The sequence below is a fragment of the Drosophila rhopaloa genome, unplaced genomic scaffold (assembly GCF_018152115.1).
Source record: "Drosophila rhopaloa isolate 14029-0021.01 unplaced genomic scaffold, ASM1815211v1 contig_178, whole genome shotgun sequence".
Classification (NCBI taxonomy): Eukaryota; Metazoa; Arthropoda; class Insecta; order Diptera; family Drosophilidae; genus Drosophila; species Drosophila rhopaloa.
In genome coordinates, this window is record NW_025335059.1 from 7470046 (window position 1) to 7609603 (window position 139558).

At 40.3% G+C, this 139558-nt stretch overlaps 15 protein-coding genes across 34 annotated transcripts in view; 11 read left to right on the forward strand and 4 right to left on the reverse strand.

Annotated features, from left to right (window-relative positions):
* The first annotated feature begins 664 nt into the window (after nucleotides 1-664).
* On the forward strand, nucleotides 665-19026 carry LOC108045738 (microtubule-associated protein tau). Of its 7 annotated transcripts, none has more exons than XM_017125137.2 (8): nucleotides 665-1291; nucleotides 11125-11168; nucleotides 12218-12407; nucleotides 12925-13127; nucleotides 13754-13939; nucleotides 14691-14708; nucleotides 15105-15263; nucleotides 16079-17459. In XM_017125137.2, the coding sequence occupies exons 1-8, from the start codon at nucleotides 1075-1077 to the stop codon at nucleotides 16178-16180; spliced, it is 1119 nt and encodes a 372-aa protein (XP_016980626.1). In that variant the 5' UTR covers nucleotides 665-1074; the 3' UTR covers nucleotides 16181-17459. The 7 variants fall into 7 exon arrangements, with proteins under 7 accessions (XP_016980626.1, XP_016980632.1, XP_016980627.1 ...); XM_017125139.2 differs by lacking the exon at nucleotides 16079-17459 and adding an exon at nucleotides 17466-18277 and having other exon boundaries at nucleotides 666-1291; XM_017125143.2 differs by lacking the exons at nucleotides 14691-14708; nucleotides 16079-17459 and adding an exon at nucleotides 18599-19026.
* Nucleotides 4455-5299, reverse strand: LOC108045742 (40S ribosomal protein S10b). The gene has a single exon (XM_017125149.1). It carries the CDS (start codon nucleotides 5206-5208, stop codon nucleotides 4726-4728), a length of 483 nt encoding a protein of 160 aa, XP_016980638.1. The 5' UTR covers nucleotides 5209-5299; the 3' UTR covers nucleotides 4455-4725.
* Nucleotides 19027-19709: 683 nt separating the features above from the next.
* LOC108045741 (ras-related C3 botulinum toxin substrate 1) lies at nucleotides 19710-22238 on the reverse strand. Of its 3 annotated transcripts, none has more exons than XM_017125147.2 (5): nucleotides 22205-22238; nucleotides 20835-20990; nucleotides 20534-20766; nucleotides 20310-20470; nucleotides 19710-20248 (listed from the first exon to the last, which is right to left on the reverse strand). In XM_017125147.2, the coding sequence occupies exons 2-5, from the start codon at nucleotides 20948-20950 to the stop codon at nucleotides 20171-20173; spliced, it is 588 nt and encodes a 195-aa protein (XP_016980636.1). In that variant the 5' UTR covers nucleotides 20951-20990; nucleotides 22205-22238; the 3' UTR covers nucleotides 19710-20170. The 3 variants fall into 3 exon arrangements, with proteins under 3 accessions (XP_016980636.1, XP_016980634.1, XP_016980635.1); XM_017125145.2 differs by lacking the exon at nucleotides 22205-22238 and adding an exon at nucleotides 21971-22198; XM_017125146.2 differs by lacking the exon at nucleotides 22205-22238 and adding an exon at nucleotides 21962-22198.
* An 86-nt stretch (nucleotides 22239-22324) lies between these two features.
* LOC108045740 (probable enoyl-CoA hydratase) lies at nucleotides 22325-23653 on the forward strand. The gene is made up of 2 exons (XM_017125144.2): nucleotides 22325-23382; nucleotides 23447-23653. The coding sequence occupies exons 1-2, from the start codon at nucleotides 22518-22520 to the stop codon at nucleotides 23551-23553; spliced, it is 972 nt and encodes a 323-aa protein (XP_016980633.1). The 5' UTR covers nucleotides 22325-22517; the 3' UTR covers nucleotides 23554-23653.
* Nucleotides 23654-23779: 126 nt separating this feature from the next.
* On the reverse strand, nucleotides 23780-54047 carry LOC108045736 (tubby-related protein 4). 4 transcript variants are annotated; one of them, XM_044459136.1, is made up of 11 exons: nucleotides 53469-54047; nucleotides 44772-44967; nucleotides 29339-29503; nucleotides 28817-29276; nucleotides 28230-28747; nucleotides 27786-28014; nucleotides 27457-27728; nucleotides 25463-27391; nucleotides 25057-25392; nucleotides 24668-24853; nucleotides 23780-24604 (listed from the first exon to the last, which is right to left on the reverse strand). In XM_044459136.1, the coding sequence occupies exons 2-11, from the start codon at nucleotides 44865-44867 to the stop codon at nucleotides 24488-24490; spliced, it is 4308 nt and encodes a 1435-aa protein (XP_044315071.1). In that variant the 5' UTR covers nucleotides 44868-44967; nucleotides 53469-54047; the 3' UTR covers nucleotides 23780-24487. The 4 variants fall into 4 exon arrangements, with proteins under 4 accessions (XP_044315071.1, XP_044315070.1, XP_044315068.1 ...); XM_044459135.1 differs by having other exon boundaries at nucleotides 25463-27394; XM_044459133.1 differs by having other exon boundaries at nucleotides 24668-24859; nucleotides 25463-27394.
* On the forward strand, nucleotides 33066-36108 carry LOC108045737. Its single transcript, XM_017125136.2, has 4 exons — nucleotides 33066-33408; nucleotides 34679-35099; nucleotides 35153-35280; nucleotides 35505-36108. The coding sequence occupies exons 1-4, from the start codon at nucleotides 33175-33177 to the stop codon at nucleotides 35982-35984; spliced, it is 1263 nt and encodes a 420-aa protein (XP_016980625.1). The 5' UTR covers nucleotides 33066-33174; the 3' UTR covers nucleotides 35985-36108.
* Nucleotides 54048-54620: 573 nt separating the features above from the next.
* LOC108053838 (attractin-like protein 1) lies at nucleotides 54621-65642 on the forward strand. The gene is made up of 8 exons (XM_017136561.2): nucleotides 54621-55240; nucleotides 59208-59444; nucleotides 59516-59673; nucleotides 59734-59881; nucleotides 60367-63196; nucleotides 63259-63345; nucleotides 63844-63925; nucleotides 63988-65642. Exons 1-8 carry the CDS (start codon nucleotides 54972-54974, stop codon nucleotides 64143-64145), a joined length of 3969 nt encoding a protein of 1322 aa, XP_016992050.1. The 5' UTR covers nucleotides 54621-54971; the 3' UTR covers nucleotides 64146-65642.
* Nucleotides 65643-67457: 1815 nt separating this feature from the next.
* Nucleotides 67458-78053, forward strand: LOC108053839. Its single transcript, XM_017136562.2, has 6 exons — nucleotides 67458-67805; nucleotides 70044-70189; nucleotides 72828-73903; nucleotides 73962-74400; nucleotides 74457-76112; nucleotides 76535-78053. Exons 2-6 carry the CDS (start codon nucleotides 70093-70095, stop codon nucleotides 77830-77832), a joined length of 4566 nt encoding a protein of 1521 aa, XP_016992051.2. The 5' UTR covers nucleotides 67458-67805; nucleotides 70044-70092; the 3' UTR covers nucleotides 77833-78053.
* Nucleotides 78054-78305: 252 nt separating this feature from the next.
* On the reverse strand, nucleotides 78306-82193 carry LOC108053842 (G-protein-signaling modulator 2). Its single transcript, XM_017136563.2, has 2 exons — nucleotides 80647-82193; nucleotides 78306-80057 (listed from the first exon to the last, which is right to left on the reverse strand). Exons 1-2 carry the CDS (start codon nucleotides 81925-81927, stop codon nucleotides 79368-79370), a joined length of 1971 nt encoding a protein of 656 aa, XP_016992052.1. The 5' UTR covers nucleotides 81928-82193; the 3' UTR covers nucleotides 78306-79367.
* Nucleotides 82194-82597: 404 nt separating this feature from the next.
* LOC108043881 (serine/threonine-protein phosphatase 2A 56 kDa regulatory subunit epsilon isoform) lies at nucleotides 82598-100449 on the forward strand. Of its 6 annotated transcripts, XM_044459166.1 has the most exons (11): nucleotides 82598-82822; nucleotides 82928-83178; nucleotides 84279-84509; nucleotides 96924-97187; nucleotides 97255-98029; nucleotides 98099-98298; nucleotides 98410-98604; nucleotides 98664-98854; nucleotides 98923-99256; nucleotides 99382-99611; nucleotides 99675-100449. In XM_044459166.1, the coding sequence occupies exons 5-11, from the start codon at nucleotides 97891-97893 to the stop codon at nucleotides 99958-99960; spliced, it is 1575 nt and encodes a 524-aa protein (XP_044315101.1). In that variant the 5' UTR covers nucleotides 82598-82822; nucleotides 82928-83178; nucleotides 84279-84509; nucleotides 96924-97187; nucleotides 97255-97890; the 3' UTR covers nucleotides 99961-100449. The 6 variants fall into 6 exon arrangements, with proteins under 6 accessions (XP_044315101.1, XP_044315096.1, XP_044315098.1 ...); XM_044459161.1 differs by having other exon boundaries at nucleotides 82598-83178; XM_044459163.1 differs by having other exon boundaries at nucleotides 82598-83178; nucleotides 84364-84509.
* A 3778-nt stretch (nucleotides 100450-104227) lies between these two features.
* LOC108043878 (solute carrier family 25 member 45) lies at nucleotides 104228-106853 on the forward strand. 3 transcript variants are annotated; one of them, XM_017122694.2, is made up of 5 exons: nucleotides 104228-104357; nucleotides 104644-104756; nucleotides 105356-105596; nucleotides 105656-105770; nucleotides 106271-106853. In XM_017122694.2, exons 1-5 carry the CDS (start codon nucleotides 104312-104314, stop codon nucleotides 106665-106667), a joined length of 912 nt encoding a protein of 303 aa, XP_016978183.1. In that variant the 5' UTR covers nucleotides 104228-104311; the 3' UTR covers nucleotides 106668-106853. The 3 variants fall into 3 exon arrangements, with proteins under 3 accessions (XP_016978183.1, XP_016978185.1, XP_016978184.1); XM_017122696.2 differs by having other exon boundaries at nucleotides 106251-106501; XM_017122695.2 differs by lacking the exon at nucleotides 104228-104357 and having other exon boundaries at nucleotides 104655-104756; nucleotides 105373-105596.
* Nucleotides 106854-109642: 2789 nt separating this feature from the next.
* On the forward strand, nucleotides 109643-110455 carry LOC123037576 (serine protease easter-like). The gene is made up of 2 exons (XM_044458988.1): nucleotides 109643-109941; nucleotides 110059-110455. Exons 1-2 carry the CDS (start codon nucleotides 109643-109645, stop codon nucleotides 110453-110455), a joined length of 696 nt encoding a protein of 231 aa, XP_044314923.1.
* A 3893-nt stretch (nucleotides 110456-114348) lies between these two features.
* On the forward strand, nucleotides 114349-117646 carry LOC123037577 (serine protease easter-like). The gene is made up of 3 exons (XM_044458989.1): nucleotides 114349-114364; nucleotides 115433-116624; nucleotides 116742-117646. The coding sequence occupies exons 1-3, from the start codon at nucleotides 114349-114351 to the stop codon at nucleotides 117136-117138; spliced, it is 1605 nt and encodes a 534-aa protein (XP_044314924.1). The 3' UTR covers nucleotides 117139-117646.
* Nucleotides 117647-124345: 6699 nt separating this feature from the next.
* Nucleotides 124346-129148, forward strand: LOC108053623 (serine protease easter-like). Its single transcript, XM_044459038.1, has 6 exons — nucleotides 124346-124385; nucleotides 124797-124928; nucleotides 125002-125233; nucleotides 126716-126795; nucleotides 127702-128431; nucleotides 128500-129148. The coding sequence occupies exons 4-6, from the start codon at nucleotides 126744-126746 to the stop codon at nucleotides 128909-128911; spliced, it is 1194 nt and encodes a 397-aa protein (XP_044314973.1). The 5' UTR covers nucleotides 124346-124385; nucleotides 124797-124928; nucleotides 125002-125233; nucleotides 126716-126743; the 3' UTR covers nucleotides 128912-129148.
* A 1056-nt stretch (nucleotides 129149-130204) lies between these two features.
* LOC108048075 (kinesin-like protein Klp98A) overlaps nucleotides 130205-139558 on the forward strand; it is an 11488-nt gene continuing 2134 nt past the window's right edge. The window contains exons 1-8 of one of the 2 annotated variants that reach the window (XM_017128537.2): nucleotides 130205-130933; nucleotides 134218-134441; nucleotides 137051-137364; nucleotides 137429-137598; nucleotides 137885-138320; nucleotides 138383-139114; nucleotides 139178-139351; nucleotides 139518-139558. The exon at nucleotides 139518-139558 is cut by the window's right edge and continues 82 nt beyond it. In XM_017128537.2, coding sequence (XP_016984026.1) covers nucleotides 130887-130933; nucleotides 134218-134441; nucleotides 137051-137364; nucleotides 137429-137598; nucleotides 137885-138320; nucleotides 138383-139114; nucleotides 139178-139351; nucleotides 139518-139558 — 2138 coding nt within the window. In that variant the 5' untranslated portion in view covers nucleotides 130205-130886. The remainder of the gene's footprint in view (nucleotides 130934-134217; nucleotides 134442-137050; nucleotides 137365-137428; nucleotides 137599-137884; nucleotides 138321-138382; nucleotides 139115-139177; nucleotides 139352-139517) is intronic. The other variant, XM_017128538.2, reaches the window with a different exon arrangement.

The following is a 139558-nucleotide window of genomic DNA, read 5'->3' on the forward strand; positions in this document are numbered from 1 at the left end:
AATAAGTCAAATGTATTTAAATAAACACTAAGAATAATTGTGCAGCCGAAAAGGTGTTGCACAATCAATGAAAAAAAGCCGTGAAGAGGGGGGATGGAAGAATGGGATAAACGGCCTTTTTAGGGGACCTTAATTTTTATAAAGGTTTTGTTTTCTTTGTTGATATTAAACAAATTTTCCATGGAGTGGTTTTTCAAATACACAAATTATTTTTTATGAATCACATACAGGTATATGCATGTTATTTTTAAATCGGTTTTTTCTGAACAAATACTGAAAGTATAGCATATACATCTAAAAAGTTTCTATAAAACCAATCGTAAAATACATGAAAGCACTTTGCAGTTAATGTCGCAACCATTATATATTTTCGCCTCAAACTGAACTTATGTAGTTGGTACACAAACCATTCAGATACATTGAGAAAAATATATGGATTAGTTTAGCAAATCAAAAGTTTACGGATATTAAAGTAATAATACCTCTTTTAAAATAAACCAAAATTTACATATTAAAAAATTCCGCAATAAGAGCTACACTCTTTCTTTATATTTTAAAAACTATGTATATAAAAATCCAATGCCACCCCCAAATACCGTGTACTAAATAAGCTCGTGACCGGAAAAAGCTCAACGGCGCGCGCCGCCTGCGAACGTTAGTTAGGAATGAAAATCAGTTGAAAACGAGATAACAAACCCAAAAGATACAAAACAGCCGACCGAGCGGGTGCTGTCTCGTCGTTTTACAAAATTTGCACTAGCAAAAATTCAAATAAATTAGCCGAGTGCCAGTGAAGTGAGTGAGCGCGAGTGCACAACAAAGTTGAAATATAAATATTGTTATATATATTATTCGCAAGCATTTTTCAACGCTCTGCTTTTGGGGTAAATAATCCAATAGAACGGCAGCCAAAACGCTGAGTGCAAAGTGCAAAAGTGAAAAGGACTAGCCCAAAGATACACACACAAGAAAATACCGACAGATCCTTTGAGATTTCCCGTGAGTGCAACAAATACAGAAACGGTACGGTACACACAGATACACGCACTCACACACACTCGCTCGACTTTCAATATGGCGGATGTCCTGGAGAAAAGCTCCCTGCTGGATGCTGTGCCAGCACTAGGCGAATCCCATCCTCACCCACCGCTGCCCCACCAGCAGTTGCAACAGGAAGCAGCCGTAGCAGCAGCACCACCACCACAGCAGCAGCAACAACAACCACCGCAACAGCAACAACAACAACAACAACAGAAGCCTGCAACTGCGAGGGCTAATCAGGATCAAAAAGGTAAGGGGGAGTTACCACATACTATGTATATACCATTACTTACCAAGTAAAAGTGACTTCACAGCGCATTACGCATACGCCGGGTGTGTATCTTAGAAAATCAATTAGGAAAGTTCAAGGCACGCCTGCATTGGCGATGGCTCAATTAGGAAAATTGTAGTGCCGGCACTCCCCAGGACATCATTGATGGTTATGCCAAAGGGACATGCAGAGTCGCGACTCACGTCATGCCCGCCACATTATGCAAATAGATTTGGCTGTTTCGGTGTTCTCCGTTTGATCTGTTTGAACAACAGCTTAGACCCGCAAGTTTTCGGCTTTTGGGCCTGTCTGAAGAGGACTCGACTGCCGGCAGGATGTGGATGTGGATGTGGCTTCATTGTGCCACCAGCGCTCTTCACTCGGTTTAATGACCTGCAACTGTGGCAAGCCACCACCCACACGGCGGCCGAGTGCAGCTTTTAATTGCGCTTAATGCCCGGTGCCTTCAGTCCAGACCACTGCATTGTCTAGGTACCAGTGTGTATCTATCGGATACAGATACAGATATAGATATAGATATAGCCGACTGCGATAAAAGTTATCAGCAACTCGAGCTCGTGCTGATGCGGCAACTGCACTCAAAAAAAGATAATCCCTGACATTACAAAAATTCACCATTTTTTGTATAGGCTTTTTAAGAGGAGTGGCAAATTTACATAAGATATTGTATATTATTTAATTTAATAACATTTTTATTGTTCTTAAGTACTCTCGAAGAAAGTTCGTTTACCATTTACTAAAAGTGTTAAAAAAGTTCATATTTATTTATTTCAGTCGCTGAGTTCGAACACAAGTTTCTGAAGCGAAGATAAAAGTATATTCTTACTTTCTTGTAATAAGTGTAAATAAATAATTTATTTAAATAAATCAAGAAGATTTTCATTTTTTCACAAATTTGTGACATTTATAAAATATTTCTTGTTTGTCAAAATTGTTTTTTCTTCGTTAATACAAAATAGTCTGTAGAGGTTTATTTTCTGAGTGCGCTGCTGTTGTGGTTATTTTGCAGCTGACCTCGTTTTAAATCAAGCCGTGTGTACCTTCAATTTTGGGTCGTTCAGCTTTGCAATATTCACAAAAAGCACCCAGTTAAATTCTATATCATATTTCCTATCAGTCAGGGTATCCCCCAAACGACTTGGTTCCATTTCAGCATTTCACTAAAACAGTTGACTTCATTAGGGCAGTATGATATGTGTGCAGCGAAAAAGATACACCCCAGCCTCGGGTGATGATTAAATCAAGTGTTCAAGTCAAGAGCAAACCGGCTCTGCTAAATAAAAACAATAACAATGCGGCGCTGCTATAGGTTTTGTTTAGCTCGTACAATAAAAGTAAAAATATAGTTGTTGATTACTATCAGAGCTCTCATCCACATGAAGTCACCCGCTCTATTTAATCTTGATTATAAATGGCACTAGCTCGTGTTTTGTGTTGATAGGCAGGTGGAAAAGGCTTTGCACTTTCTTTATCAATCATATATTTTCTAATATTAATATTCTTCGTGTGACGCAATGGTGCTCCATTGAAAGCAAACCAATCTCTTTGCTTTTAGTGCGCTCACCGATTTTATAAATAGCCAAGATTCGTTGCAATTTCTGTCACCTATTTCACAGTGGCTTTTCAATTATCACAAAACGCTGCCAGCTGAGCGACAGTTTCGTTTCTCATTTGCATTTGGCGCTGCAATTGATTTTCCCTCCAAGTTTTCTTCTCTCTGTTTTTTTTTTCTTTTCTTTTTTCTATTGGGGACGTGCGCTAGTTTTTCGTAGATACCTTTTTGTCTTAACGGAAAGCTTTAAAAAACTCTGCTAATTGTTAAGGTTTCCGCTTTGAGAAACAATTACCGAATATTTGGAACCATATTTGTGCGTCGCGCCTTAAAACAAAACTATTCAAGCAAGACGAATGTGGATTTTGGGTTTTGATTTTGTGACTTTGGGATACGCATGGCCTGCCCATATGGTCTTTATGATTAATTAATTAGTCGGTAAATCGATTTGAGAATTTGTACCTATTTACCAATCGAGAAGCTTGCCTTATGGCTAATTTGTCGACTAGGTGCAACGACGATTAGCATTCACATGGCGCACAATGAACGTTCATTAAGTTGTTATTGTGCCTGGGCCTTTGGCATATTAATGCATTGTATATCTGCTGGATGCATCTCTAGAAATGCGGCATAGTTTGGGCTTGATTAATTAATTACAAAATAAAAAGTTTGATCAATAAAGTTGGCAACAAAAAATTAATAAAGCTCCTGAGGACTGCTTCTGCTGACTGGGTGTTTGCTTAATTGTTTTCCCGCGAACGAAGTGTCGCTAGACACGCGACATGCAAATCCCTTTCGGTCCGTGTTACCCTCTAATTAAAGCCACAAAAGAGTTGTCAAATGGCTTCGGCGCGAACATCGCCCCCTTGTAGAGTTGGCACTTCCAATTCCAGTTCAATAAACTCGGGGGACCTGCTTTGATTTCGTTTTACTTGCCCGATTTTCCACGATTTTATGGACACACATTTGTGCACTTTCGCCAGTTGGGGTGTCTTCAGTTGGGCGGGTTACCCAATCCCAATACCAATCCCCATCTGATAAACCCATCCCAATGGCTAATACCTCTTTGGGCAGACGCCGCATAATTTGTTGTTCTGGTTGAAGTTGTAGCCATGTCCATGTTTGGGGCACCAGCCCGTTTTGGCTGACATATCGTGCGTGCTGCTGCCGCACTGACAACAATTGCCACATTTTGTGGAAGCCAATCAATAATCGAAGTGCGTCAAAAATACAAATGTTTAACTTACCCAACAACAAGCCAACCAGCCCGGCCATAAATACAGCCATGTTCGACACGAAATACGAACCACCAGAGGTCCTAGTCAACGCAGACATAAATTAGGCTCTTGATTAATTGATAAGTCCTCTCTGTGGGGAGAAAAAGTTTTGTATTCAAGTTGCTACTAACATAATAAACTGGAAACCATAATTTGTATGCTTTCATATTGCTTCTAGAATGTTTTTTTTATAGCTTTCTTTATATTTCCAAGTATACTTACCACTCTATTCTATTAGATGATCAAATTTAATTTTATACATTTTTAGTTAAAAATTTTTAAAGGTATTAGATGCCTTGTATTCAAGCTTATTTATTTATTTTTGTGAAAGTTTTTCAAAACAAATAAATTTTTGAATGCATTTTTGAATTCTGGAATCATTAACAACAATTGAAATTGCGGATCCTGCAGATCGACTTGAAATATTAGCTATAAAATATAGCTTTTTGATTAATAACATAAAATAGAGAGAGTTTGCTTTATGCTGTTCTGAAGGGAAGTTTGTAGTAGTAGTTCAACATCGTTTTATTTATCATCAATAAAACTGGAGGTCAGCAAATGCTTTAGTAGCGAGATGCGCGTCCAAAGCCACCGCGGAATTCGACGTCACTTGCTCCGGGTCCCACGTCGCCTTTCTTGTCCAATCCGCCGTCGCCAGGATTGCGCCTATAGTTGGAGCGGTCCTCGTCGGTCTTGGCTCCACCTCCGAATCCTCGAGGTCCTCCAGCTCCCGTACGTGGACGCACTGTTTCGGAACGGGCAGGACGCGTCAGCGTGGAGGGCACAATCTCGGGGGGCAGGTGCAAGTAGCTGCGCAGCTCCTCGATTCCCTCGTTGGTCAGGCACCAGTAGTAGTGCCTCCATGCGAACTGCTCCTTCACCAGGCCACGTGAATGCAGTGACTGCATCGTCTTGATGACTTGCAGATTTGGGATCGACTCCAGATTGGGGTGCTTTTGGACGCGATGGTCCTTCTTGGCCACGATTACGCCCTCCTTAAAGAGGTACTCGTAGATGGCGACACGATTGGCCTTTGGAATGAACATGCTGGACTTGCTTGATTAGAATCAAATAATTGCGAAGAATCGAACTTATCTCGATAAAATCTCAAAAGTAAAAGAAAGTTACACGAGTTAATGTGACCGGTCTTACTTACAATATATTTCTGAAAGCCTTAAAGAGTGTTGGAAACTTCCTTGTAAGAAGCTCTTATCGTGTTTAATCGATTCTTAACACTAGATTTAAACTTTATTAATAGTTCAATTAGAAAACACAAATTGGAAACCATCAGCTGTTTCAAAACTATTGACAAGCTAGGGAAATAAACTATATATACTATATATTTTTATTTACTATAAATAAGATAAATTACAAATCTAGATGGCTTATCAACACTGACAATTATAACTAATAAATCTTTAATTAAGATAGGATACTTTTGAGATTACAATCTGTTTGCTATAACCCTTTTGGAAAATGTTATCAGAATAGCATATTTTTTCCTGTGTATCCCTGCACCTTGCTTGATGAACTGCGTTTTATGCCATGACACTCCTGTGAACTGTGATTCATCTTTTGCGTCGCAGGATATTCTGGCCAAACATGCGCAGTTCGGCCATCAGCAACCACATGAGGAATTCCTCCCCCGCAGGAATGCTGAATAGAATAATCAATGAGCGGAGCGCAGACACAAATTGACCAAAGGAAGCCAACCAAAAGGAAGGCATGCCGATGGATACAACGTGAGCTCACCCCGACCGGCTGCATCCCCCAAAAAAAGCTAAACAAACGCCGGCAAGAAAGGAAAACGAAAGCAATTTGGGGGTGGCAAAGCAACCCTCAATTGAAAAGTAACAACAAAAGCATTCGACCTTGCTTTGCGTGAGTTTCCGTTTAAATGCACTCAATTTTGCATAACATTTTAGTAATTTCTTACTAATTAAAATGTTCAGTAAATCCAATTTGGGGTTGTTTATTGAAACACCGCTTCTTATACAATTTAAATGTGCTTACCAAGCTTTTTATCTGATTTTTAAGTGTTCCAGATTTTAGCTTTGAATGATGATCAGAAAACAAACATTCGAATTTGATTTATTAAGTAATTTAATAATAATCAAATTGTAATTTCAAAATAAACTGCAGGGCGACAATTGCAAACAGTGCTGCCAATCAACGGTTGTAGCATTTACTTAATCGGGGTTTTTGTATAAGCTTAGTTTATACAGCAACCAAGCGGCGAATTGGTAATATTTTGGGGCGAATTCGTTTGAAATAAAATACAAATTCGTTACGTTTAAAATTAACAATGGGAAAAATTATAATTTTTAATCACATTAAAAAACTACTCATCTAAACACTTTTTGTATTCCTTGTAATTTTTTAGAATTTAAAATTAATTAAAATTTTTTTTCTACATGTTCTCAGTAATTAAAATCAAATATTTTCTCTTTTTCCAGGTTTGTCTGCATATTAATGCAATACAATTTCGTGTGTAATAAACTCAAAATGGCTTTACCAATTGGTATGTTAAGTATTTATAAAAATCCATGGGAACTGTATGTATAAGCCCCTGAAAAATCAACCTAACCTAGGCAGCCAGAGCAAAAGTAACCCCCCATAACCTTGACAATCGAATTAGGGTAAAGAACTAGGCAGACATTAGCCAAAGACTACACTGTCTGAGGATTTATCCTTAGCCACCCTCATGTCAGTTGGGATCCGTCGCTGGCTCACTTTTATGTTTACGCTGGAATCTTGCGTGCTGGCTGCTTGTAAATAGACAACAATTAGGGGAACCTATGACAACAACACCTGGATAATGGGAAGGCCATAATAAATATTTGCAGTGCGTGGCAAGCGGTGCAAGTTCCCCAGACTCGTATGTGTGTGCCCCATTGCCGTTAGCAAAAGGATTACCGCCGAGGAATTGCACAAATGCGCGTCCAAATGCCTCCCCCAGTGCCCATTAAATTAATCAAGTCAAATGAAATCTGCATATAAAATCGGGGCCCCCCCTTATTTTCTCATTGCTGGCGTGTTGAATTTGCATTTTTCCCCGGCGCCCCACTAATAAATTTGTATGTCAATAGAATAAGCCAGGCGACGTGCTGCTCCAACGAAAATATCCTGCTCTTTGAACTGCGCAAGGACACATTCTGTTTATGCGCCCCGAGAAGTTTACGAGCAGCTACGCTCCGCCAGTCCAAGTTGGCGTATCAAAACAAATTCTAAGTATTGTAATTCGAAATTTTTCAAAGCAAATAAAAGCAGTCGAGTTTTAACACTCGCGCCAAACACAACGCAGTCCAGAGCTGACGTCGCGAAGTGAACTATAGTTAAATAAATAAGCCAAATAATAAACTATAACAAATAATAGGAAATATAAAAATAAAATAACATTTAAGGCACACATTGTCCAGAGTGCGTGGCTGGTTTCATAGGTAAAATCCCCCCACACATCCTCGAGGCAAATGCAAACGCAAACGCAAAGTGCAAAGTGCATTAGCCTTCTCAGACTGTACAAGTGGCCAAGTTATTGCCCTCTGGCTAGGAAAATCGATACAATTGCATGGCGCTTGTTTTATGGCCAACTGCAACAATTGATAGTGGTCTGTATGTGTGATAAAAATCGCTACTGCAGTGGCAGGCAAACGGGAAATTCAATTGCCGAAGGACCAACTTTTGTTAACAAAATATTTCTGGTTTCAGCCCGGTTGGCATAGAGGGTGAATCTAATTGAAAAGCGGCAGCAGGAGCGCTTAGGAAACTTTTGTGGTTTATGTATTGCACCTGTGCCCGTGCAACTGTTGACTTCCAACTGCCAACCATCCGACCAACCACTACCAATGATAATCAATTTGGCCAAGACCATTTGGCCACAAATGACAGTTGTCGTTGTTGCGGTTGACATGAACATTGTGTGGAATTTCGGTTTATGTCAGCCGCGGTAAATCACAAATCATTGTGGCCCTAATTTGCAGTTGCTGCTTCTGCCAGGCCTCCTTTTATTTCTTTTCGCTATTTTTTTTCTCTGCCAGGAAGTTGGCGATTCCGACTCTGACTCGACACAAGTTGCAGTTGGGTCTTTAGTTGCCAATCGGGTGTGGCACGTGCTGAGGTTACAGCTCCTCCAGCAGCAGTTTAAAGAGTCCTTCCAGTGCAATTTTATCGATTCGCCCCGTCAAATGTAACACACCAAAACTAAATGCAAAAGTTTTCGGCTCTTTTGGTTTTTTTTTTCTTCTGACGGGACTGCATAAAGTTAATTGCCAGGCAGTGCCGAGAACCAGAACCAAAACCAGTCCACAGTCCACATTCGAGCAGTAAGCCACTCTGATATGAGTGATACCGATGCGGTGAGTTGTGGTTCAAGTACCTACACATTTATTCTGGAGCTGCACTCAAAGCACAAAATTGCCCATGCACAAATGATTTACGAGCATAATTTGAATAAATCGGCCATGTTAATGGGTGTATTATGCCGTCGACCTTGCATATACATCATTGTCAGTAGGAAATATCAAAGCGAGCGAAACCCTTTGCGAAACAAATCAAACAGCGATTTCTTGTGGCCCGTCGATTTTGGGCCTTAGAACTGCCGAAACTTTTGTTGAATCAATAAGCCACAAAAACAATTTGGATCATGTTACAACTGGCAACCGAATTTCATGACAAAATTCCCTAATGGTAACCAAAGACCGCCAACGCCACCGCCGCCGCCCGAAAGCCAAAAAAACCGAGAATACCAAAACCAAAACAATAAAATGTAAACAAATGCAGAAAGAGCCATCAAATTTGAAAGCACCCACTCAATGGGAACTATATTGATACGTCTGTACCGAGGATACTGATACACGAGCACTTGGCACCCCCACAAACAGCGATATATGGCCATACATATGCAAATGATATGGGCCAGTTTGGCGGGGCAGCAGGAGCTGGTGGAATATGTATATGTGGCATTGGCCACCAAAAGCTGGCTCTCGAGCCCTGCCACGTATTGGGTTACCCGACACTTGCACATTTCTGCACCGACACCGCAGGCGAGAAGTTCTAGCTCCAGGATGTACGGCACTGCAAAGGAGCGATCGAGCCAGGAGCTTTCCCAGGAGGTGGTTTCTCCACAGGATTACCCCGTGCAGCAACAGCAGCACCATGGTTAGTTCAAGTCAGAGTATCCTCCTGCAGATCGCTCTAATTATGGTTTAGAATCGGAATCCGTAGATCGCCCAAAACAGCAGTTAAGATCCTATGACGCCGCTGATTCATCTGTGGAACGCAACAGACAACAGCCAAGAACTCAGCCAAACACTGATTATTCCACTTTAGATAGTGCTTCCTATGGTTCAGATTCTGATCGTTCTAGGCAGCAGTTAAGAACTCAGCAGAGTCCAGAGTATCTGGCCAATACAGGACCTTCCTACGAGGCAGCCAGAGATGAGCAGTCGTCTATAAATCGCAACCAGCAACAGCAATTGAGATCCCAGCCAGCTGCAGATTACTCCAGCAATAGCTCTTTGTACGAGAGGCAGCAGCGTACTGAGTACAGCACCACCGGCTATAATGCACCACCACCACCACCCAAAGATCGCACTTTCTCACGCAGCAATTCCAGACCCACCATCTCACATAATCCCCTGCTCCAGAGTAAACCCAATCCCGAGTATGTGCGACCACCACCACCACAGAACTTTGTCTTGCCACCGCAGATGCGTCCTGCCGTGGGACCACCACAGCCGCGTCCTCCGTTCGCAGGAGCCAGGCCGATGGTCGGGATGGGACCACGTCCACCCATGCCACCGAATATGGGGGCCAGGCCACCACCACTGCGCACCACAGACAGCAAGAGCAATCTGCTGATGGGTCCGCCGATGCGACCAGGAATGCCACCGCAACTGAACATGCAGCAGGCTCGTCTGCCCAACTCTGGAGGACCCCTGAGTCCTCCGGGACAGGGGCCACCAAGGCCACCGGGTGGATTTCCCTGGAATCCAGCTGGGGCACCAGGAATGCCACCAGGTGCTCGGCCACCGCAGAATATGACGCGACCGCCGCCACCCACTTTTGCCCGCCCGCCGCCGGGTCAACCGCTTCAGGCCCCCTTCCGACCGCCCTTCAACCAGCCGGCCATGCAACCGCAACAGCAACAACCACCACAACAACTGCAGCAGCAGCCACACATGCAACAGCCACAACCACCGCAGCAACTACGCCCACTTTCGGCACACAACAACGATGACGACGATGACGTGGTCATGGGTCCAGCGGTCACCCCGGTCAAGGCCTTCAACCAGAGGCCAGATCCCATGGGCGAGCCTCTCCTGGAGGATGTTGAGCCACCTTTCGAGTCGAGCCCGCCGGCGGGAGATGCCCGAAAGGGACCCGGATTTAGTAAGACTCAGTTTGAAATAGCTACCATTAGTAAAGCCATTTGAGGGTTTGTTATCTAATGAAATATACATTTTAAGTTTACTCAAAACCCAGTTGATTCTTCCTAATTCATCCTATATTTTGAAGATTTAAATAAGCTTGATTGCTATGTATATTATTTTAAAGAATATCCTAGATTTTACAATAACATTTAGACCTAATAGACTATTGAAGTATTACTTAAAATGATTATTTATATAAAATATTTATATTTGGTGAACTTCTACCTAACAAAATTATGCATAGGTTTTTTATCGATTTTGTAACGAAAGCATTTCAAAACATCTTCGGAATTCAGAAATCAGATTTGTTCCTTACCAATTCATTCAATATCACCCAAAATGTAATTATATTCTCATTTTTACAGAAAGTACTAAAATATGTATTAGTAAATTTTATTAATGAAATTCCAAGACCTTAAGACTATCTTCATGTTGAATATGCAAATTTGTAAATATTTTCGAAAAATGAAGTAGTCATTTCAATACCAAATTTGATCTGTAACTAATTTGTTTCCCATCAATTTATTTCAGAGGGTGACAATGACAGCGGCGTTGATGAGTCCACTCAGGAGAAGGTGAGTTTAGTTCGGCTTTGAACTAGTTAACTAGTTAGCCATAAATTGTTACTACCGCTGCGTCTCCGTTAATTGAGAGGAAATTAACTGGAACTGGCAACAAATTAATTTAATTCCGTTGACCGTCTCTGTCTGCCTGCCGCTGCGTTGGGTTCTCAAATCATAAATATCTGTAAAAGGCCGTGGCAGCCAGCGGGTGAGCTGCGATCTACGAGCTGCGAGCTGCGAGCTACAAGCTGCACGCTCCATTAGAGACCATATAGCATATAGAGCATAGTCTGCGACAGTTCCGTCGTTCAGTTCCCAAGTTGGCCCGTGTGTTCGTGTGCAGACGCCAAAGTTCAGACTAAGTTTTGTGTTGGCAGACGGCAGTTGGCGCGTCGGAAAAACCCGCAGAAAGTGCGACAAAAGTCGAACAAACAGAGGGATAACACACTTTTCCTATATATATATATATGTATATATATGCAGTACGTGAGCTTCACAGGTGCGAGTAAAAAAACTCCCCGAAAGAAAGAGGCAAATATTGCCAAAACCCACAAAAGAAATACACACAAAAAGCGATTTATATGCCTGGTGATATCTGTGCACAGATAAGTGCCAAACACGAAATGGTTTTGGGGGAATCGGGGCGGGAATTTCGGGGGTAAATCATAGCACACATATATCTCTGACTGAGCCGGAGTTGTTGTCTCTATAAATACCCATCCATATGCAAAAACGACACGAAGCGGCGACAATCGATAAAACAATGCATAAACTATAAGTCCTTCGTACCGAGACATCGACATCGACATCGGCAGGCGTACGGCCAGCCAGCCATAAATGCCATTGGCATTACGTTGACAGCTCCGGAAAGCCCGGGAGTGTTGAGAGCGGGTCGTAAATAGTTAATAGTTAATAGTTAATAAACCGCGTCACCACAGCCACAACCAGGATGCATCTCGTCATAATGGCCGATTCGACCTACTTGCTAGTAATTCGCATCGAGTTCATCTGCAGATTCATCAGTTTTTTAAAGCACCTTCTGTGATTGCTCTTCTTGGCAGGATCGCAACGGACCCATTTCGCCCAGTTCACCGGTGAAGACGCCCACATCGACCTCATCGAAGCCGGACAAGTCGGGCACGTCGCGTCCACCGAGTGCCACGCCCTCGAACAAGTCAGCCCCCAAGTCGCGCAGCGCCTCCAAGAATCGCTTGCTCCTCAAGACCCCAGAACCCGAGCCAGCCAAGAAAGGTAAGATAACTTTGAATATAAACTATAAATTCTATCTATATTTAAAAACAATAAAAAAAAGTTACAACTTTGATACCCTATAAATTACTGATATATAGAAAGCGTGAGAAAAGTAGGAATTAAATAATTTCATGTTTTTCAAAACACTCAAACGTCTTTCAAGTAATTACAAATAATTAATTAGGTTTAAAAATAATTCAATGAACATCTTTATTTAGTTCTTAATTGTTTAAAATAATACTCGGAATTGTAAAGCTGTACTTAATATTAAAATACTCACTAATTTTTATGGAACTCTTCAAAATATAATTTATAAAAAGTTAACTTCAAAACAAAATCATTTTCATGAGTCAAAAATTTAATCAAAATCGAAGCAATGTTCCAAAGACATAGATATTATAATATTGTATATTATATTATATTGTTTACAATAGGAAATTAATTTAGGATGTTTTTCCAGATATGTATCTTTCTAATTTCAAGACATATAACACATGTTTTTCTTTTGCGCCATCAGTTCCAATGAACAAGGTACAAGTCGGCCATGCGCCTTCGCCCAATCTGAAGGCTGTGCGCTCCAAAATCGGATCCCTGGACAATGCCACCTATAAGCCGGGTGGTGGCCATGTGAAAATCGAGTCCAAGAAGATCGACATCAAGGCGGCACCGCGCATCGAGGCCAAGAACGACAAGTACATGCCAAAGGGCGGCGAGAAGAAGGTATGTTCGGGATTGTCCACCTTGAAGTTAGCGGCTTAATCCATGGGTGGGACCGGTGTATCCATTTAAAGCATATTTTCTGGGCTATCCCAGGACATGACTCTCTCATAAATCTTTGTAAATTTCTCTCATCTACAAACGGCTTTTAAGAATACAGAGAAAAGCTCTCTAACCAAAGAAACGTAAAGTATAGTCGCGTAAAGTAAAGTAACGTATTGGCAAAACTAAAATGCAATTTCACGGTCGATTTGCGATTTGAGATTTATATGCCCATTATAGATGGGCAATCGGCAGCACGGTATCTTGTATCTTGTATCTCGTATCTGTTGTTGTAGGAAATGCAATTACCAATCCGCAGCGACACTTAGCAGCATAATTCGGTTGCCTTATGTAGCGTATTCCAAACCCATCCGTATCCGCACTGGATGTGCCAGAGTTGGGTGTGACTCTGACATTGACGCGGAGCTATCATCCCATCCGATCGATTTTGACTTTGGCTTATAATCGTTTACCTACCTTGTATCTATTTACAACTTACGACCATCGAATCCGCACACACTCGCACCACCAATTACCACCAAAACAAAAAAACCAAACAAAACCAAAAAAACACTGCAAATCCGTAGATAGTTACAACAAAGTTGCAGTGGAATGCGAAGTCGAAAATCGGTTCGTTGGAGAATGCCGCCCACAAGCCAGGAGGCGGGGACAAGAAGATCGAGACCCTGAAGATGGACTTCAAGGACAAGGCCAAGCCGAAGGTGGGCTCCACGGCCAACGTGAAACATCAGCCAGGTGGCGGTGATATCAAGGTATTTAGTCCCTCCACTTTCGTGACCTCTCACCCCAACCGATTTCATGTTTGAGTTTGACCCAGAGACGAGAACGAGTTCATATACATATTGATTTTTGTAGCGGTTAAGTATGATTTCCGATTGCAGTTGGCTTTTGTTGGTTTTTGGATGCTCCACTTAAGTTACCAACTGGCATGGGCATGGGCCGCATCTATCCTATCTATCTGTTTCTCTCAGTGCATGAACTGCAATGTTCTCTTAGTTTTAAACAGCATGCTGTCACGTTTGACCTCCTCGCGAAGGTTTATAGAAAACAAAACTAAAACCAACTAACACCCAGAACACCCAAATACCAAAACCTTGAACCACTTTCCAGAACTACGATAGGAAGATGAACATCATCTATGGCGAGGGCTCGAAAATAGTCAGCCATTGCGCCAATGACAAGCGCCTGGATCAGAATTTGTATAATGAGGAGGAGTAGTGATTTAGTCGGGGTAGGTAACACCCGCCAGATGTACATATTCCCGAAACAAGGTGCTAAAACGAAAACCACTCACCTAGCTTAGATTTGGGGTCAGCATTGTAAATATCCAATATCGAGGAGAGCATTCTGTTTAGTTCCTAACCATACCGAAAACCACTCTGAATAATTGAGAATAACTTATTGTTTTTCCATCCTTATTTTAACGAACCGAAACATGTTTAAACAATATTTTGGAAAATGTATTTTGTTTTTAACTAAACCATTAAAACAACGAATTCGAAGGATAACAACCCCAAGGATGTAAGTAGTCGTGATAACTCTTATTTCTCTGTGTATTAAGTGTGCTTTTGTATGAAACCCTAGATGCTTCATGTTTTTCCTATTTTTTTTGGTATTTTTGGAACACTTAAGCATCACTATTTTTGAGATCCCCAATACACCACACTCTGTAGCGTATTCTTTATTGATTTACCTTTAATGTAATCCATTTGTTACGTTCTGTGCTCTGCTGTTTCTGTGTGTGAAAATTCCAAATTTCAGTTGTGTCCTCCATTGGCTGTTGTCGTGTGTCCATAATAACCAACCCGCAAAGTCGAAAACCTAATCGAAATTACCCATTGCATTGCCAAAATGAATCTGAAATATGATCTTGCTAATTGATTTCTGTACGTTGCCGGTGCCGGTGCTACTTTTCAGATCCAAACGCAAAAACTAGAAATTAAGGCACAAAGCAAAGTTGGCTCTTTGGATAATGTAAAGCACAAGCCCGGTGGCGGTGAGAAGAAGATTTTCGATGATAAGGATTATTTGAAAAATGTTGAACACTCTGTTGCACTGACAACACCACCAACACAGGTAAACTACGTGTACATAAGCTCAATGTAGTTACGTAATACGTATGAAAGCTAGAGTTTAACCTTAACCCTTATTTATTATTAGAGCTATGATTTTCTTACGAAAGCAACTAAAAGTAATCAATACAAGTATTTTATATACATTTATATATTATTGATATCCCATTTTGTGTTTACGCCGAGAAATTCATTTTTATGTAATCCGTAATTGTAATTGATTGCGTTGCATTTGTGGTTAACACTTTATGGTTTACAATCAGCAACTAACAAAGCACCACACCCCCAAAAAGGCCCACACAACACCCAACCACCCACAGACACCCACCCACCCACCACCCTAAACCGCTTTCAGAGAACTCCCACCCAAAGATCAATCCGATAATGGGGAATTGTATTTAATAAGAACTAACATTTGGACAAAGTATTTTGGCACTCATAGGTCTTGAAAAGTATTGGCGGGCATTTAATATGTTTTATTTTCGGGTGTGCCACATTTGTTTCTAGAGTTTTTAAGCAACTTAAATGACTTTTAAGTGATTTAATACCGCTAGAGACTACTGTTGCACATTGGAGTATTAGTTTCCTTCGATTTAGTTGTTTATTTATGTTGTCTCCTTGGTTTAATTACCTTTACTTTACATTTAAAAATGAATTTCTTTCAAACTCAAACTGAGATTCATTGGCAAAAGCGCTTTCCATCCATGTGTTCCCGAAGTGTTTGAAGATTTTACACGCAATTCTCTAAACTATTCTCTTCTCTTTCTTTCTCTGTTCCCCCCTCGCTCGCTCTCTGCCACCCCCGCCGGCTAATTGTAGTTTGCGGCTCAAGGGCGCTTGATTGCCACGATCCATCTAGAATTCGGTCTCTGTAACTCAGACTGTGTGTGTAACAATATATTTGAGTCGCTTTTTAAATGAACTCCCTAGCTTTAACTAAGACATCCATCAACTACTGTACTGTACCTAAAGCCAAACGATTTAACTGATGCAGGACTTAACAGAAAGAAACTAAACTAAACCAAACTAAACTAAACACAAACCGAACTCAACTAGAAGAAAAGCTCAAACCGGAAATCTCGAATGAGTTTGCAAGAGTTTCTATTTTAAATTGTAACCGATATATATGTTTATGCATTCTTCAATGGTTAGCCCTTGGAAGGTGTATAGATGATGTAAGCTGTCCTGCCCCTGAGCAATTCCGCAAAAAAAAAGGATGAAATTGGATTAAAATCACATCTTAACCCTAGGTTTCTGCTCATGGGCAAGGACAGTACTGCCCCCCAGAGGGCCCAATGTTTGTTAACTCCTTTAGTATGTAGCGAATATCCTTTAACAAAGTATTATTTATGGCAAACGGTCAACAACCTTACACTACTTAGGATAGTACAAATTTTGAACAATATACTGATCCGCGATTGCTCAAAGAAACCCCGAACCCCAGATTCCGACCCTGAGGACGGTTTAGCAAAAGGCTGCCCAGCATTTAAATCATCTAACAACAGTGCTTTGCTCTCTCACACTAAAACAAAAACCACTCAAACATTGACCCCATACTCACATCAATTTTAAATTACAATTAATTATGACTTATTAAATGTTCTTCATTTCTGTGCTTAATGTCTCTCTTTCGTTTATTTTAGGAATATATATACAATTTTTATTAGGCTAGTCATACGAAACTAAGTGCATTAAATTCGAAATTCGTATACTCGTTACGTCCATTAGAGTTATTAATCGCCTAATACTATATAACTACTACATCATATACTCGAAATCCGAATGCGATGCGGTTTTAACCTATATAGAAAATTTCGATTCAATCCGATCCAATTTGATTCGATTCGATCAAGCAAACCCCGTAAGTTAATGTGCGTTGCGAGTTCTTCTAAGATATGTCCGTTTCGTATATAGATAGTTATAGATACCTAAATATTTAACAGTGCTGTGATAGACTAACCGAACCGTTGGTAACGATCCAAGCTGATTTGCCAGACCACCTGCATCCATACCAAAAACCGAACTATATAGAGCCCCGAAGCGGTTTCATGGGCATTTGCTTGCGACTCCCTCGTTTACTCCACTGCATTCCAACCAACTCATGACTCTAACTCTAACAAGGCTTATGGTTTACCTTTTTATTAGATTTTTTTATGATTTGTGCAATCGATACGCATTCACGTTTATATTTTTATCTTGAACGCAGAGTCCACTACCATCCATGACGGCTTCTGGTGCTGATGAAAATTTAAATCAACAAAGCTAAATGCCCGAAATGCATGTCGAGCTGAATCTTTCTTTGCAATCTAGGCTCGAAAGTGAAAAATGAACATTGAACCAGCTAATTTGAAATGTACTATCTAAGCAAAATCAACACAAAGCAAAACGAAAGTTAAGCGATAATTCCCACACACCCTCACAAGCCAGTAAAAATGATCAGAGCAATTCGATAGAGGTGCAAGCACGCAATGAGATGCAGATACTCGTACATCTACACAACCACCCCACATAGAAGCGGTATTTGGTATACAGATCGAAAGTATATTTGACTAGTTGAGCAATGCACTCTTTATCATCAGATACAAGACATAAATTATATATCTCAATGTATTACCAGAACTTCATACATATATACATACAAATAAATATATATATACATAAAAGTATCTAAATATTTAAGCAAATTATACAAGAATCGTACGAATAAACTGTGTGCTTAGTTGAAAATGTTACAATTGACGTCTAAATGTTAAACGACTAAGATAATGCGACCCATTGATTTGTAAACAGTTTAGATACTTTTTAGACAAACAAAACAAAACGAAACGAAACCAAACAGAACCGAATCGAACCGAACAGATAAATCCACGTATTAAGCATATTTTTACTATTACTTTGTATCTTATTAGTCAAACGCATCATTCTCACGATTTATTTACACCCTGTTACAAAATGTAAGAACAATGGCAAAATTTAAGCATAATAAACAAACAAAAAAACGTTTTTTCATTTACCAAATCTTGGCGTTGTTGCACTTAGTTTTTGAATTTCAACAGCCACTTATCGTATCGGTATTGAGATAGACAAAACCAAATTTTGGAGATACTTAAGTATCTCATTTTGGCAAGCCACGCCCACGCCGCAAGCGTTCCAACAAAGCCACGCACGAGCACACATCCTCCTCTACATCATTGGATGCATTGGTAATCGAAACAAATAAATTTGATCAAGCAAATTGTAAGTCTCCATCTCAATCGAGCTATGACAACTATTTTGCATCTCTCCTAATTGGAAATTTAAATCGTTTATTGCTAAGAACTCTTTTTCGCATCCCCGCAGTATTGGAAGGCGCCGCGCATCCAGCGGGCCACCACACTCACCTCGTCCATGTCCCTGCCAGCGGAGTGCCTGGTCCTTTCCGTGTCCATGCCCTCGCTGAACTCGGAGCCCAAGCGTCCCAAGAGTGCGGGTCCCAAGAAGAAGCCCGGTCAAGCCGTCCACACAAAGCCATTCCGCCTGTATTGAGTTGAGATGACCTCCTCCTTGCCTTCCGCAGTCCAAGGAGCTGCTCCACAAGTTGCACGAGACGTCACCCAATCGAAGCACTAAGAGATTTGTGCACAAGTTGATATCTAGGCACGCACTTCTAAAAAAATACATACGCAGAATACATTTTATCAAACCGTTGATTGTTTAGAACCGAAAAACGAAACGTGGCATTTACAACAAAATAAACGACTAACTGAGAGGCAAAGTTAAGCACAAAATACAGCTGGTTTGTTTCTTTTAATAATTACAGTATATATTTTCGTAAGTATTAAATCAGTTTTACGGCTGCTACATCTCTGGAGCCAAACGGCCTTCGTTTACATTTCATTTACATAAGACTTGCGTTAGAATTATTTATATATGTATATTTAGTACAAAAATTGTCCTGGGATTTCGTTACGTCTCAACTTTATCTTCGTTCTCATCGTGTTTTTGAAAAATTGTGTGATTTTCTTGGGTTCTTTAGGTTTTGTATTTGTTTTTGATTCTTGTTTCTTCGATTATTCGAGTCGCGTCACATTTAAATGCAGTTGGTTACCCTTCCATTTACATAATCCTTTTGCTATACCTACGCCGTAAAAGTTGTTTATACAATTCGTTTTTAAAGTTAGGGTAATAAATAAGTCATTATAAAATAATAAACAACAGTTATTTCATTTCAAAAGAAATTGTCAAATGAGCTTCGATTGATTATGATTATGATTCGAGGGTCGAGTTAGAATAAAAAAAATGCGCATGCTTGAATATTGTAAAAGTGGCTTTCTCTAAGAGCTCGTCGTCAAGTTAATTGGCCTGGTTTCAGATTTGGTAAGCTTTAGCTCATGGCTACATAACTATAATACATTTAATGGGAAATTAGGAAAAGCATCGATGCTCGTGATATGCGAAACCAATTTTTAGCTGCGAGTTGGCTGTGGTTCTTATAATTTTCATTTTTTGCTTGATACTATTAGTACAATACATTCGATTCAATTGACTAGATTTCTACATGTGTAGCTGCATTCGATTTATGATTTCTCTGTGGTTCCGAGTTTGTTAACAATGTGGTATCAATTTTTACGGGAGGGATTCATGGTGTGCTGAAAGACCGCAACGATTCGAAAGAAAAAACTCTGAAAACAACGATAGATTTCACACGAATTCAAGTGGCAGTATCTAGTGTTGCTTCAGAGTTTTCTATCGGGACCGTTTAGGGCTTGATGCATTACGAGAAATTTGAAACTTTTATAAATAAATATATGTAATTGATTTGTCGATGAGGGCGCTGCTTGGGTGTCTATGTGTGCCGGCCGCCGCGCCGGTGTACGTGTCGCTTCCGAGGAATCTCTTTACTCTGTCAAAGCCAATAACATGCTACCTTATTTACATAACTAAACACTTTCGCTGGCGTCGCTTTAGCGGCTCTGGTCTGAGCACCGCGCGCACTGCTTCCTCGAACACCTAAATGTAATCGGAGTGGGGGAATTAGTGAGAGGTGGGTGTGCCAGCTGCGATGACTTACCGGCTTGAGGCCGCGCTGCGTCAAGGCGGAGCACTCCATGTATTTCACAGCGCGTATTTTGTTTGCCAGCTTCTGACCCTGCTCCCGCTTTAGCGGCGTCAGTCCCTGCTCTGCCAGACCGCTAAGTGTCTCTCGATCTTCGCGCAAATCGATTTTGGTTCCTGCAATAAGACCAAAAATAAATGTACACCCCCTTCGGTGTCTTCACGTCGCTGGCAACTTACCAACTAAAATGATGGGCGCGTCGGGGCAGTGGTGCTTTATCTCCGGATACCATTTCGAGGTAACGTTCTCGAAGGACGAGGGACTCGCCACGCTGTAGCATATCAGGAAAACGTCTGTCTGCGGGTAGGAGAGCGGTCTCAGGCGGTCATAGTCCTCTTGACCCGCCGTATCCCAGAGTCCCAGCGAGACCTGTATTGTGTCCACTTGCATGGGCGCCGAGTAGTTGTCGAAGCTGTGAAGATAACATAATAAAAGTTAGATATTGATCAAAGTTTTGAAAGAAAGGAGACAGATACTCACACTGTGGGCACATATTCGCCGGGAAAGCAGTCTGTCGTGTAGGAGATTAGCATGCAGGTCTTTCCGACAGTGCCGTCGCCAACGACAACACATTTTATGGGCCTTCCGGTTGACATCGTGAGTGCTGAGTGTGCCGCAAGCTATATACTGAGTGTGCTGTGGGCAAAAATAAGATGGAAGATGAATGTCTTCGCTAGCTTAATTCAATTAATTAAGTTCTACTCGAGGCAATAAACTCGGCAGACACAACTGACCGCACATTTGTATACAGTCAAACTTCCTCAAATTGATCCACCATAAAAACAATGGTCTTCCGCGTAAAGTCAGTGACAGGCATATTCTCAAGTAATAGTACCAAATATAAATGGAATGTTGATACCATAAAGTTAAGTTGAATGGTATTTAAAAAAGAATTAAAGTTCGTTGTTAATAATTAAGTACTATAATGCACATTTTAGGTGCTCAAATACAGCGATTGAAAGCATTATTGGGAATAGAAAAAACTGGACAAAGAGAGTTCAAAATAAAACGTACTAATGCAAGTTGAACTAATGGAGGAAATGGTATAAAATCTAGTAGCCAAATAATGTGAGCAGTTAGTTTGGTACAAGCTCTAGAATATTCGAGGTAGGGAAGTTTCACTGTATATAGGTTAATTACGAGGGTCTGTGGAATATCTTTGAGATGATCAAAGGCAGGGCTCTCAAAAGGTGTGTCCCGGCCGCAAAAAAGAAAACAACCGCAGGCAGGCCCATAAAGCATAATAAAACGAGAATCTCATTTCGGTTGCGGTGGCACTTTGTTTTCGCAAATAAAATTTTCAAAAATAGCTCATGATGGGCGACACAGACTGCGGCACAAAAAACAAAAAATAAATGGGAACAGCGGACCAAATGGCGACCGCCCCTCCAGTGGCGCAGTGGGCGGGGCCGGGCGAATGTTGTGGTGACGCGGAAGCCACCGGCAGACGCACAAAAACCGACCGAAAATAGACACAATTAAGTTCTCATAACCGATTCAATTAAAGTTGCGCCACATGCAACGAGGGGCGTGGCATGGGCCAGGGGGTCGGGGGCCTCGGAAAATCTTTTGTTATGGCAATATCGGATGGGGATATATTGTTTTACCGTTTTCACCTCTTCTATCCTTTTCCTTTGTCTGGCAGGCTGCGACTGTTTTGTACTTTGCTTATATCACTGTGCGTTTCGTTAATCGCGCTTTGTTTCGGAGCGCCGGCTCAGGCGGCACAGCCAAATAATTGATTTGCACTGCTTCCTTGCGATTTTTACTTATAAATTTATGTTTGGGAACAAACGCTGCGTTCTCGAGCAGTTTTTTATCTTTTTGTTTCCACACAAACACACACCCACCTTTTTGACAGCTCGGCGTCTCTCTCGCTCTCTCACGGTTGACAAGCAGTGCTTGAAAAGACCGCGCGAAAGAACTCGATTGTGACGTTACACAACACTTAAGTGCATGGGTGTAGATTTATTATGATAAAAATTATAAAAGATAGTTTATTTTTAATAGAAATTGTACATAAATATAAGATTTAGCTTTGGGATAAATTGTATTTTAAGGTTAATTCTACTGCTATAGATAACTGCGTACCCTTATTATAAATGCTCCGGGCTACGCCCCTGCCACCCGCTGCACAATGTTGTTGTTGTTTTGGGCGGCGTAATGAGCAGATTTGTTTGTAAGCTATTACAGAGTGTAAACCAAGCCAATTCGGGTTGCAGATCACTATTCTTGTCCGCTATAAGAAATGAATCTCAAAGTGCAACGCCCGCCCGCACAGTGCTGGTGGAGAAGGACTCCCACATAACTCTGATAGGCCTAAATCGCGAGCAGCAGCGCAACTCCATAGATGCAAATACTGCGGCACAATTATCCGAAGCCATCAGTCAATTCGAGGCGGATGATAGTTCCCCGGTGGGTGTACTCTACGGCATAGGTGGCTCCTTCTCGGCTGGCTATGACTTGGAGGAACTGGAGGCAGAGGCCCAGCGCGGCAGCCTCCACTTCCTGTTGCGTCATGAGGGCTCTATTGGACCAACAAGGCGACACCTTCGGAAACCAATCGTCTGCGGCATCAGCGGATTTTGTGTTGCCGGAGGAGTGGAACTGGCTCTTATGTGTGATCTGCGGGTGATGGAGGACACTGCCGTGATGGGGTTCTTCAATCGCCGCTTGGGAGTACCTCTAAGCGATGGAGGAACTGTGCGTCTGGCCGCTGCAGTTGGTTATTCCAACGCCCTGGACATTATTGAAACAGGAAGACGCATCGACGCCGGGGAAGCCCGGCGGATAGGCTTGGTGAACCGCGTTGTGGCTACGGGCACCGCTTTGGGACAAGCAGTCAATCTGGCCTTCTCGATTGCAAAGTTTCCCATGGCTTCCTTGATGCACGACAGGAATGCGCTGCTGGAGAATGCCAATGCCTACAACAAACCAGGTTTCCATGTGGCCAGTTACAATGAGATCATTAATGTAACTTCAGAAATGATAAAAGATATGCGGGAGGGAGTAATGCGTTTCAAGAACTGTGAGTAGAGTCTAATACTGACCCCTGAATTAATATTTGTATTAATTATTTTAATACCCATTAGCTGAGGTAAAGGGCCCTAAAACAGATTCGTGGCACATCAAGGAAAAAAGCATTCCAGATTGGGAGAAAGCAGAGATCGAGATTGAAAAGCAAAATAAAAAGACATAACATTGGACCCTTTGACTTAGTTTAGTTGCAATACTTGATTGTTATTTATAAAACGAAAGCCTTTATTCACGTAAAATACATTTACTTAATGATTTATGTAGTTGACCGCCTAAATCGTTTACGACTCGTGCTTATTTCAATATTCACAACAATTACAATAACGAATTTTCCTTGAAATTAAGCCTAACTACCGAAAGTTGAGAGGAAAAGCACAAAGTTCTGTATTATTTGCTGTCGATCGATTCAACATTCACAATTAGTTTACACATATAAAAAATATGCTAGCATCAAGTAATCGGACTTGTCCATTTACTTACAATGAATTTTTCGAGTGCTGGGCCAAGCGGTTTGCTGGTTTCGCCAATATGTCTTAGAGTCTAGGAGTTAACGAAAAGAGTTATTGCACTTAAATCGAGTAAAGCGAGAAACGAAGCTCTATGCAAAAAAGGCTGCTCTTGTACAAACTAGTGTTAAAAACCGACTGATCGTTAATCGTGTTATAGTAGTTTGATTTAAAATACATGGTACATCATCGTCTACGTCTAGCATTTACACTCGGCTACACTTAATCCAAAAAATTTGTCATACAAATATTGCACAAAAATGGATCGGACTGTGAGTTTGCACACCCATGTGCTCGCACTCGTATTTCATTGTGCTGCACATGGCAAAACCTTCAATCAAGTGGTGGTACGTGTTCACATACATAATCACTAAAGTACGGTATTCGGAAACCTAAAGACCACAATACATATACAATATATACAAATGATAAAGCAATTTTAGCTAATCGTCCGTCCCCCCGTATTTGGTATAAAAAATATATATAGCGTAGGCCAAAAAAGCAATTGCTGCAATTAGCTGGCGATATTTCTGAAGAGCCATGCACGTCAAAGATGCGATGCAATACGATATCTGATCCCTCGATTCTCGATTACTTAAGGCGCTGGGTCACATTGGCCAGGGCCACGGCAAAGGCCTGGAGGGCGGAGAAAGGATACTGGAAATCCAATGTGTAGGCGTTGCCATCAATACGCCCAAATTGCATAACCTGTTTGTGGGGTTAAGATATTATTTGTCTGCACTTTAAGATTCATTTTTATGCTGCACTCACCTGCTTGCCACGAAACTCAATTTGGAAATTCTTGGCCGACTCTTGAGTAACACGTCCCCCAAAGTCCAGCTGATACACCTGGCTCATCTCATTCCACATAGGCGCCTTGTTGTGCATCACAAACTCACGACGCACAGGCGCCGGATTGGCACAGCTTGCACTTCCGTTCGGTTCGATTTTGCCACGCTTAAGCTGTGGATAAAGATTTTTCCATAAAAATAATAAAACATTAAAAAAACTAAAACCTTTTTTTTTATTGTTTCAAAATCTGTCGAGTCAGAATTGATTTTGCACATTAGAAATTTGTATTTTTTTTTTCAAATTTTCCCCTTATTGCCGGCTTTAGATAAAGTTTTAGTTTTAATAAAAACCCTAAAACTCAGACTCACCTTCTGACGCAGTTGGGCCTTTTGGAATGTCTCCAGGTCGCGATACTGTTTGCTATTGCCCGCGTTGTTGCTCTCCTCGCCAGAACCATTAGTCTGGTTGCCTTCATCATCGGAGCTCTCGATAATACTCTGCTTCTTGCGCTGACGCCGGTTTAAAAGAGGTGAATTTAATATGTGACGAATGGGCGAGTTGCTCTGCTGACGCTTGTTCTTTTTGCTGGCAGCCGGTGACGCTGGAGAACTACGTGGCAGTCGCTGTGGTGTAGATGGGGGTGTCAGACGACCCTCGTCGAGATCACGAAGTCGGCTAATTATGTTCTCTAAGGTGGTAAGGGCCTGGAGGATTAAAGATATAATTGTAATGATTCATTTCTATTTATAAATATGCAATTATTACTCCTCCCACCTGAGTATGCAAAGAAACCGAAGCCTTGGCCTCCACTGGCGTGGCTTCCACAGTTCCACAAGCTGCTCCCGTGATCTCCGGCTGCTGTTGTCGCTCTAAAGTGCTGGCATTACTAGAACCATTAACCTGCGACTGAGACGGTTGTTCCTTGCGCCTCCAGCGAACCTCGGAAAGCTGCTTGACAAAGCTGAATCCATTGTCCTGTTTTCTCCCCAACAATGGTGTGGAGTTCTCGGTGCCTGCCGTTTCCTTGCTGCGTCCGATTCCAAATCGGTGTTTCCTCGTAAAGAGTGGGGAGTCAGTGAAGCTGGTAATGACATCAAAGCGTTTCTTGGGTACCGGCTTGGCCTGTACGCTGACCACAGGAGGTTCCTTAGCAGGCTCCACTGCTGTCGCCACAACAACGGACGTAATCTCATCCAGGACGGACCCCGCCGAGGGCTGGCACCGCTTGCAGGCACTGCTGGGATTCATGTTGTTGCGGCACTTGAAGCACAGTGTGTTGGCCGCACTGCTGCAGGCGCTGCTGTCGGAGATCTCCTGCAGCTTGCGCACCACCTGCTCGTGCTCCTTGCTAGACAGTTTTGTCTGCAAGGAAAGCAGGTCGCAGGAATCTAAGCTCTTGGATTTTCCAGTCTGTTGCAACTTGTGCCGCCGGGCATCCTCCTGCTGCTGCCGTTTTCTGCGGTTCTTTCGCTTATCCACGAGAATTAGTCGCTTGTTCGGGGCATCTTTGCGCAGTGCGGATAGTGCCTCATCGGATGGCGTGATGGCCACCGAATCCAGATAGCCCACACTACAACTGCGTGTGATAGAGTCGGGTAATGCAGGAGCTATCGAAACAACCGTTGGGGTGCGCTTCATGTTGCTGCTGCTCGGCGTGGGCGTTGGCGATTGCGTCTCCTCATCGATATACAGCATTTCACGGCGCTTGGCGGTGGAGGAGGTGGTGGGTGCCATGCACTTGACCCGCGCATCCATTCGCTCCAGATTTAGGTTAAGATTCAGCGGCACAGGGTTCACATGGCTGTTGGCTGAGCGCACTGGCTCCGACATGAGGGCATTCTTCACCTGGACCACATTGTTGGCATAGTCTGCATTGCTCGAATACGACATCAGGGTGGTCTGGCCGGCAGCAGGCACTGCTGGACGCTCGAAGATGATGTCCGAGGGAGCCACTGCATTCTTGGGACTCTGCAGCGTGGGCACTGCTCCATCACAATACAGCGGCGAGATGGCGTGACGGGACTGGCAACTGGAATTTGAGCTGGAGCGACTGTAGCTGTTCTTGAAGCTACTGATGGTCTTGGGGCGAGTAATAGTTTTACTGCTGCTGGGTCCCACTCCTGAACCATTCGAAGGAGCCTGGTGCAGAAGGACAGTAGTGGACTGGCAGGCTGCAGCTCCAGCCTCCTGGGATTCATTGGATGAATCATCATCGTAGCTCTCCGCTCGAGCCAGTGGACTTAAGCCCGCCGAAGAACCAGATCCGCGTTCTCCTCCATTCACAGTCAAAGAGTTCTTGTGCCGCGCCAGGATTCGATTTGGACGTGGTGACATGGGCGCTATCAAAGGGGCAGACGCTCCATCGGTGAGGCGACGCTGCGGTATTATCGGAGGCTTCAGGGAAACCCCATCCTGAGCGGTGATCACATTCACCTGCGGCACTGCATCGTGATGATTGACCTGGTGCTGGTGATGATCGTCCTCGTCCTCGGAGAATATGTTCGGATTAAAACTGGGATCGGGACCAGGTGGAAAATCGTCGCGCAGCTCGGTGATGACCAGCGTCATTTGACGCGGCTGCAAATGCAGTAGGGACGTCTTATAAGTTACTTGGCCTAAATTGGCTGGGACGGTTTTGGCAAGTCCATGGATCTTGAACTTGGTTCCCCAAATGTTGGATGTCACCTCCACCAGCTTGACTTCCTGCTTGAGAAAACGAAAAGAATCAGTGATGGCGTGGATCTTCTTCGGGAGAGAATGACACCTACCTCGGGCAGTGTGTCCACATATGCCAGTTCATCCAGGCTATCGGGATCGTTGGTTCCTCCACCTCCGGAACCACTCAAGCGATCACCAGCCTGGTGGCGCCTCTTTGGACGCACTCGCTTCTTGCGCGGAGTCCTCGGAGAGCCAAAGCGAGATCTCTCCTCGAACTCACTGTCCGAGGAGTCAGTGCGTCCACTGTTGCCCGTTGTGGTGGACTGGCTGGAGCCCGAGGAGCTCTTGGCCTCGGCGGAGTATTGAAAGTACAAGGGGGCATCTAAAAGATGTTAAACTATTTAATCGAATCGCCCATTAACTTGTTTATGATACTCACCATTAACCTGGGGATCGAAAATAACGAACTCGGGACGAATTTTAGAGGTGCGTTTGCCCTTGAGCAGCGGCACCAGGCCGCCCAGGTACTCCAGATAGAGGGTGTAGCAAGTGCCGGAGCTCAGGTTGGAGTCGTCGTCGTGCCGGATCATGGTGCAGTGCAGCCGGGTGGAGCAAAGCGGTGGTCGCGAAACAAAATCACGGAGCGACTTTAGGTCAGGTACACAGCACTGCAAAACATAATAATTCTTGTATTTAGTCGGAAACCTTTATTTATCAAGAGCACATCATTATCTTAAGATGATTATATTTACTGATTGGTTTCTATGGTTGATAATTTAACAAAAATTATTTTATATAAACGTTTTAAAATAATATTTGCTACCAAATATATGTCTAATTATAGAACACAGAATAAAGTCGTAAACATGGTTTTCTGACTTACTCTTATCGTTTGAGCAAACAGATTGCCAATGAGGGACTTAATCCTAGAAGGCAACGGCAGCAGGGGCAGCAGTGACTCGGATCCGACGCTCGCCTGGATCTCCAGCCGGCACAGGAGCTGCAAGGAGGCCACCCGTCTGGAGACCCAGGCGATGTGAACCTGCGTCCCCGTGGCGATGAACAGCCGCTTGTCGTTGTGACCCCAGGTGATGGCCGAAACGGTGGCACTGGTGCAGGGAATATGTGCCTGATACAGGCACGTGCCCGTCTCCGTGTAGAACTTGACCAGATTCGTGTAGCTACTAGGCGTTCCCATGTCCTCTGGCTTTATTCCATCCAACCCGGTGCGCAGGGTTCCAGCCACGGCCAGCAGCTCGCGGGAGTTGCTCCACTCCATGACCATGCCGAGGGCGCCATTAAGGCATGTGTTGATATGTGCGGGTGAGACGTCGTCGAACGACTTTAGCAAGTAGATGTATCCATTCTGGAAGCTAACTGCCAGGACAAAGGAGCGTTTGGCTGAAGGAATAAGGAGTTATTTGGTTAGTCGAAACTAGTTTAGTGTCCCTTTCCATTTGGATCACTCACCCGCATTGGTTACACCGGGCTCCGCTTCCTCGCCCTCCTCCATCTTGAATTTCTCGCAGGACCACGCCATCGAGGTGATAGGGACATCGTTGGAGAGCTGCACCTGCGACACCATCGCTCCGTGAACATCCATCACAATCACCTGACCCTGGGTGGTGCCGAAGTACACCTGCTGGTCGTCGGGCGTCCAAATGCCGCAGGTGATGGTCGACTCGAGGTTGAGCATAGAGGACCAATACCGCTGCCCAGCCACGGAGCCCACCAGAACGAAACCATCCTGGTAGCAGATCAAGGCCATGCGACCATCGTGCGACCAGGAGAAGTGGGTTACAGGCGTATTCCTATCGTTGATCAGCTCGATGGACCAGCGGCCCTCGTACTTGATCCAAACAAAGATGATGCCCGAGCTGTCGCAGGAGGCAAGCTTCTGGTAGGGTTCGTTCCATTTGACCAGAATGACCTGCCAAAAAAATATTTTTAGATATTTACTTTCATTTAAGGTAATATATCTGTGCAACTTACATCTGATCTATGTCCGCGCAGGTTGTAGTTAGTCCTCAGCGGATAGTCCATGTTCTTGCGGCAATGTGAGGTGGTAAATGTCACGCCCACAATGCCGCGCACATTGCCCGTGGCCAGCCATCCCTCCTGGTAATAGTTGGTGCGGTTCAACTTCCAGCCTTCGTCCTGAAAAAGGCAAAAAAGAAAGTCAGTTGAAATGGATGTCCACAGCTGGTTGGCAGGTCGCCTAAGCAGTGGCCAATTGCGAGTCAAGTGCCCGTTGCTGGCTTGTAAAATGGATTACCGCAGGCTAAAGGCCCGGCCCTGGCCTATTCACACATTTCCACCATCGACATCGACAGCCGGCCGGTTGGCTTGGTAAATATGCCCCACTTGGTGACTGCATCTCTTATTCTTTGAGCCGCTCAACCTGCCAGCTGCTCTTTCACAGCCCGGGGCAAAGCATTTTCACTCAATTCGTTTGGGTTCCTAGCAACTAGCAAGCAGATGGGGTATGCCTACCATTGAGATAGGCCTTCATAAGATATTTAACTGGATTTATATCATCTTTCTCATTTCAGCTTTATTAGGAGCTTTATTCAACATGATATTCTTGCGCTATTTGCTAATTAAAGGCAGAAACCCTTTAGTGGTATCGTATCCTATTTTAAATATATTCAATAGAATACTATTTATAATATACCGAAAATCAATTTAAAATTCTATTGTCAGTTAACTAATATTTGTAACCAAAAATCTGAATATTCAACGAAGTAAATCATTATTATTTTCTTGCATTTTAAAATAAACAATAAATTCGAAGATTACACCAAAAATTAGTGAGCTGATTAACGATCTTAATTAAACAGATTTTATTTCCTATTTTAAGATATGTGACCTACTTTTCAGATGTTAAACTTTAGATAGGTTAAAAGAAACTTCAACATTTTTAAAGCAAATTTAACAACTTCTTCAATCAAAACAAACAATCAACACGTAATTCAAACAAATTCTCGCTTACGTAAAGGTAAATGAAAACTAGCGCTGCATTCTCACTCCCATTTGAGGAAGAATTGAAACCAATTATGCCATCCAATTAACATTTCAAAAGCTTTCCTCAGTCGTCATCAGTCAGTCGAGCATTCATTCTGCAACTTTTAACCTGGCTTGTTTGCCTGCTGCGGCGCCTTTCTCTCGGTGGGCTTTTCTTTGGAAAACTCTTTGCCAGTTTATCAACTGCAGCAGCAGATGCTGCAGCGGCACTCAACCGCAGTTCCAGGAGGCAACATCTCCTCCTGCCGCTTGAGTTCCCCTTCTGTTTTACAATTTGATTTGATTGCAGGGTGCCGACTACCACACCACCCATCCAATCCCAATTGATTGTTTTTCCGGGCGGGGCTGCTCACAAAAGCTTAGCCTACATTTCGGCGCGCGCTTTGACTTGGCGATAAGCGGCAGGAGCAGTGAAAAATATTTCAATTTAAAACCAAAATTTGGGAGCTTTCAGCATTTTGGCTAATCCCCGCTAAGCCAAATGGGCATTTTTGGCACCCAAATCCAATTTGCGTGGGGCATAAATTAAAATGCCGCCGCAGAGGCAAAAACAGAAATTACAACAAAATTCGTAATTTCCGTTTCGAACAGAGGACCGTTGTGGACCTTGCCAGGCGTCAGTCAAGTTAATTGCTTTATTGGCCTGATTGATTGGTGTGCATATGCTGATGTCCTTGCTGATTCAATTATATAATTGGACGCACACACTACCACTACCCAGGGCACAAACGTCGTTCAGGCCATCCAATGGCTCACATCCTCATTATGGCACAATCGAGAAAACGCTTCACTGGCAACAATTATGAGCAGGCATTCGGCGTTTCATTGTGGAGTGTTATTAACCTTTCACTGGGCCACTTGAACCGGATCTGGCCCGTGCTCTTGGCCAAAATAGATGCACTCGAGCCACTCGACAGCAATGGGAATTTCGCATTCAGATGTGCATGTTTGAAAGCACTTCAATTTAATAAGTATATCACGAAACAATAAATTTCTACAATGCCATCAGTAGAACGGCGAAAGGGAATTCGTTTGGAAAACGTTGTGCAAAAGTCGAAAGCAATTGAATTAGGCAAAGTTTGTTTTAAGCATTCTAAATGGTTTAAATTTCCGTTTTCACTTTGGCTATCGCAATTTTCCGTTAAACGCTGTAATTTAATTTTGTACACAACCACCATCAGCAGCAGCAACATCAGCAGCCAGCCATCAACAACCAGCAACTAGCAACATCAATGTCAAAGCTGCGACATCAAGGCAACGGCGTTGACAGCCTCGCACTTTGGTCATGTCTTTTGCTCCTACCTCAAAATGTTCAAGTGGCTACTTGTAACTTGTTAACTGTTTGGCGACGTTGACATCCTGCCTGCTGCATTCGCTTAGAAAATTACCTGACAATCTCCCAGTTTTCCGAGCACTATTTAAATTCGTTGCGCAAAACTTTATGGTGTTTTCTCGCCCAGAGAACATGTCCCAAAACCAGATGCCTGGCTGCGATTATGCTGCAGTTGTGGCCGCAGCAACATCTCCTCCATAAATTATGTTGCAGCCATTTGGCACACGAAACTGAATTGCGTTTTCGTGCTGCTCCATTTCGCAAACACACAGCAACATACGCATTTAATTAAAAAAACGCCATTTTTAAAGCAAGCACCTGACTGACTGACCCTCTACATTTTCCCCCACTTGTGTACATTAACCATAATTGCAATTCATTATGCATGTCAATGGCAGCCCGCGTCGCATTCGCATCCGCTTCATTATCCTCATGAACACATCGCTAATGGCCAAAACTGCGGCTAAGCGGACAACTAATGCTAATAAACATTTAATAAATGAATTATTGGGCTTAACGCTTCACAAGTGGCCAAAAGAATATAAAAATGCTTTATAATGATGTTAAATAGCACTCTAACTAATATTTTTAATAAGAGTCGTTTTACTAAACTTTTTATAAAACGTTTAAATAAAATCAAAGCAACTTAATGTTGAAGTTTAAATTAGTTTGATCTGGTAAAGCAAAATATGGAAGAACTTTTGTTATTAAGCGAATGTTTCCTCAAGCAGCCATTTTAACGCTTTTTAATGCTCTTCAACCAAACCCTTATCCAATAAGCATTAATGCTTTGATTGAGTAAGTAATAAGCAGAAAGAAAGTTCAACACGTTTTCCAAAAATTCCAAAAAAAATGTAATGAATTGATAAGCCAAAGGAACGTTGTTTAAACTTCTTTTGATAAACAAGCCAATGCCAATAAATAAATACAACACGAAAGTATTTTACGCTACTTGCAAGTTCCAAAATGCTTTGAATGAATTGTTGGATCTCCCTTAAAAAGTCAAAGAACTCTTATGCAAAACAGTACCCATATACTCAATCTATATATACACTTCTTTGGGCTATTTTTGCGCCGTTTTGCAGCCAATTTTAAACGCCATCCCAAAGGCTAATGGTCTTATTTTCGGTGTCGTTGACAAAGAGTTCAAAGAGTATCGCCTGGAAAGCTATCGAATCCATTAGGGTCAAGTGCAGAAACAAATAGAAGCAGCTTGGAAATAAGAGAACTGCTCGATTGGCAAAGAGTTTCGAGAGCATTTTAATTATCAGCTACTCGTTCCTCAAACATTTCTCTCGGCGAACGAAATTGAAATTACGAAAAGGCGACGATCCATCAGCACTTGGTCTCAGTTGCCAAAGTTCTCTTGCGCGGCACGTTTTGCGATATTTCGATTCCATGCGGATATTTCTGAAAATGTTCCACATTTACTAAGTGCAATTTCGAAACAGAATCAAAAACAAGCGGTGAAATGTGTGCAAAATTGTTTTGGTTGGGCCTAACTGCCTGCCTAGTTTTGGCAAGAAGTGGAGTCTGTTTTGAGGCAAAACGCTTCTTTGGAGTGGGTGAAAGGTCCGAAGGAGAGAGACTCTTGGTCAAGGATGTGCTCCACTCTCGTCCATCCGGTGGCGATGAACTGCCCAGTGTGACATTCACCTATGAGATCCAGGAGCCGATCACCTGTATTGAATTTCTATCGGAGGAAGTGAGTGCGGGCTAGAATATTGTTCTTAACAAATGTATTTTTTTTCTGTCAACCAATTTATTTTTATTCTGCCAAAAACTCAAGTTTAAACCTAAAAGAATTAATTTTAAAAAACATTTAAGGCAAATTTAAGCCAAACAATATTATATTCATGTGTCTAATCATGTGTCTGTATAAATACAAAAACAAAAACATTTTATTCATTTTGAAAAATGCTTCACAAATATCATGAATATAAAACATTTTGTATCGGATTTAGAAATTTATAAATCTTAATAAGAAAACTAAAAATTGCCTTTTTGTTTGAAAATTAATAATTTTATAATTCTTGGAAATGAATAAATAAATTGATGAAGGGCCTATATCGAAAAAAAAGAAGTCTTTTTATCAATCTCCTATAGCATACAATTTTCAAATATTGGTATGTTCATATATACAGAGATGAATCAACAAAATACAACTAATAGAAAACAAATATTTTTGGTTCATTAAGTCCGAAATTGTGTATTTTGGGTTATGAACAAGTGAGCGATATGTACGGATATTATGTGGCTGGGCATTTGTCGCTGACCCCTCGTTGTGTTTTATTTTGCACATGCCAGTACCGAAAATAGAAACAGAAACTGACATTTTTTTTCATCTCTGCAGCCGACAAAAAGATTGGCCCAAAGATGTATTTTTATATCCAGTGCGTTTGAGGCAGTCAGGCCCATGTTTACTAAATCTAGTCGCCTACATATTTTCATATTTTTTGTTTATTTTTTTTGCCCTAAAATGTGATTGGGTTATGGACTTGCACAAGTGAGGCACGTAAAATGTTGAGTGTTTATTATTAAACTATATATCGACATCTGGGTCGATAATTGAAAGTAAAATGAATGCAAATATTGTATAAGAAAATCGAATTTTTTGAAGCCAATAAAAATAAAATAGCGTTCGAGAAATGTGGCAATTTGGCAAAGCCGACAAGCTTAATGGGCGAAGGAAGTGGAGGAAAATTAACCGAAAACAAATATCACGAGGAAAAATCTTGCTAAATGCAATTTCAATTTTAGCATTTTTGAAGGCAAAAATGACGCGGGATTTTCCCCAGAAAAAATAAAACTTTGGCGAAGTACATTTGTATTTATTCATTAGCTGATTGTCAGCCCGAGTAAACATCTCGGGGAATGTGGCCATCGCTGATTGATGTTCTCGTGATGGTCACGCCTGATTGAGTCAGTCCAAATTGGAGGGGATTCATCTTATTTGGTTTTCCTTTGCATTTCAGAATATTTTGGCGGAGGTGAAATTCAGCTATGTGAATCGCCTGGTCGAGGGCTTGGTCCAATTGGCGGGTGGCAATCAAAGTGATGACGACGCCCAAGAAAAAGCCAGCGTTTTACCAACCGTCGAATTCGATGTGACCATCATGGTGTATGGCCTTAATGATACTTTGAACTTTGATCCCTCTGTGGTCCTCAATAGAGATCAGCAATACGAGGGTCAGATGGTGCCCTACGAGGAATACATTTCGGAACCGTATCAATACGACACGGTATTTGACAACAACCGGCGAGATGCCCTGGAGGTGGACGAGGAAATTGAGGCTCTGTCCGACGATGATGACGAAATGTTTACGGAGGGTCCTTCAGCCTCAGATCATTTTGAAAAGCCGGATAAGGTTATTGAAATTGGAAACAGGCAGGAGGGTGAGTACAGAATTATTATTTGATTTGATTCAAACTAATATGCCAGTTTTTAGGAGATCAACTTCTATATGAATGCTATCAGTCATCGCCCGATGACTCGGAAACCCCTACCAACAACACGGTGGTATTCTACTACATCGACAACAACTCTATAACATACGTAAAGTTTGACATTTTGGATGTAAGTATTTTTTTTAGCCAACATCTTCCAATCAAATTCATTTTTTTTCTTGTTTATAGTTATTGGATAAAATTAAAAAAAAGTCTTTAAAGATAACAATTAACACAAATTCAATTTAGCAAGCATTGTACAGAGATGAACACTTTTTGTTGATTTTATAGTTTAAAGTTACATATTGTAATTTGGCTAAATACTTATTGATTACTACAATTTTATCCCGCCAGCACTATGCCAACAACAACGCCTCTGAAGGGAAATATATAGCCCCTGTGGCGGAGTACAGTCACTATTCGAGCGGTACTCTTAAAGCGTCTATTACGGATTTTAACTCCAAAAGCCTTTTTGTCCAGATGTACATCTACGGTTTTTGGGGACGCGTGACGCCCCCCAGTTATGTGCCCTTCCTGCCGCCGCCCCATTGGCAACGGAGTCAGGACCTGGAAGCCCGCACTCCGGCCCTGGACACCCGCACTCCGTACCTGACGCCGCTGCAGAAGATGCAGCTGCTCCTGATGACCGGTCAGAGGACGACCCCGCCCCCAGAAGACTTCAACAGTAGCGGCGAGCACGAGGAGCAGCGGAGCATCCGGCCGGAGGAAATGATGTTCGAGCGGATCGAGGATGAGAAGAGTTCGGCCCTGCGGCAGATGGACCGAGGATTGGGGGCTTTGCTGGGCCTGCTCCTACTGATCCTACACAACTAGAATAGTCTGTCAAGGGGAGACATTAGTTAATCCATGGAAAGCTTTATGAGTAGTCTTTAGTCCAACATTCTGTGTATTGTATTTTACGAAATAAACTTTTGGCCTAAGCCAAGGCACACACACACACACTCTTCCGCAAATTGAAAAAGTTGCGGCCAAAAGTAGGTCATGGCGTTGGCTTGGCCCCTGACCCCCAACCCCAACCCCCAACCATAACCCCTCAATCAACCGCACCCACAAACACTCTCACATGCGCCACCCCTTAGCCCATAAACCAACTCCCTTGGCAAATTATCTGCGTTGGTGGTGGTTGATTTGGCCCGGCTGACAAAGGCAAAGGCGGAAAAACGGAAAAAGTGGAAATCATACTGACGACAGCGGCAGTTTTCCAAACCCAACAACCACCCACACCCCGTTGGCCAATGTGTTTATTTGCTTGGACATTAAGACAGACCCAAATGTGTCCTTTGCCTTGGCAATTTATGGGCCTTGTGTTTTGTTTCAACGCAACCGAAAGAAAATAGCAAAAATGGAAAAAGGCAAATATAACTTTGAGAGTTCGAGAGGCGAAAAATCAAGAGTGCCATATACCAAATAATCCTTTGAGCGTTTTGAAAAGCTTCCTAGAGGCACCCACAATCATAAGACTTGTTCGCCCAGCGGTTGTCAAAGAAATCTAATAACTTTTATTTCAATTTCCGGCTAGCAGAAAATACATGTGGCAGTCCTGCGGCTGCAATGCTATTTCGTTCTTTGTTCCATGTCGTTTGCAGATGACAAGAAACACATACAAAGTACAAAATACGTAATGCTACCTGGGAGTCTGCAGGAGGAGCAGTAAAAATGTCACAGCCACACAGAGAGACCAAGATGAAACCGTAGCAGGATAATGGCTTCCACAGGGGGACAGTGGGAAAGGAAGGACTGTCCAGCACAAAGGACATGTGAGTGAATGACTGCACCGAAGTTGGAGAGCTTCGCAGATTGGATATTTACCGCAACGTTGCACCCCGGGGCACAGCTTACCCAACAATATTTATGTTTAATTTACAACCGAAATTAAACAATATTTGCAACACTTGCCGCGGTTCCCACAGGCGGAAACTTTAACAGTTTAAGGAAAAGCCGGCGCGTGGAGCCAGCTTGTGCGGAATTGAAAATTTCTTTTTATGCGTGCAAACGCTTACAAAAGTTTTTATGCTCAGACATATAATGTTGGCATTATACGAGTGTACAAGCTTATACATATTTTATACACTGAGAAAATCAAATAGATAAGAACTTTGTCATCCTTAATCTATATATTAAAATAATACACAGATAATAATGTATTTTAAATGACAATCTATTTGATTTTATTTTAAAATTTGATGGAGAGTTATGCCTTAGATGTTAGAATGAATTTTGTTTTTTGTTTTTTGTTTTTGTGGGACATATAGATCTACACTTCTTTAGAAAAAAAGAACATTTTAAAGCATCTTACTAGTTAAAAGTTACAATTCGAAATAATAGCTTTTAGTATCCTTTGTAATTATATATGTAACGATCAAGCAGTTTTTGGTTAATCTTTATTATCTTAGGATTTTCTGCACAGTGCTTGTAAGTGTGCTTGTGCAACTAGGCGTGGCATTGTAAACAATATGGATAAGCAGCGCACAAGTGTCGTCCGCCTTCAAGCCACTCTGCCCCTCGGATCGCCGAGCACCAGGCCACATGGACTCAACTCAATTCAAGGCAAGCCAAGCGCGCCCAACCCAATCCAATCGCAATCCCAATGCCACATCCCAGAGCAAACCAACCCGACGCCATAAGGGGTGACGTGAGCTTTTGTCAATAACTTAATAACTTAAAATATGGTTTAATGCTCACGTAACAACATTTTGCCACTTGTGCCAAGCACATGTAGGTGTGAAAGGCTTGGGTGGTTGGTTATGGGGGTTGGGGCAGATGGCATGAGGATAATGGAGGGTTTCCGAGGAAGGTTGCTTAAGGTCTCATCACACCACCCCGCACTGCCAGTCAAAGCCAAGGAAATCCACCGACCAGGACGACCAGACAATGCCAATGGCAATGGGAACGGGACTGGCAACTGGCAACTTTTATGGGTGTGCGGCAAATGGTTTTGGTTCCTTTGGCTTACAAGTGTATACACAGGATATAGTCGTACTATGGCGATATAGCTGTATTCGCCTCATGGCCGTGCGCACGTGCTTTACCTTTTGATCCTTTTTTAATGCCACAGCCCAAAAAGCGGTATCGATTTTTTTCTTGTATGTTATTTTTTTGCCACTGCCGCCGGAGATGCCCAAGTCTACTTGCATATGTGGACGCATTTAAAATAATTAAAAATATAGCACGTTTCAGAGCTGGGTACTCACAAATAAATAATGCAAGGATATTTGAGTAAATGTGATAAAACATCGGGTTAACTGCTTTTTAATCAAGTTTTATGTGTACAATTAAGGTGATTTATGTTAAAATGAATTTTAAATTTTAAATGAACATTTTGTGAATTGATAATAAATAAAATAATCAACCACTGTTATGGATGTCTAATGATATTTTTGAAAGCAAGCAAAATTTAAATTGTGTTTAAGTCCTTAGAAAAACTTCAAACAAACGCTTTTTTGTTAGCTAAAAATGTTAATTTAAATTTCTTTGAAGGAATACATTTTTTCTAATTATATAAAAGGTTTTTATAGCTTTAACTTCACCCCCACACTGACATATTGTTTTGGAGTGCACTGTATGTCCCTTTACTCGCCATTACCACAATTTGGTGGGGGCAGTCGCTCCACTGCATCCTTTCGGCTCCAAATGCACATAATACATTCTCTCTGTTTTTGTGTGTTGGAGACAAAACTCAACTCATTAGCGTGTGGAAGAGCCGCTGGAGGGGGGGTTGAATCACATTGGGATACGGCCTCACAATGGGGACATGGGGCGTGGCATGTGGCACATGTCTGGCTCACTGGTTTCTGCATTTGAATTTGCATTTTATTAAATTTCAAAAGCTCTTCTCACATGCCCCTATAACCGGCATCCCCCCGACCACTTGGGGACCCACCTGAAGCCACCATTGTTAGACAGGTGGGTGGGTTGCAAAGTGGTGCCACGAGGGTGGTGCCGAGTGCAAAAGGTTGAGGATTGCATATTTATGCACTTAATAACGCATTTTAGCATGCTCAAGTGCAACTCATCTTTTGTTACATTTCACAGGGAAAATGGGGGATGTTGATGGGGTGGTGGAATATGAAAAACAGATGGAATATAAGCGAAATTCAGGCGAAACAAAGCCAAATGAGATTTTTCTGTGAGTACAGGCCAAATGCTGCCTGTGTAAGTTGACAAATGGAGCATGAGCGTCACTGACATGTTCATATCGAGAATGCATTCTCATGTTACATGCTCCCAGCAAAATAAAGGCAAATTGTACACTTTTAAAAAATATCCATTTAAAATGTATAAGGATACTATTGCGAGAAGAAAAATATTCAAGGTCAGGTTTTACCATAAACAAATAGTATTGGTTTTAGAAGAGCTGAACAAAATATCAGATAAATGTAGTAGTAATCTTAGAAATTCAAAGCATCAAAAATGATGATATTAATAGCTTAATATGAATATACATTTTATGAACATTTCTATCCAATTTTGTTTTCGTTTTGAAAAGATTCCCCACAAGCGAAATGAAAACCAAAAATCTCTACAAAGTCGAGAAACCTTCCAATCAAAAATCAGAGCCCCGGGGACCACAATCAACTTTGCTAGCTGCATTCCTGGCCAGCGCCACTGGCCAGAACACTAGGATTATGCAATAACAATGACCAGGCGGTTGCATAATTGATTGATTGAATTCGTATGCAACAATTGGACAGAGATGGTTGGCCATTGAGTGGCCGTCAGAGTGTGGGTGTTACTGTGGGTTTGACTTTGTGTCCAACCATTGTTGGCAAGTGGCAGAGGCGCAAAACACAAAACACAAAAACCGCATTTCCTGACGAAGGACTCGATCGAAGGCAGTGCAAACAAACAAACAACGAAATGCTGGACAAACCAATCAATGACACAACTGAAAGCCACAACGTCACCCAAGTGTGAAGAGCCAAGTGGGGATGATTGAGCAGCCACACACTCTGGGAAAAACAGTTGGAGGGCAGAAATTGGTTCTTTGCTGAAACCCCTTGAAAAAATTAATAATTGGAAAAAATTACTAATACGTAGTATCTATATGCATACCTTAAGACCAGAGTTATGAGATAAGATTCGGAAATATATAAATCGCTACCAGTAAAGGATTCGTAACAAGAAACTTTCCGATAAATAATAAATATAAGACATTACTTTTCTAAATTAAAACGAACTGATAGGATAACTGTTTATAGAGTGGTTCAAAGCTAAGAAAAATATAATTTAAATAATAATGATTATGGTAAAAATAGTTTTCATAGTGAAAAATCATATTTTAAAACCTACTTTTAGCTTAGCATGAAGATTACATTAACCGTAATAACATATAACATAATTCAATGTTTTTGTACTCAGATACGAATTGTTTTTTAAGGTTCTTAAAAAAAGATGGCTGTTTTTCAATGAAATAAATTTATAAAAACATGTAAAAATATTTTTTTTTCTGTGTGTACCCAAGAGCTATCGCTCAAGACATGTGTGGCAGCGGTTGTGGGCACATTAAATTACAGTTTTCAGAGCCAAGAACAAACAATCGAAAGTGCAGACGCGCCTTCAGCAAAGGATGTGAATGTGGCCGGGTCGATGGTTCGGAATCGCATGGCACAAAGGAAAAGCGGCGCCAATCGGGAATCCCCGAGCCACGATGTCCTTGGCCACGGCGCTTTCTAATTGAAACTGTCAGCAACAGAGGCCTGGTCGTAAATCAGGGCCGGCACGAGAACTAAGCCAAGTCTGTTTCGAGATGTTGCCGCTGCCTAAACAATTAAAAAGTTTTCAATTAACTCGCAGCTACGAAATTGGCACTTGTAATCGGCACCTGTTCAACAAGCGTAACAAACAGAGGCCTGCGGATATTTTCCATGGGATCGAGATGCTTTCGGGGGTTTCTGTTCCTGTTTAAATAAGCTTAGATGGGTGTGGGTGGGGTGTGGGTGTGGATGGGGTGGCACTACCACAAGCAGGCACGTAATACATTTATTACGCGTGAGCACGCCGTCCTCTGATGAAAATCTAGGTGTGTGTAAATGAGTTTCCAACATTTCGTTGCATACTTTTAGGGTGGAAAAAAGTTAGGCTTTAAAGAGCAAAATGCTAATTCCAGTGCTTTAGACTGTTGTGGGAAAAATATAGTTTGTTGAACGCATTTTACTCTACTTTTGTCGAAAAAAATCTTTTTATAATGGAGTTAAAAAAAGAATTGTATTTTTATGCAGGACACCCAGGCATTGATCAAAGGTAGAATTATTTTTATTAAAAACGAATCTAATTTTATTATTATATAAATAATTTTTTTTTAATGGTAACCGAAGATAAAAACCCTGCACCTTGCATAGGTTAAAGTACCTTTTCCATCACTGAACTTTATAAACCCTTTCCCAGGCGAACAAAAAATAGCGTAGAGGTGGGTAAAGCTGGCTATTATCCAGATCCGACAGAAATTAACTTAGAGCACGCATAGCCAGCACAAAATGCGCGACTGAGAGCATAATGGTCTGCTGCACATAATTAGCCAGTGGCTGTCCGAGGGCTATTCAAGTGGTTTTGTGGTCACTGACCACCAGCTTTCAACAGTCACAGGGACACTCAACTGTCGCCCCCGCACTGAGATTGAAAAGAACTCAATTATTTTTTACTGCGCTTAATTAAAACTCAGCAGCAACACACGAAAAGGAAGAAGGGGAGGGGGATCCTGGATTCTCCTGTGTCAGTGGCACTGGCAAATATTAATGATGTTAACCCCTCCCACAACGGCTAATGATGCTTCTGCTGCTGCTGCTACTGCCACTAATTCCAACGTTCGTCGACTTCATCAACAGTTGCCAAGTTAATTACGCTAAGTGAACCATTCCAGCTAAAAGCCATCAGCTTCAGCTTTATCTTCAGCATCAGTAAGCGTCTTGAACTTCAGACTGAGTGTTCTTTTTGCATTATTAAAAGTTTTGCTGGACGAGGCAAGTTCATAAAAATGCGGCATACCAGGAGTCATAAATATGCAAAATATATTCCCATTTGCCGCTGGCAATTTAAAAGCCTTTTGGCAAATATATGTAAGTGAGGGTGCCAGTGCTCCCCAGCATTTTTTTTTAAACATATGAAAAGAACTCAAATAAATAAGTAGTCACAAGTCCATTAAAGATGCATAACCTTTTTCAGCTTAAAATATTGCTTTGGTAAGTCGAACAAATTCAATTCCAGTACTGAATTTTCTTTTTATAATTTCGATAACATCTCTCTTTGACATCGCACTCCAAAAAAACTTTTGTAGTCGGTAAGAATAGTGTTTTCCCTAAAAGTCCCAGAAAGTTTCCACTTCTTCTTATCGTTTCATCATTTAGTTATCATTAAATTTCATTTGTTATGGATTTTGCATAGGGCCCAACCCACCAGAGAGGAAATTATGATGTTGAACCCAGGGATTTCCCTTCAAAAAAGCGACATGTGTGTCATATGCCAGAGAGCTGGCTATTAAATTACATTTTATGATTTCAGTTTGTGTCTTTGTGCTCTGGCATGTCAATTTGCTACGTCAATTTATGCGAAAATCCCACGACAGTTGTTCAACCCTTAGAGGAATAAAGAAGCCAAAGGAGCCCTTTAATTCCATGCAGTCCACTCTTTGTTTGGATAGCCTTTTGCCTTTCCTCTAAAGTGTGCACAAACAGAAACCCAATAAATCAACGCGCTACGCTGACGATGACGCACTCCGTCATCAATATTCTATTAATGGCATTGCAGTTGTTAAAATATTATGATCCCAAGAAAAATTTGACTACTTTTGGTGTGGGAGGGGGGTGGTACTTAAAAAATCACTTCAGAATATTTTCATGCTTGTTTTAATACGCATTTTCTCGCCGAGATGATTTATGCGAGGAGGAAATGGAAATGAGGATAACTCCCCAATGGGTTCGAATTTGCTCTGGCTTGGGGGAAGCTTCCTGCTTATCGCTCGTAAACTGCTCAACGGCGTAACAAAAAATTAAGCTTGTGGCTTAACGCATTTGCAACAGAACTGGAAACGCAATCGAAATGGAAATGGAAACGGAAATGGGTTGGTTACTGGGTGATGGGGTCCGCGGGGATGGATAGACACGCGTTCCTCACAAACCTCGACACGTGTCCGTTGCCACAGAAACACGTTCTGGACAATACACTGGAAAAAATATTATTTGAAGTTTATAAGCATTACCATTCTCATTTATTTCTTAAAAAAATGTTGAAAACCTATGAAATATGATTGAGTTCGAAAATAGATTAACTTTCTTCTAAGCTAAATTTAGTGAGTCTTCCATTCTTGTTGGTTTAATTTTAATTTGATGAGTAAAAATTCTCATTCTAAGAACTATAAAAAAAACTCAGCCAAAATATTTTTTTTTTAAGTGCACTCGTTTGTGTTGAAAACAAAATTGAAAACTGTTAAATAAATCGCAAACGAGTTTATTGCTCGAGTGGTGTGCATAGCGCCACAAAGGAGAGGTCGAGATAACCAGCATAAGCACCACATTCCACCCAGTCAACATATCCCACTCAACCAACTCATCCAGCATATCCTGAACCGAAAAGGACCGCAGACAGGCGGAGGATCCACTTGAGGCTGCGTGGGCCGCATTCACTTAACTTTAATTTTGCGCTACAAAACACAAAGGGTGGGGTTCGAAAGGAGGAGTAAGGGGCAAAGGAGTCGAGACAGACGTGATTGGATTTTTATATTCAATATAAAAAGGATTATATGGCATTTATTGTGCAAGCATTGAAAGTTCATTATGATTGGAAAAGTTAGGGCCACTCAAACGGACGTCGTGTTCCGTTTTAGCTTTGACTTACACGTGGCGTGTAAAATCACTTTTTCACCCCGAAATGTGTGCAACGTGGCCATTAAGGAATCCAAACCATCGTCACCTGCCACGTCCTTCAGAAGTGTATAAGTATCTGCTGTTGGGAGCCTAAGCCACGTAAATCGGGCCCAAGCACTTCCGGTGTGAAAATAGCCCGAACCGTATGAAGATTATATAGATTATGCAGAGATGCCATGAAATATCCACATTCCAATTTAATAGCTGCCCACCCCTTACAATATCCATTCCGGCTAATGGCTAACGGTCGGCCTTAATAGTTTCGCCTGACAGTTTAAAGTGTCCCACAGTTTAATGGACCTTGTCCAGTATTTATTGTATTAATATTGCACCGACAGCCTTTCCACAAATGAGAAAGGAAAAGCCTGTCGAAGCACTTACAAAAATTAATGGCAATAGAGGGTATTGTCTTTTATTTCATTTAAAGTATTAGGTTCTACTGATTCATAGACTTCACGCTAAACATTCTTAATACAGAATCTTCGATTTAGGCTTAAAATAATTTAAGGGAAATAAAATCTCTAGGTTTGATTGTCACAGAATTCGCTTCGTTATATTTATGCATTTTTTAACAGAAAATTTAAATTCCTTGCTTTCTTGGATTACTGTTTGCACGTGTAATGGCTAATTAATATAGTCCAAAAGAATAAAATCGCTGAATTTTAATTAAGAATTTTTTGAGTGCACCCTTTTTCAGTCCCAATATAATGGCTTCTAGACTGGACAATCGTTAATGAGTACTTACCTCGGGTATATCATCTGGCACCTTTCCCATCCAGGACAATGAGAGTATCGTGCAGTCGCATTTTGTGTTGATGTTTCGCTCGAAGTGTAAATGCATTTTATGGCCCAAAAGCGAAGGCCAACCAACTATTTCCTCAAGTTGTGGTTTTTACTGTAGCTATAGCTGCTCAACGTCGATTTAAGCCACACACATGTTGCTAAAATGGAGAGAAAAAAGGGGGTGGGAATGAGTTTCATTATCGTTTAGTATAACATGCCAATAACTAATTTACGATGAAAGCCAAATGGAGTAGATGTGGTTGTTGGTACTCGTGTTGCCAATGTTGTTATTATTATTCTGGTTACTGCTGCTGGTACCTTATCAGGCTAAAACACACACACTCCCACTCTGCCTTGCGGGTCATTGGTTGTGCTTTGTACGGGGATTTATCGGTGGGTGGAACGATGTTCCAGCATATGTTCGCTGTATTCCCCCTAAAGCGGAATCGACTTCATCGTGCTCCTTCAAGGGTTGACAAATTGTACTACACAAACTCACAAGGAACACACACCCACGTGCACGACATAATTTGAAGCATGCTTTTCAGGGCACACTAATTGGTATTAGTGAGTAAGTGGATGTGTGTCCTATCTGCCTCTGAACCGCCATTCGCCAGTTTAACCCACTCACACACACACACACACACATACACGCACAGCGCTCATAAAAATCCTTTTTGCCAAATGGATACATATATCAACATCTACTTGCTCCCAGACTTTTAAAAATTTTTTGCGGAAGTCGAATGCCGCGGTGGCTAAAGTTTGCATTGGTTAATCTTGTTGCTTTTGCTTTTTCAAAGAAAGTTGAAGAACATAATAAGCTTAATATAACAATTTAAAAATATTTAACTTTACTTAAATTGGTTTCGAAACTCAAAACATTAAAGGAATGGCGAAATCGATCCATATTATAGTTGCCTTTTTTTCATCCGACTCAGATGCTTCAATAATACTCTACAAACCACATTTTTAGGCGCATCAAAAAGATAGACAAACATGTAAATACTTTAACAGAGTTTTTTAATCTGTTGGAAACATTTACAACAATACAATGCGCCCCTATTCTCCAAATATAGCTAATGGTAAAAGCTCAAACGATGTCAAAACTTATCCGTCACTTTCGCAACGCCACTCATTTAAATTATTTAAAAAGTTTTCAGGCAAAAAGTCGAGTAAAGTCGAGCTGAACTAAGAGCTCTGGGCAAAGAAAAACAATCCCTCGCTGAGCAGAGCAAAGGAGAGTCCTTCAGTATGAGAATGTTTCAAATTATGCTTGAATAATTGATATCGCTTGCTGCTGTGTCTGTTGTCTCGTTTGATGACTGCTTGACTAGCCGGCTTCTCATTCTCTGCCGAGCGTTTGTTTTGTGTAATTTGGTCTAGGCAGCATATCTTTACAGGGAGGAAAATGTTTAATGATCAAATAAGGGACTTTATGGAGCTTTAATTTAATTGATGTAATATATTTCAAGCTGTAAAGATAGATACAAAAATCCATTTTCGTATTTTTCACAACATTTTTAAATACAATATATACATTTTATCAAACTCACTTAAGTTTACCTATTAAATATATATTCTTCTATATGTGTTTCTATTCTTAGTCTAAATTTTCTAATTTCTGTAATTGTTTATAGTTTCTCATAATTTTCTCCGGTGTATCTAAGCATTGCCTGTGGCTGAGAGAACTTGGAGACGTAAAGGGAAAGGGGGTTGCCCGAGCAGAGACAAAGGCACACACGCATTTGCTTCAATTATGTTGTACGCTTTGTCTGATTGAATTTGACATGTGATATTCCATTTTTGATTGCGTATACGCCCCGGGGGCGAGCCGTCATCAAAACCGGTCATCTTACAACGAACGAGGCTGTCTGAAAGCCAACTAATGGAATCTTTTGGGGAGGATTGTGCCACTTGCCTGCTTAAATATTGATAAAAAGCCAACTACAACTCGTTATAAATTGAAGAGTCCTTTGAATTCCATTTCAATAACACACAGGCAGACAGCTAAAAATAAAAAAAAAACAGGGAGGAATGCATTCTCGAGTAGTTCACGAGATGAATGATTGCACATCCCACCGTGGGGCACATTCCGAACGTGTTACTTTCGCCACTCTGACGCACTCACCCGCTCTCCAACTGCCAGACAGCCATTGTTCGGCTGCTTTTAAATTGTTCAACGTGCCGCATTTGGCAGCCAACCTGCACATTTCCACCCACCAAATGCCAGCCTTTCGGCGCTTTCATGCGACTGCGACACTGAGCACTTTTTAGCGGTTCATGGCCATAACGCGGCAGAGTAACGAAAATAACTGAGGCGGCGTCGGAAAAGCTGTCGAAATGCCAGTCAGACTCGGTCTCGGACGGAAAACTCCGGGCAGGTGTGCAGTTTCAGCTGTGCAACGGACACGAAAACCTGGGCCAGACATCATGAAATATGCATTTAACCATCAACAATGGCAACCAGCCTTGGTAATGGCCACGGGCTATACTTGCGAATAAATACAGCCAAATTACTCTGTACAAGATTACTTAATCCATTTAAAATGCAATTGTTATTGATACAATTTACTGCAATCAAAGGCCAACAAAAGCTTTGCGCAAATAAATCAATTAAACAATTGAACCAATATTCATCAAATTGCTATCAACATTTATATTTGTTGAACAGGAATTTGTTTTGTATTTTTGCCAATACTTTTCTCTATTCTCGAAACAACCCCAGCAACGCATTTTACTTGTTCCTAAAATATAGGATTTGTTTCGGCTTTGCCATTAAAAGTTAATTATGTGGAAAGAAGCAGAGACGGAACACACATAGCTGTTCACAAAGTAAACTTTAGTTGCCTGTTAGTTGGTTCTCTGTCTATCTCTTTCTGTTGCAATTAGGCTGCCGAAATTAGATTGCGTATACGCTCCATGGTACACAGTTTGCTGTAAGGCGCTTAACTATTATGTAGTCGTAACTGGTGTTGTTACTGCTAACACTGTTTCGGGTGAAACTTTTGCTCTCTTCATTGGCTCGCATTATTTTTGGCATTCGGTAAAGATCCTTACAGTGGCAACATATGTTCAATGTTGATAAATCAGCAACTGTGTTGAACAACAAACTATCCGAAAATATTTCACTTTTGTATTTGATATTCATAACAAAAAACAGAACTAGTTGGGATTTTAATCAGCTGTTAGCTTATAGAACTTTTTTGCGCACTAGCTATCAATTTGTATTGATAGGGCGATAAGCCTAATTTATTATGGTGGAAGCGAAAAATTACATTTTACATTAGTTTAGGAAATGCTGCTGTGCACATTTTTGAATTAATCATAGAGCTTATTATAATTGTTTTAGTAACACACACTTAATTATTACAAAATTATAATATAAACTGTACATTTCATTAAGTTAATTCCACAATCCACATCATATTCTAGATTAAAATTTTCTTCCCACTGTATTTGCAACATTTTTGTATTTATGTCCAGGCCAGTGGCTTGCCCCCCACTTAATGCCGCTAAAATCCTGATTTACTTTTTTATCCTTAGCGCATGTCCCTCCATTATGTCTGCGAATTAATTGTGGCAATTTGCTTTTGATCCTTGGGGCACTGGGCGGAATTTGAATGCACGCAATTATTTCATTTTCATCATGCTTTTCATCTACCTAACGAGCTGGCATTGTTCATATTTTCTTGTCCCTGTCTCGGTTATTGCTGTCAGCGGTCCTGGAATGCCCTTGAACCGCTTGAAACTAGCCCAGCTCGCTGCTCCTTTGCATATCGCAAAATATAGTATAATGGAAGTGCAGCGGTGCATGCAACAAGACCGAAAACAACAAGAACCACACTACAAAGTCGAGTGGAAGGAACGAACCACTTCGAGCTCGATTCGGAATTTGTGTGCGTTGCCCTCGACTCAAAAGTTTCGTGACGTTGGCCACAGGAAAATATATGCACATATAGCGTTTGCATGACGACATGTATCGGTAAGGTATTTATGCCAGCCTTTGGTTTTTAGATAAATATATAGAGTGGAAAGGCCGCTGGTAAATCAAAAGCCTTGAGCAAGGAAATATACTATTTGCAAAACCCTTTCAATTAAGGAATTCCTTTTCATAAACAAATTTTTTAGGTCTTGAGATTATTAACAACCGTTCTTTTTTGTTGCAATTGTTCAAAGATAATTTAAATTAATACTTATATAATCACTTCAGGCTAAGTTTCCATTTATTTTACGCATAAGAATCACTTAGACTTTTAAAAACTATCGTTTGCCCACCCCTTAAATCGTTATTTAAAAAAAGTAAAAAATTACCATGCTATTTTGAACCATTAAATTTATGGAATTTCTAGGCAGAATAGGTTTCGTATAGTCAACAACTGGTTTATTTTCATGTCAAAATATATTTATATTTAGAAATCTCTACGCTAATGGTGCGGTTTTTATGAAAGCGAAATGAAGCGAAATTTGTATGTCAAACTACAATCAAATTGACCTTGGTGTGGTTCTTATCTTTTTTTATTATAATAAATTTTTGCAGCAAAACAAAATAAAACTATTTCAAAAGGAGGAATTTTATCGATTCTGCACACATGGCCATTATTTTAACTTATCAGTACCAGTTTTTACACAATTGGTAAAGTGATTTTCATTTATGAACAAAAGGTATGAGAATTAGAGCCACAAATGTTCGACTGTTCTTAATTCAACTCCAAATGGTATAAATTTAGAAATATAGTCTTAAACAAGAGAGAACGCTATAGTCGGGTGCCCCGACTATCAGATACCCGTTACTCAGGTAAAGGGAGTGCGAGGGAGATGGAGATAGAAACTTTGATCACGCATAACTTTTTAACGAATGGTCCGATTTGAAAAATTTCTTCTACATTTCGATAGGTATTGATAAACACAATAAAACTGCATTTTTACTTTTCCGAAATATTTAAATTTTGAAAATCGTATATAAGCGATTGTGGGCGTTAAAGGGGGCGTGGCACCTTTTTGAAACAAACTTGCGCTGCGTAGGAACTCCTAGAATCTGCATGCAAAATGCCAATCTTCTAGCTTTTATAGTTTCCGAGATCTCAGCGTTCATACGGACAGACAGACGGACAGACGGAGAGACGGACAGACGGACAGACAGACGGACAGACGGACATGGCTAGATCGACTCGGCTAGTGATCCTGATCAAGAATATATATACTTTATAGGGTCGGAAACGCTTCCTTCTAGCTGTTACATACTTTTGCACGAATACAATATACCCTTTTACTCTACGAGTAACGGGTATAAAAAAAGAACAGAACGTTATTAAAGTAACAAATTCGGAATTCGATTTTCGCGGTAATTTTATTTCTGGGTGTAACTACACCCATAATAAAACTGTTAATTGTAACTCACTGGACTTTTTAAAACCTTAAAGCTTTAATTTTCGAGTAACCAACGTATCGAAAAAATCTAATCCTGGCTTTGGTTTTTAGTTTCCCCTAATTATGTTACCGCTTTGTTGTGTGCCGCTTGCCAGGCGACCGGCGAGATTGAAACAAGTTCAAAGCCCACGTATCCCCCTCCAATTTTTCTTTCCGAGTGGGGTCCGAAGGGTGTCCCAGTAATTGCTGGGAGTTCAGTTTTCACTGCCCATGGGGCATTCGCTTTAATTAGCCACACGCCAGCAAGCACAGGAAATGCGTTTGAAGAAGGAAAAATCATTAAAAACTGGTAAACAAAAAAAGGCGACACCAATGACGTGCATGCATTTAATTGGCATGGTTTTTCAGGCCAATACCACTCCCTTTTTCCTTAACTCTTCCTTTAAAATAAAGCTGAAGGAGCTCCGGAAAAACCAGAAGACAAGGAAAAGCAATAAAATTTTGCATAAATGACGAAATAAATGACAGCCAAGTAAAGCAACATTGACAAATACGCACCCCGAGGGAGGGGGAATTTTCCTCTTGTTTTGCCAGCTCTTCGGGGTGCCGGCTACATTGAATGTCTTTCTATGTGTGCACTGAGCTTTAATGGTGGAAAACCGATGGGGAAAACACCAGGGAAATGCCATATAAAAGCTGACGCTGGGCTCTTTTCCCGGCTGCCCTCCATTGTTCGAGCTTGTTTATTGACATTCTGTAGGGTTTGGGGCAGTTGGCAGTTGGGGGTGTGTCGTATAATTTGTTTCTACTTTAACCTAACCCACCCGGTCCTCCCTTTTTATAGAGCATGTTGGGGAAAATTGTGCGCCTCAGTGGCGCTACAGTTACCCAAATGTATCTGGTTGTGTTTGTTGTTGCCGGGTGCGTTTTTCCTTCTCCTTGGCAATATAAACAATTTTTCCATTATTTCCATTCGCCGCTACTGCTACTGCTGCTTCAGTTATGCAAAATAATCAACATGGCAGAGATATTCAGATATTGGCAAGGCAAAGAATAACACAAACAATAACAATCACGAAAATAACAAAAGCAAAAGCAAATCCGCCGCCTGTTGTCAATGGCGAAAATATTGGCAAAACATTCGGAAAAAACCGCAAATCGAGCAAACTGCACTTGAACTTGCCACAAAGACCCGCCACATCGTCCTCCCAACGTCAGCTCGAATTATATAATGCAAATCGCGAGCAAATACAGTCAAACCTCACAAGCATAAACCTTTATTTGCTAAAAAAAACAAATTCCTATATAATTCAATTCTTTTTAGTTAAATTTTACGAACTTCTAACCATTTGAAATAAATATTATCTAAATTTTTAGGGTTTAGAATACAATTAGATATATAAGATAAAGATTTGATTTTGTACCCCAACGAAAGTGAATTTAAAACGACAAACTATTTATATTTGTGAAAATCTAATTTCAACTAAACATTCGAAAGTGAAAACAGATACAGTCTTTCAATGCTTTCCGGATGCTTACTTTCTAAAAATTAAAAGTTTTAACACTGAATGCCTTGCGGCAGTTAAACAATACAAAAAAAACGTCGAATCTTGTGAAATTTAAAATTACAATTTTATATAAGATTATATTTTAAGTAATATGTTACAACTTTTTTCGAAAACTACAATATAAGATATGAACAAATGGATTTTTGGAAAATGTATTGTCCTCAACAAATTTGGGAAGTACATATTTTTTCTATGTACATACCTCTGGTTATCGCAATTAGATCTTGGGATTAACGAAAAAGTTTGAAATATATTTGAAAAATAAACGATCAAAGGAAAATACAAGATATCAATGTTGGACTGTATTTGCGAAATAGTGGGGCCTGAGCAACTGAAACGCAGCGAAATAAGACAAAATGTAATGACCTTGGCAGCCATGCTAACACACATTGGCCCACAACCACTCCCCCGCATTCAAGCACACACAAACTTAAAAATAATTTCCCAAAGAGAAGCGCCAAGAACAAGACATTGGCGGTCATGCGTTGACGTCGCTGCCTCAGTCGCAGTCTCATTTGACGTCGCCGTCGGCAGAGGCATCTAAATTATGCAAACTGAAATTGCGGCACATCACACATACCCATTAAATCCCGTCCAGCTGACGCCCCAATGCAAATGTAACGGTTATGTGCTATATGGCTAAACTGCTTATCGCTCCAGCTGACCAACTAACGGAATTTCAATTTCGGCACGCTTGTTCCACGGGCTTTTTATAGGCGTGTGTTCCTGATTGCCGCTTCTCCGGCCGTACTTTTCCCGCCGGAGTCGTTTCTTGATTACAGAATGTAAAATGTATATAACAAGATACATACAAAGATACAAAAATTTAAACTCGAATTTTGTAAAATGTTAATTTATTTATTTGATATAAAATAAAAATTTGGCAAGCGGAGTTGGGATATGAATGATGCTCTACATTTATAGCCTTATCGTATGCGAACGAACATAAAATTAATCTCCCCTCGCATACGTATTAAAGCTATAAACAAAATTTAAAGATATCAAGATGTTTTTTTCTGTGTTGGGAAAACATAACACAACCGTGGACCCACTGCGAAAGCCAATGCCGATCGATTTTCACTGTCATTGGTTGTTTGATGCGGATTAATCGAAAACGTGCGTGGGCAGCTCACTCAACCGAAACTAGAAACGATACCGAATCGCTGGGAATTTAAGTCGTGTAAGCTAAGCAAATATGGTTGATAAAAAACGTTTAACCAAGGTAAGAACTAAGGTAACATGGCAGTGGGTAGAACACCTTTATTAACCCAGAATTCAGGGAGTTTTTGTGGCGCCCAAGGTGCTCTGCTGATGTGGCCACAACAAAAACTCACCCACATACAGGCGAACAACCCTAACAGAAACTTATATCTCAAATCAATAAAAGCAGGCATAAGTTTAAATAAAAAATAAAATATAAGGATGAACATTTATGTAAGGAAGATTTTTGTGTTAGCATGTATTCTTCTTGAAATGGATATGATAATATATATAAGTAAAAATCGAGGGGTGGATGATACCAACGAAGGAGACTGTGTATTACAGTATTTTCTTAAATTAATTTTTTAAGAACACAGTTAGATATGTATGTTGGATTTAGGCAAGTCGGCCTGTAGTATAGACATTCATAGTGTCCATGGCTTTGGGGCCAATCCACCACCGAGTGAGAGAGGCTAAAAGGATGTTTTCCAGCCAGGGGACAACGGAATTCCGCAACTCACCTGTGAAGTTCCCGCCCCGTCTCTGATGCTCCTGCTTCTGCTGCTCCTTGAAAATGCTACCGTTCAAAGTGCTGCTATTCGAAAAGGCTGATCCAATCGAATTACAGTTTTTCAACCGAAAAATTGGTGCACCGCCAACGATTTGTGTGTGTTTTTGCCACTGTTTTGGGGCAGACGTTCCCGTTACTTTTTCCCGTTTTCCTGTTATTTCCTATTTTTTTCTTCTCGTCTTACACACACTCACGGGCAGGACACACACACATACGCAAACGGAACGCACATGCAGCGCGGTTGAAATACCGTTAGCACACACTGCTTGCAACGACGCCCGAACGTGGACTGTCAGAGAATTTCGATTCCGGAAAGTTTACAGGGGCACTACGTAGGATTAGGGGGGCCCTCAGAGCGCGCCTGCGCTTTGGACGGTCCATCCGCATAGTTCTTATCAACGTAACTGTCAAACTGACGGAATTTACGCGCTCCGGTTGTTGTTAACGGGTATTGATTTTCTAGTTCCTTGGTGTACGGCAGTTACTTTGTATTAAATAAATTGTCAAGCTTTTTCTACAAGGCTTTACTTTTTACACATTTTTTAGTTAAACAAAAATTTATTTACTTTGTACATTTATTAATAGAATTTAAATAAAGAAATAAACATATGAGCGGTACTAACAGAAAGCTGCAACTGTAATTGAGCTGTTACCGTTGTAACGTTTGCGAGGGATACAATACCTGTTAAGATAAGATATCGATTAAATATATATCGGCCGCTCCGGTGGCAACCAGGGATGTTAGTATCATAATATCATCATATCGATAGCTTGATTCAAAAAACATCAAATCACGTCGCAATTTTCTCGCGTATAGTTTTAATATATTATATCACAAAATCTCCTAACAAACGGGGGAGTAAGTGCGAAAAGCTTAAATCAGATTAAATAATTGTGAAAATGAAAGACATTATTAACTCAAGACTCTTTCCAAGAATCAACAAAATACTTTCTATTTGATGGACGTTAAGCCCTTGTGATAAAAATATTTATATTTCTTTAATAAAGTCTTTTAAATAAAAAATCCTTGGAATAAATAATATTTTATCGATATTGATATTGATTTGACTACCCTGGTGGATAGACTTTGCCCAGTGTTTTACAACGTCTGAGCAGTGCAACGCTGTGCAGCACTGGACGCCCAGCAGATTTCTCGTTTCTCTGATAAATTGTCAATAACTTTGCCCGACGTTGGATGCAGGTTGTTTCCTTTTGCCAATATTATTTGTTGTGCAGCCCGCGCGTTCGTGTGTGTGAGTGAGTGTGTGCCAGTGTATGTGTGCGGGGCCTTGGTTTGCCCCCAAATTGCAAAGATTGCAAAAGGCCACGGAAAAAACGGGCCCAAAGGAAAGGAAAATTGTGCAATAGTCGCGAAAATCGAAGGACTCGCAGCAGGACGACGACGATGTGAAGCTGCAGGCGGGCGGTGGTCTCTAAAATCAAGTGTGAAATCATGTGCCTGGCGGAGCAACCGCTGAAGCAACCAATTCGGAGCAGCACCTCACCCACATTTAATGCGAAATACAGGCGAAAATGCCTGCTCCTCCTGACGCTGCTCCTCTTCCACGGCTGCTTCAGCGGACTGCACCGCGCCAGCGCCTTCAACTGCACCGCCCACGGCGGCCGCTGCCAGAACGACGGCCAGTGCCAGGAGGACGGCCAGTGCCTCTGCGCCGACGGCTGGCAGGGACCGGAGTGCCAGTTCTGCGGGGGGAAAGTCCGGTAAGTTATGGTCATACGCCTAGGAAGATAAGGTTGAATAGGCACAATAGAGCTTCCTTAACTCGACCACCTCAAAGCCCGCTCTAGATTACAAAGGAAAGCCGTTTTATACAGAGGAAAATGATCGTGTGTAATAGATACAATAGATCTTTCATATCTCCTACCTTTATCTCGACTCACCGTGGTGTCAGTTCTTGAAAGAAAAAATACCTTTAGAAATTTTACACAAAAAAAAAAAAACATGTATTGTACACTCAAACACCCATCTATTGAATAGGTGCCATTAGCAATAGTACATCGAAAATTATGAACAGGTTAAATAGATACCAAAAAAAGTTTATGTTACAGACCCTTAAAATCAAAAATATTTTTCAACCCAATTCAAAAAGATAGTTAAAGACGAAGTGGGTTGGTGTTTGAGTAAAAGAGGATGGGACTCACCAGATAGGATAAATTCGAGTTAGGGATTTACAACTGCATTGCACTTGTCAAAAACAATAGCTACAGTCCAGAACCCCAACAGGCAAGGTTAAATTCTTACCGCTATTTTATTAATTTGTGTATATTTTTCTAGAATGTAAATTTAAATCATACCTTTCAAATTGAAATGTTAGCAAATATCTTTTTGACCTATTTGACATATGTATATAAAATTGGAATTCTGGTAAATGCTCTGAAGTGATACGTAAGCTCATCAATATCATATACATGTTTCCTTCTGTTTAGTCGTAGGTCCCCTTGTGACTCACTCCACGTTATTCAATCAGATCTCCTCTACCTTTTTTGGCCCGGCCTATTTGTGTCAGGCAACGGTTCAGTTTCATCTGGTCGGACGGGTTCTTGGCCGGGTTTATCTCAACTCTCCCCGACTCCCATTTCTCCCGTTCTCTTTCTCCCATTAGCTCTCTAAACATTCTTTCACCTGCTTTCCGCTTTCTACGCCTCCTGACGCTTTCAATACGGATTATTCAATTAGTTCGCTTTGACTTTGAACTTGTTTTGGGCTGAAGCTTGTGTTTTTTTGGGTGCTTCTTTTAGCTATATGAGCTTCTTTGGCATCTGACATCTTGCCATCTGGATTGAGAGGAGAAAATATGCAGCTAAATAATTTACAATTCCACTTAAAATAATTTGAGAAAGAATAACGTCTCTAACACAACTGGAAATCATAAAAGCACGTATTCATAAATCTAGTTATTGTTCATTGGGTAACATGTATCTAAGGTACTGTTAAACATCCAAAACACAAATTATAGAGTCTAGTTTGCCAGAATTCATTGTAGACCAGTTTTCTGCATTTCAACACTTGTTATCCATGCCAATTTCGGATCTTATTTTAATAGCAACATTATTCCATTCGCCAAACAATAAGATAACAGTTTTTCGCTAGCCATAAAATGAGTTTTAAAAGTGGAGGTCAAACAGATATTGTTGTTTTTCCATGCGTGCAATATGTAGAAATGTATGAGATGTCGCCGGGCCAGTTTCGTTGTTCACGCTTACGCTGGCGTCATAAAGCTTATGAAATGGTTTGTTTATGTTTCTTAACAACGGCTATTTGCACGCCGAGTCCGATAAGCGAGTAAGTTCTATCTTGACATTAATTAAGCCCCCCACCTGCCGTGATGGGAGCTGGAATTTGCGCACTCAAGCATTGAGGTCGCCGTTTCACCTGCCAGAGACCATCGAAACCAGTTCGGTGGTGTGTCTATAGACCCCTGATCCCGACCTGCGGTTGAGCGGTGGATCGCAGCTATTAGCAGGCCATAAATTCCGAAGCTACACGGTCGACCGTTCAATTTAAGCAGTGATAAGAGGACAAGTGATTCCCCTTATCAGCTGTGTGCGTCCGCTTATCGCCTGTGAATTTCACGATTCTAGTCCAGATTCACCCACTGCCTGTTTGTTTGCTTGCGACTCACCAACTCAAACGGCCTCAGAGAGCCGACATTTTGCCGGCTTTCTATGCAAAAACTGGGCACAACCTAACTGGTTTCCCTCACTTTGATTGCATTCCAGCCCATTGGCCACATGAGAAGGGCGCCTATTCACCTACTCGGACTCCCGATCCACCAGGTCCATTTTTCATCTCGAAAGCTGTGCGTAAGCTTAGCGCTCGACTGCACAGAGTGACTCACCGGCTGCCAATGAGTGTGTAAATATATCTTTGCCGAACATTGATTTTTCGTGGCTACAGCTTGATATGGCCACCGGCACGGGTTGCATCCCGGCTGGACGATTGTTTACTCAAAGTTTAGAAACGACCGAGACACAACGCCCACACGAGCCAGTCTTTTACAGACGCGGGTGCAAAAATAAATATCATTCATATACAAAAATTATTATGCACAGTAATGTGACAAATAAATTGTAATGCAAAGAAGTTATGAGTTGTATAGAAATATTCAATGTCAAACAAGTTTCAAAACATAATTAATATATAAAATATAGTAATCATAAAAACTCAACCAAAAAACTTTTGTCTTTTTGAGAGATTGTTTAAAAAAAATAAAAGAAATCAATTATAATAATCTGTTTATTTTATATTCCGACACGAAAAAATACAACAAATTTGTACTTGGCTGACGAGTTGGTGATTCCTTATATGCGGTAGCAAACTTTTAAGATAAGATTGTTTTTGACAATTATTATTTATTTGTTCATCGGAAGTGTTTTCATTAACCAAAAGATATTCAAATTTCTATTGTTTTGACCGCAACTGTTTGTGTGCTACATGCAGTACTTATCGGCACTTGTTTAGTGTAATGTGAGTCGCATTTAGAATGCGGAAGGCTACCGATTCCACTTTCTCCGAGTACTCTGGCTATGTGAGTTAATTGTTTTAACAAGTACAAATAAACAAGTTGGACCTGCAAAAGTTTCCTTAAAAATTGTATACCCAAAAAGAGGGTTCGTCTTTCAATATTTATACATCGTAAATTAAATTATAAATTAAATTCAGGCTAATATGCTGTTACTGGTATTGGTTATAAACAGTCAGTCGAATACAAATAAAACTATCCGAGCATTTATTCTGATACACTGGCACTTTATTTTATTTTTTATCTTTATAAGCTTATCGGTTTTTTTTTGTGGGATTTTCTTTTCTAGCAACCAACGACGAAACGCTTTCGCTTGTTTAAATAAACACTGTTTATACAAAATAAATATGTATAAAAATAGTTTTCAATCATTTTAGAAATTTATCCAACCGTTAGTTATTTTACTATAATAATACAATTTTTTTTCTTGGTACATATGAACTAACATTTTTCGTTGGCCTCCTAACTAGACAATTTTCGTTTCTCTAGACCTTTTAATTAAAAAGTTGAGAGATCAACTATTCAGACCGTTACTGCAATATAGGCTTAAATTTAATTGTCATATTTTTAGAGCACTGCGCTTTGTACTCTGCACAGCTGTAAATTGAAATCAGATCGACTAAAACAGGGGAAAGCAGTTATTTATAAGCGGATGTGCACACAAAACACTAAGAAAATAACAAGACAGACAAAGGAAGGCTTTGGCAGGCGACTGTCGTATACCCTTATCGAGTTTCAAGCTCTTAAGTTGTCACATTCCGTCCAAGACTGTCTTCCAGACATATTTCCACTCGTAATCCCCATTTACAGAACAAAAGCCACGGAACACAAATGCCCAAAGGGTGGACAACGAACGTCGACATTGTGAGGCTGCCCCGAGTCAACAGTTGAGCGGCTTCAGCTCGGTCACACATGTTTTATAGAAAACTATACTATAACTTATACACTCTCCCCATATCATTTGTAGATTGCAATTGCGCTGGCCGGCAAATTCAATTATCTTCTCACAGCATCGGGCCATTGGCATTTGCATACGTGCATGTGCAATGAGAGCACTGCACTATCGCTTAATCGATAGAGGAATTGATTTATTTTGCCACCTCAAAGCTAATGGATTCCGCATCCCCTTTCTTCGTATTTTTCAGCATGTACCACCCCATGGGTACGATACACGACGGCTGGGGCAACTATTCGGTGAGTGTCAAGTGCAGCTGGTTAATCGATGCCAGGCATCCGCACTGGAACCGCCGACATAACACCAATCCGTCGCGAACCGCCAACATACGGATCCACCTACGTGAGTTCGCCACGGAGTGTGGCTGGGATCACCTGTACATATACGATGGTGACAGCGTGGATTCTCCACTGCTGGCGGTGTTTAGGTGAGTTTGTGCCTTTGCTTTTTATGTGGATTAGTTATAACTAACCTTTGTCTTCCCTATCTTCCCTTCAGTGGCCTCATGTACAGAGGTAACTTCTCCATTCGTCGCGTGCCACAGGTGATTGCAAGATCCGGCACAGCCCTGGTTCACTTCTTCAGTGATGATGCCTATAACATGTCCGGCTTCAATCTCACCTACAAGATGAACGGCTGTCCCTCGGATAGCGATGGTAAGCTTATCACTTGGGAGTATTTTAAAGCAGAATTAAAAGGTTTCCTCACCATTTCAGAGGTGGAGTGTTCCGGCCATGGCAAGTGCCGCGATGGCGACTGCATCTGTGATCCCATGTTCAGGGGTGAAGCCTGTAACATTGCCGCCTGTCCCAACAACTGCTTGGAGTCCAAAAACCAAGGCCATTGCCGACTCGACCAGGAACGGTTAGTTGGTTATAAATTTCCTATTAAATATTATCACATTCGGATTATCACATTTTTTTTTTCAATTAGTGAACGAATTTGTAACCCATATAAAGTTATAGTCTTAAAAGCTTCTTAGACTCCATATGTAAAGTTCAATTACAACTTGTTATGATTTTCGAGAGACAAATAATTACAAATTATCTGGCCGTTATAATCCTCAATATTGTTATATAATTCAATCTTGTTAGCTCATAAAAGTAAACAATTGATAGATGTCTCTTTATTTAACTTACTCTTAAACCACTTCAACCACTGTCGCTTCTTAACTTGGATTTTTTTCGTCCAATTTTAGAATACGATTATTTTCTTGAGTTGCTTAATTAAGAGAAATTACGAGCAAACTAGAATAAAATTAACTAGGAAAGGGAGGCTAAATTCAGTCTTAAATAATTGGGCCAATTACGAATATTTCGTCACTCATAAAATCGTTTAATTTCTTGCAGCTGCTCCTGTTACGAGGGATTTGCAGGCGACGACTGCAGTCAGATCAGCGCCCATGGAGCCTGGTCCACAGTCCACCCCAAGCACTCGCCGGCGCCAGCAGGAAGCGCCTCCCATGGCGCCACCGTCTGGCGCGACACACTGCACATCGTGGGCGGAGAATCTTACGGACGGGGCGAGCTAATGAGCACCTATGACTTCAACGGCAACGTGTGGGAGACTGTGCATCCGGAGGATGGCGGCGAGGTGCCCGACAAACGATACGGTGCCTCCACGGTGATGTACGGAGACAAAATCTTCATGTACGGCGGTGTGGTCAAAGGCCAGGGCATTAGCAACGAGCTGTGGGCCTTCGATGTTTCGGCGCGAACGTGGGCAAACATCTCAGTACGACCGGAATCCTTGTGCAATGCCACTGGAGGAATCACCGCCATGTGCGGGCCCCTTCATGTGGTGGGTCACACCGCCACGCTTGTTCCCGGATACGGGGACAAGAACAACTACCAGTACATGGTGGTCATCTTCGGTCACTCGCCGAACTACGGCTACCTCAACACGGTGCAGGAGTTCAACTTCGGATCACGCGAGTGGCGCATCGTTCCCACCACTGGTTATGTGGTAAAGGGCGGCTTTGGGCACAGTGCCGCCTACGACTTCCTCACGGAGAAGGTGTACGTTTACGGAGGAATAGTCTCCGAGAGCGAGTCTAGTCAAGTGCTTAGTTCGCGGTTGTATGCCTATGAACCGGCCACACGGGTTTGGAGCCTGTTGTCGGCGGCGCCAAGTGCTCGACTGCTCCACACTGCAAACTTTGTGAATCAGGGACTAATGATGGTCTTCGGTGGAAACACGCACAACGATACCTCGCAGAGCTACGGAGCGAAGTGCTATAGCCAGGACCTGCTCGTCTACGATGTGTACTGCGACTCGTGGCACTATCACACGACGCCGGGCCACCTACAGGCGGATCTGGCCCGCTTCGGCCACAGTTCGGTGGTGTTCGAGGAGTCGCTGTACATCTATGGTGGCTTCAACGGCCAGCTACTGAACGATATGCTCCGCTACCAGCCGGGCTACTGCAGCTACTACACCAAGCAGGAAAAGTGCACTTCGGCTCGTCCCGGAGTAAAGTGCATTTGGGATGTGCAGAAGATGCGCTGCATCGCCATCACGCAGGTCCAGCGATCGGCTATTTACGGGCGAGAGCAGTACGATTACGTGGCCTGTCCATCGAAGAGCCGGCTCACGCTTACCTCGGAGCTGCTGCACGATGTTCACCGCTGCCAGGAGCTGGCCAACTGTCAATCCTGCGTCTCCACTACTTTTGGCTGTACCTACTGTGGTAACGGAGTGTGCAGCAAGGAGCGGTGTCGGGAAACCACCTCAGTGGCCTCCGTCCTCTTCGAGTCGTCCACGCAACAAGCTGTGTCCACATTGAGTCCGCCACTAAATGCCAAACACCTGGACTCCTGCCCTATCAACGAGGATTACCTGATGCACTCTGTATGCGAACAGCTGCACAATTGTCGCGCTTGTTCCGCTAACCTGGCCTGTCGCTGGGACTCGGAGCAGAACCGCTGCCGGAGTTACTCTTTCGGCGGTGGAATAGCCGTCAACCGGACGCAGGATGAGGTGGCATGCGCGCCGGCGTGCGCTGCAATGACCAATTGCCAGAATTGCACGGAGGACGAGTGCATCTGGTGCCAGAACGAACAGCGCTGCGTGGACCGTAATGCCTACACCGCAAGTTTTCCTTACGGTCAGTGCCGGGAGTGGACCACCTTCACGAACAAGTGCCGATCCGGTCCGACGCAATCGACGGCGTTGACTGTCGGCAGCACCACCGCACTGTCGAGTGCGCAGTGTGGTTACTACAACAGCTGCCAGATGTGTCTGGATGATCCGGCGTGCGGATGGTGCGACAATGGCTCCAATACGGGTCTGGGAAGATGCGTTGTCGGAGGAGCATTAGCGCCCTACGATGAGACGGAATGTGCGCTGAAGCACTGGTTCTTTACATCCTGCCCCCGGTGCAATTGCAACGGGCATTCGTATTGTAACGACCAACAGCATTGCGAGCAGCCGTGCAACAATCTAACGACCGGAACGCACTGCGAAAAGTGTCGCACTGGATATTGGGGGAATCCCATCAACGGAGGCAAGTGCCAGCGCTGTGATTGCAATGGCCAGGGCGTTTACTGTCATCCGGACACTGGCAAATGCTTCTGTACCACCAAGGGTATTGTGGGCGATCACTGCGAAAAGTGTGACTCCCAGAACCATTACCACGGGGATCCACTGAAGGGATCCTGCTACTACGAGCTGACCATCGATTACCAGTTCACGTTTAATCTTTCCAAGAAGGAGGACCGTCACTTTACGCAGATAAACTTCCGGAATTCTCCGGGCAAGCCGGAGATCGATGCTGATTTCACAATTACCTGCAGCGTTCCAGCCAAAATGGACATCTCCGTGAAGAGGGCCGGCTCGCCGGACATGCTCATCCTAGTGGGAGTTAACTGCTCAACGTTCCGCCATCGGTTCCCCAAGACGGACTACCAATTCGGGCACTCGCCCGATGACAACAGCTCCCTGACCACCTTCTACGTATTCGTGCACGACTTCCAGCCGCCAATCTGGATACAGATCGCCTTCTCACAGTACCCCAAGCTCAACCTGCAGCAGTTCTTCATCACATTCTCCTCATGCTTCCTGCTGCTGCTGCTCATGGCCGCCGTCCTGTGGAAGATCAAGCAAAAATACGACATGTTCCGGCGACGCCAACGGTTGTTCGTCGAAATGGAGCAGATGGCGAGTCGACCGTTTTCACAGGTTAGCTTAAAGGAAGAAAGAATGATTGTAATGTTTTTAATCCATAATCGATTTTCCAACAGGTACTGGTCGATATCGAAAACCGCGAAAGTATTGATCTGAGTCTGACGCTGGAGGGCATTGGCCACCTGTCCAAGAAACGCAAAAAGGTGGGCGAGTAAATCAATCAAAACGTACAATTTTATGAGCCGGCTTTTCGGATTGTTACCATTTAGGAAAATAGATAAAATTATGGCTTTTGGACAGTCCAATTTTTTTGAAAGATTTTTTTTTTTTTTATTTAATTTTTTAGTAGTCTTAGATCAATGAAAAAATTAATTTTGTGATCAAAATATTAACTTAAATTTAACATTTTATAGTTTGGAGAATATTGCACGACACTTATTTTATAATTTGCAATATTGTATTTTCATAAATTGAAGTTTTATGTTATTTCAAAGTTCTTGTTAGAACAAATATTTATTACAGTCTTAGTAGCTACAATCCGTAGAAATTAGTTATTAATTGTAGGTTTTTAAAAAAACTTTAATAACTTCATTGTGTTATATTCAAATGTTATATTTAATTTATCGCTTCAACTTTAGCATCATTTCATTATTATAGAAAACATTATAAGAAATATGGTTTTAATATGTTCATTTTCTCAGGAATGCCCCAGTCCCATTGCATTGGAGCCTTGCAGCGGTAATAGAGCCGCTGTGCTCTCGCTTCTAGTCCGGCTGCCCACGGGTAAGGATAGCATTGGTCTCAAACAGTATATATTTCTCACTTATTCAACTTTCGATACACAGGTGGCCTTTCACAAGCGCCGTCTGGACAGTCCGCTGGTCTAGCCGTGGCCAGCGCCTTAGTCACGCTCGGCAATCCGCGTCGTCCGTCGATCGATCAGCATCCCAAGGAGCCAAAGTCGAAGCGCAAGCAGAGCCAGCACCCAGACAGTTGTACATAATAACCGTAACACTATGCTTACCTACATAAAGTAATAATGATAACGATAATGATAATAATTATGATAATATGTAACTAGCGAATAAGTACGAGTATATAGTATATATTTTCCCCGACTTTCTTCTACTAACCACACACAAAAGGCAAGCTAGCAAGTTGATAATCCGCAGTTATTATTACTTTAATGCATTAGACTAGTAACGAAACGAGAAAGAAACAAACAAATAATAATAATTTTTAGCAAAAGGACATATTTATATACGGTTATATACAATTTGATATAGTTGATAGGTCGAGTAGCGTTGCAATAGTTATAAATGTTTAATTTATTATTTATACCGCGTATGTGAGCTAAGTTCGATGGCAACAGCTGTATTCAAATTATTAATGTATTTTTTTTACTTAATCACATAGCCTAAGCGTGTTGTTAGAATTTATTTATGCAAATTTTGTGCGCTGCCTCGGCAGTAGGTGCACCAAAAGCCGCGACAGTGTCAGAGACAGAAACAGAGTCAAAACAAAAAGACATTTAATTGATCTTAGCAAAAAAGTGATGAACAAAACCGGATGACAGACAAAAGCGATAGATACGTGTACAAGGAGCGAGGTGACGGAGAAATGCAATACTGTGTTCAATAATAGAAATGTTTCTGTTTTTAATATCCGTGCAAATATTTACAACGCAAGACATGAGTGGATCAAAACAAAAACAGAAAAGAACAAAACAATGCAAGTGTAAATAAAATACGTAAATTGATAACGCTATATAGATAGTAGTTATACATAAACAAAATGCTCTTGATATGAGAACGCGCCCAAAACAAATCAAACGATTAAATTGTACATGCAATCTAGATGAGATCCAACATTTACCAAAATTCAAATTAAATCACAAACTAATCGTAAGGTTTCCTCTTGGCAACAAAAACAAACAAAGAAACAAACAGTTGACTACAGAAACAACTCACGCAGTTAATTAACTCGATAATTCAAACTAATACAAGTCACACCAATTTACTAGACGCACTCTCTGTAATACAAATCCAGGAATGGAACAACCTCTAGAATCAAAAGACACTCGTCTAAAACTTTAACTAACACCTAGAGATCTTCTAAGAATCACAACTTTTCAAAGTACACAAACTCCAGCCGATATGTGGACGATCGCTTCGGGTTAGCAGACAAACAAATGTAAATCTATTTAATTTTTTTAAACAATTTTATGAAGTCCATGTGTGAAATTTAATTTCAATTGTAAAATGCGTTTAGAGACATACACTTAAAATATATAAAAATAAAAGTACTTGCCAACCCAGTTCCAAACACCCAAAAAAAAAGCAACAGAAATAAACAAACGAAGATAATAACAAACCCTTCGAAGACTTGTTTGTTATCCCAGAATTTAAAGACCCCTGACAGCAACTGCAGCAGCAAGATATACATAGATAAAGAATCATATATTAGTTTATTAACCAATAAAAAGACACTCCAAATGTAAGCAATGCAAAGTGGTTTTATTTTCATTACTCCCCACCGACCATTCACCGCGTTATCCCATGCATTTCACAGAACTTTCACTTTCGGCAGCTGGCGGTTGGGGGGCGCAAAAGTTGGGGGCGCTGCTGCATGGCCTGATAAACCGGGTAAATGTGAGATGTTTATTCAGGTCGAGGTTCGATTGGAGCAATTGCGGGGCTCCGTAGAAGCCCTCTTTCACGTACGCGGATGTTGTGATTGGGGTGGCCCTTTCCTGCTTCTTTCTTTTCGTTTCGTTTTTTCCCTCTTACATTTTCGAACATCTTTGGCAATTTGTGCGGCTTTTGTGTCACGATATCTCCAAGCACCGCATTTAATTTAATGATGACGATTTTATTAATGAAATTAAAGAAGAAAGCCGACAGCAGCGAACGATGGCAAAAGCGTGCGAAATCCGAAATGAAGCGGAAGTGCCCACCAGAGATCTCTGTCAAAACATCCATCAGAGGAATTTATCGCCCTTGGTTGCCTGCATTGACGTATTCGCCATTCAAACATATACATTGGAATATATTTTTGTGCATACCCAAGTTGAGTCAGCCGATGTGCGGGTAAGTTAATTCGGTTTTACCCACCGTAAAGCTAATTCTGGCCCACGAAGGCCAACACGCACTAGGTTAAGTGAACTATTGCGCTCCATAACAAATAATAATCAGCACTAGCCGATCGTTATGAATCAACAGTGGAATGCCCGAAGTCTAAGCCAGAACCAAACCGTCAATGCGTGGAGTGGAATTGGAGCATGAATAAGTGTCCACACATGGGAGTAACCCAAAACTCCACCAGCTATGCAGCATGTTTCAAAATCCCCCATTAACAACAGCATATCAGCTTTACGAGTGCCAGACAAAGGGTCACACATTAATGGCTTTTTATTGCTAGTTACAGAGAAATATGTTTAAAAAAATTTATTTTTGTTTGATCAATTTTACTTGTTAAATAGTACCTATGAAACTTAAACTTTTTATCTAGTGACAGAATTATTTAATATTATATATAGCACTCCTTTCAAAGTTCGATTCTTATTGTTTGGCTTCCTAATGCTTCCAATTTAATTCAGGTTATGCTTTGGTTTCCGGAGAACTAAAAAACCCATTTTTGTTATTTATAGACGTATTTTTTTAATGTCAAAGACCTAAATTGGATCTGTGGGAACGAATAAAAATCATATATAGGGTTATAGACGTATTTCCTTAATGTCAAAGACCTAAATTGGATCTATGGGAAAAAATACGGGTAAAATCAAATTATTCTTTTATCAAAGTATGGAGATAGAAAGTTGGAATTGTATTTTTTAAATTTATTTTAATATTTTAGCAACATTTTATTGTTTTAACTCAATTTTAATTTAGCACATAGCTAAATATTTCACGTCATGACCTAAATGTTTAATTATCCGTTGGCTTATAGCTTAATACATATTAAGAACTGATCAAGTAATTGATGGTAAAAATAAACATGGTGTCTCTTAAAAGTTAGGTAGTGCAAAAAGTGAACAAAATGTGATCAAAAAACCTTTCATGCTAAAAACTTATAAGTTACAGCTAATTTTGGGGCTATACATTTGAATAGTTAGTAGTTATTTTTTAAATACCTCGACCTTGCAGCTGCGCATAACCCCCCAATGCGTCAGAAGCCTTTGAAATGAGTTAGAGCTCGGCTTGTTTTGGTTTTTGGCAGTTCGTGTCGCGCCGCAACATGTTCGATCGAACCAACTGAATCGTCTTGGCCAACTGGGGAGCTACTAGGCCATCGCGGAGTCTTGCAAAAGCTCAAATGCGCAACGCCCGCCGTTGAGGTTGCACGCGAATTTGAATTACCGCCGCGGATCAAAAGGAAAAACGTTAAGTTGCGAGAGAGTTTGCAAAGTGATCGGAGTGAAAACCGAATTTGGCACAGCGTTTCATCTAAAAAGTCTATCTATCTGTGGGCGCCCAGTGAAATTCAGTGAAAATTGCAAATTGCATTGCACCGGCCAGCTGTGCACCTGGATTAAAGCACATACCGCTGAAAATTGAAACCGAAAACGAAACCAAAGCCCAAACCAATCAAATAGTTTCACTTTTTATTGGATTAGCCGCAAAAACAGCAGCAACAGCAGCAGCAACTCATCTCAATTAAACAGGTTTGTTGAGCAATCGAGGGTGTGGAGTCCGGGGCTAATTGAAATTGAAACCCGAGCCTTAAGTGCGGCTCGTAAACGTGTCAAAGGTGGGCAGTCAAATGTGTTTTTTTTCGTGCCAGCAATTCAATCATTTAATGAGCCTACGCTAAATGAAAACTCAAGGTGAACTTTTGGCATTTACGATCGATCGATCGCTTCTCGATTCACCGAGAACTGGAATAACCAAGTAAACAAGTGATTCGCCATTCTGTTCAAATATTTTTTTTTGCTCATTTCGAAATTATGTCAGAGTACTGGAGTCTTGAGACCCCTCAAAAGTTCGACATGCGCAATTTAAACGGCTCTAAAAACGAGCGAGCCAAAGAAGAAACGACATTAACTGCGCCAGTCCAAGCCGAACCGTTAGGCGTAAGCCGAAAAACCATTTCGCAAGTGTGGTCTAACTGAAGTTAACTGTAGCTGCAACTCGACAAAAAAAGTTGGCAATAAGCCAGCCGCCAAGGGAAAGAGCCAAAAATACCTGTATGACTCGCAGTTGGACTTTAAAGTGGAGCATTTGGAGTGCTGGGTTCCCAGGCGAGATGGGTTAAGAGTTCAGCACTCGGTTGATCCAATTATAGATAGTTCCCAAAGGGATCTTCAGGTGCTAGCCTTTGCAAAACTCTGACTTATTTGCGTAAGCAAGTGTGACTGCGCTAAAACATAATTAGAAGATGAAAGGCTTTAGTGTTTAGTGTTTCATTTCAGTTTTAAACTCAAGAGTTTTAAGGCTAAGATTTTTAACTATACTATTTTTGAACCATACTTAAAAGCATTACAACTTTTTAATAAAGTTTATTAGTCACCAAAATACGGTTTGCTTTCAAATGAAACATGAAATTCCAATTTCCCATGGGAGTGGGTTAAAGGTTGAGTACTCGCACTCGCATGATCGGATTATAGGTATTACCAACTGAAGTGCTACAACGGCAAAGCTGCCATGAAATCCCTTCAGTTATGCAGTGCCCCCTCCTCCTCCCTCAGCCGACTGACATGTGGCCTCATTTCACCAATCATTTAACTTTACACTCTAGTAACTGTCGGCCAAGCATGTCAGGCAGGGTCAAGACTTCCATCGTAGGTCACCCATCTGCAGTACCCACAACCCATTAGCCACACTTGACTCCCTTTGGCCCACAGTCAATGACAAACAATAGAGATAGAGCCGAGAGCCAAAAGTTGAGGTTTTTTGCAGCTTTTTGCATGCGAGGTGAAATCTTTGGCAGTCGGCGCGCCCAAGTTTTTGGCCCAAGTTCAAGTCACCAGGCTTTCATTTCGGCTTGGGTGCAGTGAAAATGCCACTGCGAAGTAAACTGGCCTGGTTTTTCAGAACCATGCAACAGCCAAAAAGCATACACATTTTTTGTGGGTTTTTTTAGCCGACAGTTCCGTGTTGAAATTTCATTGTGGATCGACCAGGTGTTAGCGAGTTTTCATGTTTGGCCAATTGCAAATGCGGCCACTAGCCATTGAGAAAATGATTCAGATAGTTTTCCCCAAAACGAAAAAAAGACCAAAATCCAGTGAAAGAAACAATCAAAAGACTTAGGCCACAAACTTTTTTTTTAAGATGCTCATTTAAAACTCTTGACCACTGCGGAATAGATGTATTATGTTATTACCTAACCATAATGAGAGAAAATCCTCGGTGTCATTAAAGTGGTCAGGGAGTTAACCCGCAGCTGAGCCATTTTCAATGGACCGGAAAACGCAGGCTCACACACACACGCACACGGGCAAAAGTGAATTTTTAAGAGAAGACAAAAAAATAAATAAAAATAAATGATGTATAAAGTTGACTGGTTGTTGCTGGTTGTGTGTTTCTTTGGCTGTTGCCAAAGTGAAAGCGCAGCGACGTCAACGTCAGCGGCGAAGTCTGCGCAGATTAATCACCCGGCCGTAAAGCGAAGACAGTTGGGCTCCGACAAAAAAATAAAAATAGATCCACTATTTGGATGGGTTCGTGACCCTATCGAGATGCGCTCTTCATTTTCACATGTTACGCAATCAAATCGCTTTGAATTCTTTGCCGCGCCCCGGAAAGCAGATGTAAATGTATGCCTAGCCGTTGATAGTGAAAGTGTCTAGCTGAAATTTGAATCTCACGGTTTGCTCGAGTGACGTCAAACACACGAGCTTGGCAGCAACCATATTACTCACGCACTCACATACTCTCTCTGTCTTTGGTGTTTTTTGCAGCAGCAGCAGCAGAAACAGGAAATTTTTGGCAACTCTTGGATGCCCGAAAATGGCACACTATGATCAACGTTGGCTGAAGCTCTTCTCCGGATGCCTTTTTCTCTTTTTGCTGGCTCTGCAGGTTTCGGATGCCAAGCGCACAAATGGTAAGTGCACAGAAAAAAACAATAAAATATATAACAACAAAAACTATGGTAATTTTATGAATGAATCAAGCTGTTATAAAAGAAATTCAGACATGAAAGCATAATAAAATCGTTAAAATGCACGAATATGTAGCAGCCTTTAATTATTTGTATGCACCAATTCTTATTATATTGGTTTTATAATTGGTTAAATGAACTCTACTTTATGGGAAATAATTTTGAATAACATAAACTGCAATAAATATTTGCAAGCAATAAGAAATATATAATTTACAGAGCATTTTGAAATTTTATTGATAGTCGATAGCCTTTTCCTTACTTTTTGTCAAAAGCTTCCTTTAATTTTTAATAAAACAACATTTGTACTAATATTATGTTTTTCTAGCTATTAAAATACCATACTTCATAAAATGTGATACATAATTGCTTTGCTTTTGTTGCTGTGTAATGCCAAAATGGCAAGGCGGCTTGCAAGTCATTGACTTCTTGAGCCAGAACTTTATGCTTTTGCTTTGGTTTTTTGGGCAAAAAGCAGTCATTGAACCCGCGACTGGCGAATGTGGACCATTTGGTGGCTCATTAAATGCCAAGTTGCTGCTGCATAATTAACGTGACGTGTAGAACTTGCATAGTCTGGGTGGTGTGAAAAATGGCACGCCATCATTAAAAAGCGCTTAGCTGAAAAATACGCCAGCCACCGTTGAAAGACCCCGCCACAGAGCCAGAGCACAAGGGAAACAAAGCCAGACGGCTTCTAAATGCAGCGGACACTGTGTCAGTCGGTCAAATCAGGTCCCAGACCCAGACCCAGTCCTAGCTTTAACTCACAATAGGCGAACAGTTCTCTAGGTACTTACCAGTTTGCCGCTTTGATTTCGTTTTCGTTACGGTTCTGTTTTATACTCGTTTTTGTTTTCCGTTTTTCTGCTTTTTTTTTTTTTTTTGCCGAGCGGAAGCCGAACGAAAGACTTAAGCGACAAACTCGATTTGGCCTGGGAGGCGAGAATAAAAGTCGCCTGCAAATGACGTCTAGTGGCCGTTGTTTTTCTGCTAGATTATATTCATCATCGGCCAGCTTTAATTGCCAGCTGCCCGACGGCTTTTGCTTTGTTGTTGCTAGCTTCATTTACGACAGAAACTGAAAGCCATTTTCATTTCTTTTTGATTTTTTTTTCGTTGTGTCTCTTGTCCAAACGGCAAATACAAATTGATGGCCAACTCGAGCTCGAGGCGCTGCCAAAAAAAACTTTCATTCAATTTCTAGCGAAAACTCCAGAAAAATAAAACCAACGGCCGCAAAGAAAGGCAGTGAAAAGTAAATAAAATTAAATAAATATTTCGGATGAGCTGAAGCGGATGTGCGGCGAAAAAAAAGAAATCTCTGAAGATAAGTTCAGCGATTACTCAGCGGTTGTACGGCCAACACTTATTTATAAAACTTATACATTTCACCAAAAAAATTACCTTAAATGGTGGTTAATCCGATTATATTTCATATGAAAAAGAAACTGATATGGCAGAATAAAATGAATAACTTTGTTAGTACCAATGGGACAGTAAGGTTTTTGGGAGAACTCATGTCGAGTGAGATTAAAATGGATTAAGCCGATACTTTTTAAAAAATAAACATTTTGTTTTATAATCTAATATTAAAATGATCTTCGGAAAGATCAAAGTGAAAAGTACAATTTTTTTTTATTTATTGTTAATTTTCGATGTTTTTATCGGCGCTCATACGTTTTTGTTACCCTTAATGCAGTTGACAGTTGCATAATGGCTGATGCATTAAAAATATATCGAAAGTGCATAGGAAGTGACCAGCAATAACGACTGCAATTGACGCAACTAAAGCTCAGCTGTCGCAACCCCGAGGGCAGTGTTGCGTGCTGGACAACAAAAGGGGGGGAAATAGGGGGCGGCAAGTGGTAATTGGGGGGCGGGATGATCACTCACTTTAATTGCATAACCCTAGTCGAGACAATGGAATGGCTCTTCCCAAAGCAGAATGCTCATAGCATCTCTAGCCAAAACCGTGGCCATTTGAAGCGAATTGCTTATACGCCTCGTGGACAAGCTATGCGCATACAAAACGCTTAATACAAACCTGGCCCTGGGACGGTCGAACAACAACTGCGAATGGCTGGCAGTGTAACAACAATTTCAGCAATGCCGCCGTCAGCCACTCCATTTTGTATATTCAATTTCAATTTTGCAGTTTTCATAGACGTTGGGTTTTTTGTTGAACGCACGCGTCACGTCCTAAAAAAAATAAAAGTGAAATTGTCGTAGCTGGGATTCGGCAGTTGAATAACACGAAAGTATGTCAGACTCTTTTCCCTCTCTCTGAAAAAATAAAACAGAAAACGATACCATTTTCATATTTTTATTGGCTGCTAAAACTGGAATTATTTTTGAAATGCCCAGATTTTAAAGGGTTTTTAAGGTTAAATATATATAAATAAAAAAAATAAAATATATATATTTTTTTTTCATTGATTAAGTCAAGGATGGTAATAATAATAGTTATCGAAACGAGATTTTCTGATCCAATGTTATAGTTTAAATAAGTTACCCTATTATATACAAATTTTATTTTCTCATTAATAAATAATTCGTATTGTTCTTTCTATATCTACAGCGAATCTTACAGCCTGCCAGCATTTAAGACGCTCGGAGACGAGACGAGCCAAGTCCCTGCAATCCGGCTTTGAAGGACCATCGGTACGTGTGCCGCGTTGTCAGAAGAACGGTGATTTTGACACTATCCAATGTGATGATGAAAAGGCTGGCCGGGATTGCTGGTGTGTGGATGATTACGGCGTGGAATTGCCCGGCAGTCGCAATGAGACAAGATCGGGAGTGACTTGCTCCGAACCGAAACATTGTGCCGCCTCCGCCTGTCGCATGTTCTGCCCCTCGGGATTCGCCCGTGATCCTGATACTGGATGCTCCGTTTGCCGTTGCCGTGATCCATGCGATGGATTGGAGTGTCCTCGCGGACAATCCTGCCAGTTGCAGGAGGTGCAGTGCAAGTCAGAGCCATGTCCTCCACTGCCCACCTGCAAAAAGGCCCGATCTCTGGCCAATCTATGTCCCGCCGGACTACCCCTTGCCATCGATGACACAGTGAGACCATTCCTTTGTGGTCAAGATCCGGGCAAGCCACAGTGTCCGCCTCTGTACCAATGCCTGGTGGAGTCCGGCAACGATTATGGAGTGTGCTGCCCCAGTGCTCTGACCTTCCAGAAACCCGGAATCTGTCCAGCACCGGAGCAATCTCAGTACACCGAACGTACGGGTTACATGTGCGGTTCGCCCTGCTCCCACGATTTAGAGTGCCGGAATCTGGAGAAGTGCTGTTTCACCAAGGGATGTCAGTTTAATTGCCAGCAGCCGGGAAATATTACGGGTTGTCATCAGGCCAAGGCGTTAGCCGACATTCTGTCGATCAATGAGCGTGAGGGACGTGGTTATGTGCCCGAGTGCAATGGTCCTGGTGGTCAGTTCTCCCCGAAACAATGCTCCCGGAACGGACTGGTCTGCTGGTGCGTGGACCCCCGAACAGGGCACAAGATCAAGGAAACCATGGGTGCGGCCAATAACGTCAATTGCGATGGTTGGGAAAACATGATCAGCAGGTCTTATGCCAGAAGTTTCCAGATGGAGCAGTGTGATACCAACATTTGTGCGGCTGTCTGCGAATACGGATTTAAGGTGAGTGATTCTATTTAAGGAGGTGCTTCAATCAATTTAATCTTCAACTCACTTTCAGAACGATCACAATGGCTGTCCCACGTGCGAATGCTCTGAGCCCTGCGATGGCTTCAAGTGCTCCATTGGCTCCCATTGCGAGGTGGCCACTGATCCTTTGTGTGAATCTGGTTCCTCTCTTTGCGCCTCCTGGCCCGTGTGCAAGCCCGACCTGGTCTACTCCAACCCCTGTGATGTGGGAACCCCACTTTCGGACTCCGCAACTGGTGAGGTGATGTACTGCTATGAGGAGCGACAAGGACGCAGTTTCCAGCCCACGGCCTTCTTCGACACTGAACCGGAGTCGCAATCCAAGCAAGGTCGCTCTATGAGCAATCGTATCATGTGCCCGGAACAGTACAAGTGCACCAAGCTCCACCGAGAAACGGAGAACGTGTGCTGTCCACTTCCGGAAAAGACCATTCCTGCTGAGGAGGCAATGGGATCGCATCAGCAAACAAGTAAGTTTTATCTCGAATACATATAATACACCTATCTAACCAATATCTTTTCATAGTGTGCGAATATTTGAGGGACTTCTCGGAACGGATGGAGGGCACTGAAGAGGGCATGCAACTGGCGATTCCTTCGCCACGTTGCACCACCGATGGAGACTACGAGGGTCGCCAGTGCCAGCTGAAGAAGATTCGAGTGACACGCGCCGAACAACGCAAGATTCTGGAGGAGAACACCATCCGGCGCATGAGGATGCTGCTCGCCAGCGCTGCTCCCAGTGTCCCAAAACGCTCTCGTCGGGATTTGGAACGCCTGAAGCTCTATCGGGTGGAGGACAGTGCTCTTAAAGTCCAGGCTGCTGCTCCCGTCATGGGTCGCAGTGCCAAGGTGATTGACATGGGTGCGGATCGTCAGCAGGGATTGGGTCAGCTCTTCGAAACGGAATTCAAGAAGGTGGCCTCCGCATCCAAGAGACCGCCAGAGAACGAGGATGAGCTGGTCGAAATGGATGTGGAACAATGCTGGTGTGTGGATAGCTTTGGCACGGAGATTCCCCGATCTCGGGGCTATAATGTCAGCGAAGATACCTGCCGCAGTTTGCGGGAGGACTTGGACTGCCTGGATCTCACCTGTAGAATGGGTTGTGAATATGGCTTCGCCCTGGATCCGGATACCCGTTGTCCGGCCTGTCAGTGCCGTGATCCCTGCGAAGGGGTGACTTGTGGCTCTGGAAAGGAATGCCGCGTGGTGGATGTGAGCTGTGAGGGTGAATACTGCCCTCCAGTGCCCGCCTGCTTGCCAAGAAAACCGGGACAGTGTCCTTATTTGGTGCCCCCGGGTCCCGATAACCTGGACGCCAATACCTGTGCCTATGAGTGCCGAACGGATGCCCATTGCGCAGGAGCTAAACGGTGCTGTTCCAACGGTTGTGGCACCCAGTGCGTGGATCCCCAGCTGAAAACAGCCTGCCAGCACTTGCAGGCCATCCAACTCCACCAGAGTTCCGAGCTGGGCATCCCCGCCCGCCAAATGGCAGTGGCTCAGTGTGACGCCAAGGATGGCAAATGGGAGCAGGTCCAGTGCTCGCCAGATGGTCACTGTTGGTGTGTGGACGACCAAGGTAAAATCCTGCCTGGTACTAAGGTTAAATCACCCGAAACACCGAAATGCCAGGAGAACTCCAGTTTCGCCTGCCCAAAAACGAACTGCAGCCTGCAGTGCGAAAGTGGCTACCAAATGGACTCCAATGGATGTCCCACCTGTCAGTGCAGAAACTACTGCCATGAAGTGAGCTGCTCACCTCATGAAGAATGCCAACTGATCTCCGTGGAGTGTGTGGACAGTCCCTGTCCCAAGATGCCCATCTGTGTGCCCCGACGCGCCTCCGTTTGTCCCGAGGGAAATCCTCTCCAGCAAGGCGATCTGGACATGAGCTGTGGACCCCACAACGAGCACGAGGCCTGCCCCACCACCCACTCCTGCCAGCTGAACCCGGTCACCAATCGCGGGGTCTGCTGCTCCAAGACCCGCGATGTCTGCTTCGAGTCCATGGATAATGGCTGTCTGGCCAGTGGGAAGTCGGAAAGGAACAGCACTCGCTATCGGTTCAGTCCCAAGGCCAACAAGTGCCTGGCTGTGGTCATTGATTCCGAGGCACCCGCCTGCCAGACCAAAAACCTCTTCCACAACGAACTGGCCTGCAACTCCGTGTGTCCAGGTGAGATTAAAGTTCTGTCCTAACATTTAAAATTCAATTAACTTGTAGCTTTTTCTTAAAAAAGGAAATGGTAATACATTTTTGATCATTAATTTCCTTTTTTCCGTTTAAATTCTAATTTTCCGACTTTTTAAAAAAAACCTACATGAGAAACCTATAGCAATTCAATATAATGAAATTTTTCTTTCAATATTTACATTGCTTAATTTTATTGATATTAATTGTAAAATATATAGAATCATCTTTTATTTTCCAAACCAGTTTTTAAAAACGTAGACAATTTAAACTGGAAAACAAATTTGTATATTAATTTGTTCGGACCATTTTAAGATTTCGTAAAAATGTATTAATTATTCTTTATGTTTATTATTATTTTCGTAAAGTAAACTCAATAATTTAAATTCTTGTTCTTTTCTTTTCAGTTTTAACTCAGTGCGAACGCCTGAAACTTAAGAACAGTCTGGCTGCGCAGCGCACGGGTCACTCCTCAGTGTGGTTCCAGCCACGATGTGATCCCGTCACCGGTCACTGGAGCCCAGTGCAGTGTCTGGGCAAGCAGCCCCAGCCCTCGGACAGGCACACGGAGATTGTGAGTCGCGCCTTTGCCTCCGAACCCGCCTCCGCTGCGGAGGAATCCCCCGGAGTTTGCTGGTGTGCGGACAAGAAGGGTGCTCCTCTGAAGGGAACCCTCACCCGGGAGAGCGAACCCATCTGCAACAGCCGACAGGCTCGTAATCGCAAGAACTTCGATGCCGGAGATCCGCTGATGGAGCAACTGATTGCCCAGCTCACCCAACTGAACGATGTGGCCAGCGAGGATCTGGATTTCGATGAGCTGGAGGCCAGGATTCTTCCCGCCACCGCGAGTGCGGCGGAGTCCAGTGTCACGGAGAGGGTTCTCGAGCTGGCCAACTCCCTGCTGGACTCGCAGTTGTCCGTGGAGCAGGCCACCCTGAAACCCATGGAGCTGAAGACCACACGGTGTCGAGCTCTGGCGGAAACGGCTCCATTTCCGGTTAGTTGCGATGAGACGGGAGCTTTTCGGCCACTTCAGTGCAATGGCCGGAGTTGCTGGTGCGTGGATGCGGCCGGCAATCAACTGCAGGCCACCCACATCTTCGGAGCCGGAGATCGTCGCTGCAACCATGTGCCCATCGAGGCGGTGGCCATCGAACTCCACCTGACCAACAGCAGTGGCCGGAGTGTGAGGAATGCCTATGACACTATCCGTAGGGAACTGCAGCAGCTCCTGGGTGGCGAATCCGTGGAGAATCTGCGGGTGCAGGAGAACTTCGATGGATCGGCCATAGTCCGTTTCGAGCTGCACAACGAGGCCAAGGTGGATTTGGCCTTTGCCATCGAGGCGGCCATTTCATCCGGAGACTTCCGGCTGGCAGGCGGTCACTTCCGGCCGGACTTGACCCGCTCCCACTTTGTGCATCGCAGCGCCCAGGTCCCAGTGGCTCAGGCGGCCACCGCCCAGGACGAGTCCATCCAGCTGGTGCTCTTCATCATGGCCACCAGTTCCGCCTTCCTGGTCAGCATATTTGTGGTCTATGTCATGCTGAAAAGGGGCCGGAGCCTCAAGGCCGTGCACTCGTATTCGAAGGGTGGCGGTGGGAGTGGCGACAAGCCCGTGGACTACTCCGCCCCCATCTTCGTGTTGGCCGCCAGCGACATGGACGCACAATTGGACAGCGTCAAGGGGTTCAAGGCGTAGGCCTTTGTTGAGTTATCTAAATCAATTTGTAAATAAAAGAGAGCAAATTTAAGATGTACTTTTAGGGGGGAGGAGTTCCACGGCGGAGGTCAGCGGCTCGATTCTACCCCAACTAAGCCAAAAGGGGTGTGCGACTAGAGGGGCCCCCACTATCGAATACTTATCGCATATGTTCTAGTACCCTAAGACGATTAATTTATGAATAAAGCTTTAAAATTGAATACATTTTTAATTATTTAAGGGATAAACTTCCTAAAAATTGGATTTTATTTATTCATTATTGGCAAGATAAGTCATTAATGTTTATAGAAAATTTCTTCTTTCTTTCACAAAGAAACCTATAATATTTGAGTTTTCAGAAAAGACTTTCAGTAAAGACTTCTTACCAGTCCATTTCATAGCCTTTTTTAATAAAACGAATTCGTCTAAAGACCTTTGAAGCCAATTACCCTTACGATTAGAAACAACAGCTATTGTCAGCAAACAATTTTTGATTTTAATATTTAATAATACATGACATATTTGTCCGCCTGTATGGTATGTTTTACAGCTGTATATCATAATGACCGATCGATCGCTATCATTACAATTAGCTTCATGAGCGCACCTCCTTTCGTGCTACATAAACGTATAACATTAATAAATTTTGGCTTCTTTTCATGCAACTCGAACTCAGTTTTGTGTTTTGTTTTGTGTATATATTGTGTAGAACAATCCCCGAATCGGTCAATTGTTAGAAATTGGTATAACTATATATTGTTCATATGTATCTTGTATATGTGTACGTATGGATGTGTAAATCGTATGCTAATTGCTAACAAAAGCGCCGGTCCTCAAATGGAAACCCGAGCAGCTCTTCTTTGTGTCTTGTTAATATCTCAAAAAAATTGTAAGTGGCTTAAAAAGTATGCTCAGAGTTAACGATAGATAGAAAAATGCAATACTCATGGATACAGTTGGAAATATTTGTAGTATTTCGATTTGGAAAATGCATTGCTTATATGTAGAGTGGTTCGTTATACTTTTAACTTAGTAATTAGCTGAATGCGGTTAGAGAATGTAAGATCATTGATCATAGAGAAGACTTGGTTCCGTCTATTGAGCAAATTGGATTAGTATACCTTCGGCTTAAGCTACTTGCACATGCAATTCAAACGTTAATATCGTAAAACTCGAGTGCAGATTGTTTAATATCATGGCCAACTCCAAGACGAGTGTGTAATGAGTCATGACTGGATGAGTGAGTGCATCCCATGGAAGTTTCTCCATCTGCTCGTGTCTACGGGGCCATATAATCCCCTAATATTTGGTTACGTGGTTAGTTGCTATTCATAAATTAATGCTTTTCATGTGTGTGTGTATATATAAATCTTGTAAAAGAACAAAATGTTAAGTCGCCAATTGCAAAAAAGAAACGACTGAATATAGGACCGCAAAATGTACGTTTAACAAAATGAATCGGGAGCTGCGGTCTGGGATGGATTGATAGGATTGTTTTGGTTGGACTTTTTTCTCGACTCTCTCCTCTTTACTTTCTACTTTCCAGCTCCGCCAGCCGAACCATTGTTGTTGCTCCGGCTGTTGTTGTTGTTGTTGGCATTGCGGAACGGAATCGATGCGCGCTGATCCTCCATGCGACCACTCTGCACCTTCATGATCAGCGAGAAGAAGTCCTCGTCGGGCACGGTGGCTCCGCGTCCAGTCTGTCCACGTGCTGCTCCAGCCACCGCTGCCTCTGGCACTGCTCGCGGTGGCGCCTCCGCCTCAGCATCCATGGTGACATTGGGACGCGGCAGCTCGGACCGCTGCTCTTCCAGCCGCGAGCCCTGGCAGCGCATCAGCATGTCCAGGAAGTCATCGTCCGGCTGCTGAGTGGTGGTGGCACTCCTGGCCAAATGCCCGTGCCCAATAGGCGCCGAATTCGCCGACGAGGGCGACTTTAGGCCGGGCAGATTGGTGGGATCCACGAAGAGCGAGTTCTGCTGCACCAGTGGCTTGCGAGTAGCGCCCGTGGCCACCGCCGGAGCTCCAGCGGGATTCACCTTGATCGAACAGCGCTGGTCATCCATGCGCTTCGACTGCGACCGCGACAGCATGTCGAAGAAGTCGTCATCTTTGGCTTTTCCAGTCGCCTGTGCGCGGCGCTTCTCCTCCTGCATGCGCTTTCCGTCCGGCGTGATCTTGATCAGGTCTAGCTGCTCCATGCTCTGGCGACGAACGCGCACCTGAGGGTAAACAATAAACAGCAATAAATGTAGTTATGAATCTTTTCTGGGTTTCACTTTCACAGTTTGTGCTTTCAGTGCAACCTCCTGTTTTGGTTTTCCCTACATCCAGATATTTACCCTACAATTAGTTGGCAAACACTGCTAACAGCATGTGTCCATAAACAAAATACAACATTCTCTTCAAAAAGGAAAAATTGGAAGATTTATGCTAGGGCTGAAAGGTAAATTGCTATTAGAATATTAAATAAATAAGCTATGGCTAGTATAAACACTAGATTTTGTTTTTATTTATATGTCTTGTAAAATGGCTACATAGATCTGGTTACCAGGCTAAAAAAAAATAGTTTACTATTGCAATTAAAATATTTTTTCTTGTTTATTACTGTTAAAAGGTTATAATTTATTTGATGAGAACTTTCCATATTTTCGGATTCCCGTTAAATTACCAATTAATTCAGACAAATTTGGTCAATTGGCCCATTAAAATTAACCTAATTAATATATAGGTCAAACAATCAAATGCAGTGATTTTAAATCAAATTAAAAGGGGTAAATATATCCATATTTCCAAGAATATTTTACTCACCATTCTTCCCTGCGAGTTCTCCGATCCGTCCGACTGATGACCACTGGCCGAGTGATCCGATGCGGAGGATCGCGCTTCCTCCTCTGTTGGCGACGGCTCCGTCTCGGGCAATCCCAGCAGCTTTCGCAGATCTGAGATGTTCACCCTGGCTGTGCTCTCGCCCACGGGATCATGCAGCTCCTTGGCCAGCTGCAAGTGCTGCTCCGCATAGCGCAACGCTCGCTCGTGTCCACCGATGGCGGAGTGGGCGTTGCCCAGTGACCAGCAGGCCCTTGCCTCGCCAATCCGATCTCCCAGCTCCTGGGCAATGGCCAAGTGCCGATTGTGGTACTCGATGGCAGTGTTGAACTCGTGCAGCAGAGTATAGGTGTTCCCCAGACTATAGCAGCTCTGGGCCTCCACCTCGCGCTCGCCCAGCTCCACGGCCAAGGCCAAAGTGCGTTTGTAGTGGTCGGCGGCATCCTCGAATTGTCCCAGGAAAATGTGGGAGTTGCCGAGATTGCTGTTGGCCCTCCGCTCGGCAGCTCGATCGCCAAACTCTCTGGCGATGCGCAGTCGCTCCTGGTGGTGCTCGATGGCCGCCTGGAAGTCGCCCAAAAGGTAGTAGGTGTTCCCCAAGTTACCACAAGCTCGTCCCTGGGCACCACGATCTCCCAGATCCCGCATGAGCTTCAGGTTCTCCTGGTAGAACTCCACAGCACGGGTGAGCGCCTCCTTGACATCGTCGCCGAATTTCCCTGGGTTTTTTTGACCCAAATGCTTGCCCTTGGCGTGGTAGACATTTCCCAGGTTGTAAAGGGCACGTCCCTCCGACAGGCGATCTCCCAGCTGCCTGGCGAGGGTCAAATGGCGTTCACAACAGATGGCCGCCTCGTCGAAGCGACCCATGACCTTCAGCGTGTTGCCCAGATTGCCGGATGACTTGGCCTCGCCCAGTCTGTCGTTCATGCTCTTGGCCAGCGTAAGGTCGTGTTTGTGGTACTGCATCGCCTTGTTGTAGTCACCCAGGTAGAAATAGGCGTTGCCCAGTTGGGAGTAAATGGCGGACAGAGTGCGGAGATCCTCGGTTCCGGCTTGAATGGCCGCCTGGAAGAAGGCCACGCCCGCCCGGCAATCGCCCGCCTTGCACAGGCGTTCGCCCTCCAGTGCCAACTCCAGGCACATGCTGGATCCTCCATCCGATCCCGACCCCTGCTGGGAGTTCCCGTCGTGGGAGTTGGCCCCACCGGCGCCCAGTCCCAGACTGGACACATTCTCCGCCGATGCGGACAGCGAGGACATTCTGCTGCGACGAAGTCTCGCCTTTTTGTCACGATGCTCCTTTTCGGGATGCTCGGAAAACTGGGAGTTGTCCACTTTGCGGCGCTGTTTTTGGGTGACTGTGAGGGGATCTTTGGATTTTCTATCTCTCGACACTTGGCTGGTGGTTTTAATGGGCTGCGGCAGGTGAAATTTCAGCAATTAAGTGTTCTTTTGTACCGTTTTTACTAATTAGTCTGCGTTTCTGATTCACTGACAAAGTGACCAGAGCGAGCACAGCGTAAAATACCTCATGAAATTAACAGATCTTGTGTTAAACGGCTTACTGTTAGGCAAGGGAGACACCACTGTAAATGTAAAATAAATATTTCTTTAAAAAAAACTTCTATTTTATTGACTAGAACCTAAAATAATTTTTTCTCAGTGTTGAGAGGCTTAATTCTTTAATTAGTTGCTTACTTTCTGGAAAGACTGAGCTGAAATCAATATTAAAATATGTATAAAGTCTCCTAAAATATTATTTTACGATATTTATATGACAAATTTGGTGCCTAAATTTATATTATTCTAATTATTTAATAAAAATCATACGCATTTCCTCTCAAAAAGTTAACATTTACCTCCGTGCTGTTACCGCCCAGAGGTACGTTTACCAACACTATCCCACGGATTGAACGTGCATAGGCCGCTTTTAAAGATGGCGTCACTTCTACGGTGTCTGTGTGAACGATTCTAGTTGCCGCTGGAAAAAATTAATAATTCTCGCATAAAACACACCTGCCGGCCGCTTAAATCGATCGAAAAGCCCACGTCCCCCATTGCGGCGCGATTAGCGAGTGAAATTGTGGCAGTGCGTGCGCGATAAATCGCAGAAAAGCGCAGCGCAAAAATTGCGAATCGGGAATCCGGATTTGAGGTGTGTGTGTGCGTGTTGCGTCGCTTCTTGTGTGCCCTTCGCTGATTTTGTTGCAGTCGACATTGCAGTGCAAGCAAACATTGTGCTAAATTACATAAATTTCAGATACTCTGAAAGAACAGGCGAAAAAAGCGAAAAGAAGGATTCTGCTACTCACAGGGGAAGAGCGATAGAGAGAGCAATACAAAGAGCGAGCGAGAGGCCGATGACGATTGCCTTGTTTGTTATCGCCCTCGATAACAACAAAAAAAAGCGGCGTCCTTTCAGTATGACCCTGCTGCAGACCAACGGATATCTCACCTGTAGTGTGACCGTGTGAGAGAGAGCCAGGAGAGAGCGCAACAACAGTTTTTGTGGTGAGTGTAGGCGGCGCAACTAAAAACAAAACTCACCACACTCTCACCCAGAAATCTGGCACAGTGGTATCGAAATTCAAGCTCAATGAGTAATCGAAACGGGGGATTTCAAGTGCGAAACCAAACTACAGTTTAGGAAAACAAAAGTCAGAAAGATAAGCAACAATAACAACAGGCACCATAAACTCTTAACTATTGCTCGTTTCTCTGGTTTTGTTTGTATGTGTGCCGTCTCTCACGTATAGTATATACACATGTGCAAAAGTGAGAGAGCAATCCGAAAAGAGAGCAAGAGTCGGGCGAAGAAAAAAAATATCGCCACAGTTGCCGTATGCCGCCTTGGTCGTCGGTTGGGTGCAAAAGATATAGAAATCTTTTATATACACACACGCCTGATATAGAACGCAGTCAGTTTTTAATATATTCTGCAGGCCAAAAAAAAAATCGCAACTAAACAAAGCTCTCGTCGAGTGTAAAAAATTCAAGCCAAATTTCCAAGGCGAATGCAAATTTTTCAAGTGCGCAGTAAGCGGCTACCCCTCAGACGCAATTCGGAGTTCACCAAAAGTTTTAATAAATAAATAAATATGTAATTACACTCGCCAGCCCACAACCACATACACACTCAATCGTTTGGATTTCGTATATGCATATATATTTTTTACTTATATTATTTTTAGAATATCGATTTTGTTGCCGCGTGCGTGTGTGTGTGGTTGTGTCTCTCTCGCACCGAGTGTGTGTGTGAAACATACATATTTATGATAAGTGTGTGTGTCAAGCAGTAAAATGTGTTAAGAATTATGTTCATATAGACACAAGTTACCTAATCTTACTGCAAAAAATATAAGAAAAAGAAAAATAGAAGAAAGGAATCAACAAACCGAAGTGAAGCTAAAGAAAGAGCAAAAAAACCATCAAAACAGCTGCGCTCTCTCACCTTTTACTCATCCTCTTATTCTCTCTCTTCCCTTTCCAATTCACATTCTCCCATTTTCCCCATTCCCTGCTCGTACACATACACTACTAAAAGATCTTTGTGTTTTTTACCGCATTTACATGTGTTGACCCCACTTGGACCCCACCCCCTCTCAAACCAGCCCCTCGCGATGCGTTGTGCAAAATTCTCTCGTGAACTACAGTTTTAATTCAATTATGTCAACTGCTGTATACACATATCCACAGTGAAAACATAGAAAGCAGCGCTTAAAACCAAAAGCATCTCTGGATTTCCGTGACGTAGCCAAATGGGAAAAATACTGCTGAAAAACTGAGAAATCGAGAAACAGAAACTGAGAAATCGAGAAACTAAAACTGAGAAACCGATAAAGGTATGCCAAGACCAACGGAAGTTGGCCCACAACACATTCGATTCATATCGAAATCATTTTTCGCCAAAAGCTCACTCCATTTCCGTTCAATACTTAACCCTTTGATTACTCACGTGACATATCCGTAAGCATACAAATAGGGTCATATCTTCGATTTGCATAAACGTACTTTAAAATCACAAAAGTGCAGTCAAAATTCCATAATTAAAAATTTTATAAGATTAATCCCAAATTTCATCTCGTGGGATCTTTCTATTTGCGAGACTTGATGTGACGGAAATAATTATTTGCCAGTATCATTAAAGCCTAATGAAATGTATAAAGTACTTAAGTTTTTTCTTTTATTTTTGGAAAAAAATGTATAACTAATTTTCAATAATAGATATTCATTTCTTAGAGGGTTAAGCTATAACCAACCAAAAGTCAGACAAAGAACTGGTTCTAATTGATTGAGTGATTGCTGGGCGGCGGGGAAGAAGGGGTTAAGTGGCGAGTGGAGGGCAGGGGAAGAACCTGCTCGGCAAATTAACAAGTTCCAATTGATACATTACATACGTGTGGGGACACACGAAATTCGTCGAGCCTGCTTGAAATTAGCATAAATGTGTCAAAATGGTAAATCATTTTGTGTTCGGGGGCTGTCGCGCTGATAGGTCTCAGATAGGTGACAAGGCCCTTGCAATGCCCTGGAATTAAGCCATAATATATCGGGGCACTGATCAGTTTAATTGCAATAATCCATAAGCTAGCGCCAAGCACGCCCATCATTGAGTTCCCAAATCGAACGTGACTTGTGTGCAATTAAATGGTGAAGAAAACAAGATCAGAGCTCGTAGAGCACTTCACTTTTCAGCGATATTTCCAGTTTCTAACTGACGATCGCTGTTTCGTTGTTTGTTTAAGCGGGTTTGTCACCTGCCATTAACTGCTTTTGGCATGCTCGTGTTGGTAAAGCACTACTGGCCCACTCTGTCTCGGTAGTTAACTTGACTTTGACGTCACATGTTCACCAAAAAAGGCTTGCACTTAAAAGAAAGATGCAGTTTAGAATTCCAACCTAAAGTAAAATTTTGTAAAAACGTTATACAAACTGTCAGGTAAAACTTATAGTCATTAGCAGGTAGCGAAATGGAATTTTTTAGTTGCGTATATATAACCACTTAAAAAAGTTGTTCTAGGAGCTAAAAGATTTTATTGATTTATCTTTTTTTGCGGTTCGGTCGTTTCGATCCCATTTTCGTTGTTTGAATTTGAATTCACAACCAAATAACATTAATAGGTTTATTTAAGAGCTATTAACCTATTTAACCTCTAAAAGCAAAGTTCCTTCTAAAAAGATTGTTTCGTCAGACTAATCCAAAGTTCAGTTCGATTTTTCTATTGTTTACATATCTAGATCAAAGTTTCTGACCGATTTAGTTCTCCATTGACTGATTTCTCTCGTTTTCAGTCTATTTCCTTGGAGGATTTTAATTTCTGAACTATTTTAACCAGTTAACCAAGGCAGTCAACCCAAATAAGTGCCATGCCATCGTGTGCAGCAATTTGTATGTTCACTTATTGTCTGGCCACTGGAGTTTTCACCATGAAGAGGAGAATGTAAGGCTGCCATAAAATGCCTCCGCATACAAATGTGCGCGTATGAAGCGCTCCTCCGTATATATCCCAGAATCGGGTGAAAGACGAGCTCTATTATAAAATTACCAAGGCTCTGGGGTATACTTCACCCTCCCCGGACGACCTGCTTTGCGTCTGTTCACCTTTTTGTCGGCGTAAACGCACATTCTCCCGGCAGCCGATGATAATTTCGCTGCAGCTTTAACTTTTCTGCCTGGCCGCAGAAGTTAAAGAGCGTGCTCATAGTCAATTTGCCTTTGCCTTTGCTGTGTAAGTTGACTCTTTCTGCGCCGATTTGCCTCTGTCAGCTGAGGCTTGGTAACCTTTAATGACCACAAATATACACTCGCTTGTGCACATTTCTGGCTGTCTGTTTTGACATAACTGACCTCACTTTTAGCAGCCTAATGTGTACTATGTGGTGGGCTGTTTTCCCTTCTCCACCTCGTTATGTATGGATTGTTATTGCCGGGCTATGCCTGTCTACTTTGAAACAGTTTTCCTAATTTCACACGGAGAAAAATTATAGAAGGTATAGAGGACTAGTCGAATCGGATGTGTGTTTAGGCACTTAAAATCGCTTTGTCTTAAAATCGTCAAAAGTTTAATTAAAAGGAATGTTATTTTTCAATTTACCAGCTGAAAATGACACTGTATTTCCTACAAAAACTCCCTACTTGTTTTCAAAATTCACATGCCCTCATTCACTTTCCTGGCTGCTCTAAAAATAAAGCACAAATCCATATTTCTTTCAACAATACTCACATCGAATTGATTTACTCTAGCCCGGTGTAAACAAAGGTATAAAATTGCAGCCAGATTCGATGAATCGCTTTGTATCGAATTCCTTCCCATGCATCCAGTGAAAATATTTGTAAAGGTAAAGTTTTCTTCAAAATTCTCAACAACTTTTCTCTTTTTTTTTTTGCCACACCCTCTCTTCCCGTTAGTTTTTTGTGTTTGACTTGAAAATATTTTCGTTATTTGCAATGGCCAGCTCGCCCGAAGCGAAACTACAGACTGGTCAAAGCTTTTTGGTTGATTGTTTGTTTGTTTGTTCTATTGGCAATTGAGAATACGGTGCAATGGGAAAAAATCAATTTTATTTGCTAGTTTGTTAGGCGAATATATACGAGTATTTGTACAATTTGTGAAGCCAACGGTGGATAGAGTATGTGTATAAGTGCGGGTATAACCTGCTGTACTCGAATGTAAACATCTTTGGCACACCGCAAATTAACGACCGTCTGAGTGGAGGGCAAATGTTTCTCTCATTGTAATTAGGCGATTTTGCCCCCACTGTCTAACTGTCTGACTTCTGCACTCTGAAGAAACGTTTACTGGGCCGAGCCCCAGATTTTTGCCTTTGTTTTGCACAATGTTTGCATTTTTTACTTCGCACGCCTCGCTAACGAGAGGAGCAATCATCTGTCAGAAATGAGAAAAAACACCGCGAAATGAAACATTAAAAAGTTAATTAGGCACACTATAGCTGGAATACCCACCCTGCATTTTATCACTACAGAAAAACGCTGTAGAATTTAACTAACAGACGACAGACTAATAGTCTTAGGTTGTATATTTGGCTAACAATTTTTCTAACATTGTTTATTTTGTTTTGTAGACGATCCAAATATTGATTTTTACAATGTGAACTAAGCTGTTAAATTATACCTTTCTTATTATATTCAACACAAATTTCCCTAATAGATCGGTATCCAAATTACAATGTTACATTTACGTCACAATTTTCCCAATGAATTTATTTTTCTTGGAGAAAAACACAGGCCAAATATTGATTTTTTGATTGTGAATGTGTCAGTGGAACATGTTCATTACCTTTTTTCTCTATCTTTTTTAATTGATGACACGAAGAACCTATTTCATTACTTTCAGCCTGTCAAACGACCTTATATTTAAAGATAAATATTTTTAAAAGATAAATAAGTTTAAATCGTATTCACTTAACTGACCCTTAAAATAAAATGCGTTAAAATGTAGTGTTTTATGCATTGTTTAAGCCAATTATTAAGTTGTGTTGAAACAAGAAAATGTTTGAATTGTGTTTATTGGCTCTGAAATGACGAGTTGGAAAATTTTTGATTTTCTGTTACATTTTTTTATGACCTCATGTCGTTAAACGAATACATAATAAACTGACAGTTTTAATCGGCTTAAAATTAAATCCATATTGTTATTCATTGCAAACCTTGCTGCGAAAGTGTATGTAGTCTGCAAGAGAAGTCTATTGAGAAAAATCTACATTTAGCTGCTGTCTAGCAATTTTTAAAAATATTTTCACATTTGATGTCAAACATTTCGGTTTCTTATTCTGTAGTTTTGCCTTTCCTTTGCGATTGCGGAAATTAGTGACGTTTTTTACCGCACTGAATATAATTTTAGATGCGGGGAATTCGGTGCGAGTAAGAAATCTTTTTGCTGAAATTTTTACAGCCAGCAGAGTGGCAGGGGGCATTAAATAAATTTCCGTTTTGCCTTATTCTATTTGCAGTGCAGTTTGGAGCATATGAAATTTATTTTCAAAAATATTCTTAATTTATTTTGGGTGTATTTATAGCCGAGTTAAATTGGGGAAAATTCTTGAGCATGAAATCATTTGACCTTGAATTTCCACAAAGTGCTCAGTTTCAGACCGAATGGGCTATATTATTAATGCAGTCTTTGTTTGTTATGACCACAGTGGCGTCATTGACAAAATCAATAAACAACACTCTGAAAGAGGCGACAGCTGCAGCAATTTAATAAAATCGCATTGCACAATTAATAATTAACACTTGCGGTGCGCCGCCACCACACAAACAATTAAAGATAGAGCATTTTAAGGAATTCCTCAGCAGGTGGCAAGCTTTTCCCTATCTTATCTTGTTCACCCTGAGATACATTTTTCTCTTCTTTTGTTTTCACAGTTTACGCCGCTCTGTGTTTGTGCGACATTTTTGCGCTGATTTTGATTAGGCTGCAGCCACGCCCACCTACACTCACTCGCCGCCCGCTTATCACAGCTCAAATCGCTTAATTAAAAACACAAAATGAAAAACAAGACGAGAGAATAAAACGCAGAGGAGAGGTGCAAGCAAAGGCAGGGCAGAGCGCTGTTCAATAGAAAATTTTCCATACTTTGGCATTGAATTTGTAGTGGCACATAGATTTTACTAAGTAGCACATACGCAAATCTGAACACCAGACCTGTATATAAATATATATATATGAGAAATACCTCTGTAGGTGGTGACGCTATAGGCAGGGGTATATTTCATTGAACTGAGCAGCGTCTGGCGCGTGTTTCACAACGAAATTTGCATTCTTTTAGCTCTATGTTTTATTTGGCTGTTTTCTTTTTTAATTAGTCAAAGGCTGTCGCATTCGCCGTGTGTCTTGGTCTTAATTATTTAATTAAATTGAGGAAACTGTTGTGACTGCTGTTGTCTCTCACTGAGCTCCACCTCTCTTTCAGCGCTTTGCTGGGTCTGTTTTCGTGTTTTACGATTTCGTCATATGGTTTGGTTGCTCTTGACTGCTTTGGGCCCCCATTTAATAACAATACAGAGAGCAAAGCCGAAACCAAAACAGAAATCCCCACCTCGAACATAACACTTGTCGCTGATGCAATTAGTTGTGGGCTTGTGTACATTGTCAACTAATTTCATGGCACTTTCTCTTTACCACCTTAGCAATAAGTTAAATTAAATCTTACAAAAAAACCAGAAGCACATGGAAAATGCAGGGCTAGAAGTTATGACAGATGTGGTAATCAAATTAAAGGCGGCTATAGATAAGAATGCTTGGTTATTAGAATCCCCACATTCGGTAGAAGATAATTTGGTGATAAATTGTTGAAATGGTAGATAAAGAACCAGTTCTTGCCTAAATACTTAAATCGGATAAAGAATAAACCTTTAACACATAATAAAAGTATATAAATCTTCATATAGGAAGACATATATAGTCACTTAAAAATTCGTTTACACTAATATTAATGTGTAATATTTCAGTTGAATTTAGTATAGTTATGTTACATATTATTTTTTGGACTCTTCTTAGTTTTTTCTCTACCTTGACTTAATTAAGCCATTCCATGAAACATATAAAGGCTTTCTTAAAAAAAATTTCTTGTAAGCTTGTTCATTAATTTCATTCCAAGAACTATTCTATGGCAGGTCCTCTTAAAAGGAAGTAGCTTTCACAAAATATAAATCGTTTTTTCAATGAAAAAAAAAAAATATTCTTGAAAAATCAACTAATGTTTGTACCTTCATCATCATTGAATGCAAATCCTTGGCAAATGCATTGCACAAACACGTGCCCCCACTCCACGCACTCGGTTAATAAATGCTCAAATACGCAAAAGGAAAATATTGTGTTCCCTTTACAACCCACAACTGCTGACGTACACTCTACACTTGTTATACCAAAAATAGAAGTATAAAGTCTATTTTTGTGACCCATAAATGCTGGTTTTCCCACCTTTCTCCACTTTTCCTATTGTCTTCGTGTCAATGTCGCATTGCGTGAGTTGGTTTCATTTGAACTTTGTTGATAGGTTTTCGCTATAAGAGGGGTTGGCGCCTCATTTTATTAAAATTAGTTAGCAGAGGTGGGGGCGATAGTGTGTGCCATCAATAAATTGAATCATGCTGTCAATTGAAATTAATAAAGTGCATGGGGAATTGTTTTGCCGGGGGAAAAGCCTTGAACGTGGCTTTAAAATATGTGTGAGCGCCTGTTTACCGATAAGAAAAGCTCCTATACTCATTCATGCTGATGCATCTGTCGGATGCATTTTATTTTACTGAGCTTTAGAAGCTGACGTTTGCACAACTAAACCCTTTTTAGGCAAAGCTCAACTGTTATCTCTACCACGCACTCCCTCTCCTTTTCCCTATTTTTTGCGAACTCAACAAACATCAATCGATAGTTTTGCTTGCCATTGTTTGCCTGCCATTCAACTTGGCCAGCAACTTTTTCAATCGAGTTGCCAACTTTGTCTTTTGGCCAAGCGATTCGCCCCGTTTTTCCCCGCCTCCGGGTTGTTTTCTAATTTAATTTATTACTGTTTCTGTTCATCTTTCGTTTGTTAAGTGCCTTGAATGTTTAATTTTGTTTTACATGTTAAAACAAGTTGCTCCGATTTACGCAGTTACTATTTTCCCAAAGTGACCCAATTCCCTAAGAAATTTCTTCTAATTTCGTTGACTCTGGCGAAAACGCGGTGTATGTGGTGTGTATCCTGCGCAAAAGTCAACCAAAACAAATCAAAAATGCAGCAAATAAAAATGTAGAGTGGAGGAGCAGAGGTTCTTCCCCAAAAAGAATGAACAACAAGCAGTCGTAGCAGAAAGTTCTTACCCAAACCCTCGACGCTGACCACCCACTCGTGACATTTACAACTGTATTCTCTTTTTTTTGGCGGTGGTTCACTGTGGAAAAAAAAACGCCAAGATAAATAATAAATATTGTAGATTTTTGGAATATATACCCCAAAACCACACTATAATTTCCGTTTTATTTGTGACATCATATTTGTTCTATTTTTATTTTGTGATTTCCTATTGGACTTTCAAGGGTTTGTATTAACTTTTTCATTTCCTTTTTAGTTTATTAAAACTATTTATATGAAAAAAAATATATATTTTGTAATTGTTTCCATTTGGCTTTAAAATAATTTTCACATTACACATTAAATGTAACTTTCATAAATAGAAATTCTGACTCATTAAATTCTTATTTTTTTATTTTCCAAAAGAAATAAAATTGTTATTGCTTTAAATGTGTATAAATATGTAGTTTGGATACAACAGATCAGAAGTTTCGACCAATTGCGTTTTGAAAGTGTTTTTCCAAACTTAACAGTGTATATTTTAATTACCGGAATCTGAAACAGTTATAATAATGGCTGCCTTTAATGATGTTGATTAATAATGATTTTTCTGAGTGTACGACTGTTGATGATGGTCGTCGTGTCTGCCTCCAGGGCACACGCTGAGCGGCCCAAGAGCTTACATTGTGCAAACTTTCGCTTCTTGTGCAGCTGATGCTGATGCTACGGCTGCTCTGTTGATGTTGTTGATGGGGCTGGGGCATGAAATCTTATAAAACTTATTGTTCCATTTCCTTTCACTTTATGTAAATTAAACAGTGCATTATTCTTGCATATGCGCGAATGGGGAGAAGGACGCGAGTGGGTGGTTGGAGTGGTGTTGGAGTGTGAGATACGTGCAGTTATTTGCATTTTGCACTTGGCACATGTGCCAAGTTCTTTTTTCCTCCAGATCTGCGTGTTGCTTGTTTTTATTTAACGAGGCAAAGGGTCGGAAAAGCTGTTGCATATGTAAACTTAATGGCTCCGCGGTGATTTGATTGATTCCATGATCTTAATGCAGGACAGTGTGTATCGACTGCAACAAGGTCATGGCTTAGCCCTCCAGCTCTTATTTTTGCAGAAAATGCGCATTATAAATTGCAGCGGTCGATGTTAGTTATCTTTTTTACAACATTTTTAATACGATTTATTTTAAAGAGTTTTGTAGTTTACGACAGGCTATACATAAAATAGCGGCTGGTAAATAATGCATTTACATAAGGTTTATGTGTTGTTTACTAAAAAAAAACATACAAAGAGGAACAGCATTATATTATTTAAAATCATGTATTTTTTTTGTGCAGTTGGGCCCGCCCACAGCCACATGCTTTCATCGATGATTACCGTACAGAAATCAATTTCATGCAGACAGCTTTGATGATTTCCCAAGTACATAGGCACGCAATGAAACGCAGTTTATAATTTTTGCCACTAAACTCCGTGGCGGCCAAGTGCATGCCAGTAATTTGATGCATTCGGCGCGTTTTCATCTCTCGCATTTTCACTGTCATGCCTTACTGGAGACGACTGGATGAGTTGATGGAGAATTCTCACCGACCATGAACTCATCTTTCGTGCGTTGCACAAAAGGATTTTGCCAAGTGCCCGATGTGTGTGTGTGTGTCTTTTTGAGGAGGAGCATTCATGGACGCTGTTTACTGCGTAGTTTTTCCTCTACAGTTTTCCCCCCTTGGAAACCGCCTCTTCGTCGTCTGCAGCCCCCAATTCCTTATACACGTTTCAAGTACGTAGCGAAAACGAAAACAGTGCGGAATATTTTCACACTGGAGAGGAATGCGACAAGGGAGAAAGCAGCAAAGGGAAATTCTGCTTATCATCGTGTCACTTTGCATTACATAAAACCAAAAAGTGTGAAAAAACCCTCTAAGAAATGAGAATTTGTGCACTATATAAAGGTATTTAAGGAGAACTAAAACTAACCTTAATTAATAAACACTGCCAGCAAATGAAAGCAACAACTAAAGACTATAATGCAAATAAAAAATCGATACAAATATGAATTAACTGTTTGCCAGCAATGGAATGGAATGGGGAAGTACAAAAAGTAAAGATTAAAAACAAAGCAATAAAATGTATGGGGCTTCCCTAGAAGGCATATTGAAATTATTATTTATGGCAAACTAAACTAAATTCACAATAACAGTAATGGCTAAATTGACAGTGATTTAACTCATTTAAAAATTTTAACTCATTTAAAAATAAGAGTAATAGTGATTCGAGTATTTGTAACAATCTGTAATGTTTTATTGCATTGGTGTTACATACCTTGTTTAAAATACAAAGACATTTATCTCTAGTAATTATCTGAATTTTAGTAGACAAACAAAAAATAAGCTAAACAAATTATGGGCTATTATGGCTCAATATCATTTTAATCTAACATATTAGTGTGATAGGCGTAGTTTCAATAATAACAACTAAGCCTCTGATAATAAAAATGATTGTAGCCTTAAATTATGATAGTAAACCTGAGAGTAAACAGCGTGCCTAAAGATTTGATTTTTGTGACTCGCAAGAGTTTAATAAGGAAAACAAATGTCACAAATTGAAAATCTAAGTTTTCGTTAAAGCCAACTGATGAAAAAAACTGAATTCATTCAGTTGATTCAAAAGTTGCTCTCGCCTCAAACATTTTTTTAGGTTATTGATTATAGCTGGGAAACCAATAGACATGCGTCAAATGCATACTTTCGAAGGAGGAGGCAGGATGAGATATAGTATATTTGAGTACATATAGGCTAGAGCAACGTATTGATGGTGGCAATCATTGAGATGGTGACACACTTGATAAATAAAAGTTAAACACAAGACCTCTCAATTTATTTAAGTTTAGTGAAATAAAAAATATTGTTACCAGAATTCGTATTTGATTTGTTAAAAATAACATGTGAACTAAATATTTTGTAAGTTAAGTAAATCGACAGGCTAGTCTTGAACGTGGGATTCAAGAACCGCAATCGATAATATCGATATTACTGTCGAAGCTTTACCATTTCTAATGTAGGGTGTTTGGGGTGGGAAAATAATTTCCTCCAATGAGTGGGCGAAGGTTGTCGACTGTCGACTGGCGCTTAGTCATTAGATGACCAAAACGATAACTGTGTTTTAGTGGTTGGGCGGCGAAAATCTTATAAATGCCAGTAGAAAACAAGAGGCAAACAAAAGCAAAGCAAAACAAAACAGCAGAGGAGAACCAAAGTGAATAGAAGCGACCACAAAGCGGACTTGTCTCATTATTTTGTGAGCCGCCCTGGCTATTTGTTATTGTTTTCTATGATGGTATGCTGGGGAATTTCGTTTCCACCGCCGAGTAAATAATGTCATAAGGTCACACGCACAAGCACACATTAAAGGGGGAATACTGTGGGCCTAATGGTCAGCCATTGTTGCTGCCCTTGTTGTTTTTGGTCATTTGTCTTGGGACTTTGGGCTGGGCTCCGTTGATGGTTTTATATAAAATAGCATAATAAATGGCCAGCCCAGTCTTCTTGATTCGCTATCGCTGCCATATTAAATGTCACGACGGGGTTGACGTTATTTGCTCGCAGGTCCCGCCCCATTGCGAAGGTGATTGAAACAAATTAAAGCCAAAAAAACAGTGCAGAAATTCAATTATTAACAGGGCAACGCGTTGAAATGCGCTGACCACCGTCAGTCAACGTGGAAAATGGGTAAAAAAAAGAGCCTCCGTCAAAGGCAGCTGTGCAAACTTTTCACTCTCCACTCGCACCCACTCTATCTTTCTCTCTCTTACTCTCTCTCCCTCTCTCTATCTCTTACATTTTTTACCATTCAGTGAGTTCCGGCTGGCTAACACACACATGCGTGTTTTGGTTTGCCAAGCACTGAGAAAAAGTAACACAAACTAGGTTAAATTTTTTATAAATACCCTTTAGAATTTCTAAAAAATAAACAATTTTAAAAAAAAGTCAAGTTGACAGATATAAATATTTAACTGGTGCGATTTTTCTACATTTAATATTCTTTTGATGATATTAAAATTAAATATGATTTAACATTACAGACTACGATTATATTTAAGTTGTTTTTTTTATTACAAATTTTTTGAATGAGTTTGTGTACAATAGCTTTTAATAAACTTTTGAAATAGAAAGTGAAAATTTTATTCAAATTTCATGCCTATCCTTTTTTCTCCGTGCAGAGTCGCCCACGCGTCTCAATTTCCATTTCCACCGGCAGGCAGCTGGCCCAAGCGAAGTTGATCGCATTTACCTGTTTGTCACTCATACGCCTTGTGGTTCCAGTCAGTTTCTGGCTCTTTTATTTTCTGCTCTCTTGTATGTGGGTGTTCCGGCCGATGAGCTAGTGTGTGCGACATGTTTAACATGTTTTCGCTTGGAAATCGACGGTGGGCAGTCGGTTTGACTTGCATTTGTGCAAATTTGTTTGCCTATGTGCAATGTCCTCGAAGTGAAAACTATGCAGCAGCCAGTTACACATGTAACATTTTCCTGCCTCAACCAACCATTTCCCTCAAGTTGAAGTTGAACCTGGGCCAGTTGATTTCTCCCCCTCGAAACAAGCCATGCAAATGAATGAGTTTTCACAGTTTGTGTGCGTCCTTCATTTGGCTTCATTTCCGTTCAAGACGACAGCGGCATCTAGTTTCCGGTCAATGATTTTTCTGGGCTCGTTTTGATTTAATTTAGACGCAATGTTAAATTAAGTTTAACAGTCGGTTATAATGGCCGTCCCAAAATCAACCCAATCCAAGTTGGCCACATTCCTGGGGTTTTGCGGTTCCAAACGTCCAGCTTAAAAGTGCTTTTGGTTTTCGTGGTTTGTGGGTAAAAGTTCAGCTAAAGGGAGTGGAATTCAGTACTTAGCAATTGCCATACGTCAATCAATCAATCAGAAGACTGATTGCAATTGCAAAAATTGTACATGGGACGTTTTTCCTTAGACGTTTACATCATTTTCCCAGAGAAAGCCTTTGCTTTATCCGAAATATTCATTAATTTAGGCCGAAATACGATTGTTAAATTAGGTTTTCTCTAAAGTGAAAAAACGTCTGTTCGATTTCAAAGCTTTGAATGCCTTTGTTTTAACAGTCAAATCTTATTTAAAACTGCATGAATTCGCATTCGTTTTTGAATGTAATTGCTCACCTTGGTTTTTTAGTGTTGCCACAGTCCTTCATTTTATCAGCTATCTGTTATCTGAAACAAAGAAATCACAGGCAAAGCCATTATCTCCGAACTGACATACACCAGCGCACCTGCAAAGCCTACGATTAGATACACCCATGAATGTTTCATTTTTATCAGACTGGGGGCTTTTTCTAACCTTTCACTGCGATGTCAATTTTTGAGTAATTTTCATCGATAAGAACTATCTATCTAACTAACTATCAATATTTTTATATTTGCTTGCAGTGCAAGTGATGCCAAATATCCCATTAAAACCCATTAAAGAAATCAGCAAAAGCGAAGTACTATGTGAATGCACCAATCAACAGTTAGCCAGCAGCAGCTCTCTCTCAGTTAACCAAATTGATGTGCCATTCAGGAGTAGCAGCGCAGAAACAGGATCAAAGCAACGTAGAAGCTAAGCGAGAGTATTAAGAGTCAGGCGCATCGCAAATACAACAATCCCTCCAGTAAACAATACAAAATCCAACACAAGAAGCGAAGAAACAGGTGAGTGGCTGATAAATTGGACTGGTGAAGTCACAGAGAGCTAATTGATTGCCCCACTTTATTCCAGTGTATATATAACTGTAACGAATTTAAAATCCAAGCAAGCGTTCAGAGAGAGCAACAATTTTCACACCCCTAGAGTCCCCGTCTGATAAATGCCAAGATAAGTCGTTACCGCTTTAACACCGCCATCAACATTACCCAGCAACAGAAGCTGATCCAGCAACTCCAGCAGCAGCAACAGCAGGCGATCGCTTTTAAGGGGAAGAAAGGCAAGAAATTGCAGTTGCAGCAGCCGTTGCAGTTGCAGATAGGTCAGGAAACGAACAGAAGAGGAGGAGCCGTAAGATCCGGAGCAGCAGAGCTGTTGGGCTTACCCAGAGGTGCCGATAACAATTGCAAGACGCCAAACTCAACCGCAAAAGTCGCCAACATAACACATAAAATTTTCGGTTGGCTACGCAAATCACGCAACAAACGGCCAGTCGAGATCCTCAACAGCGATTTCGGCGAAGACGGCGACGAGGGCGTTGGCGAGGGCAAAGGCCAAGGCGCAGGCGAAGGAGGAGGAGCAGCCAGTGCAGCTGGCGGTGCATCCGATCAATTTTCAGTGGCAAGCGTTAAAAACAAAGCCGGCAAGCTGAATACCACACAGACAGCCACGGAGACCGCCATCGATTCAAACGAACCCAAATCTGAAAAGATGTCATCGGGCACGTTTGTGGATCGAATCGACCCGTTCGCCAAACGTTCGCTCAAGAAGAAGGGTAAAAAGAGTCAAGGTTCCTCACGCTACAGAAATTCTCAGGATGTTGAGCTGCAGCAATTGCCGCCGTTAAAAGGTAAATATTAGGGATTTCACAAATATTATGTTTTATTTACAACTTTTTTTTTGTACTTCTCGCCAAAAGCCGATTGCTCCAGCCTAGAACAGGAGGAGCTGTTTATACGGAAGCTGCGCCAGTGTTGCGTGTCCTTTGACTTTATGGATCCCGTCACGGATTTGAAGGGCAAGGAAATCAAACGGGCCGCACTTAATGACCTATCCACCTATATAACACATGGGCGCGGTGTGCTTACGGAACCGGTTTACCCGGAAATAATTCGCATGGTAAATATCTGGACTACCAAAACACATTATCTATTATTGTTAATTTAAACGAAACCGATAAAGTATCAATAACTTTGTAGTATACTTAACTAACATTTTATACTTTTGCAGATTTCTTGCAATCTATTTCGCACGTTGCCGCCCAGTGAGAACCCCGATTTTGATCCCGAGGAGGATGATCCAACACTGGAGGCGTCCTGGCCACACCTACAGCTGGTGTACGAAGTGTTCTTGCGGTTCCTGGAGTCGCAGGATTTTCAAGCGACCATCGGCAAGCGTGTGATCGATCAAAAGTTTGTCTTGCAGGTAAAAGTACAATTCAGTGGTTTGAAACTTTAAGGGTTCTTAAACGGTTTTTGCAATAGCTATTGGAACTGTTCGATTCGGAGGATCCTCGAGAGCGGGACTTTCTGAAGACGGTATTGCATCGCATCTATGGAAAATTCTTGGGATTGCGGGCTTTTATACGAAAACAGATTAACAACATATTCTTGCGCTTCATTTACGAGACGGAGCACTTTAATGGAGTCGGTGAACTTTTGGAAATACTGGGCAGGTATGTTTTACAGTGAAATAATCTTTTGTTATCCTAAATATTAATGGGTTTTTTGTTTAATCATTCAGTATCATCAACGGATTCGCCTTGCCCTTGAAGGCCGAACACAAGCAGTTTCTGGTTAAGGTCCTATTGCCGCTGCACAAAGTCAAATGCCTGTCGCTCTATCACGCTCAGCTGGCGTATTGCATTGTACAATTCCTAGAGAAGGATCCATTCCTTACCGAACCGGTGGTGCGTGGCCTGTTGAAGTTCTGGCCCAAAACGTGTTCCCAGAAGGAGGTCATGTTCCTGGGCGAGATTGAGGAGATTCTCGACGTGATCGATCCGCCGCAGTTTGTCAAGATCCAGGAGCCGTTGTTCCGCCAGATTGCCAAATGCGTGTCGAGTCCACATTTTCAGGTGATTACTGTAGTAATAACTATAATGATTCATTCTCCCAACGGAAAGCTGACAACGATTTGCATCTATTGAGTTTCTGTAAAGAATACAAAAATATCCTCAAGTATAATCTGGTTATTTTTCAGGTTGCTGAGCGAGCTCTTTATCTATGGAACAATGAGTACGCCATGTCGCTCATCGAGGAGAACAACGCGGTTATTATGCCGATCATGTTCCCGGCCCTTTACCGCATCAGCAAGGAGCACTGGAATCAAACCATCGTTGCGCTCGTCTACAATGTATTGAAAACGTTCATGGAGATGAACTCGAAGCTGTTCGATGAGCTGACCTCCAGTTACAAGGCGGAGCGGCAAAAGTGGGTTCGAAATCTTAATTCTTGGTGTCCAAAGTTAAACATAATCGTTTTTTCCTTTTTTAGAGAGAAGAAACGTGAGCGTGACCGCGAGGAGCTGTGGAAAAAACTGCACGAACTCGAATCCAATCGTTCTAGTGGGCGCACCGCCGGCGGCAGCGCTACGACATCGAACAGCGCAGCTCCCGCGGCGTCAACGTCCCTGCAGCCACCCAGCGCCGCTGGCCTGAACTCTCATCAGCAGCAGTCGAATAGCAGCAGCAGCGGTAGCCTGTCCAGCGGCGGAGCCGGCGGCGACAATAATCCTGCGACCACAAATGCGAAAATCAAACAGGATAAGGCGGACAACTAAGCAAGAAACGCGAGGCGCGCCCGAAACTAACAATAAAACCAACATCAGTAATAGCGTAAGCGTTACGCGTTATCCGATATCCGTAAACGGCTGAGACAACAACCACATCTAAAGGAGAAATAAATAGTTATACTAAACCACACATATGCTAAACTTTAAAACCAGAAAATATAAAACTAAACTGTATACTCGATTGACAAGACACCAACCATGCTGACCCGCAGGACGCTTGGCCGGCTGTTAAAGGAGGTAGGACCGAAATCTGGAGCGGGAGCTGAATCAGATTCCTGGGCGTGTGTGTGTGCGGTAATTAAGAAGCTTGAGTGCGGCATAAAAGAAATCTTTATAAATAATGTATCTTACACCTACAGCAACACACACACGTGCGCGACACGTATAAATATATATTACAAAGGAAGAAACATAATTATTAATTACGTTTAAGCGAAAACAAGTTCAATAAAGAGAAATCATGTTAGTAAGAGAAAAGCAGAAGATCGATAACTATAACGGATTGAAGATTGTTGAAGCGCATTGAATATTATTAACTAAACATATTGCTAACTAGATCCTAGCATAGATCAGCCATCCTATCCCCAACCACAAACACTACAACATCCTACTCACCAATATGTTCACTTGCAATTATGTTTGCGTTTTTTTGAAGTGTGTAAAATAGTTGAAACTGCATTGCATCCTAAGATTTTGATTTAATTAATTGCTCCATAGAACGGCGTGTCTTAGTCCAGATTTCCCACTGAATTGTATATAAGATATCCGAGAACTGTGCTCCTCCTTACCCCAGAATGAAACTTTGTTACTTAGCTTTAAGTGTTGCACACTCCGTCAAGACTTTTCGAAAACAGAAATTCCAACAATTCCCGCTAAATGCCTGCGCAGTTACGAAGACGAATCTGCATTCGAGCATAGACAAGAAAAACAAAAGCAAAGCCGAGTTTTAGTACATTGTTGAAGTTGCTGCTAAACGGGCCAAGATAGACAAGGAGCCGGCGAATATATAAATAATTAAGAATACAATTTAATACCATACCATAACGTACGATAATCGCTGATCTATATAAATGTGTTTAAGTGTGCGGAAAATACAAAAATATATCTCCAAGCTGAAGAATAAGAGCATGCGCGGAGGTCAAGATGTACTCGTCAAAAAAGAATACAAAATATTGAGCATTGTAAAAAGGTTAAGCTAGAGAAACCAACAACCAAGCAAACGATAGTATATAGAAAAAGGTTATGGAAAATTCAGCTTGGCATAGTCTATCCCCATACGATAATTGGTATCTAGCGAAACATTTCCAAAGTCCACTTTAGACTCGATGCATCTAAACACACTATAGACCCTTTGCATAGGTGTATGTATTTATATCTCTAGGGAAGGCGGTCCGGTGTTTCGAGCCCCAAAAAGTTTGCAAATTCCTTTCAGACTTCTCGATTTAATTATTTTACTTTCAATCCTCACGGAAATGCGCACAATTGTCATTCGATTTGCTAAACAATATTTTCAATTGTAAATAACGTAGCTAAGATAAAATGGGGAATTCTTTGGGCCGTTTTCCCGGCATCTCACTCTCACACACTTAGCCGCACTCATAGTAAGGAAATATATAAAATTTATATATGGCATATACTATGCATATGTATGTTTGTTCATTCAACTCTCACGCCCATTACAAAGTATAGAAGCATGCATTATAGGAGAAAAACTAGGATCAGAGGCGGCAAATAGGGCGAGATGAAAGTATCCACTTATTAATGTCTCATTAAGCGAAATCGCAAAAGTTCATATAATATTAAACAAAGATAATTGTGTCTGTGAATCGTGAGTTATTATACACATATATGTATACATATATTGCAAACAAAAAGAAAAAAGAGAAAAAAAATTATATTAAAATCTAAACGAAACGTAAAAGTTAGCGTTATTATTAAATATGTTTGTAAAACGTCAACAATATGCAACACAACAAATGCGAGGGAAAAGCGAATAAGTGCATCAACTAAAGAGTCATCGGCTAGAAGAGAGAGTATATTTCGAAAATAAAAAATTGAACCTATGGCCTAAATACTAAGCAACGTGTGTAAGAAAGTTTTGCATCTTTATATTAGCGTGTAATTAAACAAAACAAATAGCTAAACAAAGCCTAAGCCTAAACAGCAACTACAACTAGAGCTACTACCAAGAACCCGCGAGTATCATCCCCCCATTGACAAGCAATAGCGATCAGATCAGATCAAGTTACTCCAGAGCGTTAGGTCTTGCTGCCTTCAAATGTCCCAAGAAGAACACCAAAAAATTTAAAAACTGGAAAGTAGAATGTTAAAAATTGGGGGCAGAAGTTGTTGACCTGTTTGTTATGCCAATCCAGTAACACCAAAATTCTATACCTAACTAACAAATCCATAACACACGAATAGGACCTATCTCTAGTTAACGTTGATGTTCGCATAGGATGCCAATCAGTGACAAAAAACATATTCAAATAATGCAAATGTAAAAACGAAACAAGAAATCAAGTAAACAACAAGAATAAACTAAACAAAAATGTTGAAAAAGAATGCCTAATAAACGATAAATATTTAAGTCAAGTGGTTTAATGACTATTGTCTCTTCATTTTAGTTTATTTTGTGATCATCACTTCTGTTGCACTCTGAGTTAACCTGTTTAGTCCGCTTTCAACTTATATGGTAACTTTAACTATAGTTTCTATTATTGTATTTATATGTATAAACAAATCGAGCATGTTAAATCGTAACTGCGAAAGCTGCTTAGAGCCAGCTGAGCAAAGAAGTATAAGCAAAAGCAAAACTCGTTAAGTACTTTTAGAGACAAAACCTTGTACTAAGAAATGTACTAAAAATAAAGTTGCATTAACAACGTTGCATAAAAAACAAAAGCCGAAAAAAACGGAAAAAACGGAAAAAGCTAACAAAATCCAACAACAACAAGAGCATAAATAGTTAAAGCGCTTAAACAATATAAATACTATGGATACTAACAATGAAAAGAGAAATGAGCCGATGGAAAGGATAAATATATATGTGAATTATGTATTTTCTTATGTTCTAGACTTGTAAAAAAACCTATCGTATATGACACACGCTATTATTATGTATAACTTTGAGTTCTTGTTTAATAGGACGGTGTGCGAGGATTTCGATTGTTTTCTTGGGTTAAAAGCACACTGCACCACACTCACCCACACACCCACTCATACACACTCACACACATAACTAAACAAAATCTTATGCTGAGAGTAAATATAAAGAGTAAATTAAAATTACACAAAACATAAATGGGAATAAATATATATAGGTATATACATGCATATATATAAAAATATATATACAAGAGCATCGGAAAACAAAGGTTTAGTTGATTGCTTTCAAAAACAGGCAGAAAAAATGACACTAAAAATGTTGTTAATTTTTTTTTCCATTTTTTCTGTCTGAATTTAAGAGGCAGCTGGAAAAAATGAAATTGCATGGCGCAGACGAAAACAAATATTTAGCTGCAAGCAGAATTAACCAAAAATATTAAAAACCAAGTAAAACATGAAAACACACAAACTGAATGAATGAGTACGAGCAAACGGAGAGAAAAGAAGCAAAGAGATCAATCAACAATAAAAAATTAATAAATACAAAATAAAACACAAAACTTGTTTAATTTCTAATGTTAAGATAATAATGAGATGTGAAGCAGTAAGAGGGAATCGAGCGAATCGTATCGAGCGAACATTTTTTGAAAATGTGTGAATTTCAACAAATTTTTGAATAATTCCTTTATAAATTTTCTTAATTTGTTAATAAACTACTTTGCGTATAAAAGGTGCCGATTTTGATGCCGAAAACGAAAAAGGATACAGGAAGTGACCTGGAAAATACTGCACTGCTTAAATTTCCAAGAGACAAATAGCATTTATATTACCGGTCAAATATTTAATGAGGCAGTCTAAAATTAAGTTTTTAAGAGTTTCAGATTTCTTTTCGAATCTTAAAAATCCAAAAATATAAAACTTGTTCAAGCCTTTGAAAAATGTCCTAGTAAAATACTAGTTGATAATTACACATATTAAACAAACTTAACTCATTTGAAATGTTTTAAAGGCAAAAGGCAAAGGCAAAAAGTGAATCCGGTTAATTTTAATTTTCTAGCAGTTAGCTTCTGTTGGCCGAAAAGCTATCAAATGCATAAAGCTTTGCATTAAAACTACAAAAGCTGTGCGGTGCAGTTGATTCGCTGCCGTCGTCGGGTGCAGTTGGAAAATCGCGAGAAAAATCAATTTTTGAAAATTTCATCCCTCGCCAAATATTGTCCAGTGATCCTCCATGAAGTGGGAGAACTATTGCGACTTTGTGGCTGGATGTTTTGGCGGTGAGTGAAAAGCTCCAGCCTGGCATCATCATGTAGCCCATATTGGGAATACTCTAGGAATGACGCAATGCAGAACCAGATGATAGGCCACTTGTTGAGAGGAACAGCCCCAGCGGAAAACGGGCGCCATGGTCAAGTTCACGTGCAGCGCCCCTGATCCCCGATTCGTATCTTTGTGCCGCATTCGAATTCTTGGCAATCGGCTTTTGGGGGTCCAACATGTGTCTTACATTGTGTCTGAAATTTTTAATTAATTTATGCTATGTTTATTTATCATTTTATTCAGGTGCCTGCGGGGTGCTGGTTGCCCACCCACTCGACACAATCAAAGTATGGCAACAGGCTTCAAATTCCTCCGTAGTAACAGCCATCCAACAAATCTACAGCCGCAACAATGGGGTAAGTTTAAAAGCGATTACATCTGGTCTGGGTTTTTGAAACAAAAAACGACTGTTTGATGAACTTAAAATATTTAAGAATTCAATCTACTGGCTGATAAAATTTTAACCATTTTGCATACGAATGTCTCCAAAAGTTTTCAAATACATAAAAAAAAATAATTGTTGCCTGATAGATTATTATTACCACCAAACGATCATCACGTAATAAGAGCTTATACACACATTTGGCAACTTGCTTTTTATGTCGAGACTGATCGGCGCACATATTAATACATTAAAATTGGTTTCTACAAAACCTTTTTCAAACTGTTCCAAAGCGATGACAAATTTTTATGAATGAATCATAACAAATTTTTTAATGAATTATGGATGACGCCTAATTAACAAGTGCCGACACTACTCTTCTTTAATGTCTCATGCGAACACAAAATAAATCAAATTTGATTGAGTTGCTATTTTTGGCGTAACGACATTTTAAAAGAATTCTAAACACCCTAAATGGTTGATATTTTTACTAATAAACCCGTTGACCAGACGTGATCCTTTAAGTGGGGTGACCGGGATTTGTAGGTTTAATCGGCCAACATCGCTTTAAAGGTCAACGGCTTCTACAGGGGCATGTTCTTCCCGTTCATCTCGACGGGAGCGATCAATTCGCTGCTCTTCGGCATCTATGGAAACCACCTGCGGCAGCTGAGGAAGGTGTGCCACAGTGATTACCAGCGGGAGCAGTTGGAGTACCACAACATGTTCCTTGCGGGATCGGTGGCCGGATTCGTGCAGTCCTTTATCGCCTGTCCCATGGAGCTGATCAAAGTCCGCCTGCAGACGGCGACCTGTAGGTTTGACCTGTTGGTATGATTAGGAAATTGGCACTTAATGTCTCAATGCTCACAGATTACAATGACTACCTCTATGGTCAGCGACGGACTGCCTTTGGCACTTTCAAAAGGATACTCAAGACTGATGGGATCTCCGGACTTTACCGCGGCCTACTGCCCATGATGTGCCGGTGAGATTGTTTTTATAGTTTATTTTAAATACTGTTTCAAGTACGCATTTGTATTGAAATTGCTTTACATACATTTTTTTAAATAAAACCTTTAAAAACAAGTAAAAGAATTAGAGTTTTAGAAATACTTTAAAAACGGTCAAAGTCAAATTAGAAGATCTTACTCTATTAATATGCTAGTATTAAGAAAGTATTTGGCTATAATAGCTATTATAATTATTACTTTATACATATATGTATGTCCGAGCCACCAGAATTAGGCAACAGTACCCATAGTTGAATAGATTTAAAGCCAATTCACCAAATGCAACCATTTGGTGTGCAAACAATTTTTATAATATGTACATTCTGACTTAAACCCCAATTTCAAACAAGTAAATAGAGAAAATAAAATAATAATATAAAAATTATTTTAAATTTTAAATTATGGCCTGGTTATCTTATATAAAATATGTTGTTCCATGGTTAATGTTTTAATAGTCCTCTTGTTTCCTTTGCAGCGATGTCCTGCCTTATGGAATCTATATGCTGGCCTATCGCCAGGGCGTTGACTATATGGACAGGCGGGATTTTGTCCGCCGGAGACGCAGTCAGTCGGACGGATCGAGTGTGAACCTGCTGGTGACCACGTTGGCTGGCGCATGGGCCGGGGTCATCTCGTGGGTGTGTGTCATTCCGTTCGACGTGGTCAAGACGCTGATGCAGGCGGACGAGAATCACAAGTACCGGGGAATCTTCCACTGCGTGAGGGTGCAGTACAGGGCCTATGGCTGGAGGAGCATCTTCCGGGGCAGCTGGATGCTGGTGGCACGAGCGGTTCCCTTTAATGCCGCCACTTTTCTGGGATACGAGTACGCCTTGGAGTGGTGCCAGCGGTGGAACGGTTCTTATGTATGACCCAGTCAGTCTGGCGGTGATTAAAAGCCTTAACTAGTTTGTATGCTGTCTACATTGATATTTGTTGAGACGGAGTGATTCAAACTCTTTGCTATATTGTACCAATTTAATATCTCTTATGCTGTGCAACAGTAATAATAACTAGCTTTAATATTTTTATAATAATAAATAAGATGTAAAATGCAATGGAATCAAATAAAAACAAATTTGACTAAAAATATCTACGAAGAGAGGAGAAGATTAATAATGAATTTCTGGTGATATGATATGAGATTTATTTATGATATTTATCAATAAATTCAGCGTATTTAAGCAACATTTGTTTATTATTTTTGATATTTTTAAGCCCACTTTCACTAACTTTTTTTTTGTTACTTTATTAATATTATCGCACATTACAATTTTGTATTGTTTTATTTGAATTTCCCCCATATAATAAGACACTTGTTGAGCCACGTAACATAACCACAGATATGGCAATCAAAAATACCCATATAAAGCTATGAAAAAAACATCCCTAACTAGAGGTTCTTATGGGGGTCTTCTAGTCTAGAGGCTCGATTTTTTCACAAATGTTTAATTTTGTCGAATTTTTTAAAAATATTATACATTTTTAATTTTTATTTTTATCGAAGAATATTCATGCCAAATTTCAAGTAAATCGACTGATTAGAACTTGAGATATTGTGGCTACTGCATCAAAAAAAGTAGTTTCACGTTTAAAGTTTTACGCTAAGTTTCGGGCAGCGTAACTGATAGAATATTACGTATAACTTTCATTATCTTAATCAGCTATCCCAGCTCCATACTGGAAATAAGGGTATTGTTATAGAAAGAAGGAAAGAAAGTTATTCATACTCAGGTAGCTCGGGCCTCCAGCCACCTATTGTTCCAGTCGTTCGCTCAACCGGTCTAGTTGCCACGTCTTTAAAACGGCTATAACTTTGAAAATAATTTTTGAAAAATCCTTTAGGGAGATATTTTTGAATATCAAAACTATCGAATTATTGAAAAAAATGTTAAATTTTTTTAAATTTAATGACTTAAAAGTCTTTTTTGGGTTTTTGGGGGGAGTCCCTGTCATCTCTTTTAACCTAATTTATCTTAAAATGATATAGAATTTTGGTGGGAGATATTTCAGGGGACTCCGCTTTAGTCACCATAACTGGAATGTGACGCTGGCTCGATCCAAAAGTTTACCGACAAACTCATTAGAATACTATGAACGCGTGTCTCGAGTTTTTTGTTATAGAAATTAGCATATGGAACCAAAGTTAAACACCGAAGTGACGATATAGATTTAAATGTCATTAAGCGAGGTTATAGATTTATAGTTAAAATAAAATTCTTAAAAATAGATTTTTTAAACATATTCTTATCAGAATTTTCTTCTAAGAACAAATATAAATTAGATTTATAATGTCGATAACTAGTTCTATCTCTAAGACCGATTAATAGTTATTGAAGTCACAACTTTTGCTACCGATGGTCGCGCAGGTGGACAAATTGCAAAAGAAACATAAAGTATTTTGAGAAAGAAAGTATATACCCTTGCAGTTATTACAAAACGATTACATTTCGATTGCTATGCCTATATTACTAAAAACAATGAAGCTATGTCGATTTTGCGCTGCATTTCGCCATCGTCTCTATGATAAAAGCGTAATTCCGATATAGTAAATAATATAATAATATTTTGATAAATAGTAAAACGGGAAAATACAATTTTTTCATTTTAATTATTTTAAGTTTTTTTTATTGTTTTTATGGCAGCTATATGATATATGTAGATGTCTGATTTTAATGTAATTAAAACCGGCTTGTTCTGACTTAAATACTACCAGCAATAGGACTAGTTTGCGTAGAAACGGACGGTGATGCTGATCAAGAATAGGGAAATGTCTCCTGTACTGCGTTGAAAGGTTTTGACTGAAATTATAATACCCTCTGCAAGGATATAAAAATTAGTCCTTAATCCTTACCATACATTCACCTACTTTTATTCGGAAGTCTAAATGCAAGAAAATATAAATTTTTGACGTCCAAAGTTTGCTTTTTTTCTTATTTTTATGAAAAAAATCAATATCGCTTGTGAAGTTGCTAAACCGGAACGGGTTTTCAATATGCCATAGATGTGGCTCATATTTAACTGTGCAAACCTAAGCAATATCACATCATTTTATTTTTGTGCGCGACTTAGTAAGCACCTGCTGCTATCTGCCGGGAAAAAAACCCAAGACTGTTCAATAAGTTAAGAAAAATTAGATCTTCAATATCCAAAAAAAAAGATCACTTTAACAGCCCAAATGATTTTCGCAATGAAGTTGTACATTTCGATTTTACTGCTTATTTTTTTCTCAATAGGTTGCTATTCGGGTAAGTAACATATGGCAACGATGGAAAACATTATATCCTGTTTAACGTTTTAAAAATTTTTTTTGAAGAGTGAAAATTTATAGTTGTATAAATTGGCTGCTCATTTTTTTGAAAAATAACATAAATGTCTCTAAAATCCAAGTGCCGTCAGCTTTCCGAATTTAGCTCCAAATTTTGAACGTAAAGCAAAAACCTGCGAAGTCAACGTTATCGAGGACCCTAACAAATTTTTTTGGCTTGTTCTTCGCTTAACCAACGACCAATGTGCGCTTTGAATTTTTCCCGATTTTGGAATTTATGAAACCAATCTTGAATTTAAGATCTTCCTTTTTTGTAACTAATTAAATTCTCTTAAAGTGTTTTTAGATTGCAAACTCAATGAAAAGTGCGTGAAGCTATATAAGTGCCCTCACTTGTATAATAAGAAAACAGACTGGAAAGCAATCAAACACAGACAGTGCGGTTTCCATCGACACCACAAATATATCTGCTGCCCGGAACCAGGTTACGTCCTGCCAAATGAGACGATCTGTGGAAAATTGGGTCCAACTTATCGAATTACAGGTGGCAAAGAGGCTCATCCGAACGAGTTCCCCTGGATGGCCCTGATTCTATACCGGAATAGAAGAACATTAAAACCGGAACCGGAAACCGTTTGCGCGGGGTCCCTGATCAACAACCGCTACGTCCTGACCGCAGCACACTGTGTGAACAGGATGTATTTGCCATTGAACAACAAGGTCTGGGCCGTTCGCCTGGGCGAGCATAAGCGATTCTTTAATCCTGGAGAGCATATAATCGAGCATATAATAGAGCATATAATCGAACATAAAGATTTTGACAGCACTCGACCTTGGGAGAACGACATCGCCCTCCTGAGACTCCAACTGCCAGTGCGGTGAGAAATGGATCATATCTAATGATTGACTTAAACAAAAACATAGAGTATTTTACTCAAGCTTGCCAATATTTAATTGCTTGTTTTATTTAATCAACTCCAATTTTTATTTCTCAGCTACACCAAAGCAATATCTCCCATTTGTGTACTCGGTGGGCATATCTCATCGAAACCCTACATAAGCACCACATTGGAAATAGCTGGTTGGGGCCGTAATGAAAAGAATATACCCAGTGTTGTCTTGATGAAGTCCAGCATAAAGGAAGTGGATGAAGTTCGGTGCTCTAGGGAATATGACTTTTCGCAGGCGTCACAAATATGTGCCGGTGGTGAGGGTGGCAGAGACACCTGTAAGGGCGACTCCGGCGGTCCGCTGATGGGCATCATGGGACAAAGCTACGAAGAATTCGTGTATTTATATGGCATTACCTCATATGGAAAGAATGGCTTGGCAGGTGTTTACACCAAAACGAAATTCTTTTACTATTGGATTAAGATACATTTGGAACCTTAAAACCGGGCTGATTATTTCAAACGCTTTTATATGTATCATCTCCGAAACCTGAACCTCCATTCACCATTGTGCCCAAACTACTAACTCGTCCACAGCTTAAACTTTTTCCAAAACAAAAGTAGACGAAAGCGATTTTAATACCTTTACCTAAAATAATTCCTGCTGCTAGAGTGGATAAATTTTCATTAACTCTAAAGTGGCACTGAAAGACTGATACAACATTTTATTTATTATATTTTATTATTGCTTGATGGTTTCGTGAATTATAGTCGAATTTCATTAACTCGTTGCTCTCTATCTTGATGTATTTACAAGTCAAAGTTTTTGAAGCCAGATTGTGGTTCCAGTTTTGTAAATTCCACTAATAACTTACTGGGCACAATACTAACAAAAGCGAATAAATCAACCGATTAAACCGATTAAACCGATTAAAAGTAATGATCTAAGAATATAAATAAAGTGCACTTGTGCACTTTTCTTCCAATCGAACATTCAAAAATATTCGTGTATCTTTATATAAATCTGTTGTAAAATAGGTTTTTTTGAATCTATTTAGCGTCAAATGGTAAACTCGAAAATAAAATAAAAACAAATTTAAGGCAAAATCAATACAACGTTTATAATTTCGAAAACGCTAAAGCAATCTTTATATACATAAATTTGATAAACCTTGGCATACCAAACATACTATTTTAAGAATGGTGGAACAAAACTGTTTACATTTTGACTTTTTTTATTCGTCTATTTAGATTACACCATTTTTATTGCCAACAAGAAAGGAAGTAAACTTCGGCCAACCTTGCAGTTATTAAAAAACAACTATTTTTATTTCTATGCAAATATTAGTAAAAACAAGAAAGGAAGCAAACTTAGGCAAGCAGAAGTTTATATACCCTTGCAGTTATTGCAAATCGACTACATTTCGATTTGTATGCCTATATTACTAAAAACAATGAAGCTATGTCGATTTTGCGCTGCATTTTAATTATTTAAATCCGTAATTCCATAATATTTAAATATTACCAAATCTCAAAGAACAACAAAAAAAAATTAAAAACAACAAAGTTATACTTTTTTTGAATTGTTTTTTCCGATTGCTCCTATGGGAGCTATAAGATATAGTCGCCTGATCCGGCTCGTTCCTTATATACTACCTGCAATAGAAAGACAGATATCTTTAAAACTGAGGGACTAATTCGCGTAGAAACAGACAAACGGACAGACGGACATGCTTATATAAACTCAGGATATATAATATATACTTATACAATATATAATATACATACTTTATAGGGTCGGAAATGCCTTCTTCACCGAGTTGCAAACTTTTGACTGAAATTATAATACCTTATGCAAGGGTATACAAATAACCTCAGCTTGCCTAAACAAGGGAGTTAAAAAGACGTGACACTTTCAGCATATACAATTTCGGACATCAAATTTTCTGATGAAAAATGAATAATTCGTTAACTGCCTTTGATCTTTAAGATCCAAAAATTAAAATTATTTTGACAATTCTAACAGTGCGAAATAAAAAACGTTTGACTAAAGTGCTGTACTGTAAAGGATTTTATCCAGAATTGAGCGTGGTTGCGACAAAATCAAAAGCTAGTTAACGAACCCTGAAGAAAGTATTCATAAACTCTAAAAAAAAAGAATAGAAAGGCCAGAAGAGAGGGGAAGGGAAAGACAAGAAGAAGAAAGAATAGGGAAAATATTATATTTGGGGATGTAATTGGACTCGCATGTGGCCCACTCTACCTAAGATAAAGATATCAAAAGTAGAAATAATTGTAAAATATAATATAATAATGACATGTGTAAATAAAACTAAATTACTATAGGTATATGGCTTTAAAGAATTATGGCTTATATTGCCCCGACTTACTGAGAGGTCGTATCGCAGGCTACTTCTACGTGATTTGGTGTCTAAATTGGCATTTGGGAATATAAATAAACATTGAAGTGACGTTATGGATGAATGCCGTAATCGCTTGATTTGAAAGAGCTGATGTCAATGGGGCCAGAGTTTTTTCTGGTACACTCCAAAGACTTAATGTTTCATATGAAACCTTTTATCCATTAAAGCATACATTATACATACAAATGTATGCCGGCGTTTTCGATTGTGGGGCAGCGCATAATAATATATTTTATATTATTATATTATTTATATTGTCTATTTAATTAAGGTTCCTGCAATTGTCGTTTTTACCATTGTTTTATCCCGATTATTTTATTTGTTATCGAATGTTGTATTAAAAAAATGTTAAATTGAATTAAAGGAAAAATAAATAAGTGCGCTTAAATTATTCTGGTATATATATATTTTTTAATTTTAACGTTGTTCTATTAATTTGGGAAAACTGGATAATGCTTTTCCAATTTTTCATTAAAAGTAGTACCGTTGTCAAAAATTGTTTTTTAGTATTTGTTTACTTACACTGGAACCAAATTTAAAACCTACAAAATAATGGCAAGTAAAATTAAAATGGCCTGTTAAATTGTTATACCCGTTACTCGTAGAGTAAAAGGGTATATTGTATTCGTGCAAAAGTATTTAACAGCTAGAAGGAAGCGTTTCCGACCCTATAAAGTATATATATTCTTGATCAGGATCACTAGCCGAGTCGATCTAGCCATGTCCGTCTGTCCGTCTGTCTGTCCGTCTGTCTGTCTGTCTGTCTGTCTGTCTGTCTGTCCGTATGAACGCTGAGATTTTGGAAACTATAAAAGCTAGAAGATTGGCATTTTGCATGTAGATTTTAGAAGTTCCTACGCAGCGCAAGTTTGTTTCAAAATGGTGCCACGCCCCCTTTAACGCCCACAATCGCTTATATACGATTTTAAAAATTTAAATATTTCGGAAAAGTAAAAATGCAGTTTTATGGTGTTTAAAAATACCTATCGAAATGTAGAAGAAATTTTTCAAATCGGACCATTCGTTAAAAAGTTATGCGTGATCAAAATTTCTATCTCCATCTCCCTCGCACTCCCTTTACCTGAGTAACGGGTATCTGATAGTCGGGGCACCCGACTATAGCGTTCTCTCTTGTTTCTAAAATAATATTCCGCGGAATGGGTTCTCGGAAATACACAACCAACCCACTCCTGTGTTGTATACTTATTGCTGCGCTGCACTATGGGGCCAACGACCACTTTGGTTGGCCAAAACCCATTTTTGAAAAGTCGTCAAAACCAAAAAAAGTTGTTTAAGGATATATTAACAGCGGAGTCCACTTCTGAAACCTATTGAGATTTGTAGAGTATTAAATTCTTTTTAAAATGTATATGGTTAGAATCGCCACTTATTGCCTTTTTTTCCGAAATTTAATTTTTAAGCACATAACCTAAAGTTTTGCAACCTTAACAGTAGTTGCGTTGAATATTAGAATCCTTTCGATTTGCAATGAAATATTGAACTAGAATCCGAAGAGCATGATGTTTAATAGCAGGTTCCATTTTTGTTACTTATTAATAAAATTTGTTTAATCCAATTTTTGTGCATTTACATTGAACCTTTGTGGAACGAAGAACATTTTGTTTTGCATTTTGAATTCTATTCAGAAGCAGATATAAAAAATATAAAAAAAATATAATATAAATGTAATTATAAAGTATATAATAAAATAAAAAAAATTTTTGAATCTCTTAAAAAATAACAAAATTGACTAAATGACTATGGGAACAAATGTTCGATCCTATTCTTTTTAACATATATGTTGCCTCAGGATACCAAAAAACGATTGGTAAAGTTTTATCTCGATATCTCTAAAATTGAGCGAGTTATTAATTTTGGCCAACAAAAGTGGTCGTTGGCCCAATGGCGCGCTGTTCGCTCTCATTGTTGAGGGCCGGTGCGAAGTGGTGAGTAACCGAAGTCAGTTTCCGACATGGCGATCAGCAGTTGTTAGTTCAGTGCGGGACTTCGTGGGCACCTGTTGCTTAGCGTAAGATTCTGTTTGTATAACTTTTGCCGTTAGCACCTGCTGCCACCTTCTTCCCGCTACGTGAGTGAAATAATAAAACTTTTCAAAAAAGTTCATATTTATTAAATAAAACAATTACATTTTCCAATTGTCCGAAAATTATTCAACTGCTTTTGATCTTCGAGATCCGAAAATAAAGATCATTTTGACAATTTTAGTGAGAAATTAAAAACAAAAACTTTAATAAACACCAACATATTATAATAAACTACTCCATATATGGACTTTTATTGCAGTGTTAATACAAATATTCCCAGCCAAAATGTTTTTCGAACTCAAGATGTACTTTTCCTTTTTACTGCTGATTTTTCATTCAATAGCATGCTATTCTGGTAAGTAACACCTGCAACGATTGAAAGCATTATGACCTATTTTACTTTTTCAATTAAAAAATAAATTTGACTGTAAATAATTTATTCAGTATAACATAATAATAATGATTAAAAATAAATTTAAGCCTTTGGTGGTTCTTGCCGTTAATGACATTTATTTTAGAGCGGTAATTCATAATTGTAAAATTTAGCTGCTCATCTTTTTAAAAAATTTCTCTAAAAATTTCAAAATTTAGCTCTTAATTATAGTCAACGTCATCACTGTAATCGAAGTCCCTAAGGAATCTTTAAAATCTATTGTATTTTAAGCTCTTAAACTTTGTTTTTGTTTTGGCTTGCTTTTCGCTGAACCAATGGCCAATTTTTTTGGACAGTTGGGTCGTACTCGTGATCCGTCTCTTCACTTCGGAAAAACTCGCGAAACAGCCTTCCGAGCATGGATGTGTGTTGTGCGAATCGGTTGAGAGAATCGGTAACGTAAATGTTCTCTGTTTACTAATTTCCCATGGAAATGTTAAAGACGTTAACATAAGGCGTCTCATTTGAAAAATATTTTATTACTCATGCGACATGGTTGTTTATTGGATATTCGCTCTGAAATTTTCAAGCTTTCTTCCTTCTTTTTAACTAATTAAATTCGCTAAAAGCTTTTTCAGATTGTAAACTTAATGAGAAGTGCGTCGAACTATATAAGTGCCCTCACTTGTATAATGAGAAAACAGACTGGAAAGCAATCGAACACAGACAGTGCGGATTCTACGGACACAAAAAATATATCTGCTGCCCGGAACCAGGTTACGTCCTGCCAAATGAGAAGATCTGTGGAAAATGGGAGAAGTGCGTCGAACTATATAAGTGCCCTCACTTGTATAATGAGAAAACAGACTGGAAAGCAATCGAACACAGACAGTGCGGATTCTATGGACACGAAAAATATATTTGCTGCCCGGAACCAGGTTACATCCTGCCAAATGAGAAGATCTGTGGAAAATGGGAGAAGTGCGTCGAACTATATAAGTGCCCTCACTTGTATAATGAGAAAACAGACTGGAAAGCAATCGAACACAGACAGTGCGGATTCTATGGACACGAAAAATATATTTGCTGCCCGGAACCAGGTTACATCCTGCCAAATGAGAAGATCTGTGGAAAATGGGAGAAGTGCGTCGAACTATATAAGTGCCCTCACTTGTATAATGAGAAAACAGACTGGAAAGCAATCGAACACAGACAGTGCGGATTCTATGGACACGAAAAATATATTTGCTGCCCGGAACCAGGTTACATCCTGCCAAATGAGAAGATCTGTGGAAAATGGGAGAAGTGCGTCGAACTATATAAGTGCCCTCACTTGTATAATGAGAAAACAGACTGGAAAGCAATTGAACACAGAAAGTGCGGATTCTATGGACACCACAAATATATCTGCTGCCCGGAACCAGGTGACGTCCTGCCAAATCAGACGATCTGTGGAAATTGGCGTTCAACTAATCGAATTAAAGGTGGCAAAGAGGCTCAGCCGAACGAGTTCCCCTGGATGGCCCTGATTCTATACCGGAATAGAAGAACATTAAAACCGGAACCGGAAACCGTTTGCGCGGGGTCCCTGATCAACAACCGCTACGTCCTGACCGCAGCACACTGTGTGAACAGGATGTATTTGCCATTGAACAACAAGGTCTGGGCTGTTCGCCTGGGCGAGCATAAGCGATTCTTTAATCCTGGAGAGCATATAATCGAGCATATAATCGAGCATATAATCGAGCATATAATCGAACATGAAGATTTTGACAGCACTCGACCTTGGGAGAACGACATCGCCCTCCTGAGACTCCAACTGCCAGTGCGGTGAGAAATGGATCATAACTAATGATTGACTTAAACAAAAACATAGAGTATTTTACTCAAGCTTGCCAATATTTAATTGCTTGTTTTATTTAATCAACTCCAATTTTTATTTCTCAGCTACACCAAAGCAATATCTCCCATTTGTGTAATCGGTGGGCATATCTCATCAAAACCCTACATAAGCACCACATTGGAAATAGCTGGTTGGGGCCGAACTGAAAGGAATATACCCACTGCAGTCTTGATGAAGTCCAGCATAATGGAAGTGGATGAGAAATTCTGCTCTCGGCACTATGTATTCTCGCAGGAATCACAAATATGTGCCGCTGGTGAGGGTGTCAGAGACACCTGTAAGGGCGACTCCGGCGGTCCGCTGATGGGCATCATGGGAAAAAGCTACGAAGAATTCGTGTATTTATATGGCATTACCTCATATGGAAAGAATGGCTTGGCAGGTGTTTACACCAGAACGAAATTCTTTTACTCTTGGATTAACAAACATTTGGAACCTTAAAACCTGGCTGATTATTTCAAACGCTTTTATATGTATCATCGCCTACTCCTGTTCCTCCGATTCCCCATTCTCCCGTACTACTAATTCTTAAACTTTTACCAAAACAAAAGTAGACGAAAGCGATTTTAATAACTTTACCTAAGAGAATTCCTGCTGCTAGAGTGGATAAATTTTCATTAACTCTAAAGTGGCTCTGAAAGACTGATACAACATTGTATTAAGTATAATTAATTATTGCTTGATTTCTTGAGAAATGTAGTCGAATTTCATTAACTCGTTGCTCTCTATCTTAATGTATTTACAAGCCGAAGTTTTTGAGGCCAGATTTTGGTTCCAGTTTTCTAAATTCCACTATTATCTTACTGGGAACAATACTAACAAAAGCGAATAAATCAACCGATTAAACCTCATAGAGTTAGAAGTGATGATCTAATAATCGAAAAAAGCTGCACTTGTGCACTTCTCTTCCAATTGAACATTCGAAAAGTATTCGAGTATCTATATATAAATCCGTTGTACGAAAGATTCTTTGAATCTACACTCATACCAAAATTAGCCCTAAAAACAAGAAATTCGTCATATTTTGATCTTTAATGGCAACGCACCATAAATTCTAGAGTCAATTTTTCTAAAATTAATGGCGTTCCTTTCTAAAATCTAAGGCAAAAGCCTTAAAACAAGAAAAACTTTTCTAAAAAATAGAAAAATATTTCTTAAAAGTATGGCATCCTACCATAAATTGTAGGCTACTTTTTTTTTAAAAATAAAAAAAATGTATAAAAAAAATGTGCCTGTACTCATCATCATGAAAATTTTCATTCAGGATTTATGAACTTATGTATATTTATGTATGTGATTTAAGCACTTCGCTTTTCATTCAGAAAAGTCACAAAGTTTGTATTAGTATTGGACTAATGAATTGCTAAGATCGATTTAAACTAGAATCCAGTGGGGGAAGAGAAAATGTGTATAATTATGATTTAGTTCAGTTATTACAAGTAAACTCTGATATTTATCTATCCGATACAAACGTATAATCTAATTTTTAGAGTTAATTTGAAATAAATTGATCTATTTTTTAGGGTAAATAATTTTTGGGGCAGAATTCTACATTAAAAAAAAAATTTCTAAAAACAAGTACCATTTTTACTAATATATAGAAATTTTTTCTTGTATTTAGAGCGATTTTAGTTTATGGCGACAATTTCTTCATTTGAGAAACGCTTTCTTGATTTAAGAAAAGTTTGTTTTCAGAAAAAAATTTCTGAAAATATAAATCTTTTTTTGGATTTGGAAAAAATAAAGTTTTATGGCGAATTTCTAAAATTTAGAGGTAATTTTGCAATGAGTGTGTATAGCGTTAAAACTAACCCAAATGATAAGCTCGAGAATAAAATAACAAATTTAAGGCGAAATCAATTCAACGATTATAATTTCAAAAAGGCTAAAGCAATCTTTATATACATATATAAACAGTATAAGCCTTGGCATAACAATCATAATATTTTTATCTGTTCTCAGTAATGAAAGTATAATGGGTAAAAGTATAATAGGAAAACGAACAAATCATCCAAAATATAATAATTCGACACTAAAATTAACTAATTTTTTTTGCAGAGCAATGCTTAGCAACTTGCTAAAACGAATTCCGTCTTCACCTAAAATCTTTCAGAAAATATTAATTTGCGTATGCTTCTGCTCGACATTTTCTTTACGGATTCTAATCAAATTTATGAAGAGTTGTCTATTTAGATTACACAATTTGCTTAGTCAAAAAGCACTCTCTATGCTAGTGAAAATCAAATAGTCTTAATCGTTGCTATCTTGTTCAAGCAGAATATATGTTTATACTGTATAAATAAATATAGCCATATACACCAAGAGTATGTAGCTTCTTAAACAAAAATAATGTTATTAATTTTATCGCAGTCCGCATTAGGACAAAACAGAAAAAAATGTACACACTCTAAAACACTTTTTTCGTTTCGCCAACCGTTTGGCGACAAAAACTACAGTTCTTCAGTTTTCGTTTTCGCAATCTACTTATATACTGCAAAAATATCGGAAAATCAGCATAGTTTTACTGTTAGTGGACCTTTACGCATAAAAATCGATATATATATATATATACAGACGTTTAATAGAATCAAACAAAGGAGGTAAAAATATCATGACGCTCGCAATTTCAACATTAACAAGAAAGAAAGCTAACTTCGGGCGGAGCCTTGCAGAATATTCTGTTTATTATATTCTCCAAAATCGGATCGGTTATTCATATGATGCATTCTTAATACTCATAAAAAATCCCAATTTCCTAACTTTAAAAACACCAAAGTTATGTCATTTCCAATCATTCAGTTATATGGAAGCTATAGGATATAGTCGGCCGACCTTATGAAATTTGGCAGGTCGGATTGATTGGCCAAAAATAAAACCCATAGATAATCCCAACTTCCTAACTTTACAAACACCAAAGTTATGGCATTTCCGATTAATTAGTTATATGGCGGCTATAGGATATAGTCAGCTGATTCTTATGAAATTTGGTAGGTCAGACTGATCGGCCAAAAATAAAACCCGTACAAAATCCCAACTTCCTAACTTTAAAAACATCAAAGTTATGGCATTGCCGATCGTTCAGTTATATGGCAGCTCCGACTTATATACTACCTGCAATAGAAAGACAACTTTTGGGAAAGTTTCAAGCAGATAGCTTTAAAACTGAGGGACTAGTTTGCGTAGAAACGGACGGACAGACGGACAGACGGACATGGCTATATCAACTCAGGAGGTGATCCTGATCAAGAATATATATACTTTATAGGGTCGGAGATGTCTCCTTCACTGCGTTGCACACTTTTGACCAAAATTATAATACCCTCTGCAAGGGTATAAAAACAGTGTTCCAAACGTAAACCTAAAACTTATCTGAACAGATCCACACCGCTAAATTTTCTAAAATTGCGTAAACTCTTTTCACTGTATAGGGATCACTGCTGCTGGTCGAAAAGTTGATTTCATTAGATACAAATGCCAATTTGAAAACAGTTTTGTTTAACATTCGCAGATTTATTTTTCAAGAGGCACACGACTCTTTTTATGGGTCGTTTAGTAAAATATAAAAAAATTAGTTGAAAACAGTTGCATATAAATAATGTTAAATAATCATTATGCCATGAGACATGTGACATATATTTAATTGCTAAATTTAAGTTGGAGACAGAAAATAAATATTCCAAAAATAAACCATTTTGATAGTGTATTGTGTTGTGATGGTGTAAAACATAAGCAAATAATATATAAAATTACAAAAATATGCCATGAATTATTTTTCTTATGCTAATAAAATTGTGTAGAATTTGTGAAGCACGCTAGAAATTGTCTTTTAATTTGGATAAATATAATCATCATATAGGGTTTTTAAAACAGGGTGGCCTGACCTTATTACAATACTAATATTAGGTGGAGATAAAGCTCACCTTATTGACCAACATGGAAATCATGTCATACGAACCAACGACGGCAACAGTATTATTTGCGGCTATTTATATCAGCTAGTTTATATCATCAGCTCTAGGCCTGGCACAGAAGGTTGAATCTAATCACGTCAGATACATATTCGCGGCTACGTTTGCGAAAAACCAGGCCAAGTCCAATTGGATAAATATAATCATAATATAGAGTTTTTAAAACAGGGTGGCCTGACCTTATTACAATACTAATATTAGGTGGAGATAAAGCTCACCTTATTGACCAACATGGAAATCATGTCATACGAACCAACGACGGCAACAGTATTATTTGCGGATATTTATATCATCTAGTTTATATCATCAGCTCTAGGCCTGGCACAGAAGGTTGAATCTTATCACGTCAGATACATATTCGCGGCTACGTTTGCGAAAAGCCAGGCCAAATCCAATGGCACAAGGTTGTCACACCAGAGTCCCCCTCAAAGAGATCCGCAGATCCGGGTACCTGAAAAAACCCGCATTTTATTAGGCAGAACAAGGCGCAGTTCCATTCGATCCATGCATTTTTCGTAATTAGACAATGAGTGGCGCCGGTTTATATGATATTCCCCAGGCATAAACTGCTGCCAAATAAGGAGTTGAGTTTGCAGTCGCCAATTCGTTAGGTTAAGGTCGTAGTAGAAATTTTTCGTACCACTGCAGTGAAGGCCACATTACTCATTTTACCAGACTTATATAAGCTATATATAAGACTTCGACTGCAAATTCAACTCCTTATTTGGCAGCCGTTTATGGTTGGAATTTCATTTCCACCGGCGACATTTTTCGTATCACAGTGAAGGCCAGACTTATATAAGCTATAAATGGGTCTGGCCTTAGACAAGTAAAAATATTTCTTGTTATTCCTAATTGTACGAGACTTATAATAATAAGCTATAGAGTGACGAACATATTTATTGGCACAGCAAGAACAATTGAACAATAAGTCTATATACTCTTGCAATTCAAATCGACTACATTTCGATTTCTATGCCTATATTTCTAAAAACAATGAAGCCATGTCGATTTTGCGCTTCATTTGTCGGTAAGCCGAAGTTTGCTTCCTTTCTTGTTGTTGTTTAGGTTAATCGCATACATATTTATTTTAAATTATATATTTAACAATACACCTGCTTGTGACTAGAAATCAAAATGCAAAACGAAATCTTCACTTCGGAAAAACTCGCGAAACGTAACGCAACGTGTGTTGCGCGAATCGGTAACGTAAATGTTCCCATGAAAATGCTAAATGCGTTAACATAAGACGTCTCAATTCAAAAATATTTTATTACTCATGCGACATGGTTGTTCATTGGATATTCGCTCTGAAATTTTAAAGCTTTTTCCTTCTTTTTTTGGTCAAAAGTGTGCAACGCTGTGAAGGAGACATCTCCGACCCTATAAAGTATATATATTCTTGATCAGGATCGCGTCCTAAGTAGATATAAGCATGGGATTTTTTATTAAGAATGCAACATTTGAATAATTTTGGAGAATATAATTTACAAAATATTCGGCAAGGGTATATCAACTTCGGCTTCGACCGAAGTTAGCTTTCCTTTCTTGTTAATATATATGTTGCCTGAGGATTCCATAAAACGATTGGTAAGGTTTTATATCAAAATCTTCGGAAAGTTAAAGTTTTTCTCGGAGCTGTATGGAAAAGTCTTTCGGGGAAAAGTCTTGGGGAAAGTTAAAGTCTTTTGGGGGACATGCGGAGCACAAGTCGGGCGAAAAATTCGAAGAGTTTAAAGGAGAGCGACCTGGCAATAGCAAAGGAGGCATGAATGCCGAAGGAGTCAGGAGACCATTTCTATAGCTATTATTCTCACCACTAATGTAGCCAATGCATGAACCCATTTTTCCAATGCAGCCGTGGTAGATATTCGATTTCAAAAACAAATGTCCCTAAGTTTCCGATCGAGAGTAGATGAACATAGTTTCTGAACAAGAGAGAACGCTATAGTCGGGTGTCAGGTAAAGGGAGTGCGAGGGAGATGGAGATAGAAACTTTGATCACGCATAACTTTTTAACGAATGGTCCGATTTCTACATTTCGATAGGTATTGATAAATAAATAAAACTGCATTTTTACTTTTCCGAAATATTTAAATTTTTAAAATCGTATATGAGCGATTGTGGGCGTTTAAGGGGGCGTGGCACCTTTTTGAAACAAACTTGCGCTGCGTAGAAACTCCTAGAATCTGCATGCAAAATGCCAATCTTCTAGCTTTTATAGTTTCCGAGATCTCAGCGTTCATACGGACAGACAGACGGACAGACAGACAGACAGACGGACAGACGGACAGACGGACATGGCTATATTGACTCGGCTAGTGACCCTGATCAAGAATATATATACTTTATAGGGTCGGAAACGCTTCCTTCTAGTTGTTACATACTTTTGCACGAATACAATATACCCTTTTACTCTACGAGTAACGGGTATAAAAACCACGTTCTTTTCCACAAAAAACTCAAGCTGGCCAGACGTATGGTCACGCCCCATCCAGACTGGTAACGTAACCTCAAGTCGGCTCACACGCCTCGTGACTTGAAAACCCAGGCCCAGCCAGCGGCATTGCCCTATTCACTGCAATTGCAGATCAATGAATAGTGGGAGGCCAAAAATAAATCAGTTCAGACAGACAAAAGGAAATCATCAGGTGCCAGCCACCCAAAGGGTAATTATTTCCTAATTATATTTGCCTCCAGGCCCCACTGATTCTCGGCGTTTTTTACAGGAGGGTCTGGCCCTTTATAAACCCATATAAAACATTATTTGGCAGTGCCCTACATGCATTTTTTTTGCTATACCTTGGCTATAGCCAAATAGCCCCAATCAGCAGTACAGGGAGGACACCATAATGGAGATGCCAAAAACCCTCCCATCTTAAGGATTATAAACGCAATAAATAATCCAAAAGTGCACATGTGAAAAGACAGCATAAAATAACTTAAAAACACAACCCCTAAATAAACCCTAAGTTGCCCAGCAACTAATAATAAGTGCTAAATAATTAGAAGTGCGCGAGTATCCTCTCCTAAGAAGGTTAAATATATTCATTTTATTGTGTTTTGACGGGCTAATTTTTGCCTAGGCAGCCCATCCTTTACTTCAAAGGCCTACTGTAGCCGCGTTTCATACCTGCGCGCAAAGTGACAACAAACACAATGTTCAAAACAAAAACTAAGTAAAAGTGCTTATATCTGTCTATTCTCTCGCCCACTCCGGATAAAAATGACCTAGTTATTAAAGTTCGGTTAAATTAAGCTAAAGCGTTTTATCTGATTTTGTTTATTAAAAAGTAAAGATCTAGTATGCAAAAAAAAGTGAAAAGATAACGTGTTCCTTTACCCAATATTTCAGCCATGAGTGTTAATTTTTTCTTTCTTCTTTTTCTTTGCTGAAACCCAATAAGAATAAATAAATAAAACACTAGAAAGAACCAGTAAAGTCAAACAACAAACACATTCACCGATTAATCTAATATAATTATTTTTGATCAGCTGTCGCCGCCGGAGAAAGATCTTTCGCCGTTGGATTGACGACCATGTAAGTGAACAACAAAAATAAAATGAAATTCACCAGTTATATGGATTTGCTCCTGTGATTGTTTGGTTAAAAGTGTTTAGTGAATTTGGAGTGCAAAAGACAGAAAAAGACATGCAATTTTTATTACTGTTGCTCTCTCTTTCTAACGCATGCAGTCACGCACCGAGAGGCGATAAGAGGTATGCGATCTTTGTGTTTACATTTTGATATTCGCTATTTTGTAAGATGCTGAGACACAGTGGCGGCTCAACATAATGTGTATGGCTAAACTTTACTTAGTCTAGTAATATGAAAGCGATTTAAACTTAATAATATTTATATATATAACTATATATAACTACTCATGGAAACTATTGACATACATTACATTTCTTATATATATTATTATTATTGTACTTTATATTAAATATATCTTATTAGTTGACTAGGGCATTAGGAAAAATGAAATGATAATATTGTAGGCAAATAACTCATGAATATTAAATTTAATTCCCTATCTTTATTTTTAATTTCTTTTCGCTTCAAAATATAATTTTAAGTATGTTTAATAAAATCTTTATAATGAAGTCCGAATAAGAAGATTTTTTTAGTTCGGGAATCATGCTGTACCGATATGAGGCAATGACCTAGCTGCTATACTACCTTAAGGGATCGCCAAATAAAACTATAGGATGCAATGCACCAGGCGATCATAGGAAGGGCGATCTAAGCTGGGCCAACAGGTAGTGTGGGTGGTTTAATTTTCCTGACTGCAATTCTATCTCTTCTTTCTTTGTTCTGTCCCGTCGAAACCAGCTAATTATTCTGTACAGCGAGCAAGCACATTAGCGATACTGATTACGTAACCCCGACCCATTTGGCCGAGTAAACTGAGCCGGAATACTAGCGCGTGCTCCGCAAAATAGTACTACGATTCCATCAGCTCGAATTACATGTAACGAATCCTTCGTTGTATGCTACAGCCGTACCGTGATATAGCGGTACGGCATTGGACCTTGGACAAAAAAAACCTACATGGAAAATAATGGTAAGCATACGATTAGTATATTAATATCTACAAAAAAAAACAAATGGTTTGTAATATTGATACTGAACCTGTTTGCCTGTTTTTTCGAGAATTCTCAATACTTGTGCGTCAACATTCGTTGAACATGTGCTCTTCAAACATGTTCGTCGAACAAGTTCGACAGTGGATATCTTGCTTATTTTTGTGCCTGACTTCACAAGGTGTTTTTATTCCGACTTCTGCCGGCAACGTGAGTGAAATAACAAAACTGCAGAATCCGTTTTTTTGTTATACTAATTAAATATGTATTTCAAAACAAAAATGTTTGGTTTTTTAATTGTCCGAAAATTAGTTTACTTTCTAATCTGAAATATAAATTAAAACAAGAGAGAACGCTATAGTCGAGTGCCTCAACTATTATATACCCGTTACTCAGCTAAACAACTTAATATAAATATGCCTTCTTGTTTTTTTTTTTTTTTTTTTTTACATAATGTGAATTATAGTGACCACAGGAAAAAAGGACAAAAAGTTCAAATTATCAATTTGAATTCGGCGATCTCTTAGTGCTTAGTGTTTGCACAACACGAGTAACGGGTATAGCGAATAGCTTTCTTTGAAAGGAGTTATCTTTGCCGGGCAATTGCAACTGTGGACAATGTAAATACATACATATGTACATATATGCCTTCATACATACACAAATACGTCATTGTTTGACTCAGACCTCCAATTTGGCTAACTAGATTTGATTTGCATAGTTCTTGGGATATAGTTTGGTATTGACAAATGAAAACCATCGCAATTTCCTTTAATAGAAATCCTTATCGAGAATTAACGTTGACTCTGTTGAGCAACTTGGCCAGCTGTTCCAAAGTCATCCGTTAGATGGCGCCATGAAAGGCGGAAATGTAGGCGCTAGCCAGGCTTAAGCGTTAAATGGGTTTTTGGGCGTTAGAGTGGGCGTGGCAAACTTTTATTAGGCCAATCGATAGGTATTGACGAAACAAATACATATCAATTAAAATTTTCATAATAGCATCAAAACTGTGGCCACAGCTTGTGGCTTGTGGGCATCAGAGGGGGCGTGGCACCATTTTGAAACAAACTTGCGCTGCGTAGGAACTCCTAAAATCTACATGCAAAATGCCAATCTTCTAGCTTTTATAGTTTCCGAGATCTCAGCGTTCATACGGACAGACAGACGGACAGACAGACGGACAGACAGACGGACAGACGGACAGACAGACGGACAGACAGACGGACAGACAGACGGACAGACGGACATGGCTAGTTCGACTCGGCTAGTGATCCTGAACAAGAATATATATACTTTATAGGGTCGGAAACGCTTCCTTCTACCTGTTACATACTTTTGCACGAATACAATATACCCTTTTACTCTACGAGTATTTGGTATAAAAATTAAAAAATTTAAATAAACACCAACAAATTATAATATACAGATTATATTCCATATATGGACTTTCGATTTTATTGCAGTGTTAATTCAAACATTCCCAGCCCAAATATGTACATTTCGTTTGAACTGCTGATTTTTATCTCAATAGGATTTTCTTCTGGTAAGTTAATCATTTTGTGTTTCGTAAAACATTATTTAATTTATTCTTTATGAAATAATAATATTGATTTAAATCCAATTTAAGCCTGTGATGGTTGATGCCTTTAATGTCATTTTTATACCCGTTACTCGTAGAGTTAAAGCTGTGGCCACAGTTTTGATGCTATTATGAAAATTTTAATTGATATGTATTAGTTTCGTCAATACCTATCGATTGGCCTAATAAAAGTTTGCCACGCCCACTCGAACACCCAAAAACCCATTAAACGCTTAAGCCTGGCTAGCGCCTACATTTCCGCCATTTATGGCCTGTGGTACCAATGTCAACGTTAATTCTCGTTTAGCTGAGTAACGGGTATCTAATAGTCGAGGCACTCGACTATAGCGTTCTCTCTTGTTTAAGAGTGGAAATTCATAATTGTATAATTTGGATGCTTATTTTTCTAAAAAAATCACTTAAATTTCTCTGAAGTCCAAGTGCCGACAGCATTCCGAATTGACCTCTAAATTTTTGACTGTAAACAAACCCCAACGAAGTCTTCCGCGTCATAAAAGTCCCTTAGGAACTTTGCACCAAACCCCAAACTGTGACTAACCAACGGCCAATTGTTTTGCTCGGTCACGTCATGATTTCTCTCGGGGCGCCTTTCTTAACTTCGGCAAAACTTGGGAAACAGCATCAACGTAAATTTAGTCTCCTTTTAAAAAACGGTGCTGATAGAGCGGTGCGTTCGGAGAGCTAGTGAGCCCCATTTTGCCATGAATGAAATTTAAAAAATATATTACACATTCGACATGGTGGTTTTTTGGATATTAGCTCTGAATTTTTCACGCTATTTTCAAATTTTTAAAACCAATCTTAAATTTCATATCTTCCTTCTTTCTAACTAATTAAACACTCTTAAAGCGTTTTCAGATTGTGAACTCAATGAGAAGTGCGTCGAGCTATATAAGTGCCCCCACTTGTATAATAAGAATTCAGACTGGAAAGCAATCAAACACAGACAGTGCGGTTTCCATCGACACCACAAATATATCTGCTGCCCGGAACCAGGTTACATCCTGCCGATCTGTGGAAAATGGGAGAAGTGCGTCGAACTATATAAGTGCCCTCACTTGTATAATGAGAAAACAGACTGGAAAGCAATCAAACACAGACAGTGCGGATTCCATGGAAACGAAAAATATATCTGCTGCCCGGAACCAGGTTACGTCCTGCCAACTGAGACGATCTGTGGAAAATTGGGTCCAACGTATCGAATTACAGGTGGCAAAGAGGCTCAGCCGAAAGAGATCCCCTGGATGGCCCTGATTCTATACCGGAATACAAGAACTTTAAAACCGGAACAGAAAACCCTTTGCGCGGGGTCCCTGATCAACAACCGCTACGTCCTGACCGCAGCACACTGTGTGAACAGGGCGTATTTGCTAAAGGACAGCAAGGTCTGGGCCGTTCGCCTGGGCGAGCATAAGCGATTCTCCAATTCAGACTATAGACAGATGAATGGGAAGATGTCGAAGAGGATTCCTCCGCATTTGGATATCCACGTGGAGCATATAATCAAACATAAAGATTTCGACAAGAGTGGAAATATGGAGAACGACATCGCTCTGCTGAGGCTCCAAGTGCCAGTGCGGTGAGTAATGGATCATAACCAATGATTGCCTTTTTATTACTGTAGCTCGCACATATTTTATTTCTCAGCTACACCAAGGAAATCTCTCCAATTTGTCTACTCGGTGGGCATATCTCATCGAAACCCTACATAAGCACCACATTGGAAATAGCTGGTTGGGGCCGTACTGAAAAGAATATACCCAGTGCAGTCTTGATGAAGTCCAGCATAAAGGAAGTGAATGAAGTTTGGTGCCCAACGTACTATCAATTCTCGCAGGAATCACAAATATGTGCCGGTGGTGAAGGTGGCAGAGACACCTGTAAGGGCGACTCCGGCGGTCCGCTGATGGGCACCATGGGAAAAATCTACGAAGGATTCGTGTATTTATATGGCATTACCTCATATGGAGACAATGATTGCGGACAGAATGGCCGGGCAGGTGTTTACACCAAAACGAAATTCTTTCACGATTGGATTAAGTACCACTTGGAACCTTAAAACCTGGCTGATTATTTCAAACACTTTTATATGTATTATCGCCTACACATGTACCTCCGATTTCCCATTCTCCCGTACTACTAACTCGTGTCCAGCTTAAACTTTTTCCAAAACAAAAGTAGACGAAAGCGATTTTAATAAGTTGACCTTGGAAAATTTAATAGCTTCACTGTTTTTAAACATAAAGGCATTAAAATCGATATATGTATGTATATAGTAAACGACTCATAAAATTAAACAAAAACTTTTTTAACGAGGTAAAAATGTCATTTCAATCGCACTTGATACACTTTTTATAATTTGTAAGCTTTTTGTCTTTTATTATATTTAACAGATAAAATGTATTAAATAAATTAAAAATTATTCCGTTTTACCTAAAAAACGTATAAGATTTTTTTTATCATCAATTTGGCTAGCATAGTTTTCAGGGCATTCGAATAAGCATAGAATCTTACTAAAGATCTGAAATGGGTTGCATTTTTAAATCTGAATAACTCACAAACGCAAGTTTTTAAAAAAAATGTGTTATTAAAAAAAATTGCCAAAAAAATAAAACCTTTGGACAAGAGCATCGGATTCATAGCAAGTAGGGATCATTGGTTCAAACCATAAACATGAACTTATGACTTGCTTATTTAATTGTATTCCAGAATGAACTGGATATGAAATTCGTCATTAAGACGGGCGCACACGAAAACACCGGGCAAATAAGTGATTTCCAATTCGATCAATTTATGGCATGACCTTTATCAAGTAGATATGTTTTATTTCACTATTAAGGTCAACACTCATTTACATGTTCAAGTAATGAGTCAGAAATGAATCGTTGCGAGGTACCCAATGAATAAACGATTTTTTAATGATTAAGTAACAAATTTATTATTTTGTTTATGGTCTAGCGTTACGCACTTATTAAACGTTCAAAAAACAACAAAAAGTTTCAGACGTGCCATTTTTCATCGACAACTACTCATTTGGCAGATTAAGGAATACACAAGTTTAATAATAATAAAGAAAAAATAAAACGTAAGAACGACAATGATTTTTGAATTTTTAAATAATCATTATTTAATTGAATATTTCATTTCATTTTAAAATACGTTAATTCGAATTTTAAACTTTACAACGGCTTGTAGTGTAAATGTAAAAGTAAAAAAAAGGTGAAGATCACTGATAAATTGTTATCAAAGTTATCCACCATTGATTGGTATAAGTGGTGTACTCATAGATTATTTTTTGGTGATTTATTTTTAGTATATTCGAGGGAACCACTTTTGGTCACACTGAGTCGAACGATGAACAACAACACAACGTCGTGTCGCGTTCGTTAAAAAAGATAAAAACCCAAAAATAAAAATAAAGTGAATATACAGCTTCCCCTTATTATTAATATGTTACTGCGCTGCTGCGAAGTGCGTTTAATGATCCGTGCCAAGTGAATTTTTATGAATATATATGGGCGAGTGCAAAATCAAAGCGATAAATCGCAGTTGCGATGAGCAGCTCCGAAAAATGCCAGCGATGTTGTGCAAGTGAATTAATGTCGAATTGCGCACAATTATTATTATTTTTATTAGTGGTAGTATGTGCAGTTGTTTGTGGCGGCGCGAAAAGTTCGCAAAGTTTGCTGATTTTGCGGACAGGAGGCGGCAATCGATTGAAATAACGGTGTACAAGAAGACGAAGAGAAAAACAAACTGAAAAGCATAGCAAAGAGCAGCAAACAAAACGGGGGAAACGCAACAGAGTGAATTGTTTCAAGTGATACACCCCCCATATCTTCCATATTCCCCCTTTTTACCCCTGGAATACCCCAAAAAAAGTCAAATTACGTGGCAAGTGGTCAGGCAAGAAACAACAAAATAAACCAGCTTTGGTGGGAGCGTGCTAAAAACGCCCCCCATTCCGCACCACCACCACCACCCACCAGCCAAATAAAGGAGTACAAGAATCTCGGAGAGCCACCACCACCGAAATGTCGTCACTCAAGGTCGCCGTGAGGGTTCGCCCCTTCAACTCCCGGTAAGCCCAGATATTCGATAACTATTTCTGTATACAGATGCGGTCAAAATAATAGCACACTTATAAAAACCAGTAAAATCAAAAAATTGCACCGCAATTAAACCAAGGTTAAAAGATTTTGAATTCTAAAATAAACCAAATGTTTTAAATTATGATTATTTTTTCTATTATGCCCTATGTTATAAAAACGTAATGCATAGAAGATTGCAATTATAATAAATGTATACCAATCGTTCAGTTTTAATTACTTTATATCTTAAGTCATCTATTGAAACGATTTAAAAACCCAAATATTATTTAATCAATTATTGCTTGAACTCTTCAAGAATGTTTAGATATTATTAATGATTTGGATGGCCTTTAGATGATAATGTTTTGGGTAATAAGGCAAAAATCATGTAAGATAAACCTAACCCATAAAAAATGATGTATACCTGACCTTCATTGCGAGAAAAGTATATACTGAAACCGAAATTCTTTAATCTTTAAATATTATTCAAAAAAAGTGAAACAAAATAAATATTTACTATATTCATTAGACAGTGAATGTTAAGTCCTCCTAAAATCCAAGAACGCAACTAAATTTATTAAATGCTAACACGCTTTACATAGTCAATGTGGTTTGCTGTGCTATTACTATGACCTCAATTATAAGTAAGAGAATGTTTGTTCAGACTCCCTGATAAGACGGATAAAATATGTAACGCCCCTCAATGAACATTGGGAAATCTGTTGCGCATTTTACTGGCCCGAAAGAATGGAAACGAATCTCTGGGAATTCCAAATTTTCAGTTAACAAATTTCGGTACAAAGAAAACACCTCGAAATGAAAACAAAAAAATTACTGAGTAGAGGGTCTAGCCAAATGTGCCTACTTATAACCACGTTAAACGTAGTGTTTTTTTACCAACCTCGTCTACGATCGTTAACTATTTTTGTTGCTGTTTTTTTTCCTGTCTTTATCTTGTCCATCTGGCAGAGCGGTCATTGCTTTTGGCACAGTTATTTGCGCATAAAGCCGAGCCGCAACAAAAGCAGGCGAAAGAAAGACGAACGCACAGAGAAGTTAGCAGAACTGCCAGACAAAGAAAGATACATTCCGGTAATGATGTCATTCATCTCGGGGTTCGATATAAAAATCACATGAACCTATACAAACGAGCTATCTGGGTTTTGAGTTTACGGCCTGCCGTGTGTTAATTGTGCATGAAATAAAACAACATCATCAGCGGGCAAATGCTGTAATTATAATAGCAAAAAAAAACAAAAGCTAACTCCCTGCGGAGTTGTGACATCATCGTTTTGGCTTAAACTTATGCAAAGCAGCTACTAATAAAAACAGGGCCCACTCAATACGATGAACCAACAAAATTAGGACAAACCATTGGCATAAAAATCAAAAATCATGTTCATTCATAAATTTAACAGCACTATTTAAGTTAGTGCATTTTATAATAGAACGTCTAGTCTTCCGAATTTGCAGTCATTTATGTTAATTTATATACGTAGGTATGAGATATGATGATATTCCCAGAGCTTTTACTGTACATATTTTTGCCCACTTTGTTTGGCCTCCGGACGGAAATTTTTAGCACATATTTCCACGGCTCCTCAGTGGACATGCAAGACTGACTGCTCATAGTAGCCTCCATGCGAAAACAAAAGCAGAAATCTACTATAATTACCTATAAGTGTGTTTATATGCACTGCACCCCAAAAAAAAAAAAAACAAATTTTGATTTTGGCACGGAACTGGCCGAACAAGTTCCATATCTCACCGCTCAGCTCCCATGAGTCAGACCAGCGAAATTTGTTGGTGTCCCGCATAAATGTTTAATTGAGGAATGAATCAACGCTAAAAAGAATTTTCCGCTGGAGGGAGGAGGTAGTTAAATGAGGCGATAGCTCAGCAAACATAGCCGCTCTTTTTCCATAATCTCCAACTGGATGTCTGCTCTTTCGTCGGGCCAAAGATTAACGAATTAAAGCCACTCAAACGCAATGAGTACTGAGCCGACTTGAGTGCAGCTTGGCAAAGTGGAGCGGCGTAATCATGCCAGCCCATGGAAAAGAGGGGAATGACCCAAAATTGACGCTTGAAATGGGACAAGGCACTGCTGCAGTCGTGAAATAAATAAAGCTTTTCGTACCGAAGCATAAATTCCCTTTAAATTGATTAAAAAATTGATACTAAACAAATTAACATAACATAAAATATATATTATACAGAATAACAAAGCTGTGGACTTTACTTAACAGGGTATGTTAGTTAACTTTTAAACTAAAAAAGGTACATTAAAAAGTAATCAAAAGTCCAATTCGTAATACTTTAATTGAGTGTGGGAAAATAAAACTCATTAAATTTACCCTGATAACGAAAGGACAATGAGTTCTTAAATGTTGACCTCAATATTAGACTCAAACAATTATTTTCCAGAAACTATTAGGTCTCTGGAATCTCACGAATTTCTCATAACAGATTTTATACTGTGCCAAACACGAATTTCTCATAACAGATTTTATACTGTGCCAAACATAGACATTCTATAAAATTTTAATAACAATCATGTGATATTTCTCTGTATATATCTAGAAGTAATGATCCATATGATACAGCCTATTCAGATATACGTAAATATAATTTCCCTGAACGGCGTGCTGTTTTGAGTTTTCTGTTTGTTTAGATGCGTTCTTCGTGTGAGTTTTCCAGTTAGAGTCTGTTTCCGCGTGTGGGTGCCCCCATGAACTCCAGTCAACCGGTTCGGTTCCATCTTTAAACGAATGTTCTATGCCCAGGCGCGAGTCTTTCCATCTCTTTTATTTGCGCCGCTTTTCCTTTTGATGTTGCAATCAAGTCTTTCAGTTTATTATTCTCTCCAAACCGGATTTTTTTTTTATAATTTGTAGCTAGCTTTACGTCGCCTGATCACAGGGCAAACATGTCAATTGGATTGCATGGGGCAGTCTATTTCTCGTCTATTTCCATTCGCTTTCCCCGTGTAACGCCCCCTGACTTTTCGCCATTTGTTCGGGTCATGCAAAAATCGTTAATAGGAATATTTATGAGCAAGCTGTGCGGTCTATTTTTATTCCAACACGAAGGGCCCTGAAAGGCGGGCTATGGAGGTGTTTTGTGAGAAAAAGCGAACAGTATTTATTATATAAAACTTTAACAATAGGCTTGCTCGACGTCTGTCAGCCAAAGCCCTATTATTTGCGAATAGCTTTGTCAACTTTCATGGACAAGTAATAAATAACATTGTCATTTGCACTTCCCCTTGCAGTGAGATCGACATGGACGCCCAGCTCATCATGGAGATGGAGAACAAGAAGACACGTCTTCTAAAGCCCCGTCTGCAGTCAATACGCGATGCAGGCCGCGACAATCATCATGACTTCACCTTCGACTACTCCTACTGGTCATTCGACGCCGAGGACCCTCACTTTGCCACCCAGGAGCAGGTGTACAGCGATCTTGGCAACGACGTCGTCGATTGTGCCTATGAAGGTGAGGCAAGGGCCAAGGGGTCACACCATTCGATTACACAATAGTGACGCATTAACCCCCAGCTAATTGAGCGGGTGTTGGTCTAGGCTTTCGCTTTGGGGCCGTCACCCAAATGAAAAATGCACGACAAAAAATATGTAAAACTCTCAGTAATTTTCAAACGAAATTAGTTTATTTTTTAGAAAAGTTTTTATTAAAGCGAGTGAGCTAAAGAATATCTTAAAAAAGGGGCATATTAGATCGTGACGATTTGAAGAACTTTAAGACACATCAGTCCTTATTACATACTAAAAATAAACTTTATTTTAATAAACAAATAATAAACCATTTTAGTTGCTAAAACAGTATTAAGCTTTATTTTACTGTGTACATTTTCCATTAGCCCCACTCTGAGACTGCCTTTTTCATTCTGTTTTCTTGCACTCACGACTTTTTGTTTACATTTTCCCTGTGCGTCTGCTTATTGGCTTTGATATTACGTTTTCCCTCTCGTTTCCCAAATTTTCTGCTTAGTAAACAACATTGATGCTCTAAAAATAAAAGCAGCACGTATAGTAAAACCCAACACAACTTGCTTCAGCTTGCAACGCTCTGCTGGCGACTAATTATAAATGAATTTAAGTTTGTATGCAAGTAGGTGCAGTTAGTGATAATCATGCGAATTTCCTGCTACCGGATGACCGCCGATCCGGAGTTTTTCGGCAGAAATACCGGGATGACTATTTTGGACATCCCATATTCTGTTCTATAATTATTACATTAATAGGGTTGACTGTTTAGTATTTATTTTAATTGAGCACCAACTAGAAAATATAAATGTTAACTGCGTAATTTGTAGACTATAATTACTAATTACGGTAGGAAAACTAATTGCTTATGTTAGGACTACTTTTGTCAAATCTCATTGTGAATCTAACATAACAAAGGCCAGTTTTTAGCCTTGCTGAACACAATTTTAAAATCGCCACTTACTATTTAATTAATCTAGGGTATGGCTTCGTCTAACCCTAAAGATGGTTTATTTTTATAGCAATCGCTAAGCAAGAAAGTAAGCCAAACAAAACTTTCGCCCACAACTCAAGATGCCAAGCGAAATGGAACAGCTGTTTATGCTTCGCGTTGTTTTGGCACGCTTTCAATATCAAATTGCGACAAGCCAAGATTGGCAAAGTGGCAGCGGGAATGTGATTACGAATGCGAATGACAAACAGCCAACATGCATTCGCTATGCAGATAAACCAAGACCAAGACTACAAAACAAGCCATAAACAAAGAGTGGTGTGGCGTCCAACTGGCTGGCTGTGTATCTGAGTTTAATGTTTTTTAGAGACCGAGTGGACAAAATACTAGTTTTAAATATTAAACATTCATCAATTATCCAAAGAATAAAATAAAACACCCTAATTTTTGGCTATTGTATTACAATTACAATTTTTGAATTCATCAATTTAAAATATATTTTTTTTAGTTTCCATGATATTTTGAAATAAATTTCATATTTGGTATATTTATTTAAAATAGAATGATATTATATTATTATTGAAATACATAAGTACAATAGCTTTTATTTAAACTCATTTTCTGCTAGTAATCACTAAACGTCGTACAAATTTTCCTAAGCTTTGTAACATTAATGGTTACTGTTGTTGCACCACCTGTGCGGTCTTGAATGACATCGAATGCTAAAGCAAATCTTATCTCACACCTGTCGACCGTCGAGATTGTCCAACGAGCTGGTGAAACGTTTGAGCCGCCCATCCTCCAATCTCTAAGTGTAATTCGAGCTGATGCCGCTGGATCCGATGGCTTTAATTGCTTGCTGGCTCGGCGCCAACGATGATGTCGCAATTATTTGGCGCTAGTCAAAGTTTTAGATAGGTCATCTTTGAGTCATCACTTTTATTAAATACATATGTTGTTTATTTATTTTCTGACAAAAAGTAGCTTATCGATTTTCCGTCTTTCGTGAGTGTTAGTGCAAGTAGTTTTAATCTTGGGCAGTAAATTCCACTTGAAACTGATAACAACATAAGTGCAGCTATAAAAAACTCAATGAATTGTAAATATCAATATTTACCTAAGCTAAACTTGTTATTTTAAGAGCCACCTTTTGTCTTCTTGTAGAAAAGTACTTTAAACATTCCCATTAACAGAATTAAATAATAATAAATAGTTGAACCATTTGAGAAACATAAACATTGTAAACATGTTTTTTACGCCCTATGTACATGTAAGGTGGCAAACTTGATCAATTTTGATTTACTTAAATGTTATGATGTGTCACCTGTGACGCTGCATTCTCATTACTTAGTCACGAAGTGCTTGCCTCACTTTTGGGAGGTTCAACAATTTCAGCATACACTTCGTGACTGGCAATTAACTTTAAATAGCATGATGCGCTTAGGTGGCAACCGCCCAGCACTCGCTCACCTTTGGTTCTTACCACATTTTACAGAAAAATTTAGTAATTCAGAAACCAGTAGCTACAAGTAAACTTAATATAACTACATATCTTATGAACATTTATCATCTCTCGTTTTATAAAATAAACCGGTAGGGCTTTTACTGGTTATAATTGTAATTTGTTATGGTATTTCTATCTTTTTAAGGCTACAATGCGTGTGTGTTTGCCTACGGCCAAACAGGCTCCGGCAAGACTTTCACCATGATGGGCACACCGAACAATCCTGGCCTTATACCTCGCATCTGCGAAGAACTATTTATGCGCATGCGTGTGGGCCAGGAATCGGGCACTGGTTATAGGACACATGCCAGCTATCTGGAGATCTACAATGAGAGGGTCAAGGATCTGCTGGCGGCACAAAGCACTGGACATGGTCTAAGGGTTCGTGAACATCGTAGCCTGGGTCCTTATGTGGAGAACCTGTCGCAGCACGCCGTCTCCGACTTTGATGAGATTCAAGTGAGTTACTGAAACTCTGGACAACTGAACATTTTTTGTAAATCCTTGATTTAACCTTATTTAGGAATGCATTGCCCGGGGAAATGCGCAACGCACCACGGCCAGCACCAACATGAACGATACGAGCAGCCGCAGTCACGCCATCTTCACGATCACATTTGTGCAGGCGGTTTTCATGAATGACATGCCAAGCGAGACAGTCTCGAAGATCCATTTGGTCGATTTGGCAGGCAGGTGCGTAAGCGTAAACGTAAGCGGAGCATGAAGCTCTGCTCTAAAAACATAGGGTAAAAGTATATTTCGTCAATTTTTGGAAATACCAAATCCAAAATAAAGTAACTATGTCCTAAAAAAGCTATCATCCCCAGAAGTATTAATCGATTTGGCTTTATGTCACAAGAAAATTTCTTATTTCAGTCAAAAGTTTTTTTAAATGGGTTTGTGTAAAAAGTTTTTAGAGTGCAACTGCATGATTTATTTTTTAATACATTCTCCCTCACTCTTTTATTGCATTTTTCAGTGAGCGTGCCAATGCAACGGGGGCAACGGGTCAGCGTCTGAAGGAGGGTGCCCACATCAACAAATCGCTGGTAACTCTGGGTAGCGTGATTTCGGCTCTAGCGGAGCAGACGAGTGGCGGTCACAACAGTAGCAGCTCCGCATTGGCCAACACACCAAATGGGGCCAGTAAGCGGGTGCTCTACATTCCGTATCGCGACTCCATCCTCACGTGGCTGCTGAAGGACAGTTTGGGCGGCAACAGCAAGACCATCATGATTGCCGCTCTTTCGCCGGCAGATTGCAACTACAGTGAGACCCTCAGCACGCTGCGGTATGCGAATCGGGCAAAGAACATCATTAACAAGCCTACGGTGAACGAGGATACCAATGTCAAACTGATCCGGGAGCTCAGGGAGGAGATCAACAAGCTCAAGTCCATGTTGTCGGGGGATATTGTAAGTAGTTGTCAAGAGATTATGTATACTTCAAATTAACCCTTGGTTACATTTTCTTTTAGCATTCCCTGCAACCATCGCTCAAGGTTTTGGCCGATCTCCAAAAGAAGGAGGCTCAAGAAAAAGTACTCACCGAGGAATGGACGGAGAAATGGAAGGTGGCCCAGTCCATTTTACAGGAGCAAAAGAGTCTGGGTCTTCGCAAATCGGGCGTGGGCGTGGTTCTTGACTCAGAAATGCCGCATCTAATTGGCATTCATAACGACGTGACCACCGGAGTGACTTTGTACAGCCTGAAGGAGGGCGAGACCCGAATTGGCAGTGAGGATGCGGATTTGGCGCAGGACATTGAGTTGGCCGGTGATGGAATAAGGGCGCAGCACTGCAGCATTGTACTGAAAGGTGGTGTGGTCACGCTTCATCCCTGGCCTTTGGCCCAGTGCTGGGTGAATGCTCACCTAATTGACGAACCCAAGCAGATCTCGCAGGGCGATATTATATTGCTGGGCCGAACCAACATCTTTCGCTTTAACAATCCCGCCGAGGCTGCAAAGCTTAGGAAGGATTTAAGTCGCTCGCAGCTGGACATGTCGCGGCTGTCGCTTATCACCTCGTCCAAAGAGAACTTGCTGACCTGCAGCATATACTCGGACGAGGATGGGGCATCACCTTATAAACGCCCAGAACGCCAGTATTATCCTCAGCGTCCCATGTCGCGAGACGATCCCGAAATGCAAGATGAAAATAGAAAAATTCTTGATACGATCGAAAACGCTTTAAAGCAGCTCAATGTGGTAAGTGGTTATATTAATTTTTTAGTCGATTTCAATATTAACAATTTATTTTCCTATATTTAGGAACGCGTCCAGATGCACGACCAATACAAAACCAAAGTGCGTAAGCTAACCGAAGAGCTTATTCGCCTGGAACAGCAAGAAATGGATGGACTGCAGGTTTTGAATTGCCGGGAACAGGAGTTAGTCGCTCGCAAGGATATGCTGCTATGGGAGAAGAACAACGAGAAGGTTCAAGTGAGTCTATCCGATCCGATCCGTTTGATTGCATGTCACCTTTAATTCTTCTTGATATGAATGGATTGATCATTGTGCTTGTTATATTGCCTGTTATCTTTTATTGTTTTCCTTGTTTTTGCTTTGTGTTCCTTACGATTTTCTGTTCGTTCCATTTTCGTTTTAGATCGACATTGTGTGTAGACAAATTTCAGCGTTTCAGACGCA

Excerpts from the sequence above, each read along its gene's own strand:
- LOC108045738 (XM_017125143.2), top strand. The coding sequence starts at position 1,075 with ATGGCGGATGTCCTGGAGAAAAGCTCCCTGCTGGATGCTGTGCCAGCA. Across the intron at positions 13,128-13,753 it reads CAAAGGGCGGCGAGAAGAAG|ATAGTTACAACAAAGTTGCA; the intron begins GTATGTTCGGGA and ends GCAAATCCGTAG. Across the intron at positions 15,264-18,598 it reads TGACAACACCACCAACACAG|TATTGGAAGGCGCCGCGCAT; the intron begins GTAAACTACGTG and ends GCATCCCCGCAG.
- LOC108045742 (XM_017125149.1), bottom strand. The coding sequence starts at position 5,208 with ATGTTCATTCCAAAGGCCAATCGTGTCGCCATCTACGAGTACCTCTTT.
- LOC108045741 (XM_017125147.2), bottom strand. The coding sequence starts at position 20,950 with ATGTCAACCGGAAGGCCCATAAAATGTGTTGTCGTTGGCGACGGCACT. Across the intron at positions 20,767-20,834 it reads GGCGAATATGTGCCCACAGT|CTTCGACAACTACTCGGCGC; the intron begins GTGAGTATCTGT and ends TTATCTTCACAG. Across the intron at positions 20,249-20,309 it reads CGCAGCGCGGCCTCAAGCCG|GTGTTCGAGGAAGCAGTGCG; the intron begins GTAAGTCATCGC and ends GATTACATTTAG.
- LOC108045740 (XM_017125144.2), top strand. The coding sequence starts at position 22,518 with ATGAGCAGATTTGTTTGTAAGCTATTACAGAGTGTAAACCAAGCCAAT. Across the intron at positions 23,383-23,446 it reads AGTAATGCGTTTCAAGAACT|CTGAGGTAAAGGGCCCTAAA; the intron begins GTGAGTAGAGTC and ends AATACCCATTAG.
- LOC108045737 (XM_017125136.2), top strand. The coding sequence starts at position 33,175 with ATGTGTGCAAAATTGTTTTGGTTGGGCCTAACTGCCTGCCTAGTTTTG. Across the intron at positions 35,100-35,152 it reads AATTGGAAACAGGCAGGAGG|GAGATCAACTTCTATATGAA; the intron begins GTGAGTACAGAA and ends GCCAGTTTTTAG. Across the intron at positions 35,281-35,504 it reads TAAAGTTTGACATTTTGGAT|CACTATGCCAACAACAACGC; the intron begins GTAAGTATTTTT and ends TTATCCCGCCAG.
- LOC108045736 (XM_044459133.1), bottom strand. The coding sequence starts at position 44,867 with ATGCATTTACACTTCGAGCGAAACATCAACACAAAATGCGACTGCACG. Across the intron at positions 29,277-29,338 it reads TGCGCGGACATAGATCAGAT|GTCATTCTGGTCAAATGGAA; the intron begins GTAAGTTGCACA and ends TTTTTTTGGCAG. Across the intron at positions 27,729-27,785 it reads TTTCGATCCCCAGGTTAATG|ATGCCCCCTTGTACTTTCAA; the intron begins GTGAGTATCATA and ends AACATCTTTTAG.
- LOC108053838 (XM_017136561.2), top strand. The coding sequence starts at position 54,972 with ATGTGCCTGGCGGAGCAACCGCTGAAGCAACCAATTCGGAGCAGCACC. Across the intron at positions 55,241-59,207 it reads TTCTGCGGGGGGAAAGTCCG|CATGTACCACCCCATGGGTA; the intron begins GTAAGTTATGGT and ends CGTATTTTTCAG. Across the intron at positions 59,674-59,733 it reads CTGTCCCTCGGATAGCGATG|AGGTGGAGTGTTCCGGCCAT; the intron begins GTAAGCTTATCA and ends TCACCATTTCAG.
- LOC108053839 (XM_017136562.2), top strand. The coding sequence starts at position 70,093 with ATGGCACACTATGATCAACGTTGGCTGAAGCTCTTCTCCGGATGCCTT. Across the intron at positions 73,904-73,961 it reads TCTGCGAATACGGATTTAAG|AACGATCACAATGGCTGTCC; the intron begins GTGAGTGATTCT and ends ACTCACTTTCAG. Across the intron at positions 74,401-74,456 it reads GGGATCGCATCAGCAAACAA|TGTGCGAATATTTGAGGGAC; the intron begins GTAAGTTTTATC and ends ATCTTTTCATAG.
- LOC108053842 (XM_017136563.2), bottom strand. The coding sequence starts at position 81,927 with ATGTCCTCGCTGTCCGCATCGGCGGAGAATGTGTCCAGTCTGGGACTG. Across the intron at positions 80,058-80,646 it reads AGAACTCGCAGGGAAGAATG|GTGCGCGTTCGTCGCCAGAG; the intron begins GTGAGTAAAATA and ends GTTTACCCTCAG.
- LOC108043881 (XM_044459161.1), top strand. The coding sequence starts at position 97,891 with ATGTCATCGGGCACGTTTGTGGATCGAATCGACCCGTTCGCCAAACGT. Across the intron at positions 98,605-98,663 it reads ATCAAAAGTTTGTCTTGCAG|CTATTGGAACTGTTCGATTC; the intron begins GTAAAAGTACAA and ends TTTTTGCAATAG. Across the intron at positions 99,257-99,381 it reads TGTCGAGTCCACATTTTCAG|GTTGCTGAGCGAGCTCTTTA; the intron begins GTGATTACTGTA and ends GTTATTTTTCAG.
- LOC108043878 (XM_017122694.2), top strand. The coding sequence starts at position 104,312 with ATGAAGTGGGAGAACTATTGCGACTTTGTGGCTGGATGTTTTGGCG. Across the intron at positions 104,757-105,355 it reads TCTACAGCCGCAACAATGGG|GTCAACGGCTTCTACAGGGG; the intron begins GTAAGTTTAAAA and ends ATCGCTTTAAAG. Across the intron at positions 105,597-105,655 it reads CCGCCTGCAGACGGCGACCT|ATTACAATGACTACCTCTAT; the intron begins GTAGGTTTGACC and ends CAATGCTCACAG.
- LOC123037576 (XM_044458988.1), top strand. The coding sequence starts at position 109,643 with ATGGCCCTGATTCTATACCGGAATAGAAGAACATTAAAACCGGAACCG. Across the intron at positions 109,942-110,058 it reads AGACTCCAACTGCCAGTGCG|CTACACCAAAGCAATATCTC; the intron begins GTGAGAAATGGA and ends TTTATTTCTCAG.
- LOC123037577 (XM_044458989.1), top strand. Across the intron at positions 116,625-116,741 it reads AGACTCCAACTGCCAGTGCG|CTACACCAAAGCAATATCTC; the intron begins GTGAGAAATGGA and ends TTTATTTCTCAG.
- LOC108053623 (XM_044459038.1), top strand. The coding sequence starts at position 126,744 with ATGTACATTTCGTTTGAACTGCTGATTTTTATCTCAATAGGATTTTCT. Across the intron at positions 126,796-127,701 it reads CTCAATAGGATTTTCTTCTG|CGTTTTCAGATTGTGAACTC; the intron begins GTAAGTTAATCA and ends ACACTCTTAAAG. Across the intron at positions 128,432-128,499 it reads AGGCTCCAAGTGCCAGTGCG|CTACACCAAGGAAATCTCTC; the intron begins GTGAGTAATGGA and ends TTTATTTCTCAG.